Source organism: Panicum virgatum, chromosome 9K (genome assembly GCF_016808335.1).
Source record: "Panicum virgatum strain AP13 chromosome 9K, P.virgatum_v5, whole genome shotgun sequence".
NCBI lineage: Eukaryota > Viridiplantae > Streptophyta > Magnoliopsida > Poales > Poaceae > Panicum > Panicum virgatum.
This window is the reverse complement of record NC_053144.1, coordinates 55,023,018-55,150,062: the sequence shown is the minus strand read 5'-3', so window position 1 is coordinate 55,150,062 and position 127,045 is coordinate 55,023,018. Positions and strand designations below refer to the sequence as shown.

Below are 127,045 nucleotides of genomic sequence, written 5' to 3'. Positions count from 1 at the left end.
ACGCGAGGTTTTAATTCCAGGGTTCGGCTCTTTATGTGGGACCCACAGGTAGTTCTAGCCACACTGCTTTGCACAAAATAGCTGCTAGTCGTACTGAGTCATCTCCAACAAAATTCAGTCAATTTCGATAAAATTTTCGGATATAAACACGTGGTTTTAATTTCAGAGTCCAGCTCTCACGTGGGACTCACATTTATATATAGTTATACTATTTTGTAAAAAATTATCCATTTCAACCCACCCCAACCCGCCTCAACCCGTATTTATATAGAACCCGCCCCGACCCACCCCATTAACTAATACAACTCATTTTAACTCATCCAAACACACTCCATTTCAAAACACACCCCATAAAACTCATTTCAACCCAACCCACTAGCAGGCCTAGATGCTTCCTAGCTGGAAATAATGAATATATAGATACATTTCGTGTATTAATTTACATGCTATTCTACTCTTCTGTGATTATTTTCCGGCCAGAAAAGCCAATTGCTTAATCAGTAAAAGGTTCATGTACGTGTTGGTGGCCTCTATAATATCTATCTGACCATATACCACCAATACGTAGAATTCTATTGCAGCCAGGCAATGAAGTTTTATTGCAAGATGTGGGCTGCACAGTGCTCAAACGTTCAAGAGATCGATCGAGATAAGGTAGATGATGGGGAAGAGAGTTTGGCGACAAGGTCATTCTGCTTTGTAGCTAGTGAGATGACGGATTGACGTGGATATAATTCGGCCAGTCCAACCAAGCGCATCCCGTGTGCGTCATCCGTCGCGTTTGCATCACTTGGGTTAAAGGAATCTGCATGCGCGCCAAGATTCCGTACGTTTCACATTCCATATTAAAAAGAACCGATATCATTATCCTCTGACCGCTATGGAGCAACTTGAGGTGGTGGATGGTATATAAATTGACACACACAGAGACAGAGAGAGAAACACCTCGGATGCTCACCGTAATGGAAAACAGCCGAGGTACGAGACAATGCTTTGTTTCAAACAGTCCCTACTACTATGCAATACTCCCATGAATATTAATCGTTTTAGTGATTGTGCTCACGATCCTATACCCGCCAAAATCAATTTTGACTTTAACCATCAATACACACTCCCTCCTATAGGATATTGTAGAACAAATTAAGAAAAATGTTAAAATGATCATATGTTTATCTCTATTTATTACCCATATTTGGAACTAATTGATTCTTGTATACACATGCACTTTCTAAATATAATAAGACGATGATTTTTTAGATAATTTTTTAATCCTAGAAGATTGACTTGTATTTTTGGAACGGAAGGAGTAATAAATTTATTGGGTCATTGCATGATCAGTGTGGCAAACATAGAATTCATGGTAGATTTATAAACCTTCACAGCTAGCATGTAACTGTTTATGTTTTCCGAATAATGCTAAATCGTACTCTGGCATTTTGAGGAGCTCCCATGCGCTCGATTATTTTTTCCGCATAATACCGTTAGTTAAAGTTCATCTCTTAGTTTTTAGACCAGAGATCATCTTGCCCAGCTTTACTGGAAAGCATAATAAGTATTACCAGTTTTACAGCAAAAGAGTTTCAACAGTACTCGGATATATACTAGCTAGCAGGTTCTATATTGGACACGTACTCGGATACTTGAAAGCAGTTCATCTCTTAATTAGGCTGTGCTACTGTACCTTTTAATTTACAAAATGACTTATTTATATCTTCTACATGAGGGAGTAGTATACGTGTCGCCAGTGGGTGGTCCTAGTAGCTAGCTCGTTTAAATAGGCCCCAATTATTTCCTAGCTAGCTCGACGTAGCCGTCAGGGATAGCATGCATGCACCGTTCCCCAAACATTCCCCCACGCAGCCATCGAAACAAAGGGAATGGAAGAAGCCACGGCATTTATCACACTAGACGGATGCCACTGCTAGCCTGCGATCGAGTGTACGGACATCGCTATCTAAATTAATTACTACTCGTTAGAGCAGGTCTAATAAACACGCCCGCTCGCCGGCGCCTCGCGCTCCACCTCACGCGAGCAGCCGAGCTGGGGGTGGCGGGGCCCATGAGCTTTAATGCTATTCTCGCGTGGTGAGCGAATGAGAGTGCAGCAATCCGCTCAATCAATGCATGCGCCCGGTTTTGCTAGCGGCTCGCGAGTCGTCCATTCTTTCTCAGACTTCGTTTCTCTTTCCGCCAGGTATGCTTTTTTCTGACGTGTCCGACTAGTCGCCCGCTCACGGAGGCTTATTAAACTTGCTCTTATTAAAGAGGCACGGCTCGATCAACTTGCTCCTGCGTGTGTGCTTTGGTCACTCGCGGATGCGAGCATGCACTGCATCGAGCCAGCCTTGTTCGCTTCCTTGCAACTTGGAGGTAACGTAGCCTGCGCGAGTGAGACCGCCGCCGCCAGCCCGGCCGCCACCACCTCGCGCGCGCGCACCACCATCATATCTGCCACGGTCACCGGCTGCCTGCGGCGGCTAAGTGCTAGCGAGCGAGAGCGCGGGCTTGTGATCTCTGACGTCGTCGTCGTCGCGCGCGCGCGCACGCACGAGCGAGGAGAGAGCCGGCTAGGTCGATCGGGTAGTGGTGGTGGGGGCAGCGCGCGGAGAAGAGGAATCTGCTCGTGAACGGCCGGGGGGAGGGCGCGCGCGCGCGCAGGGGGCGACGACGACGGCGCCTTGTTGCGGAGTGGCAGCGGCAGGGGGCGACGACGACGGCGCCTTGTTGCGGAGTGGCAGCGGCAGCTAGCGTCGGAGCGCGCGCGACAAAGGCAGATCGACCGGGGCTCTCTGCTGGCGGGCGAGCCAGACCAACTCACGCACGTCACAAAATGTAGATTGTTTTGGTTTTTTTAGATTCATAGTGTCCACTATACATCTAGATATAGCGTATGTCTAGATCCATAGCAAAATATATGAATGTAGAAAAGTCAAAACGACCTACATTTTGAAACGGAGTGAGTACATTTCTTTGAGGAGATTATACTGTATGAGTACACGTTTGATTCTTGCATTGATGCGCTTTTATTTTGGAGAATCTTGGTGCATTATTTATGTACGTACCTTTTTTTTTCAGTCGCCGTGGTCTATTTCTAGAGAATTCGATCGGTGCTTGGCTAGCTGGCTTTTTTTGTCACTCCATGGAAACAGCATGGGAGTTCAACACATAGAGCTCGATAATACTACTCGGGAAACTTTTGTTCGTTTTTGCAAGCGATGAGGCCGGTGTGCTTACAGCGGCCAGTAGCACACAAGGCTCCAAGGGAAATGCTTTCACGGGGGGAGATTTTGCCGCCGCGCCTTGTCCGTTTCCCTCGTGTTGGCGCCAGCCCACACGTGCCAATCGCAACGAGCTGGCTGGCAGAACAAATAAAGAAAAATGTGTAATGTGGCATTCATGAGTTAGTGCCCATTTGTTGTGTTGTGATGGGGGACAGCCGATTAATTGAACTGGCAGTCTAATCAGATTGAATGTCTGTGGACACAAATTTTCTTGACAAAAATTATCCTCGTGATGATTGTTGACCTTCTCATTTTAATTTTTCTCCTAATACAACGTACAGTATTTCCCTTTGATCTCAGCTACATAATCAAATTGGCTATCAAATCTGAAAAGACAATATAACTTGAAACAAATGGTTATATGTTGCCAAGATAATCTATTATCTTAATACAATAGTGTTAAAAGAAGCCACCACATTCACCGAGAGGGTCTAGAAATTCTCACATTAATTTAAAAAAGAGAAGAACCTACACCGTTTGATTTTATGAAGATCTAACGGTTTAGACTAACCTAAAAAATCCATAATCAATAGGACAAATAATTAAAATATAAATTTGGAAAAGAAAAAAAATATCTATTGATTATGTGATTGGACAAGGATATGAGTCCGTATCAAATACAATTCTGCTATGTATTCGATGTACATGCTAATTCCATGTTTACTTCATATATATATATATATATATATATATATATATATATATATATATATATATATATATATATATATATATATATATATATATATATGTCAAGAAGGCATCAGACAAAGGAAAAGAGATAAGAGAACTACTACATGGATTCACAGTAAGGCTATATGCTAGCCCCGGTGCTTGAGCATCACTCTAATTAAAATTCCATCGAAAAAAAACTTCAGACAACGTATCTAACAAAAATAATGAATGGTCTTTAAACATAGATTAGTTTCATACCAAAAGGTAGAATAATCAATGTTAAAGAAAAATAATAATAGTATGAATTTCATGGTATATTGATATTTGTTAATCTTCAGCCATTGAAACATGTTTTGGTTATCATATAGGAAAAAAATCATTGTTCGATCTAGATGTGTGAAGAAATAGCACCTTTAGAAAAATACCTATGAAGCATATGTGTAGTAGCACCGCCCAAATTAAACCGGCTTAAATGCACTAACCATCATCTTAATACTTAATCAAGTTACTGTGCACTTAAAACGGTGTAATCTGACAGGCTGTCGGGTAAATCCCGATTAAACTACTGTACTCCAGGATCACAATTGCACTAGTAGACCCGTACGAAGACGAGCACAGGTGATACAAGCATACAAAAATCTTCAAATTAATTTACAACACAAGTTTTACATAAAAGCTTTAAGTACAAACGACAGAGTTCAAAACACAGCGGAAGTTTAAAACCGAGTTCGAGATACAATATGATAACCACGACGACGATACAAGGTGAGCTCCACATCGCGCCCACCGATGTGATGCCAACCTGCCCGATCTTCACGGGGAAGATGGGGCCCACTCGACGGTCCAACCCGGAGGAAGCGGCTGTCCAATCCAAGACGCACAGACCTCCTCGAAGTCAGCGGGAACGCAACCTGCTCAGAAGGGTTACAACAACAACCCTGAGTATACTAATACTCAGCAAGGCTTATCCGACTTTTGGTATACTTAGCCCATTACCTAGACATGCAAAGCTTTTTGGCTCTGGAATTCTTTTGCTGAAAGGCTGCTAGAAGTGAATCCTTACTTTCAATATTTTAGCTCCATTTAGTATATCGAGTATTAACTAAATTCGCCTAAACATCTAGAGCACACATGGTGGAGTAGATTATTCTTCAGTAACTCACAAACCAACCTTTTCCATTCCGTTTTCATTCCACTTTCTTACTACGATGTGACGCAGTGACCAAGGTTCTCATATCCGCGAGTCACGGCGAATCGATCCGATTTAACCTTGCAAGGTGGACCTAACTCACACGACACATGTAAGCCCCGTCGAGCCACGCGCGTCAACTGTTTCCATCATTACCACGACATCTGAACCACGCCTGCTAAAACCCAGGTGATGGGCCCCTCCCGGTGATCTCCCAGAGAACCCGAAGGCGGCATCCTATCCAACACCCGCCAACTTCCACGCCCAGCGTAGCAGGTCGGAATTCAAACTATCGTTGTAAAGCGGTACACAGCTTACCGGTTTCGACTACCTCCTACTTTCGGCATGTGGTTAGTACTGTTCAATCCTCAGTCATCAGGGCCAACAACGGTACGGTCCTCAATCGACACAGGCGGAAGTTCATTTTCTCATCTAATCCATATCTATACTCCAAACCATTTCCGCCCAGTCTCCAATTCTATTTTCCTCTTTGGTTCATCCTTCAGTAACTTTGCCATTAAACAAGGACTTATAACACGCGAGTGACAGGAATTACTTGACTTATACCGAAATCCTATTTAGCAGAGCATTTCTATCGACACCTGCATATTAGGATTGACTCACGGGTACCTAGAGAAACATGCATACTAGGGTTCCATACAACTCCTAGAACATAAATGCACAAATACATAATTAAACATTAATATACTGAAATTATGGGATTATGCTCCGGGGCTTGCCTTGCAGGTCAGCGGGGTTAACGGCTTCTTCGGGGGCGTGCTCAACGGCTTCCTCCTCCTGCTCTTCTGCTTGCGGCTCCTGGACCGACTCAGCAACTAGCTCGTAGACGGCTTCATTCGCGGCGTCTACACGTATGAAAAAGAATGCCATGCAACTATTAGGACACAGTGCGATGCATGAGTGCTCATGATGCGATGCATTTCAAAACGATGCAATGCCATGCGGTTCAGAAGTTCGACTCGTTTTAGCCTGAAGTGTTTCCTTCAAAACAACAACTATTAAACTTGCTTAGAGTAGCATGAATTAAAATAGGAGTTTGTTTTGTTGAGGTTACACATGCATGAAATAATAACTAACAACATTTATCAAAGAAAAGAGCATAACAAGGGGCAATTTATAAGCAAAAACCTAACTTGCATACATGGTCTAGCAACAAAAATTTACCAGCTCAACGTGATAGCAATAAAGCATGCCACCCAAATTTTCCAACACTTATTGACGATCGAGAGTATTCATTTTAACCCTAGAAAAGCAATCGAACAACAATAGATCCACACATATGCACATGGACCATGCACCTGAAAATTTTACAGTGAACTACACATGAAAGGAGTAAGCCACTGCGAATTTTTCATAATTTTTAGAGCAATAAAACAACTGGTATTAATTACACTAGCTTAAACACAAACCACAATTTTAGCAGGGGCAAAAGTGACATTTCCCATGCACTAGTATTTTTCTTCTGAAGATCTCAATTTTAGAAACCTAAAAAAAATTGGTTTGCATTTTTAGGATTTTTCTGTGATTTATTAAGCCATTATGAAATTTCATCCGAAAATGAATAAATGAAAAACAATAAAAGGGGGGACTGACAGCCGGGCCCCACACGTCAGTGGGAGCCACAGCTCCCAGTCGCCCCCTCCCCTGCTCTGCCCCGCGCGACAGCCGGCGCGCGGCCAGGCCGACCCGCGGCGGCGCTGCCTCGCCGGCGATGGCCGGCCGGCGGCGCAGCTGGGCCGAGCCGAGGCCAGGGCGGCCGGGGTGTGCAGGGCGGGCGGCGGCCGAGCAGGGCACGCGTGGAGCAGCCCAAGCGCGCGCTCAGCTCCGCACCGAGCAGGGGCGGCGGCGGCGCATCGTGTTCCTCACCGGTGGGGTTGGACCGGCGGCGCGGCGGGGCGGGCGGCGACCTGGGAACCCAGGTGGCCCTGCGGCTCGCGGCGGCGCTCCGCGAGCGCGCGCAAGGGGCCCCGTGGCGTGCGCCGGCGACGGCGGCGCGACGGCGTTCCTACGCCGGCACCCGCGGAATCGATTGGGGAAGAGGTCGGGAAGGGAGAGGAAGTCGCGGCCGAGCTCACCTTGGGCTCGATTTGGGCGGAGAAGGGCCGGGAGAGGGAGCTCGACGTGGGGGGCGAAGCTCGGCGTGGAGCTTCAATGTTGGACGGCGGTATGCGGGCTCGATTCGGCCGGCGGAGGGCTTGATCGGGCACGGGATGGAGTGGAGAAGGTGGACGGCAAGGCTGCGCAGCTCTGGGCGCGGCGAATCGAGGCGGGGTGGCGACGGTTGGTCGGTGCAGAGCTCGGCGGCGGCTCGAGCTCGTCCTGGCTCCGCGCGAGCGCGAGGGAAGGGGAAAAGGAATGGACTGGACGGGAAACTTCCAGGCCTGCGCGAGGAGAAGAACGGCGTCGAGGCACGATGGCCGACGCGTGGCGTCGCTCGCCGGCGGCCAGACGCCGGTATGGCGTCGGGGCTGGACAGTAGAAGCACTGGAGAACCACTGTTTACTCGTTTGAACGATTTTGACTCAACTTTGACCAGTTGAAACTCCAAATTTCATATAGGAACTTGAAATTTGGTCAAAATAGAAGTTGTAGAGGAAAAGAAGATCTACAACTTTGCTTTTGGACGAAAGTTGATTTGAGGCTTGGATCGGTGAGAAAAACGAGATCGAAAACGGCTAAGTAGATGTTTACTATGCGAACGCGATTAGCGCTAACGACGAGCTCGAGTCCACGATTAGCGAGTTAACTCGTGATTTGCGAGCACAATTAACACAGGGGTGTTATAGCCTTCCCCCCTTAAAAGAATCTCATCTCGAGATTCAGGCACGAGAGAATATAAACAGGTGAGAAAGTTCGAAGATGAATTACCTGGATGAGCATTTAAAAAGTCTGGATACTTGGATCTCAGAAATTCCTCTTTCTCCCACGTAGCTTCTTCTTCAGAGTGATTGCTCCATTGAACTTTGTAGAATCGGTTGGTGGTGCGGCGAGTAACTCGATCCTTGCGATCAATAATCTTGATAGGATGCTCAGAATAAGTGAGATCAGACTCTAATTGAATCGAGTCACTTTCCACAACTTCAGTCGGAACTCTAAGGCACTTTCTGAGTTGTGATACATGGAAAATGTTATGAATTGCAGAAAGATTCGCTGGAAGATTCAATCGGTAAGCCACAGGACCGCATCTTTCCACAATTGGATATGGACCGATGTAGCGGGGAGCTAACTTCCCTTTTATTCCGAATCTTTGCACGCCTTTCCATGGTGATACTTTTAAATAGACATGGTCACCGACCTTAAAGACGAGTGGATCCTTCTTTTATCCGCATAGCTCTTCTGCCGAGACTGTGCAATCTTTAAGTTGGCTTGGATAAGACGGACTTGTTCTTCGGCCTCTTGAACTATGTCGGGTCCAAAAATAGTTCTTTCCCCGGTTTCAGACCAATTGAGAGGTGTACGGCATCGACAACCGTATAATGCTTCAAATGGTGCCATTTTGATGCTTTCTTGATAACTATTGTTATAAGAGAATTCAGCTAATGGCAAACATTGATCCCATTTCTGTGGATAGGCTAAGACGCATGCACGAAGCATATCCTCCAGGATTTGGTTTATTCTCTCCGTTTGTCCATCGGTTTGAGGATGATATGCAGAGCTGCGAATAAGATGGGTTCCTAGACTAGCATGTAATTGCTCCCAAAAACGAGCAACGAACTGGGTCCCTCGATCAGAGATGATAGTTTTGGGTACACCATGTAAACACAGAATACGTTCCACGTATAACTCAGCATATTTCTTTGTTGAATAACGAGTGTTAACTGGAATGAAATGTGCTGACTTGGTTAGCCTGTCGACCACAACCCAAATAGAATCGTATCCCTTTTTGAGTTCGTGGCAAACCAACTATGAAATCTATACTGATATCCTCCCATTTCCATTCAGGAATGTTCAATGGTTGAAGAGTTCCAGCTGGCCTGAGATGACTGGTTTTAACCCTTCGACAGATATCACACTCTGACACATACTTGGCAATTTCTCTCTTCATCCTCGTCCACCAAAATTATTGCCTCAGGTCTTGATACATTTTATTGCTACCTGGATGGATTGATAGTCGAGAGGCATGAGCCTCATCAAGAATTTGTTTTCTGAGCTCAAAATCTTTAGGTACCACTAATCGGTTTTTGAACCATAACACATTCTCACTATCTTGGTGGAAACAATTGACTTTAGGATCTCCTTCTGATATCCTTCTCTGAATTTCCTTCACCCCTCTATCTTTCTTTTGTGCCGCAATGACGAGATCACGAAGAGTAGGAGTGAATTCTAGATGAGCCAATGTGCCAGGTGGTACGATACTTAAGTTCAGCTTTTCCATTTCAAAGCAAAGGGATTCGCTTAATTGTATAGCTGAGATGCAATGACAATGAACTTTGCGACTTAGCGCATCGGCAACCACATTTGCCTTGGCTGGATGATAATGCACTTCGAGCTCATAATCTTTAATCAACTCAAGCCATCTCCTTTGATGCATGTTCAGATCAGCTTGAGTGAAAAGATATTTGAGACTCTTGTGATCAGTATAGATGTTGCACAATGTACCCAGAAGGTAGTGTCGCCAGATCTTCAGAGCATGAACTACAACTGCTAATTCAAGATTATGAGTGGGATAATTTTCTTCATGACGTTTGAGTGATCGAGATGCATAAGCAATCACTCAGTTCTCTTGCATTAGAACACAACCAAGTCCTGTGCCCGAGGCATCACAGTAGACATCGAATGGCTTTGTAGTGTCGGGTTGGGCCAAGATTGGAGCGGAAGTGAGAAGTGTTTTCAATTTCTGGAAAGCTTCCTCACATTGGATACTCCAATAGAATTTGACACCCTTCTTAAGAAGTTCAGTCATCGGCTTCGCAATTCTGGAGAATTCTGGGATGAACCGACGATAATACCCAGCTAAACCCAAGAAACTGCGGATTTCAGGAACTGAAGTTGGGGCTTCCCAATCGAGTACATCCTGTACTTTACTGGGATCCACAGAGATGCCCTCAGCAGATATGACATGACCGAGGAATGGCACTTCCTTCAGCCAGAAGTCACACTTGCTGAATTTGGCATAAAGCCGGTGCTCTCTCAGACGCTGAAGTACTATGTGAAGATGATGAGCATGTTCTTCCTCAGTCTTGGAGTAGATCAAGATATCATCAATGAAGACCACGACGAACTTATCTAACTCCGGCATGAATACTGAATTCATGAGATACATGAAGTAAGCGGGAGCATTGGTTAATCCGAAAGACATCACCAAATACTCGTAGAGACCATAACGAGTAGAGAAAGTTGTTTTTGGTATATCAGCCGGTCTGATTTTGATTTGATGATAACCAGATCGTAGATCTATTTTTGAGAATACCTTAGCTCCAGCTAGTTGATCAAAAAGAATATCAATACGAGGAAGTGGATATTCATTTTTGATGGTGACTGCATTCAGAGGTCGGTAATCTACACATAGCCTCAGCCCGTGATCTTTATTCTTTACGAACAGAGCCGGACAACCCCAAGGTGAGGTGCTCGATCGAATAAAACCTTTATCTAGCAACTCTTGCAACTGGACTTTTAATTCAGCTAACTCACTTGAAGTCATTCTATATGGCCTTCGAGATATAGGCGCTGTGCCAGGCTGCAACTCAATGACAAACTCAATATCCCGATCGGGAGGCATGCCTGGCAAGTCCTCCGGAAACACATCGGGGTATTCACAAACCACCGGAATTACTTCTAGAATTTTCCCCTCAAGATGGTATATGACAGTGGTTGGAATTTCACACTGGGAAAGATGAATATCCATAGAACCATACGTGGAAGAGTTGAACTGAAGGATACGAGAAGAGGTATTGATGATAACGCCATGTTTCTTCATCCAATTCATTCCAAGTATGACATCTATCCCTTGACTTGGAAGGAAAATGGGAGTGATCGGAAAATTTTTCCCACCCAAGTTAAGGGGAACATTTCGAACTACTTGGCCAGCATTTAACCGGGTGCCAGGTGTCTAAATAATGTAGGGTCTCTCTAGGCATGTTACTTGTAAGTGAAGTCGTGCCACACATGCTTCACTGATAAAAGTATGAGATGCTCCCGAATCAAATAACACAGTAACAGGGCAGTGATTAACGGAGAACATACCCTCCATCACTTGGGTGCCCTCCGGAACTTCCTCCAGAGCGGTGTAGTTCACGCGACCAGTCTTGGCAGGTACAATCATCTTTTTCTGATCCTTCTGGCTGGAACCTTGACTCAGCGCAGGAGTCTTGTAGTTATTCTGCCGAGGTGGCAGACGGCAGTCACGTGCAAAGTGCCCCAGATTACCACAATTGTAACAGGGGTAGTTGTTGGGGCGTGAAGCTTGTAGCATTAGAGGCCTCTGCTGCTGTGTCGGGAAACGGGGTGCCCACTGCTGCTGTTGCTGTGGTGGTCTAGCGACCCAACGACCCTGCTGTGGAGGGCGGTTTGAAGCCTGTTGATTCCCTGTCTGAACCAGCCTGTACCTCTGGGGTGCATTGCTGGAGGATCCAGCAGGTGCCTTTCTCTTCTTGTCAGCTTTGTGCGCCAGCGTGACATCTTCCTGGGTAATGGCCTTATTAACTAGCTCGGTAAAGTTGTTGCAAGTAGTAAGAGCTAGTTTGTCCTGAAGCTTTGTACTAAGTCCCCTCCTGAAGCAATCTTGTTTCTTCTCATCAATATCCACATGAAAACCGCCATACTGGGATAGCTGATTGAAGGTTTGAGCATATTGGAGCACGGTGTTGTTCCCTTACTTCAGGGCTTGGAACTCTGCCATCTTTCTCCTCATCAAACTCGTAGGAATGTGGTGGGCTTTAAAGGCTGCCACAAATTCATCCCAAGTGAGACGTGTATTGGCGGGAAGTAGAGCCTTGTGATTGACCCACCATATTTTTGCAGGTCCTCTCAGCTGTTGCGCTGCAAAGGCGGCTTTGTCCATTTCTGCGCAATTGAGGATGCTAAACTTATCCTCAATGGTGTGAATCCAAGCATCTGCCTCAAGGGGATCATCGGCCTTATGGAACAGAGGAGGCTGGGTGGCCAGAAAACCGACGTAGTCAATTTCTGCTGGTGGTGGCGGGGGAGCGTGTCGACCTCTGCCAACATTGGCTTGGGCTTGCACCAGTTGCCTTATCAACTTCGTCTGCTCGTTGCGGTCCGCGATAAGAGCCGCAACAGCTTGAGCCAAAGAGGGAGGTGGTTGAGGCATTGCTTCGTGATTCTCATTGTCATGATTATCACCCATCTGCAAAATAATCATTCCCCTGGTTAGCCATTTCGCTATCAGGACTAATTCATGCAAATAAAGAATGTGCATATAGAATATGAACACACGGCATGAATTATTTCCCCCGCGATCTGGTTCACCAAGGGAAATAAAATGGCTTGCTTCGGTTGAAACCGCCTCAACAAGATTTCAAATTCGAAGACGACCAAAGCACAGCTCATAGGTGAAATTTCACACTACCGACATTAAGATTATTATAGAAGTAATTTTTACATTAAGCAGCCACACTGCTTAAGCTGGAACAAGGTTCATTACACTACCAACGCCTTGCTGCGAACAACAAACTAACCTTAGAGAAGGTTCATAAACGACCCGAACAACACACACTATGAAAGGAGGGGTCTTACACGACCCGGCTACACACCACACTAACGAAGGGTTATCCTACATGACTCGAACTACCGAGCCACAAAAGAATTCTCAACCCACGGTTAGCCTAGAGCACTATGTTGGTCATCCTACCCAACTATCCTACAGTTAGGCTACACTGCAAGGGGAGAAACAACACTATCCAGCTACGTCCTCACGGAGTCCCAGGTCCCGACTCGACTCCAGACACTCCCTCGATCTCCTCAGGGTCTTCTTCTTCTTCCTCTTCTTCTGGTTCCTCCTCATCTGCCTCAGCCTCCATATCTGCTGCTGCCTGCACCTGAGCCTGGACATCCTCAATCAACTCATGGGCCTGCTGAAGCTGCCCCTCCAGGTGCTGCACCATCTGAGTCCTGTTCTCCAGCTCCTCCTGCAACTCCTGAATCCTTATCTTTCTAGCTCTGGACTTGGCCTTCAGAGTCTTGATCTTGTCCTGGGTTCCAATCATGTGCTGCTCATGGAGGTGAGCCTCTCGAGCCTTGCTCCTGCATATCGCATTTTCCTCACGAAGCTGCTCGTACATGTTGATCAAAGCTGAAGAGTAGCTGAACGAGAGGGCTGTCCTGACGTTGTAGTCGGGCATCATGTAGTTCATGTTGCGGTTCACCAGATCTGCATAGGCCTGAATAGTCTCATCCTTCAGAGGAAACACACTGTAGGGAGTATCCATGATCTCGGCACTATGCTTCTCGGAGAACTCCTCAATAGCCTTCCTAGCAGCGATCTCCCATGAGTCTGCCAGCTTCCTACCATAGACAGTGAGCTGCCACGAGTCCCATTCCAAGCGAGCGGGGCAAGCAGGAATCTTCACGATCATCTGACAGCGCTCGGTGCCCAGCAAGCTAGACTCGTGTCCTGAGTACTGTGGGGGCTCAGTGTAGTCAAACGCCCTGAGCATCTGCCATAGCAGACGAGGAAAGTGGCCGGTGTGGAGGGCATTGGAGTGCGCCCAACCCTCAGCGTCCACGATCACGTGCGTGAAGCTAGCCATCTGTAAGAACACATAGCGCTAACGTAAGCGACAATTTTCAAAAGAAACAGATTTAAACTGGGCAACGTAACATGAATAAATTTTTAAAGAACGCATAGTAAAAACATAGCGGTCCAAATAATTTTTTTTATGAAGCGGAACTTGCAACAAAGCGATCAACAAACTCGGGTATGCAAGATGCATGCACGTTCTAGCGTTTCTCACCCAAACAAGTACCAAAATATGGTATACGAGGACAATCGGTGGCACATTTACGTACTCTCCCTATATATAGACTAGTCATTCCTACGATCAAGGATTTCATAACGCGCTTAACGTGGTTAGTTTCCTGCAGAAGAACACAGAGTATATAACCACTTTTGGACCCTTCGTGCCAGCACTCACGAACGGCCCCCATGTGTCCTACGCCATACGGGTAACGCATATGCAGTTTCCCACATATTCACACATACATTACCATCCACTATAGAGATGGCACACAGACGTTCGACGCTGAATGGGCAGCGCTGCATACGTCATAACAACGTATTCACTTCCCGTACACTCGCCTTACGGGACATCCAAGGGTAGACGTGTCCCAAGGGTCATGGTCATGGCCAACCGCATGACAGGTTTACATCTCGTAACATTGCCTTACGAAATGGCCGTGATCACAATCACACGGTAGGAAATCCGCACTCCATATTAGGCGGCAGATAGCGACAGGCTCGTTTGAATTGAGCCTTATCACCTCCTCGTATGCTCATCATACGGGACCCGCGCACGTATGAAACACGTGGGCTATTCTAAAGGACTACCAAGAATGCTTACCTTGCTTACCTTAGCAGAGGTGCGTCGTTACCGAAGTAAGGTTTAACAAAAAGTAAAAGCTGAAAGTGCTGGAATAAAATAGATACTTAGATGCCACCTAACTTATGTAACATATTTAGGGCATACGAACTATCTATCCTATTCCTTAGAGCATCTAGCGTCAACTTTTCGAAAAACCCGAAATCGTTGCGAGGTAAGAGTTACTCAACTTAATTAAGCACGCCAGTAATCACCCCAGTGCAATTTAGAGCTCTGATGCCAGCTGTAGCAGCACCGCCCAAATTAAACCGGCTTAAATGCACTAACCATCATCTTAATACTTAATCAAGTTACTGTGCACTTAAAACAGTGTAATCTAACAGGCTGTCGGATAAATCCCAATTAAACTACTGTACTCCAGGATCACAATTGCACTAGTAGACCCGTACGAAGACGAGCACAGGTGATACAAGCATACAGAAATCTTCAAATTAATTTACAACACAAGTTTTATATAAAAGCTTTAAGTACAAACGACAGAGTTCAAAACACAGTGGAAGTTTAAAACCGAGTTCGAGATACAATATGATAACCACGACGATGATACAAGGTGAGCTCCACATCCTGCCCACCGATGTGATGCCAACCTGCCCGATCTTCACGGGGAAGACGGGGCCCACTCGACGGTCCAACCCGGAGGAAGCGGCTGTCCAATCCAGGACGCACAGACCTCCTCGAAGTCAGCGGGAATGCAACCTGCTCAGAAGGGTTACAACAACAACCCTGAGTATACTAATACTCAGCAAGGCTTACCCGACTTTGGGTATACTTAGCCCATTACCTAGACATGCAAAGCTTTTTGGCTCTGGAATTCTTTTGCTGAAAGGCTGCTAGAAGTGAATTCTTACTTTCAATATTTTAGCTCCATTTAGTATAGAGAGTATTAACTAAATTCGCCTAAACATCTAGAGCACACATGGTGGAGCAGATTATTCTTCAGTAACTCACAAACCAACCTTTTCCATTCCGTTTTCATTTTACTTTCTTACCACGATGTGACGCAGTGACCAAGGTTCTCATATCCGCGAGTCACGGCGAATCGATCCGATTTAACCTTGCAAGGTGGACCTAACTCACACGACACATGTAAGCCCCGTCGGGCCACGCGCGTCAACTGTTTCCATCATTACCACGACATCTGAACCACGCCTGTTAAAACCCAGGTGATGGGCCCCTCCCGGTGATCTCCCAGAGAACCTGAAGGCGGCATCCTATCCAACACCCGCCAACTTCCACGCCCAGCGTAGCAGGTCGGAATTCAAACTATCGCTGTAAAGCGGTACACAGCTTACCGGTTTCGACTACCACCTACTTCCGTCATGTGGTTAGTACTGTTCAATCCTCAGTCATCAGGGCCAACAACGGTACGGTCCTCGATCGACACAGGCGGAAGTTCATTTTCTCATCTAATCCATATCTATACTCCAAACCATTTCCGCCCGGTCTCCAATTCTATTTTCCTCTTTGGTTCATCCTTCAGTAAGTTTGCCATTAAACAAGGACTTATAACACGCGAGTGACAGGAATCACTCGACTTCTACCGAAATCCTATTTAGCAAAGCATTTCTATCGACACCTGCATATTAGGATTGACTAACGGGTACCTAGGGAAATATGCATACTAGGGTTCCATACAACTCCTAGAACATAAATGCACAAATACTTAATTAAACATTAATATACTGAAATTATGGGATTATGCTCCACAACTGGTATTAATTACACTAGCTTAAACACAAACCACAATTTTAGCAGGGGCAAAAGTGAAATTTCCCATGCACTAGTATTTTTATTCTAAAGATCTCAATTTTAGAAACCTAACAAAATTTGGTTTGCATTTTTAGGATATTTTTGTGATTTATTAAGCCATTATGAAATTTCAACCGAAAAAGAATAAATGAAAAACAATAAAAGGGGGACTGACAGTCGGGCCCCACACATCAGTGGGAGCCCCAGCTCCCAGTCGCCCCCTCCCCTGCTCTGCCCCGCGCGACGACCGGCGCGCGGCCAGGCCGACCCGCGGCGGCGCTGCCTCGCCGGCGGTGGCCGGCCGGCGGCGCAGCTAGGCCGAGCCGAGGCCAAGGCGGCCGGGGGGTGCAGAGTGGGTGGCGGCCGAGCAGGGCGCACGTGGAGCGGCCCAGGCGAGCGCTCGGCTCCACACCGAGCAGGCAGGGGCGGCGGCGGCACACCGCGTTCCCCGCCGGTGGGGTCGGACCGGCGGCGCGGCGGGGCGGGCGGCGACCAGGGAACCCAGGCGGCCCTGCGGCTCGCGGCGGCGCTCCGCGAGCGCGCGCAAAGGGGCCCTGCGGCGTGCGCCGGCAGTGGCATGCGGCGGCGACGGCGGCGCGGCGGCGTTCCGACGCCGGCACCCGCGGAATCGATTGGGGAAGAGGTCGGGAAGGGAGAGGAAGTCGCGGCCGAGCTCACCTTGGACTCGATTTGGGCGGAGAGGGGCCGGGAGAGGGAGCTCGATGTGGGGGGCGAAGCTCGGCTTGGAGCTTCAATGGTGGACGGCGGTCTGTGGGCTCGATTCGGCCGGCGGAGGGCTTGATCGGGCACGGGATGTAGTGGAGAAGGTGGACGGCAAGGTTGTGCAGCTCTGGGCGCGGCGAATCGAGGCGGGGTGGCGAGGGTTGGTCGGCGCAGAGCTCGGCGGCGGCTCGAGCTCGTCCTGGCTCCGCGCGAGCGCGAGGGAAGGGGAAAGGAATGGACTGGACGGGAAACTTCCAGGCCTGCGCGAGGAGAAGAACGGCATCGAGGCGCGATGGCCGACGCGTGGCGTCGCTCGCCGGCGGCCAGACGCCGGTATGGCGTCGGGGCTGCATTGTAGAAGCACTGGAGAACCACTGTTTACTCGTTTGAACGATTTTGACTCAACTTTGACCAGTTGAAACTCCAAATTTCATATAGGAACTTGAAATTTGGTCAAAATAGAAGTTGTAGAGGAAAAGAAGATCTACAACTTTTCTTTTTGACGAAAGTTGATTTGAGGCTTGGATCGGTGAGAAAAACGAGATCGAAAATGGCTAAGTAGATGTTTACTATGCGAACGCGATTAGCGCTAACGACGAGCTCGAGTCCATGATTAGCGAGTTAACTCGTGATTAGCGAGCACAATTAACACATGGGTGTTACAATATGCCTGTATGGGCAAATAGCAAATTTAGATGAGTTTGCGTATGTGTAGGCTACGTTTTTACGGAATTAGGTAGAAATAAAGAAAGTCAAACAAACATATTTGTATATGTATGTATACCAATTTAATATGATAGGGCCAGTTATATACATATTGTACTGGAGATACACATGTCGTGCACTAAAAGTATGTAGTTTATGAGCTCTAAAGACTGAGATACATTGCTTAAACATTTTGTAATGAAATAGAATAACAAAACATGATTGTCATTTGTTAACAATCTCCTAGAATCTTATGAAACAGATCAAATTTAACAAAAATAATATCAAACCAGTTAGCAATATTGTGCCTAGCAATTATTAATAAATAGATAATTTTTATAATTTTCAAATAATAAATAATCAACACAACATTGTTATTAAGATATACAATAATTTATATAAAATATTAATATATCAGCTTTACGCTGTTAGATTTTATTAAGATATAACAATTTAAACTAATCTAAAAAGTTCATACAGTGTACAACTAAGAATTTAGAATTGATAAACTTAAAATAGAACATGACCAAATAATTCATGCCGAATACGATTAGTAAGTAACTACATTTCGAATTAAAAAAAGAAAATGAGCAGTTGATTAAAAAGTTCATACAACATAATTAGTAAATAGCTAAATTCAAGTTTATAAAAATTATAAAATTAGTAGTTGGTCAAAATAGAGTTACAATTAGTAAATAGCTTAATTCAAAATTGAAAGTATAAGGAAATTAGCCGTTAACCAAATAATCCATATCGAATACGGCTAATAAATAGGTAAATTTGAAAATTATAAAACTGAAAATAAATAATAGTTGATTTGTATATATCGATTAAGAAGCAAAATAGGAAAGAAAATAGTTTTTGGTAAAGTCCCACCAAATACATAAAGTATTAGGGTCTGTTTGTTGGGGGGTTCTCCAACAGCTTTTGGTAAAGTCCTAATAAATACATAAAAATAAAATGACCTTAGCCAAAAGTCCAAATGAAATCTTGGAACGTCTTATAATAGAGAGGACCACAAAAAATGGTTTCACCAAATTCTCCTTCCTCCTTAAGTTCTAAAGTGTTCTTAGAATTAACAGATTACCACTAAGAAAGTTGTTTTGCCAAATATCTTTTAAAAATAGTTTTAGCTCCATCAAAAATATGATCTCACCACTAAAGTCAAAACTAAGCAATTTTTGAAAGAGATGAGGCCCAACCAAACAGGGTCATTAGTGTGCAATTTAAGGAGCATTTTAACAACCTAAAAATTTATTGGAATAATGATAACATATCACAATTTAATAGCATAACTTACAGTGAACAACTATAAGTAAAAAAATTATATAAAAGAAAAGTTAACACGAGCCAGATTTTGTGTGATGACCGCCACAGAGAATGGTGAGCATAAAAGATACAGCAGATGTATAACAATATAGGTGTACAAGCAGATAAGTGTATAGCTCAATGGTGGAGCATCCAATAGAGGTGCCACCTACGCAGGGCTCGAACCCTAGGTGCTGCATTTTTGCTCATCTCCCATCAGTTGTAAATGAATCCCAAGCTGACAAAGAAGCAGATGCTGGTGAGGTTCTTGCCCCGACCAGTCTTCAGGGCCCTCTTCTTAAAGCAAAGTTAGTGGGGCCGTCCTTCCGAGCTAATCGGTTTTTCTTAACAGTATGTATGTATGAAATTTAAAGATTGATGAAGATAGTAGAATAAAAACTAGCTTCCCACGCTATTTGCGCGGGACACCTTGCTAGTTTTAAGTACCACTATGAATTTTTTATTGATAAATCTAGTTACATAAATGATCCATTGTCAATCTATATAATATATAATCATTTGGCTATTAAGGGTCAAACATTTAAAGATTTACTCTAGATAATAAATTAGACATAAACATGCTACTTGAGAACAAATCTACCGATGCAACTTTTGTATACTAAGCAAGAATATAATTTGACTGATTGTTGGTAATTTTTTATTATTTCAAATCGATATATGTTTTACAACTATTTTTTTTCGCAAAACACATCACACTTGCTGAGACGACACACACTCAGCGCCTATGCAGCATGCATCATGTACATCCTACTCTTTTCAACGCCTCCAAAAACTGGACGACCATATCAAATTAACGAAATTAATACATGTGTCTTGTTGTTAATTGTTATGTCTCGCTTGCTGCTGAAAGAGAAAAGGTTACGAGAAAAATACGAACGAGCACCCTGCTATAAGCTGAAACTCAAACCGGAATAGACCAGTTCAGCAACGATGATGATACATACTTCTTACGACATTGAGGGGGGCGGGGCTTATAAGCTACTACTTCCGTTCTAAATTGTAGTTCGTTTGACTTTTTTGACCCAAAGTTTGGACACTCGTCTTATTCAAAAAATTTGTGCAAACATTGCCAAATTTTAGTTATTCTTAAAGATCTTGTATTGATAAAGCAACCCATAACAAAAGAACTGATACATTGCATAAATTTTTGAATAAGATGAGTGGTCAAATTTGGGATGAAAAAAAATCAAACGACCTATAATTTGAAACAGAAGGAGTATAGATTTGACTTTTGTTCTCAAATGTCGTTCAAACTAGCTAGCTTCTCAAAAGGTAGTCGCCGTATATAAGTGCACACGCATATATGAGTCACGCGGCAATTATACTCCCTCCATATAGGATTTAGATGTTGTTTTGGACAAGGTTTGAGTTAAACATTGGAAATATAAATCATGAATAACTTTTAAGTTATTGAGTTTGAAAAAATGAAAATTATATGAATTGATTTGTCTTAAGAAACACTTTCAAAAAAATATACATATATCACTTTTCAACAAATATTTTTATAAAAACAAGCGGTCAAAGTTATACTTTGAAGATCGTGTCGCTGTCCTAAACGTCATCTATTTTCTATATGGAGGGAGTATATGAGATCGCCATTCAATCGATCGGACACTCGGGGCCGACGGCCCGCCCGTCGCCTGCCGGGTACCCCCGCGGCGGCGTCAGCTTATAGGGTGGGGAGGGGGGAGGCGGGGGCATGCATGGACCCTGCGCGCGCGCGCACGACTCCGAGACACGAAGCGCATCGCCATGATCTCTTGACTGCTGGTCCATGCATCGAGAATTGGAGATCTCGATCTCCCTCGCAGGGGCCACGGGGCCTTCCGACGATGATCGCCGGGATAGCTGCGTGCTCTCTCTCGTGTCCCTCCCGCTCGCGCGGGGTAGGGCGGTCGACCCGACGCGCGCGCTGCCCGTGGGCGCCCCGCCATGGTGCCTGTGATGACACTGATCAGCACGCACAGCAGCGTGTGCCGGGCCGGGCCGGGGCCTGCTTGTTGCCTTATTAGCTTGTCCCCATGCATGCATGGCGTGTCACGTACCGCTGGACCCTTCGTACAGTCCATGTACGTATTCACATGCGCGCACGGTCGTCTTCGTAAACTCGACTGATAATGCTGGCGAGTACTACTCAATTACAAACCATGCAAAATCGGTAGCCACGTACGTACCACGCAGTACTCCATATATAGAGGTAACGTACGTGTCTGATCTATATGTCATATATACACACACTCGCCCCATATAATACACGCGAATTAAGCTGCCTACTTGTGTTTTGCTGCTGCTAAAGAACAATAATGTACTCTGTAATAGCATAAAATAAGTTCACTACCCGCAAAAAAAAAAGTTCACTAGCTACTGTGCTAAGTTTCGACTGAAATTTTTTTTTGAAAAGAAAGTTTCAACTGAATTACCCAATGCAAATAGCTACATAGTTACACGAGTAGTAAGTGATACTACGGGCTTAGAGAAGATTCCATTGCCTGATTTGACTGCTGCCCCTGTCGCATAAGTGGACAATGACGACGCTGTCCTACTTGCCGGAAAGTTTGTGTAGGGGAGATAGAAGAGAGAATGTGATAGCAGCTCCTTCCCTTTCCCTCTCTCTCTCTCTCTGAGAGAGAGAGAGAGAGAGAGAGAGAGAGAGAGAGAGAGAGAGAGAGAGAGAGAGAGAGAGAGAGAATTTTCACATCCATCAACCTGACTTTTCCCCTATCGATCTGTCTCTGGCGACGGCAACATTCCACACATTCCCCCTAGTTTATTGGGCAAACGTCATGCATCCTCCTCTTGCTAGTGCAGGGAATGCGTGTTGCCGCGCGGTGAGCTGTGATATGCTGCTTTGGTCCCACTCTAAGAAGCCCGCCTAGCTAGCTATATGCATGCTAGCTCGATTATAAGCTTTTTCCTAGTCTCCCACGTACATCAAATTGGAGTTAGTTAGTTACCACTTACCACTGATCAGCATGCACTCCGTTAAGTGGACCATCATGCATGCATACAGTGGTCACAGGACCAGGTTAATCAAGCAGAAATAATATATATAATCCTGATTAATAAACCATATCACTTCTGAATGAATATGTACCAACACGATCTTCAGCTATATATGGACCATTACAGATGTCAAGGTTGTGAGCAGTTTGCAACTTGATTTTTGTTATATTGAGCATCTTCTATCAACTTTGAATCAACAGAAGTTTACTAGGTACTCTCAAATATAAGATACATACATCCTTCATTTTTTGATAATATAAATAAATATGGGGCCTAATAAGATTTTAAAATTCAAACTTTACAAATCGTAACAAAAAGATTAGTTGGATCGTGTGTACATTATTATTACTACTGTAGAATAGATGAAATACATTGGTATTTCACATATATATCTTTCAGTAAGGTAGTATTGGTTTGTAGCAACTAATAAGAATCATTGGGGGGTGGGTGTGTGTGTGTGTGTCTTAATACACCTTATAAAAAGAAATGGAGGGTATATGAATAACTGTCACCCAAAGAGAAGGTCGCTATTGGTGCTATCCAATTCGGTTACAGTGCGGACACTGTGGCATGCAATACCTGTGTAGACAGAGTTGGGGCAGGGGGCGCAGGCCGTGGCAGAGAAGCTAGCAGGGTTCTGGCCTGGTGTTTGGCCGCATGGAATTTTGACAAACATCTCGTGAACTCGGACTGTTGCTGGGGCTTTGTTGTGTATGCGCATCGCGCACAGATTGGCAAGTACTCGCATTTGGCCCATATCCTCGCAAGCCTGACCTTTTGTCTTGCACTGCCTTGCATGAAATGGACGTGCTCGTCTTGTTTTTATATATCTACACTATTGGTTTCTTGTGACTTGTGACGCAGCCACCAGGAACACAGGAGCTCTTGATAAGCCACATTATATTCCAGAAAAGTTATTACTAGTTTACATGATAATCTATTCGTTAATAAGTACTACATACTACATGTGTAGCCTATAATCCTATATATGCTGCATTGCCGCATGCATGCTTATTAAGGCAAAGGCGCCAGATGAAGTTCCTTCTGATCCTTATCCTCTCTCATCACCAGTAATAACCTGCAGCCCGTCGTCGTGTCCTTGAATAATTGAACTACTGTATGGTGGCGAGGCGCCTAGGGCACCCTATAGGGCTATATGTAGCTGCTACCTGATAAAACTAGGCCCACCCCAACAGTGTCTTGTTGGGCCAACGCATCTCGTGTACGCATCCATACGCGCGTGCCCGCCCCGTCCAAAGTAGAAACGTCCCCGGCCGGCTTCTTTTCGAGCTATGCTCTCACGTTCGTTCAATTCGTTCGGTGTATGCATGTGTATGGCGACGCCGTACGTCGTCGTCTCTCTGGCAGTGGCCGGCGCCACAGCTAGCACGACGTACGATACGATACGATACCACACCACCACTACATATATATACGATCACCCGACCAGGATCGAGGCCGGTCACGTGCACGCGCGCGGCGCTGTACGTTACGGAGTTCTAGGATTCCCAGGCGGCCGGGGCGGCAAGCTAGCTCCCAAACCTCACGTGACGCCGGCGATAGGCGGCCGAGGCCGAGCCGCCCCCTGCATGCATGCATGGCCAAGTGATGATCAGGTCTCGCGAGCGCTCTGCTTGCTTTCGGGAAGTACACTCACATGCCATTGGCACAACGTAGACGCATGCATGCTGCTGCCGCTGATGGCCGGGCGATGGGTGGCGTACGTACGTCAAGGCGTCAAGCTCGTCAAGCGCGCGTAACCTCAGATCGATCAGTGCCGGGTCGTCGTCGTGCGTGCCTGCCATCACCCATCAGTGGCCAAGAGAGTTTTTTTTTTTGAAAGATTGTGGCCGATCGAGAGGTGTTCTGGGTGTGCGCGCGTGGTTAGCGATGCTGGAGACATTATGCACAGACACGTCGGTGTCCATCTGTCTATCTGCACGGGCACGGCTGCACCCCCGCCGGTCTCTCGTCTCGTGCATGCAGCATGCCTGGATGCTTGGAGCGCTGCTAGCTGCTGGATCACACGCAGCAGGCTGCAGGCGCGGCAGGCAGGAGCAAGCCGGGAAATATCTCGTGGACACGCATGACTGCTTGGCTGATGAGGTCAGTGACGCGATTTGTGCATGGCAGCAGCGTGCATGCGCTCGCTTGGGGACAAGCGGCGGCAGGGGTTGGTTTGGACGGGAGCCCTGCTGCTGCCGCGCATATGATCTAACTAGCCTGCGTTGGCGTTTCCAGTAGGGTGTGATGACATGCACTGCCTCGGTCTGCCCACTAGGTATAGTAGCTAATAATAAGCTACCTGCTGTGTGCTGGTGGTCTCTACGCATACGGCGCATACAGTATAGTAGCTATACATATGCATAGTGGTAGGGTGTTCGTACGTGCGTTGGTATGGTTTGGTAATTGGTATACAATGCATGTATATGAGCATATACGCGTGTACAGTTTTTTAGGAAGAAAATCTCTATATTAGGATGCTACTATATACCGACTACATTGGCACTAGTGCAGGATAACGACTATGCTACGGGCCTACTGTCTCCCCAAGCACGAAAAGAGAGAAGCCCAGGCCCATGGAGTAAAGCAGTATGACAGAAGGCCCACGGGCCACTTATGTAAGCTCGGCTCCCAGCCCATACGCATTCTACTGGGAACCCACGCTAATCTCTTTTCTTTTCTTTTTTTAAGGATTATATGTCTTTTCTTTTCACCCTCCCCGTTGACGCAACAGCTCAACGGACAACCGCTCAGAAAAAAAAGAGCTCAACAGACAAAAAAAGAATAAGCAGAGATGCATCGCGTCAATATCTTAGGAAGAAGTTTTTGGCAGACCACCGATCAACACAAGACGAATTCATAATTCCTAGGTATTCCCTCCATTTCCTTTCAGGCTGGTGCAGGACTACAACATAGGAGAGCAAACTTTGGCCAGAAAGAACGGACACTGCACTTGAGTTTTTGAACACGTCGGCGCACAGAAAAAGAATACGGTTGTTGAAGCCCGGAAAAGGAGTCGAACTCAACTGTTCAAAACTGCGTAGTTTGAGTTGCCCAAAAAGATAATCTTTGCGCATCCGGGGAATCGAACCCCGGTCAGTACCGTGGGAGGGTACTATGATACCACTACACCAGATGCGCCTCATGTTTTGCTTTCAACGGAAAAGGAATAAGTTCCTAATCATAAGTTAGTAACGATTAGCATACCCAACTAGCTAATCTCAATCCCGTGCCGCGCCATGGGGCTGTCGCTGTGTCTGTCTCCAAAAGTTTGATCCGAAATATCCCAGCTCTCGCAATGCCACTTTAACCATACATAATTGGCGCTTGCGTTAGTATGTGGAGATCCTCATCAGGAGCCCCTACGCCGTGCTTCCATTTGTTGAGAATGAGTGATCCCATCCCATCCTGACCTAATGTTAGGATCCCATCTCCTTCACCAACAACTGGCCACAAAAGAAAGCGAGAAGCACCAGCGCCCGCATACATACGAATGCCCCTACACCAAACCACCCGGCCCCTTGTACAACATACAGATCGATCTCTCCCCTGCTCGATTAGTATTTGGCTATTTGCCAAGAGCGCCAATGACTGTCGATTAACCCAAGTAAACACCTCCGCACGCATCATCACGCACATACATGCTAAATAAATGGCCACGCCTGGCTCAAAATTTTCTTGGAGGAGACAAAGGTTAATCGCACCCGATCACTTTGCGCTAGTGCGTCCTTATCATCATGGCCTACTACGAGGAACGGGGGCAAATAAGATTAATCACCTGACAGCGTGCTGATTAAACTTCGTCCTCCTTGTCACCATCAACTGTCGCCGGCTGATCGCGGCGTTTTCAGATCTGTTAATCATCTATACGCAGCGGCGCCGTGGACAGCACATGCCAATGCGAACACCCAATGGCCATGGCCTTCTCTTTGCAATAACTTATCTTAGCTCATCAAGTAGTAGTGGAGAGCGTCCAAGGAAAGGGAAATGGAAGACGGCGACTAGATGGTAGACACGGGTGCTAACTGCCCGCCGGTTCTGCTGTCTCGCCGCGCCTAATATGATGGATGGATATGCCGGTGTCGATGACCGATGACGTGACGATCCTGGCTTTAGTAGCACTAGTAGTAGGTGCTAAGCCTAGCTTATGAGGATGCCTTTTGCCTTATGCGGATGAACGGGATGCATATAGTGTGTATATTGCGTCCACATTCAATGTACTTTGCTTGGTTCTATGAGAGTGGTAGGAAGGGAAGTGTGGTGCGTGTGTGTTTTTTGTGACTAGTGATGCAAACTGACATGTTAGAAAAAAGGCTAGTGATGTCTGAGCAAGCATTGTTGTTGTTTTCTTGATCACATCTTTTATCGATATCCAAGGAAAGATTATACAAAGAATGCTTACCAGCTACTCTGTCACCAGATAAAGGACTCCATATTGTGGAGGGACCGAAGCCGGCAACCAGAGGGGGGTGAATGGGAGCCGATCAAAATTTCTCCCGAAATTCAAACCGTCGGCCTATATCCCAAAATCACCTAAGCCCTCAAGCGTTCTGACCAGAGTTTGGAATAACTATGGAAAAGCTAAACCAACACAAAAGGCCTCGAACGAGCGAGCGAAACCACGAAGCAAATCGGAAGCGAATTGGGAAAACTACAGAACTGATCTGCCTGGACCGGTCTGACCGGTGCGCTTGACCGGTCTGACCGGTCGTGTCTGTCCAAAAGCGAGCAGACCGGTCTTGCCTACCGGTCTGACCGGTGGCACCCAGAAAACCCCAAAAAACTTTGATTCAAACGGTGAATCTCGACCAAACGACCACGAAACTCGATGAAACTTGGGAGATAGCTTCGCCCCTACCCCGTGAACATATCCCCAAGAGATCTCGTTCTAAAGATCAAAGAATCTTGAGAATTCGAGAGGAGATCAAGAAGGATTGGGGTTTTCTCAAGAACTCAAGAAATCTAATTCAAAAGAGCTCGTGATTCCAGAGGGTTTGGGACAGGATTAGAAGCACAAGAATCACAACAAAGAGCTCGTAGAATCCTCGCAATCATGTGCACCAAAAACGAAATCGAAATCCATCACACAAGGCACAAAAACGAGGGGATTAGATTGATTCAAAAAGCCCAGAGGGCACAAGGAGGATGGGGCCTCCTTTCCCAATCAAATCCAACACAAGGTCTCAACAATCCATGGACAAAATCTACTCTAAAGAGAGGAACGGAGGGAGAGGAACATAGGGGCGGCGGCCTGGGAGATAGAACAATTCACGGACGAAATACAAAAGCCGCTATTAACCTAACACAAGTGAAGGGGTATTTATACCCGCGGGACCGGTCAGACCGGTACGCTGGACCGGTCAGACCGGTTGGTTAGACCGGTGCCAGGGACCGGTCAGACCGGTTGGCCTGCAGCACCCCCTGTACACGATCTCATCCGACGGCCGAGGTTCTTTCTTCGAAACGAAGTCTTCTCCGCGATGCCGTCATCTTGATGAAGATCAGGTCCGCGGTTTTGGAGGGTCCGCGAAATCCGGGTCGGTGGCCGGTTTTGAGAAAACCGCCAAAACCTCACGCGCGGGAAGATTCCCGCCTCCACGCCGTGGCCCTAGACGCCGTTCCCGCCTCGGCCTTCTGACAGCCCTAGACGCCTCCCGACACCTGTCACCTCCTCGCCCGCAGCGAGGCCCTAGACGCCGTCGACGCCCGTCGCCTCCGTCAGTCCCGAGACCGACGCCCGTGCCTCCACGACTTGGCGTCTTCAACCGCCGTCCGCCTCCTTGGTTTTGTGGCGCAAACCAAGAAACCCGCCTTCCGTCGCCGCTTGCGCCCTCGATCCAGGAGTGGACGCCATAGCTGCCGCCCGGTCCGAGCTCCGGTCCGGACTGCCCTTCACCGCCGTCCACCGCACGGTCCATCGGCCACATCACCTCCACGGCAGCTCCCCGTCGACACTCGACGCCCGTGTACCTGCAATCCAAAGACCAAGCGCACGATGATACCGCACGGTTGACAATTCACTCATCACAAGCAGGATAGAGTACTCAACATTTCTCATGGAGCCAACTAGGAAGCAAGCACACACTACTCTTGAGTCCTGACACCAGAGCCAATAATGCGCTGCCCCATGAACCAATAATGCTAACAACTTGTTGCTTGCAACATTTGTTTTCTGAAGAGAGACCGAGATGAAATTTTTATAAAAAGGAAGAATTATTATGATTACAATCCAAAGCTATATGAGATAAGTTAACGATCAAGGGGACAAGTGTATTGTGCACAGTTTTTTAAGAATTGGTGTGTTTGTATGTGTTTCTAAAATACAAAATCAAGTCTGTAGTGGAGGAACAAATCTGTTCATATTGATCCAGAAGCTCCCATCACTATAACATTACGAGTACTTTGCGCGCGCCTTGGTGCGCCTAGCCATCATTAGGTTAAGGTTGGACATCATTAATACATATAGACATAGCATTTGCATTGTATGTCCACATATTATTAGGCATATATAATAGTACAATTATTTATACAAAAGTGCTACTGCTTATTACATTTTCCAGCTTCCAGCATAGGCAGTGTTGAAGTAAATTCCGTGGAATGGTGAATGGTTGTCCCGCTCCTGATCTGCAACCATTGCAATTTAATTCGAATTAGTGATAAGTTGGTGTTAATTGCAAGGTATCAAGGCAGGAGCAGATGCTGGCAACCTTTTTTCAATTTGGCTCAGTGCTCTAAGCGCATGGTTTTGCCCTATATGGTGTAGTACAATTATTCTTCATGTAAAATACTTTGCGGGCACCTTTATCTTATTTTTTCTGATATAGTTAAATTTCAAATTTATATGTTTGTAATGAAACATTTATCACGGAAGATATTTTTTTTGTACAAAATAGGAATTTAACCAAAGGAGTGCATTTACACATAATGACACTAAAGCTAGTATCTATAATTTGCATTGAAATTTAAATGCAGAAGTACATATTTGTACGGAGATTCTATAGCTAAATATTTTATTGGTCCAGAAAAAATCGATCATGAAGTTCTTGTGTCTTTCGCGGCTCTAATTACCTGCAGGCCATATAAATTTGTAGATGTATACAAAAACTAATGCTTACTTGATTCCTGAAATAAATAAGAGAATATGGCTGATGCTTACTTGTATTAAGTTTTTGTTGGCGCTCCAGGGAGTGTCATGATCTTGCCTTGTTTTTTTATTTTTATTTTTGTAATAAAGACTGGGTTCACATCTTGTCGCTGGAGCATCGTTTTGTACATGCACTGTTACTGTATTGCAACGGTTGATCTTGGTCAGGTGATGGTCGTGGTTAGGAATGGACAGAAATGAGGCATAACGATGTGGTGGTGCCATGCGGTGTGTTGATACGGAGCAACATGAGTGATATATTGCTTGTGAATGTTGGATGATGCATTGTTTGGAGTGGACATGGATTTTCATAGGTGGTTTCAAAGGCCTTAGGTGTTGTAGCAAGAGCATCAAGAGGATGGGGAATACCAACACTGTTGTAAGCACCATACGTAGTGTGTTCAAGTAATTCCAGGCCCCAGTTGATGTTCACGCAGTCGCGAGCCCAGGAAATGCAGGTTCGCCACTGCCGCCATGTCTTCTTTGAAAACAAAGAAAGGGAGAACATCATTGGCCATGAATAATATTGTTTACATGAGATTGCTTTTGGCAACGCCGGATAGGTAAAAGTGTGAGTATTAATAGAAAACAAATACATAAGTACATAGTTGTTTTTCGGTGGACGATATATTTTGCTTGGGACTGCTTGGCCTTGGCTCATATATGCAGAATTTACTATCTTCATAGAGCTGATGTTTCCTAATGTGAAACCATTTATATTGTTTTTGTTGTATAAGTATGAGGTGGAGTTCCTCGTAGACCCAAAAAAAAAGTAATTCATGAGGACTTGTAGGGGCTTATTTTTTAAGGTAAGTTAGAGGAACCTTACCAGACATGTATAAAATGGAGAATCCAGCCAGGAGCTACCTGATCACATGTTTGGAAAGAAATCATTTCCATTATGTGCATCTCTGAAATCAAATTATTGTAGAACTTTGTGACCTCTTTGGAAAGAAATGGCATCCATATTAAGCATTAAAAGAAGGCTATTAACGCTATCAAAAGGTGATCATACCTTTGATCAAAGCCTGCTAATGCCATCATTGTTTCATTGGTCAATGTTGCCTTACTGTTATGCTTGTTCTTGGCGACCATTGATGGATCTTTGTTGGGAAATAGGTTATAGGTCAACTGAAAGTTTAGAAATTGGTAAGCAAACAACTCCTAAGTGACGAACATAAAAGAAATGATAACCAGTTAAAAAATTTATCTCCATGGTTAGATTCTCTCCAAGTTTTACACTGCATGTTTTGAGTTTCTGTACAGAACAGGGAGGAGCTTGTTCACTTGAACTTTTACAAATTTATTTTAACCATTGCAAAGATTAGGCAACATGTTAATCTACACATTTGAACTGGGCCTCTCAAAAAATAAGTACCAGAAAATGATACCTCCCTGGCCATGGGAAGTAATGACAGAGTTAATAAATGTAAGCACCAAAGCTGAAATCAAAGCAGATAGATAAAAAATGCATCATACTTGGAATTAGGAAGAAGCTATGTAAAACAAATTTTAGACTGAATAAATCACTTAACCATCATTGACCTGATCTAGAGCTTACACATTATGGGTGTTCTGGGGTTGAGGCCAAGATTGGATGGGATTTTGGGGTTCGACACAGAAATAGCATGCATAGATTTTTGTTTGTACATAGTGGAAAAGTAACTAAAAGAAGCAGTCAAATTGATGAACAAATGGGTTAGCACCTAAATCAGCCTGCGGCAACAGGACTGCTTACACCATTGAAAAGGAAAGCAAAAGGAAAGGATTGGTCCTGCATAGATATTTTTGCATATTAATACTGCTCTTTCAATCTGATAGCATACTCGACTCAAAGAACTTTCTGAACTATAACTAATATTGGTAACATAAACCATTCTCATGCTTAGGGGAAAAAAATAAAAGGAGAAGAATCCAATCTTGAAAAAAAATCCCATCAGGATAATCCAATAGATCGAATTACAACTAATTTTTGTGCTTTCCAATTAAATATCGAAAAAATAGCTTGTCTAGGGAACATTTTTTTTACCTCAAATTAGTTCATCACATCCAATTTGAGCCCTGTATGTATTATCCTGATGGATCACTTACTGATCTATCATCATGACCATTCAATCAAGATTCAAATTTGACAGACAAAAGGAAGGAAGCAGCATTCTCTAAAGAAATTTCAGCTAAACATCGTACTAATCATAGAATCTCATAGAAATCGATCTATTGAAGAAGCCCAATCTTGAAGATTGACAGGAATTACACAGCATAATACACAGATGAACTAAACTGCGAATATAGACAAAGCAAATATGGAAGACATGTCCAAGGGATTATCTAGTTGCCAAGGTAGTATTGCAACCTTAAGATTCCTTCCACAGAAGCTAATTGTGCTGCACTATCGAATTGGAGAGGGAATGGAAAATGAGTTAATAGTCACTGCCTCGACGGGATGACCCGACAGGACTAAGAATGCTAAATATGTGCAGTCAACTCACCTAACTAAGAAAAATTAACAGGAACGAAGACAGATTTGTGAAATCCCTAATGTAAGTAGCAGTCCTCTGTAGAGTGAATTGGACTGTAGAATGTAGAACCTGCAAAACAAAGAGATAAATGAAATCATAGTTATAAAAATCATCATGAATTGGATACCGCGGGCGACCAATAAGAAAGCGGAAAAGAAAAATAATCAAGAACATAGAAATGTGGAGCTAGGAAATTTGCACTGCTCCGCTGCTCCACATCTACTCTGCTACCTCGAGCTCGTGGCAGCGGAGATGCCGAGCTCATGGTGGACCATCAGCCGCGGCAGCGCAGGAGAGGCGACACGAGGAAGGGTGACCCGCAGGAGCCGCGCTATTGGGCGAGCTGCACGGGGTTGTACGACTCCGCCTTCTTCTCCGAAGACTGCGCGGCAGTCTCCTACCACGGCCGCCTCCCACCGCTCGTCGCCGGAATGGGAACCAAGATCCTGTCCTTGCCGAGCGGCAGGGAGTTTGGTGGCCTCCAAGATGGGGGCCGCCCATCGGCACGCGCTGCCGGCGACCTCCGCGGGCTCCGACCGCGCCGTCGGCCACCCTGTGTCCTGCAGCATCACCACCACCACCATCGCCTCCCACCCCCAGGAGGCTAGGTCCGGCACCTGCATTAGGAACCACAGCCTGTTACGCGTCAAAAATGGAAAAAAAATCGAACCTCTGCTTCAGGCCTGGGAGGGAAGGAGGCGATGCCGTGAGTGCGTGGCGTGGAACCACATCTTGAACATGACCATGGCCTTGCTGCTGTCGGCGCTGCTGTGCCATCACGACTTCAACATGTCGACGCCATGGGTGGAGCTGGTGCTGCGGCGCCGAGCAGACCTTGAGCGGCATCGGCGGAGCCCGCTAGACGCAAGGCCAGCTGCCGGCAGTGGGGATGAGGTCGACTCCACGTGCTACAGTGCCAAGCAGACCACCTGCGCCAGTGCCGGAGGCCGTAACCTGCGAAGGCAGCCGCGACACTGTCGTCGGCTCGGAGAGCAGCGGCGAGCCGTTGGGGACGGCAGCGTGGAGTCAAGCGACGAGGGGGAGGAGCTGGAGGACGCGGTGACGGAAGGGAGGGAGGGGGCGCCGCCACAGGTGCCGGCTTCCTCGACACGATGCCACCGCTGCGGTCGCCTCCATCGCCACCGTCGCAGGCACTGCAGATGCAGGGGGAGACTGGAGAGGCGACGGGGAGGAAGATGAAAACTCTGGAAGCGATATATTTTACTGCTACAGTATTGTGCGGGTAAAGTGAATGTGAACCGCTGATTCATCATCCGACGCTGTAAAATTTTTTTACTATCGTGGCCATGCTCATCGCGCGCAGAGCGGTGCGCAATTGATATATAGAAACGAGTACTTTGCGCGCGCCTTGGCGCGCCTAGCCATGGTCAAGGTAGGATGTCACTAATACATATAAATTTAGCATCAACGTGACAATTGGAAATGTTGGTAGGTATATGATAATTGATACATCACAATCAGTTCTCATGTATAATACATAACTACATATTAGTACAGAAGCGCTACTGCCTATCATATTTTCTGGCATTCTTGGTATGATACCTCTTCATTCTTTAGCATATCATAGTGTCAATGTGATCTCTCCACAAACGGATATTTACCCGTCACAATACCGACCTTAACATAAACGACTCTTTAGGAGTTATTTATCTAAGATCAATTATGATTTCATTGGATTCTATTCAAACAGCAATACCCATTATCACACCTAAGGAAGGGATAGGCGGTGCTGGATGTGTAGTCCCTAGGATGGCTGTGTTGTTCCTAACCTGCAATCATTGCAATTTAATTTGAAATAACAATAAATTGATGTCAGCTTGCAAAGTATTGAGGTAGGTTCAGATGGCGGCAACCTGTTTTCATTCTGACTTACTTAGTGCTCTAAGAAGCAGCATGGTTTTCCTTTGGTCTTGTTTGTAATGAAGACTGGGAGTAAATCCTTTCTTGCATTATATTGGAAGTAGTGTGCCCTGCTTTGCAGATACCCCCTTTGTAGGCTTTGCTTCTCTCAAGATTGGTAAATCATAACATGTATATGTTTGACACAGGCATTGTAGCAGCGAATGCTAATTTTTTTTTTGGTGTAATACAAACGTAGTTAATTGGAATACATGGTTACAAATTGCTAGAAAGTACAGCCTAACAATTTTTTTTTGGTGCTGATGAACTTGACTAACTCCGCCTATGCTGACTGGAAGACTCTCTCTCCTGAGTCGTCTCAACATAGCCGGTCCCAAGCCCGGGTAAAGGAGGAGGGTTGCGTTAGGTTTTGACAAACCAGCATAAAAAATGCCACTCTAATGGCTGATGAACTTGACTCTGAAGTCCCTGCGTCTTGCAGGTTCCTGAAATATATAAGGAAATATGGCTGATGCTTACCTATATTAAGTTTTTTTTTTTGGTGTTCTAGGGTGTGTCTTGATCTTGCCTTTTTTTTTTGTAATAAAGGCCCGGAGCAAGTCTTTGTTTGGATTGAACTGGAAGAAGTTTGTTCTGCTGGTAGCTTGATTGCTTCTGCGAGAATAAGGAGTTTGGATGAGGGGACAAATAAAACTGAAGAAATCGCTCAAGTAACAAAAGGAATAAATGCAATTATAGGGAATAGGTTTGTGATTCTGCTCATGTTGTTTTTATTTTGGTTGATAAATATGCCTGTACTTTAGCTTTGTGTGTGCAGGTGAATTGGAAATGAGTTCTATGTCTTACATCAGTGTGCTCAGAAGCTTCTGCTATAGTCCATGTTGGTGTTGTGCCTGGTACTGAAATACTGCTAGAAGTGTCCTCTTCGGTGATCTCATTTGTAGATGAAGAAATTGCTGATTTGGCTTCTGATATTGCAAGTTTAAACTGTAAAATGGAAGTGCAGAGATAAGATTCTTGTAAGTTGCAAGGCATGTGAATGAACATCAAATTAAGAAATACAATGTAGGAAGGGCTGTGTGCATTTCGTATGTAAAAAAAGATACTCATCATACTTATGCCTTGGTGCGCCTTTGGTTTTTGCTCTTTTTATTTTTTTTGGATGTGTTGTAGCTGTGTATATGAATAGTTTTGTTCGTAGTCATATGAAACAATGGTGGAACATATATATAATAGACTATGGAATGTAAATAGGAAATATTTATTTATTTGTTTGCTAGCAAGCACCTAACAGAAGCATACAAGGACATTATCTAATCGGGCCTGTGCTGAATATTTTCAAGATGCAACTATATATTATTAGCAAGAGAGTATTTGTGGAACAATTGTTTTTATTTACTTCAAATCGAGCCATGTAGGCATTTCCTTGTCCCTTGTCATTGCATCGTCATGATCATTTGAATGCCTTTATTTGCACCAACACATATAAAAAAAGAAGGTATGTAAGAATTGTGTTGATTGGCAACATACCTTGTATATGTACTTGAGTGGACTAAATTCTTGAAGATGAGCCACGCAACCTGCACAAACCAAATCAATCAATCAAGGTGTAAATTAATGGAAAAGCTGCATATAGCTATACAAAATTTAGAGTACATAGCTCATAGATTAGTGGAGGTAGCAGAATAAAAATTGCAAGAAGTAACAGATCCATTAAATAAAATGCGAAAAGAAAGCAATAGTTTTTGTCAGGTAAAGAAACCGAATATGTATTTCCTATACTCTTTTATATATTAAATAATACATCGAAATCTATTAAACCAAAAAGTAAAACACAGTAGCGTTAATCATGGCAGAAACCAAGAAGTAATGACATGGTAATAGAATAAAAAAAGTTCTCCTAAAAAAAAGATTCTTCTCCTCGCTTAAGGTGAGAGTGAGATGTTGTAAAACCTGAACACCACAAGTTAAGGTGAGAGTGAGATGTTGTAAAACCTGAACACCACAAGAGTAGCTTCATAACTGCCAGCTTGCAATCAGTTTTTTTTTGTGGTACACTATACACATCCGAAAACACTACTCGTATCTTACTGCATTAGGGAGGTATATATATCATGCTAAGTGGTGGGGAAACAAAGAAAGGAAGAAAAAAAAGAGCAGGAATTAAATACATAAGAACTTTTAGCATCAACACAGTGGTGTCATTACACAGAAAGCACAATAGTTCGATTGTAAGCAGCCACCACACAAGGTAGTAGTACACCATCATAGGAAAATGATTTCGTGCAGAGCTTTATCTCAAAGAGCTTTCTAAATTAATTGGAAAGTAATCAAGAATATCTATGTCAAAATTAGAAGATGGTAATTGAAATTTTATTTCCTTGCAATATAAAAAGGAAAATGTCAAGTGGTTGAGTATTCACATGCAGTTATGTAAGAGCTTTTAGTAGAGATAAATAAAAAATGTGAAATGGTTGAGTATTCTTCTGCAGATGTAAGAGCGTTTAGCAGGAGCAAGAACCATAATGATTGTCTTGTTGATCTCACCTGTGAGGGTGTGGCAAACCATCCTTAGCTACATCTGATGGTGGTGATCCTGGCCAGAAAATCCATAATAGTATGTTTAGAAGTATTGTTACATTAGACTACACCATAATCGCAAAGGCTAGAGGATAAAGAATCAAATTTGTAGTTTGCTCTGAATTTGACATAAGAAAGGCATATATGCATGTCCAAGGTACTTTTAGCTTTTTAAATTTAGTGCTTGAAAAAATAAGATTCGTATCCGCGGTAGAATTATTACCTTAGGCAATGCAAATCGCCTTAATGTGTCTTCTTGTTTTCGTCAAGTAGGACTCCTTGTCAGTCACTTTTATTCAGATTTATGCAGAAATCAGAACATGATTAATAAAGGCCAAAGGATAAAGAATCATTGCCTATTTGTAAATGCAGATATGTAAGTATGCTGAACTTAACATAAAACCGGTGTAGGAACATGTCCAAGGTATTTTAGCTTGTTAAATTTATTGCTTCAAAAAATTAGATTCATATCCTAGCTGTAACCATTACCTTAGACAAGGCAAGTAGCCTGAATGCATCTTCTTGTTTCCATCAAGTAGGACTCCTCTTGTCAGCAGCATATGTAGCCACTTTTATTCTTATCTCTACAGAAATCTTGCAGGGGCAAACCATCAAATATATAGCGTGCACTTCCATGGACAAAATCACATGTTAGTTTTGCACGGGCAAATCATCAAACACTTGGTATGCATCCTCCATTGATGAAGCACTTGTGGATAGCAGGGGATGGAATTGGAGTGGATGCAGTTGCAAACCATGCCACAGCCAGATGGACGAACTTGGTAGTCGAGCAAGACCCTGCGTGGTCCGCCTCTTCCAAGGACGACGACGTGGCGGTGGTGGACGACTCCTCTTGCACATCCCTCACCGACGACTCCGCCTTGTCGTCCCTGAATGCTGCTTGCAGCAGTACGCATTCCTGGAAGAATGCGGGCTTGATGGCCTCGGCGGACGCTCAGTGCAAGCCGCCCGTGTCCCTCATTAGGATCAGCACCTTCTTGGGTGCCTCGGCCCGCGCCGTGGCCTCCTCCACCTCGCCTATCCCATCCACATCCGCTCCACCCCCGCCGCCAGCGTTACCCCTTCCGTCCTCGCCCCCGCAGAAGCCTGACTCGAGGGACGCGAATCCGAGCAGAGCAATTTAGTTTTCGTGCAGGCGCACGAGCCGTGCGAACTCGTCCCACATCCGGTAGAGGCGCGACGCGGCAGAAGACGCAGGGTCCGGGGCGAACACGGCGGTGGAGAGCGCGCGGGCGCGGGAGGAAGGAGGCATGGTGAGGGGAGGGCCCGGGCGAGGCCGAGACGGCTGCGCCTGGGAGGGGCGTGGAGAGGAGCGGGGACGGGACGCAGAAGGAAGGCAGCCGAGAGTGCCGGCTCGGCAGAAGACGCGGCGATGCAGACGATGTTGGCGTCAATGGTGAGGTGGAGGTACGACAACAGCCGGTTTGGCCGAGGCCATGGAGCAGGATAGGTAAGCGAGAGAAGCGAGAGGTGTAGTAGCGGGAGGCGGCATAGTGAACGGCACGGCGGCCGGACCTGGCAGAGGCGACCGGGTTGGAGAGCACGGAGACGATGGGGACGGGGACGGCGAGGAGGTGCGTGGGGGAGGAGGCCAGGGCACGGATCTAGCTGTCCGGGCGGAGCGGAGCAGAGGCCCCACCGGGGCGGGCTGCGTGGCGGAGGCAGCGAGGAGCCCAGGAACCGGAGCAAATGCTCCACTGCGGCCTCTTGTTCGACGCGGCGAAGGAAGATGGTGGTGGAGGATTCGAGAGACCAGATTTTTTTCTTTTGCAGGCAATAGGAAGACGAAAGGTCGAGAAGCTTCGGGGCGGCAGCTTATGGAAAAGGGACGGGAGAGCAGCAAGAGCCGAGCGATGCAGATCGGCCGGTCCACATTAATTTTGCTATCGTGGCCCGTCTGAGGTTGCACGGAACGGTGCACAAATAATATATAGAAATTATTAAGCATAGAACCACCACTGCATCATCACATAAACAAAAATGGGATGTGACCTTTTTGAAATGTGTTACGTCTCATCACAACCAAAACGTATTTGCTTGACTGTGGTCATTACAGTGTGTTCCCTAATCCTTGTCAGTCCGTATTTGTCTAATAGCCATCCGTTGATTTGTTTAAGGGAAGCACTATATTATCTTTAATTTAATTACCGATCTTTGCACCATTGCATACCTTTCAGCTACTTTACTTGACACATATACCGGAGATTGTTGTCATTAGCATATATATACAAATACTCCACATGCACTGCGAGCTGATGAAAAACTTAAGTAAAAGAACCTGCTGATTCAGTTGCATTTTGAGAGGACTATGTGTTATACTCCCTCCGTTCTAAATTATAAGTCATTCCAAGAATCTTGGAGAGTCAAAGTTTTTCAAGTTTGACCAAATTTATATGACAAGATAATAATATTTTTTTATTCCAATTAAGTATTGTCGGTACCCCAGGACTGGGGTACCCCCTCTTGCTGTGTCTAGGCAAGAGTCTCGTAGTTATCCTTAACTACGCCCTGACGGCCGAGCAGCCGGACCCCTGTAGTCCGGAGCCCTACTCTCCCGGCAAACGGCCCCGGACCCGCTCCCCGCTTGGGGAGGGCCCGGTGACGCCACGTGTCCTGGAGGAGGTAGCCCTCAGCCAAAACAGCTGGGGGCCCCGGACCTCCCGCGGAGCCCCGGACCTCCCAGGGAGTACTGGACCCCCGCCGGGTCCCGGACCCCCATATACTATCCGGACCCCTCAGCGGGGTGGAACCGACACCCCGCCTGGGGCTGGTCCGGAGCCGCCACGTGTCCGCAGGAGCGGGCACACGCGGAGGGCCGCGTGGCTTCCATTGGAAGACTCGCCTACCTACCGCATTCAATGCGGTAGGCGGAAGTGCGCTCTGCCACAGCAGAACCCGAGACGGCTTTTGCCAGGTTACACTGTTGGTCGCGTGTTACCAAGGCGCACAGTGCAGTCGCTGGCGCCGCCCACGCCGCGTATGACAGTCTACTATTCCAGTTGAACACGACGGCTCGGCTTCGCACATTATGACGCCTACACGGTAGCCTCGACAGACTATGCCGCAAGCTACATTGCCCCAACGGGCGCCTCGCCGATGGGACAAATAAAGACTCTCCTCGGTCAGAGAGTCTACAGGGCGATGAAGCGTATCCGAGAAGAGATTCTCAACCGCTGTAGCTCCATTGAGGCTTTCTGCGCAGTATATTATACATCCACATTAGACCCACCTGTCGGGGTCTGAACGCATGTGTACGCGTCCCCTTGGTCTATAAAAGGGAGACGCTCGCTAGAGGAAGGGGGGCCCCGGCTGGGCAGAGGATAGACTGATTCATACTAAGAGCAATACATCTCACAGTGGACGTAGGGTATTACGCTCCGGCGGCCCGAACCACTCTAAACCCGAGTGTTCTTGCGTTCTTGCCCCCAAGCTAGACCGGCCTAATCGCTTAGTACTTTCCCGAGTACTCCCCCTTTGGGATTATGCGGGTGCGTTCCGCCACCCGGCTGTGGGTACCCCCAAAAGCCCACGACATTTGGCGCGCCAGGTAGGGGAAGCTTTAGCTAGTTTTAGCTCATCTCTTGCCCATCTCCATGGCTCGGGTGGTTGAGCACTCCCACCACGACGATGACGTGGAGATGACGGAGGGTGTGGCGTCATCTGCGCCACACGCCTCTCGCCTTCCTACGCCAGGGGCAACCGTGCCCGTGGAGAAGACACCGTCGGCAGCGGCACACGCTGCACGTCGGCAAGAGTCAATGCGCCCGTCAAGGGCCCCCTCACAAATCCCACCTCGCAGCATACCTCACTCATGTGAGGAAGCCCGCTCCGATGGAAAGCCGACTCCGGTCGCACCAATCCCGCTTCGGCGGAAAGCCCACTCCGGTCGTACTAAGCCGACTCTGGTGGCTCTCTCCGGCGGAAAGCCCACTCCGGTCGCACTAAGCCGACTCTGGTGGCTCTCTCCGGTGGAAAGCCCATTCCGGTCGCACTAAGCCGACTCTGATGGCTCTCTCCGGCGGAAAGCCGACTCCGGTCGCACCCCCGACTCTACATCTCTGTAAGTCCTATCCTTAGAGGCCCAGCAGGGAATAAAGCCTTTTCCTTTGTAACTAGGTAGTACTTCCGTGTGGTCCAGTCCGGTGAGCCTCCCCCGTGGAGGGGTCCGAACCTCTGCGAACCAGGTTCAGGGAAGCGTACTCACCCTCCGGGGAGGTCCGGAGCCGTGTAGCCGTTTAGGCTGGTTCCGTACCCTAAGCCTGCATGCTCTACCTCCTTAGGGCGAGTACCGTAGTACCTAAGACTAGGGGCCCGGAGGTCCGGACAGCTCCGGCCTCATAAACCCGTGTTCTGGCTTACATCGCACATCTCATGTACATCTAGTTATAAAGGAAAAATTTATTCTCAGTTCACCTCTAAGGATGTTACATTCCAATTTCAATCTACGCATTCTGTTTGCGCTAACCCCCACGTGGCTTCTTACTCTTGTGCGGTGATTGTGGTCCGAATTGAGTTGGCTAGTTAGTGACTTAGCTCGAGACCCCTCATGGAAGAGAGGGGTTCGGACCCCTGGGAACCTGCAGGTTCAGGGAAGCGCACTCATTCTCCTGGGAGGTCCGGAGCCGTGTAGCCGCTTAGCCTGGTTCCGTACCCTAAGCCTGCACGCACCCACCTCCTGTGAATGAGTGCCGTAGTACCTAGGACTGGGAACCTAGAGGTCCGGACTTTCTCTTAACCTAAAGGCCGGCTCTTTGAGCTCCGTTCACTGAACCTAGCTGTATATCTCAAAGGATTACAGCCAACAGGATTTGGGACCCGTGGGCACGCTACTAAGCATCTACCTTGAGTCATGTGCTGGTCCAAACGTGATGATGCAGCAGGTGACCCAAAGGATGGACGACGCAGGACAAGACCCTTGCGGTGCGCACCGCTGGGCGCCAGAAACAGCCAAGTTGCTCACAGTAGTGGCCCCACCTGCGGGTTCGTTGCTTCTCCCGAGGCGGGTCCGGGGGCCTCTGTCGGTACCCTGCAGCTGGGGTATCCACTCCTACTGTTACAAGACTCGCGTAGTTATCTGTAACTACGCCCTAAGGAGCCGAGCAGCCGGAACCCTAAGGTCCGGCTCCATCTCACCGGACCAACGGTCCCAGACCTGCTTCCCGCTCGGGGACGGGTCCGGTGTCACCACGTGTCCCAGAGGTGGAAATGCTCAGCACCTGTGGCCGCGGACCCGGACCCCCGCAGGTGGGTCCGGGACCTCCACGTGCCTATCCGGACCCCTGTGAGCTCTCGACTCAGCTAGCTGCTCGGGAGGGGTCCGGAGCCGCCACGTGTCACGCAGACGCGGGCGTGGGCGCAAGCCTTTCACTGGAAGCTCCCTCACCCACCCGCATTAAGTGCGAGCGGTTGAGGCGTGCTCTGCATCCGCTGGGCATGGGGCAGTTTTTGTCAGTCCACACTGTGGATCGCCAGCCCTCCTGCCGCATTAAATGCTGGTGGTTGGGGCGTGCGCTGCCAAAGCAGGGCATCGGATACCCACTCACGGGTTGGACAGGCGTGACATGACAACACGGTAAGCCCGCCTGTTTCCAAGGCGGCTCGTCAGTTACCAAGGCAAGCATTAAAGACTCAGCGCCGTGCGCATGGGCGACGAGTCATGATGACCAGCTACTGACTGGAGTAACAGTGCACGCTGCTACAGTGGACTGAGTCAGTAGTTCGGCACTTCATCATGACCTCGACGCGCGGCGGCAGAGGCTAGACTCTACTCTGACAGGACAGCTCAAGACCATCCCTGATCAGAAGCTACGCACGGAAGCCGACGACAAGATCTCCGGATCTGAGGCATTGAAGGCCAAAGTGTAGTTTATAATACATCGCCGGGTCCACATGTTGGGGCCCCGCTCAGTGTACGTGCTCCCCTTGGACATATAAAAGGGAGAGCACGCCCGCTAGAACACGGATACAACACACAGAGATCCTCATACTCTCTCGAGACTCAGCTGAGAGAACACATACAGACGCACGCTGGACTCAGCACCAAGCTCTCGCAGACTCTCTCGAGGCAAGACAATACAACACACAGTGGATGTAGGGTATTACGCTCCGGCGGTCCGAACCACTCTAAACCTGCTGTGTTCACCGTGTTCTTGAGCGAGATCGAACTAATCCTAGCTAACCCCCGAGTACTCACCCTCTGAGCTTAGGCGGGTGCATTCCGCCACCCGGCTATGGTTTGGCACACCACGACAAGTATCATTAGATTCTTTGTTAGATTTATTTTCATAGTGCACCTATTTGATGTCATAAATCTTTATATTTTTCTTTATAATTTTGGTCAAACTTCTTTAGATGGTTTTGACTCTTCAAGATTATTGGAATGACTTATAATTTGAAACGGGGGAGCATGTGATTAGACCAATAATTGAGTCCATCTTAAAGAAGTGCATTGAAAAAACAGATATGGGCCAGGGTTCAATTTTTCGTCGGAAACCGGTTTTCCGGTACTGGCCGGTAACGAAAATTTTTCGGAATTTTCTGGAATTTCGGAATTTTCCTGATTTTCTGATCGGAAACGATTTGAAATTCAAATTTCGGTTTTCGACATTTTCCGACCGGATTTCGGTGTTTTCCGACCGGATTTCGGTGTTTTCCGACCGGAAAATGTTGTTGGTGATCGGAAATTGTAAAATCAGTGAGGAAAAATTAAAAAATTTACAGCACTTCGTCTAATTTTGCATATATAACAGTTCACAAAGCATAATAAATATTTCACACACCAAATATTAATAGGATTCACCTAAAACATGTATGTCCAATTGTCCATACAAGACACACAAATCGAAATCCAATATAATGCAATACCAAGTCCATTGTCCTAGTCATACAAGCCATAGGTTCATTGCAATAATACAATACCAAGTCCATTGTCCAAGTTATACAAGCTGATCATATATAGGACATGTTTTGCTAAATAAACCCAACATGTGTAATAGTCATGTGAGGAATATATTATTTTTTACGGAATCTATGTGTGTTTAGTCATGTGAGGGATACTTATTAAGAGTTTACATTTCTATTTCATATACGGAACTATATGTGTTTAGTCATGTGAGGGATATATTGTTTTTATGGAATTTGAATGGATATTTCGTGTTTAAATTATATATACATGTGTAATAGTTCCTTTGCAATACCATATATACCAAAATATTTTTTTTACATTGCTAAAACAATGTTTTCCGACCGGAAAGCATCGAATTCCGACCGGAAAGCAACGAAATCCGGTCGGACAATCCGGTTTTCATTTTTAATGATTTTTTTTTATTTTTTTGAATTTTGAAACCGAAAAATTCGAAATTTCGCCGGAAAATAGTTTCCGGGTAGTACCGGAAACGGCCGAAATCCGGATTTTCGGAAAAACTTTCCCTGATATGGTCTCGATTTGCGTTGCTTGAATGCGAATGAATGGATGCACACATCTTTTACGTAGGAAGGATGCGAGTTCTTGTGCCAACCAGGAGTTAATGTTCCTTGTCATAGTCGTCGGTTCTCGAGGTGAAGCAAAGCACCTAACAGTTGTATTTGGGTTTATTTTTCAACAAAAACATAAATGTAACGTGGATATGGAAATTTAAAATTCCAAATGAATTCTTAAAGAAAGAGTTTTTTTACATATGGGATTAAACTCAATTTTACGTGTACATGGTAATGTTTCTTGTGGTGGAATCTGCCCACTAGGGTTCGAGCTCTCAACTCAGTACTTGTGCTCGAATTTTTCTGAATATATTTAAGGATTTAACCAGCTCGAAGGTGCTCATAGAGATAGGATTGCATGCGTTTATGAGCGTCTGTGTTTTTGTACCGTGTTTTATAAAAGAAATTAGCACATGGTACAAAACATATCACCCTTGCTACGGAGCACCATATGGTCCAGCGTGAAGCACTCTGGTAGGGTTTTTACTGGCTTCGGTTTCACCTATTTTGTGCAAATTATGATATTATAGTGTGAAGCCATTTTATAAAGCGGGTAAAATGAACTGAAGCCGGATGAAGCCACTTTATTTTACGGCGTCAGTGAATGAAGCCATTTTAGAAGAGCTCTCAGAAATATGAATAAACACCTATGCAATATTGCAGGGTGACTCACTTCCTGCCGTGTGAGCCCAAGTGCAGTAGAGCCCACACGCCAGTAAAGGAGAGTCCTTCTGCAGTACTGCACAAGAACTACTTCCCCAAACAGCCCCTCTCCTTCCTGGTAGCACTACTGTGAGGCCCTGTTTAGTTCCCAAAAAAATTTTTACAGTGTCCGTCACATCGAATCGTTAAACACATGCATGGAGTATTAAATGTAGTTAAAAAATAACTAATTACACAGTCTAACTGATTAGCATGAGATGAATCTTTTAAGCCTAATTAGTCCATGATTGGACATTGTTTGTCAAATAACAACGAAATGTGCTACAGTATCAAAATCCAAATCTTTTCGCGAACTAAACACAGTCTGAAAAACTAACGCAATGATAAAAAAAAAGAAAAACTAACGCTGCAACTGCTCTTACTCTGTCCAGGTGCAATGAACCATTGGTTGTATCACTAGAGACGCGCATGTTAAAATTGGAGCACCGTCACCTGTTCTTTCTGCTCGAGCACGATAACCGCGCCATTACCACCCAGAAAGGAAATATTCCAGATTCTTGGGACCAGCTGTGCATGTACTGCCCCTAATTCCCTAATTATTTTTTTTGAAATAAATAATATTCCCTAATTACACCTTCTGAATTCTGATTCTGGGAATCGTTGTCGCATGGTGCTCATGAATCATGATTTCGCAAATCCGTAACGGATTTCACGCCTGAGATTCGAGGCCGGGTTCAAAAATTTTCGAAACGTGTCGACGTGGAAGCTGGCCATTGGTCGGACGCATGTATTGGCACGCCAAATCCATTTTTCCCCCCGCAGCGTTGCTCTGCAGTTAGTTGCGCGGCCATATAAACCCCTCCCGTCCTGCTCCTAGTTACTCCCATCTCACGCCTCCCCCCTCCTCTTCCTGCACCCCAAGTGGAAAAAACTAATCGCGATTAGTTGACGTGATTTGAGGAGGAGGAGGAGGAGGAGAGGAGGAGGATTCAACCGATAATTTCGTTGGGTTGTTCTGCAGATAGACGCCGGCGCGCGGCGATGATGCGGCAGGGGGCGGGGAACTTGGTGAGGAGGTTCTCCCGGCTCGCCGCGGCGGCCGAGACGCCGGCCGCCGCGCCGAGAATGCCGGCGTTCGACCACGTGCCGCTGCCCTACGACGGGCCGAGCGCCGCCGAGATCGCCCGCAAGCGCGCCGAGTACCTCAGCCCGTCGCTGTTCCACTTCTACTCCAAGCCTGTACGTCGATCGATCCCACCCCCACGAAGATCCATCTGCGGCCTCCATGCCGGCCAGTTCCTGATTTCCGCAGCAAAAAAAACTGGCAGTTTTTATGGCATTCAAGAATTTCTCGATTTTCTGATGCTTGGGCTTTTCCCTTTCTCTTTCTCTTGACCCTCTATTCAAATTTCAAACTTTGGCAACATTCTCCGACCTCTAGTGAAATTTCTCGATACATCTAGCAGCGAGAGCCACTGGGTGTACAGTATGAAGAAGAAATATTTACACGGTAGGGGGTTGGATCAAAGATCCCATTGGACGACAAAAAAAAATAATCAAGGGGAAAAGTGGCTTAGTGTGGTATGGCCAGCCTTGGCAGAATGCTAACAGGTTGCTGCTGCGTTGTGATGCGACGTTGCAGCTGAACATCGTGGAGGGGAAGAGGCAGTACCTGTACGACGAGCACGGGCGGCGCTACCTGGACGCGTTCGCGGGGATCGCCACCGTGTGCTGCGGGCACTGCCACCCCGACGTTGTGGACGCGATCACCGCGCAGGCCAGGCGCCTGCAGCACTCCACCGTGCTCTACCTCAACCACGCCATCGCCGACTTCGCCGAGGCGCTGGCCTCCAAGCTGCCCGGCGACCTCAAGGTGCGCTGCGCACGCAACTGCTGCCGTCCTGTCCTGCGCCGGCTCTGCTTCAGCCATAAGCCATCTAGCAGCAGCTAGCAACGCCGCTCATTTCCTGATGGTGCCGTTTGGTTCCTGGCATGCACACGCAGGTCGTGTTCTTCACCAACTCCGGCACGGAGGCGAACGAGCTCGCCATCCTGATGGCGCGGCTGTACACCGGCTCCCACGACATCATATCCCTCCGCAACTCCTACCACGGGAACGCCGCCGGCACCATGGGCGCCACCGCGCAGAAGAACTGGAAGTTCAACGTCGTCCAGGTACACGCATGCACCTGTGCCCTGTGGTTCTGTGCCACTGAATTTGGCTGAAATGGAAGCCGTTCTCTCTCTCTTTTTTTTTTTGATGGCCTGCGGCGCTGAATTAGAGCGGCGTGCACCACGCCGTGAACCCGGACCCCTACAGAGGCGTCTTCGGCTCCGACGCCGAGAAGTACGCGCGCGACGTGCAGGAGATCATCGAGTTCGGCACCACCGGCCACGTTGCCGGCTTCATATCCGAAGCCATCCAGGTGCGCTACACTGACGCGGCCGGTGGCGCACGAGGAGCAAATCAAAGCTACTCCGTAATAGATAAAGTTATTTGCTTGTGAGCGCAGGGTGTCGGTGGAATCGTGGAGGTGTCGCCGGGGTACCTGCCGCTGGCGTACGAGAAGGTCCGGAAGGCCGGCGGGCTCTGCATCGCCGACGAGGTCCAGGCGGGGTTCGCGCGCGTCGGCAGCCACTTCTGGGGGTTCGAGACCCACGGCGTCGTCCCGGACATAGTGACCATGGCCAAGGTACAGGGCCCTGGCACGTCATCATCTTTAGTTAGTTTTCTTCCGGCTTGTTTCTTTGCCTGGGGCTTTTGCTCTGAACCTGACCCAATAATGTTCTCCAGGGCATCGGCAACGGCATCCCCCTGGGCGCCGTGGTGACGACGCCGGACATCGCACAGGTGCTGACCCGGCGCTGCTACTTCAACACGTTCGGCGGCAACCCACTGTGCACCGCGGGCGGGCTCGCCGTGCTCAAGGTGCTCGAGAAGGAGAGGCTCCAGGAGAACGCCTTCATCGTCGGCTCCTACCTCAAGGACCGCCTCCGTGGCCTCCAGGAGAAGCACGAAAGTGAGGCTCGCATCTCCCTCTGTCGGACCGGTCGAGCTCGAGCGAGATTGTTCCGTGGAGAATTCGAGAGCTTGTATCTATCTTTCTGACAAGGATCCCGCTCAATTGCTCCTCCTTGTGTTCTTGCAGTCATCGGCGACGTGAGGGGGACGGGCTTCATGCTCGGCGTCGAGCTCGTGACCGACCGGCAGCTCAAGACGCCGGCCAAAGAGGAGATCTGCAACGTCATGGAACACATGAAAGGTACCTCTTCTTGAACAGTAGAAATCATTCGACGTCGAGATCGAATAGATTCTAGCATGAAACGGCGCTGTTACTTCCTGTGTTCAGATATGGGCGTCTTGGTAGGGAAAGGCGGGTTCTATGGGAATGTCTTCAGGATCACACCCCCTCTGTGCTTCAGCAAGGAAGATGCTGGTACGTTAATCTACTCGGTTACAAACCTTAACAACATTTTAGTTTAATTAGCTATAGCATTTGGGCTAATCGCTTTTAATCTCTGCATGCAGACTTCTTCGTTGAAGTGATGGACATTGCGCTGTCCAAGCTCTGAGCGCTAGCTGGCCCAGACGTTGCAAAGATGGTGTTGGTGTACATAGGGAAGGAATCCTTGCAAACGTTTAGCAGCTGTATCTGAGTTTACCTGGAGTAACTGAAATTGCAGCCTATCCGACTATCTCCGTGATGAAATACACTACAGTATGTAATTCCTGGAGAAAAAAATTGAATCATGAACCAATGCAAGAAGACGAGGTTGTCTTCGTTCCTACCATTTTATATACGCTTGCCTGTAACGTGCCAGGAATATTGGGTGGCCCAGTTCGAACTTCCTATCAGTAATCACTTGAAACTACGGACATTTTATATACGCTTGCCATAACGTGCCAGGAATATTGAGTAGTTTTGAGTTCTATTTCCGTGTGGTAATAATTTCCCGTACTTGTTAACTAGGCCAGGTGGGTGATGGCAAGCTAATGCTCGGCATTGATGTGGTTTTCCCAATAACTAATTTTTGAGTGCCGTTTCTCCAATAACTCATATTAGAGTTAAATATAATATGCTGGAGCACCTCCTGTTACCAAAAGGACAGATTTTTGGTATTGGGAGAGGGATGAGTAATTTGCTAGAGATGCTCATCTCCAACGTTCCCAATCTCTCTTCCACATTTTTGTTTTTTTTTGAAAAAAAGGGAAAAACACTCTCTAATAGTTCCCCATCATAGTTCCACATCCCCTAACAATTGGCAAATTGATCTTCCGTGTGTGTAAAAATATGCACTGCTTCTCCCCTCCCGATTGCACCTCCCCCGCACCGTTTCACACGGATTTATTCTTGTGGGGCCATAACTTCTTATTTTTGGGAGTAGAAATAGAGAAATATTGGAGATTGACTCTTTTTTGCCTCTCCGTAACTATTTGGGGAGTTGACAAACAACAAAGTTTGGGAGAAAATATTGAAAACTATTGGAGATGCTTTTACCAATTCCATCGCCAAATACCTAATTTTTTTGGTAATTGTCAAAATACACCTCACTTTTGTTTAAATGTAAGGGATTCCTCCCCTACCCTATATTTTGAGTAATATGCTACAACACTAACTACCAAAAATATATAAAATATTATTGGTGATAGAGAGAAAAAATATATAGAGATATGAGGGATAATAATATGTTGAAGATGCTCCAACCTCGTTAAGTGTGTCACCCGAGTTCCAAGTACTCTTCGGTATGCCCAAGTGGAAAACTAACGTGGAGCAACATCTATCCGTATCACGAATAGGAGTCCACTGGATGTGACAGGATCTTCCACAAGTCACTTTTACAGCAAGTATCTATAAAAATATATTTTTTCTAATGAAATAGCTTCTAATTTGTTTGAAATCAAACTATTTCAAGTTTGACCAAATTTTAGAACAAATATTTGCATATACTACCATATCAAAGAAGTGAACTATAAAATTTATTTCACAACAATGGATCTAATGTTGACCATTTGACATTATTTGGTCTCACCACTTTCTTACGGCCTCTACACCGAATTGGGCTGTGTCACTGTCAACGTATGCCGATAGCTTTGCTGACCATCTCGCATCCTGATTCCTGAACAAAAGAGCGTTCCGCGAGCAAGGCCAATTGGATCCAACTTTTCCAGCAAGACAGCCCCTCAACCAACTTCCACCACCCGATGCAGAACCCACGCGCGAGATCCGCCCATTAAACCCACTTCCCCCCCTCTCTCTCCTCTCCTCCTCTCTCCCCCATTCACCAGCCGCCGCTCCCCCCACGCGCCGGGCAGCGGACCCACGAGCGGAGAATCACCCGAGATGGCGATGGCTCTGCGCCGCCTCGCGGGCTTGCCCGGCTCCCCGTCGGCCGCCGCGGCAGCGCTGCTCTTCCGCCCGGCGCTGACCCGCCCGATCTCCACCGGCTTCCGCGAGGAGCGCGACACCTTCGGCCCCATCCAGGTCCCCAACGACAAGTGCGTGGCTCCCCCCTCCCCCTCTCCCTCTCCCCGTAGATACCGAGCGGCTCCGTTCGGCTGATCTAGTTCGTCGCGCGTTGTTTTGATCTGCTCGTGTCGCGGCAGCCTGGATGCTGCGGCAGTGCGGTTGATCTGACGGTTCGGGCTGTTGTGTTCTGTTCCGGGCAGGCTGTGGGGTGCGCAGACGCAGAGGTCGCTGCAGAACTTCGACATTGGCGGCGAGCGCGAGCGGATGCCCGTGCCCATCATCCGCGCCTTTGGTGTCCTCAAAAAGTGCGCTGCTAAGGTATAAAGCGAAACTGCTTTTTTAATTTCTGCGTGTAAAGGGTAGATGCGTTTATTTGCTTGTACTTGTAGGGCACTGCAAGCTTGAAAAGCGGTTTCGATAATCTTATGGAAGGAATTGTAATCAGTATCGCGTGATGCACACCCAAACTTGCTTTTCTCCTAATAGACGATTCAGTGGTATTATTGCATTTTGGAGATGAGATGACAGTTTTGGATTTTCCTGTTTATTTGACCCAGCAAATATATGCAGCTACAAATGGAATATGCTAGTTTCATTATAGTTACAGCTTATACTTCGTTTCACTTAGGAAATGACACAAAAGACTACTTTCTCCTTCCAGTTTCCAGCTTGCTACAAATTCTGTGAACTAACTTGTTGCGTGCCATATATATAGATGTTTTGTACTCTGTTTTTATCCAAATTCAGATTGCGCTTTTGATCAAAACCACATTTAGTGCCAGCTTGAACTTTTCTATATACTTCCACCTTTTCACGTATCATGCATGTATGGATAACTTTTCCTTTGACTTTTGAAGGTGAATATGGAGTATGGCCTTGATCCAACAATAGGCAAGGCAATAATGCAGGCAGCTGAGGAGGTCGCTGAGGGAAAGCTGGATGATCACTTCCCACTTGTTATCTGGCAAACTGGTAGTGGCACACAAAGCAACATGAATGCCAATGAGGTTGATGCCCTACACATACAATACTTTTATGCCACATATTACATTGAACATGTCAATGTTAGAGTTATATATAGCTGTTGCTTCAAAATAATAATCCCAGCTAAGGTGTGAAAAGCTAAAGTTGTACTGCCCAGACACTGCAGTAACAAAAACTAAGATATATATTGTATGCAAGTTATTTGCTCATTATTTGTATGCAAGTTAGTCTGCTAAGCTAATTCTAAGATATATATTGTTGTGCACTTGGTTTATTTTTGGCTTCTATTTTATAATTGCTTATGATCTGTTTCCCCAATTAGGTAATTGCAAATAGGGCAGCTGAGATTCTTGGACACAAGCGTGGTGAGAAGTTTGTGCACCCTAATGACCACGTGAATAGGTCACAATCCTCCAATGATACATTTCCCACTGTAAGCTTTAACTGTTATTTATTTTTATTTCAATACGCTCTGCTGGCTGCAGATGTTTATTGTTCATATTGTTGACATTTCCAGGTTATGCATATAGCAGCTGCTGTCGAGATCAATTCAAAATTTATCCCAAGTTTGCAACAGTTGCATGATTCACTTCACTCAAAGGTATTATTGTCTTGTTTCCTTCCGTAGGAACTTCTTGACCTATTGGCTTTGCTTCAATATGTGGACTGTGGTAGTCTGCTTCTTAAACCACAACTGCTGAATCATCTACAAAGTTTCCAGGAATCTCTTCAGCTATTCTACTGTGCATTTGTGCCTGTTCATTACCGCTTTGGTTCAAGATTAAGACATTATAATTTGGAAAGTTTTCAAGGATCTTTTTGTTGTACCCTGAATATTTTGGCATTAATTGCGCACAAGTATTAGAGTGTCCGCTGACTCATGTACACACACTGGAGCAGTCCTTTATAGTCTCATCAAAGCAGCAAGTTAATAACAGTACTTTCATTAGTTAAAGTTGGTATCAATAATTTAGTTTCTAATGACGTATCCCACTTGAGACCAATTTTCTTTGTATAATGTACATTGTGTTCTTGTCATGTCTGTTGCGTATAAGCATTTTACCTTGCGAGATCGGTACTTATATTACTTTATTTCTCTTGGAAATAGAACAAACGATGCATAAACACTTAATTGACTGATAAGATTAAACAATGCAGTTATCGTAACCGGTAAAATGAACCAGTAGTTAGAGGACAAAACATATTTCTTCATATATTATATAGCACATACACTGTTCTCACAAATTTGCTAACCTCACTGTGCAGTCTGTTGAGTTTAATGACATAATCAAAATCGGACGTACACATACCCAAGATGCCACCCCGTTAACTCTTGGCCAGGAGTTCAGTGGTTACACAACACAGGTAGGATTTGTTGCAGCATATCTTTTATTCTCATTATAACCATGCACTTGAGATTATTGGATAGACTTATGAACTGTTTTGACTTTTGAACTCTATTTGAAGGTCAAATATGGAATTGACCGAATTAATTGTACATTACCTCGGATGTACCAGGTATTAAATATTATACTAATTTTAGTTCTCCTCAAATGAATACATACCGATCATTTGCCTTGATTTGCAGCTTGCTCAAGGTGGAACTGCAGTTGGAACTGGGTTGAACACTAAGAAAGGGTAATCTCGAATTGAGATGGTTTGGTTACATCAATACCTATTATGAACTAAATTTAATTTGTTCTCTTTTGGATTCTCAATTTCATGTATTGTTCTTATTAGTATTGTTTTGGGGAAATGAATCCATGTAACCCTATCATGCAGTGTGTTATGGCATAATCCAGATTAATTTGTTAGTTAGTTCCATTAAGTTTCCTTTTTCTAGTTTACCTCCATTTACATATATTGTTTCTGGATTAAAAGTCCTGATATATGAAAATTTGGGTATTGTCTGGAATTTGAAATGCTTAGTCATTACTATATGACTTGATTTCAGATATTTTTAGACAGAATGTTTTCCTTGCATTACTAATCTTTATTATTCATGCTGTTTCTTAAATACTTAAATTTGCATTTTTCAGATTTGATGTCAAAATTGCCGCTGCAGTGGCTGAGGAAACAAGTCTACCCTTTGTGACAGCAGAGAACAAGTTCGAAGCTTTGGTTAGTAGTTGAACGTATAAGCCTTGCTTGCATGTAGGGCAAGAAAAGTATTGGTGCATAGTAATCAATAGGGGCATTTGGTAAACGATGTTGCCTCAGAAAACAAAAATAACTAGTTACAAAATAAAACCAACCGAATAATACATATTCTGTTTTCAAGTTGAGTATTTCAAATATGCACATCACTTTCTAATGTTCATTTGATGCTAGTTGGTGGGCTCTGTTCTCTGTATTAGCAAAATCCTTCGTTTTCTTGCTTGGATACTGGACTTAGAACCTGGATTTCGGTTTTATCATCTTGCGAACTTTTTTTAATTAGATTTGTATTGGTTGGTCTCTATTATTTCATCACTGTGTGTTCTCATATTTTTTTTTGGCTCAAGTAGGCAGCACATGATGCTTTTGTTGAGAGCAGTGGTGCCGTAAACACGATATCCGCGTCCCTTATGAAAATAGCAAACGACATACGCTTGCTGGGAAGGTCATTTTTCCAATCCTCTGTTTCTTATGACAAATATTTTTTCTAGTATTCTGGGGCATACGCTTAATATTTCCTACACAACCACAGTGGCCCTCGCTGTGGACTTGGTGAACTAATCCTGCCAGAAAATGAGCCTGGGAGTAGCATTATGCCTGTAAGCAGACTGTTGATGTATTACGTATGGTTGTTGTACCATATTTTTTATTAAAACACCATGGTAAAACTCCATGTTCAACTATTTTTCAGGGAAAAGTTAATCCAACACAGTGTGAGGCTCTGACCATGGTTTGCGCTCAGGTACCCTATTGTAATTTTATGAAAAAGGAAAATGATTTTATTGTTTGCTTTGTCCTCTTGATGGAGAGCTATTGCTTATCTAAAAAACAATTACTCTAGTCATATATATATTCAAGATACTAAGGTGCTATGGTGTTTTCTTCATGTTTTGTACTCTCCTAGGCTGTTTAGACAGAAACCTTGCTAGAGATAAGTGGTTCTCATTTTCTCTAGGAACACTAGTAAATTTGAGTCATTTATTTGTCTACGAAATGCCTGCTTCAAACAGTTGTGTTAGTACAAATGAATGCTACTAATATAGTATACCTATACCAGACAATTGGAATATGATTCTGTGAGGAGTTCTTAACCTTTACCTTCCGCAAATAAAGAAATGATTTTTGGTACCTGAATGGAACTGCTACTGGTCCATCGTCCATGTCTTAATATTCTTCTTTTTTTAGTAATGCATTTGACTTGCATCTAAACTTCAGTAATTCGGATTTCTGGTATTGCAGGTTATGGGTAATCATGTTGGTGTTACAGTTGGTGGTGCGAATGGGCATTTTGAACTGAATGTTTTCAAGCCAATGATTGCAGCCGGGTTACTTCGTGTATGATATCTATTACCATACTTAAATATTCTTAACTAACATAGGAACTAATATTTGAATAGCCTTATATTGTTACTGTAATTTGGTAGCATGTTATGATTTAACCTATTCACTGTTCCTTTTTTCAATAGTCATTGAGATTGTTGGGGGATGCTTCTGTGTCCTTTGAGAAAAATTGTGTCAGGGGAATTCAAGCAAACCATAAGAGAATTTCACAGCTTTTGCATGAGGTAACGATCTATTGGGATTTCTGGGACACTTGCATATATTTTCAATATATGGTGTATTGCTAATTTCTTGGTATTTTTATTCAGTCTCTGATGTTGGTGACATCTTTGAACCCTGTAAGTAAAATGCAACTTTGCATTAGTCTGATTTTTTTTTGGGTGTAAAAACTTGTGAATCATACTGAATTATTGAATAAATGCAGAAAATTGGCTATGACAATGCTGCAGCTGTAGCTAAGAAAGCTCACAAAGAAGGAACCACATTAAAGGTGACCTTTGCTTTTATTTACTTCTGTTTGCATTGGCCTTGCTCTGCAGTGTAGCTTTGTTCTTTTAGGCTAAGCTTTAGGGTGATGTATACAGTGCACACAGCATAAGTTCTTATCATTTACCTCTACCATTCAATTCTTTAGGCATTAAATGTCTGAAAATTGTTTGTATCATAACACTAATTGTGATATAGGTTCATTCTCCAATCTCTCTTATCCTCTTAGGTCACCTGTTAATGTTGTCATATCTCCATGAAAATTTTAATTTTTGATTCTGCACTTTTTAAACTTTTTTTCGGGGTATAATATGCTTTTTAAACTTTTACAAACTAATCTTTTCCTCCCTTTTTCAGAAAGCTGCACTAGACCTTGGTGTCTTAACGGAAGACGAATTCCATGAGCTTGTCGTTCCAGAGAAAATGATTGGCCCTTCTGATTGATAACCCCATGCTAGCTATGTTTCTTGAAGCATTCAGGCGGCCACATCTGAGTTTTATTGGTTGCCTGTGATGTCAGAATTCATGATCCTGGCCCATCCGTAAATAAAGCAAATCAATTTCATATCATCATTAGCTCCTCACCCCATTGGAGACATGATTTTGTACGGCCCATGGTGCCTGAGAAAATAACATTCATTCCTGTTGAAATAGGGAGCAGTGTACTTTGGTTAACCGGAAGAGATGCCTTTTTTTTTTTCCCTCTTGGATATCATTATGCACAAGTTTTTCCCCCATATGGCGAGTGTTATGTAATAAATGATATGGCAACCCTGTCTCTGGAAATAATTATCATGCATCTTAAGTGAAAGAAGCAAAATACATACATTTTGGTTTTCTCCTCGTTTTGGGTCAGTTTTATCCATACATCAGTTTGTCTCATCTTTACAAAAATAAGAATTATGTGCCGAAGGATGTTCACATTCTGAACTCTAATTCTTCTGTTATCATGTAAACATGTTCCCTACGTGTTCCGGCTGTGTAACTGGAGTTATCAACATACTATGGGAGCCATGCCATGCTACACAGAAATTACTCATGATGTCAAATTTGTTGAAGGTGTTCAGTCAATTAAGAGAGTTCAGGTAAGCAACTGTAGGGACTCCTATACATCTCGTGGAAGGTAGATAAGTCTTTCATCTTTAAAGCTCATTTGGCCCAATTATTTGCTGCAAACAAGTTCAACATTTCAACAGAATCACTTCAACATTTTTTATAAACATGTTCAACATTTAACTTCGAATTGTTGAAACTATAAATACGGAATATTGAAATTGGAGTTACGAAATGTTGAAAATATTAAAATTGAAAGTTGAACAGAGCGTCTTCTTCTCCGGCGCCGGCGCGGGCGCCGCGGAGCAGGCCAGCGTGCAAGCAGCGGCGCACGGCAGCGAGGCATTGCACGGCAACGACGCACCACGCTGAGGCCGCGAGGCACTGCACGGGGCCGCGTGCGGTGGCTCCGCGGCGGAGCGAGCGCTGGGGCGCGTGCGGCCGCGAGGCATGGCGCGGGGGTGCGTGCGACGACTTCGCGGTGGACCGAGCCTGGGGCATGGGGCGCAGCATGAGGAGAGGGCAGCGCGCGGGCAGACGGCGGCGGGTGGGGAACAGAGAAGGTTAGGAAAGAGAGAGAGGAATTTAGGGTTTAAGATGGATCCAAAGGCTGTGGTTGTTTGCACGAATCTCATACAGTGGAAGGTGATGAAGAAAAAATTAGATATATAGGATCCACGAGCAACTGTTCCCTGGTGGGCCAGAAGCGTAGAATGAGTGGGTAGTGTGTGCGTGGGCCACTTTGAGCCGTGTAACCGTCCCAAGTCTACAGGCAGCAGCCCAGATAGAAGAACTCGTCCCCAATCTCGTTCTTCTTCCTCTCGTTGCTCCTCTGCTCCCTTCCGCTCCTCTGATCCTTCCTGTTCTTGTTCGATCCTTCCCAGTTATCAAAGCAGGGCCTTAACAGAAACCTCGCCACTTATGCTTGTAGAACAGTAAAAAGAAACTGGATCATTTTGCTGATGTTCTTGCCCGTTTTTTCACATTCTTTATGTTTGGTGGACAGTTGCCCATGGAAACCTGGAACTGCCCCTGTCTGGAAGCAAGTAGTCGTACGTAACCTGCTGTCGGATCTATACTAAACGCGGAGCCAAATTAATAAACCCGTGCCAATAATATTTTCAGGCGTTAACTACAAGGCTGATGAGGAGGGAAGATCCTGGGGTTTATGCCCTCCCGCGCCATCATTCCCTGTTCCATCTCCTTGTACGGACCAAGAATCTCTCCAGCCTGCCGCTGCCAGCCTGAGATGGCGCAACACCCGCGTCACGGACGACGAAACCGTCAAGCGCGCGCAGTCCGCGGCCGCGGCGCGGCGCATCCCCTCCGCTATAAAATCTCGGCGGCATCCCCGGCGCCGTACCGCGCACCGTTGCTCACTTGCTCATCGTCTCAGCTAGCGGCCGGCCGGCAAGCTCGATCGCGCTGCGTGCTTCAGTTCAGCTTTCAGCATGGCTGCTGCCAGCTCCGTCCACGACTTCGTCGTCAAGGTCCGCCTGCTACTAAGCACCCCAGCTCCCTTACTAACGCTTGACTCAGAAGATGTATGTATTTGCATTGCGCGTAGGATGCGAGCGGCAGAGACGTGCCCCTGAGCACCTACAAGGGGAAGGTCCTGCTCATCGTCAATGTGGCGTCTCGGTGGTATGCATAGCAATCCTTATTGCTCCTCTCTGTCAGGTTTTGTCTTTTCCTCTTACGTGTGGAAGCTGTTCATACATGTATCCATACATGGATATACTACAGTATAAACTGTGCTTAGCAGAGTGTGCTTTAGTTTGTGCACATAAAGTGGCTACCTGTGGACTTGTTAAGCGTAAGCGGACAAACTGGTCGGAATTGGACAAAAAAAATGTTTAGTCCCTGCTAATTAGAACATATGTACAGATTTAAGTGTCATGGAACTGTTTCTTCTTTTTTCTGTTTGTTTGTACTATTGTGCTTCATGTCCTCATGAATCTTCGCCGAGTTAATGTTCTTCGAAAGGAAACTTTGCTAATTTTGAACTAATAGAGCTGCTTGTGTGTAACCATTGCAGTGGCTTGACCAATTCCAACTACACGGAGCTTGGCCAGCTATATGAGATGTATAAGGACCAGGGTGGGTTACATTCGAATTACTGAGTATCTTTCTTTTGTTTATGCTCTCAGTTGATCATGCAGATTAGTTGAACCGTGTTTACTGATAACGTACTAAAATTGCTGTCAATTTGATGTGTGATTACTTCAGGTTTTGAGATCCTTGCTTTCCCATGCAACCAGTTCGGTGGGCAAGAACCAGGCACAAACGAGGAGATCGTCCAGTTTGTTTGCAGTCGCTTCGAGGCCAAGTATCCAATTTTCGACAAGGTATAATTGTGCACGCGGAATACTTCTGGCTCCTTTTGTACGTTTCTAAACTGAAAACAATAGGAGTCCTTTTAGGATCTTTGAAAGGTATCGTTAGGGAGGTATACCTAGGTACCAAATTTGTGTTAGATAATTAGGTAATTTTTGGTATATTTTAATTCCAAATATTACTAGCAATTTCATAACATAAAAGAGTGATAATGTGTGAACAAAGAATGTGCTTATGTTCTTACAAATAAGCATGAACAAAATGTTAAATCAGAATAGGTTTAGAGTGTACCCCAAGGCGGGACCAGTGCCGGAGGCACCGGTTGCGCCGTTACCAGCTGGAATAGACATTCTATTCGACTGGTCTTGTCTGAAGTAGCCGAACGATGTCGATGCAGGAAGAGGTTCGCAGTGCAGTCCCACGAACAGTCACCAGAAAGTAGACGAAGTAGTCGTTCGTTCACGCCGGGATGTAGACGAAGTAGTCGTTCAGGGAACGAGCAGTCGCGTCAAGACGCTCCCCAAAAACCTGATTGCCCGCGTCCCGTGCAGGACCTTCAGCGAGCAGAGGTTCCGGAGGCCTGCTCTCGCTAGAGCTGTGCGCGCAACGCTAGCGATGGGAATGCAGAAAGTAGCAGAGGGAGAATGGAGAGGTCTCCTAAATAGGAGTACCTGAAGCAAGAGTGTTTGTGTTGTGAGAATGAGTGGAGGAGGGCCTGGTTTATATAGACATGGATGTGCCTCAGATTCAACGAACCTGGATGTCATAATGGGCTTTGATGAGCAGCAATTACTGATGCAGTTGAGTCACAGGAATCTCATTAACCGCAAAGGTTTTATTCTGTGTCATTATTCACCTGTTAATGCCAATGTTTTATTGTCTCTGTTTTAATACTTTCAACAGCAAAACGTTCTCTCATCTCAGCACATCACGTCGCACCTGCACCTGCACGTCACGTCACGTCCGGCCGCGCCACGCACACGCACACGCACCGCCCGTCCGACCGGCCGCGCCGCGCCGTGCCTCGCCACGCCACGCCACGCCACGCCCTCGCCCTCGGCCTTGGCCCGGCTCGGCTCGGCGAGCGAGCGCGCGCGCGTGGTTCACCGACCTCCTCTTACCGGCTTCACAAGTGGTGTACACGAGGTCCACCCTTTAAGTCAGTTGAGATCCTCCTCAAATCCCAGTACGAAATTAAGCAATTGATTCCCTAGCATTTAATAGTGGGCTTTAAATTCTTTTATTATATTGATTAGAATAAATAGGCCAAGCCCATAATTCCAACAATCCCCACCAAGAATTTTCAAGTCACACTAGAAATGCTCTCATTCCCTCATTGATATACCAGTATTTGACGGAGACTGTTAAGTTGAATTTCCATCTAGGACAAAGACTACACTTATTCACAACTGTACAATGGACTATGCCTTGAATTGCCAGTCTTGTGCAAACAAGTTTGACCAGAGCCCTACACTGGTACTAGGCTGCATAAGCATCCCCGCGATTTGGACCTTATAAGTCATACTCCAAGCCTTTCATGAGTTTCTAGAGAATACTCGGTTCTCATAGATTATGACCAGTAGTCAGACTCATATATGTGTGTTTCTTTCAGATGTTCTATAGGACAACATCTTTGTTTTAAGAAAACAACTCATTTGTTTTAAAGAAACCACCTGGAACACATTAAGGTATAGACCGACCTGTCATACAGATTAGAAGAGAAATGCACCTTATACACGAAATGAGCCTTTTTCACAAAAGTTTTCTTCTCTCAGTCAGACTTTAGTTTGTTTCACCATCCTACTTCACGGGATCTCCGATCACATAGGACAGATTACCACTATAGAATGACTCACGTGGGTCTCAAGCCCAATTCCATAGATGCATTGTCTATCACATTCCGTGAAAGACCCTTTGTAAACTGATCTGCCAGATTTTTAGCCGTCTGAACATAGTAAGGCTATAACTCCGGAGTTTCTCAATTTTTTGACAGATTTCAACTGCCTTTTCACATGTCTAGATGATTTAATGTTATCCTTTGAACTGTTCACCTTGACAATCACCGTTTGATTGTCACAGTTCATTAGAATTGCCGGTATCGGTTTTTCAACTATCGGTAAGTCCATAAGGAGCTCACGAAGCCACTCAGCCTCAACAGTGGCGGCATCTAATGCTGTGAGTTCTGCTTCCATAGTTGACCTCATTAAGATGGTCTGCTTGCAAGACTTCCAGGAAACAGCTCCACCACCAAGTGTAAACACATATCCACTTGTGGCCTTTATCTCATCAGCATCAGAAATCCAGTTTGAATCACTATACCCTTCTAGTACCCTTGGGTACCCGGTGTAGTGAATTCCATAGTTCATTGTCCCTTTTAGATAGCGCATTACTCTTTCAAGAGCCTTCCAATGATCATCTCTCGGGTTTGAAACAAACCGGCTCAGTTTGCTTATAACAAACGAGATGTCAGGTCTTGTAGCACTAGCTAAATACATCAATGAACCAATGATCTAAGAATATCTCAGCTGATCTCGCATTATCATTTTGTTCTTCCTAAGAATTAAACTGGCATCATATGATGTTGAGACAGGTTTATAGTCGCTATAACCAAAGCGACTTAACATCTTCTCCACATAGTGAGACTGTGTAAGAATCACCCCACCATTGCTCTCTTTTACCAGCTTTATATTAAGAATAACATCAGCTTCTCCCAGATCCTTCATCTCAAAACTTTGAGATAAAAACTCTTTCACTTCCTTAATCACATTAAGGCTAGTGCCAAAAATTAGTATGCCATCCACATAATGCACAAAATCACTCCTTCAGCCCCACCATAGCGATAGTACACACATTTGTCAGCTTCGTTCACAACAAAGCCAGCAGACGTCAAAGTTATGTCGAACTTTTCATGCCACTGCTTAGGCACTTGTTTGAGACTATATAAAGATTTCAACAATTTACAAACCATTCCTTCTTGACCCTTTGATACAAACCCATCTGGCTGATCCATATAGATCTCTTCTAATTCTCTATTAAGAAAAGCCGTCTTAACGTCCATCTGATGAACGAGAAGACCATAAGAGGCTGCCAGGGAAAGTAACACTCGAATTGTGGTCAATCGGGCAACTGGTGAATAAGTGTCAAAGAAATATTCTCCTTCTTTTTGGGTATAACCCTTGGCCACAAGTCTGGCCTTGTACTTTTCAATAGTACCATCTGGCCTAAGCTTTTTCTTGAACACTCACTTGCATCCAACAGATTTATATCCATAAGGACATTCAACGACCTCCTAGGTTCCATTAGACATAATAGAATCCATCTCACTCCTCACTGCTTCCTTCCAATAGTTAGTATCAGGAGATGAATATGCCTCTTCAATGGTTCTGGGTGTATCATCCATGAGGTATACAATGAAATCATCACCAAAAGACTTTACAGTCTTTTGTGTCTTGCTCTTTCTAGGAGCATCATTGTTATCCTCCTCAGAATTTTCCACAAGTGTAGGTTCATTGTGTCTTATCGGCTCAGCAGAGCTATCATCCTCGATGAACTCTTGCCTAGATGAACTTGTTCCATCTCTCATAGGAAAAATATTTTCAAAAAATGTAGCATCTCTGGACTCCATTATAGTACCAACATGCATGTCAGGTACTCCAGATTTCACTATTAAAAATCTATACCCAATGTTGTGAATAGTATAACCTAGAAAGACACAATCCACAGTTTTAGGTCCAAACTTACGTTTCTTGGTTATTGGCACACTCATTTTTGCCAAACAACCCCATGTACGTAAGTATGAAAGTGTTGGCCTTTTCTTCTCCCATTCATCGAATAGTGTTATCTCTTTATTTTTTATAGGGACACGGTTTATAACATGACATGCAGTCAATATAGCCTCACCTTACCATTCCTTGGAAAGTCCCGCTGTATCTAACATGGCGTTAACTAAATCCGTTAGAGTGCGGTTCTTTCTTTCGGCAATCCCATTTGACTGAGGTGAATAGGGAGGCGTCCTCTCATGAATAATAACATGTTCCTCGCAGAATAAAGTGAATAAATTTGAGAAGTACTCGCCACCACGATCTGACCTAACTCTTTTGATCTTTCTCTCAAGTTGGTTTTCTACTTCAGCTTTATAGATTTTAAAGTAGTGTAAAGCTTCATTTTTTGACTTCAACAAATAGATGTAATAAAATCTAGTGCAGTCATCGATCAAAGTCATGAAATATCTTTTACCACCTTTTGTCAACACTCTATTCATTTCGCACAAATCGGAATGAATTAATTCTAAGGGTGCCAAGCTCCTCGCCTCAGCGGCCTTATGAGGCTTGCGAGTTTGTTTTGATTCAACACATACATGGCAATTAGAATTTTTGACAAAAGTAAACTTTGGAATTAAACTCAAATTAGCTAAGCGCATCATACAACCAAAATTAACATGACAAAGCCTCGAATGCTAAATATTTATTTCATCAACGTTAATAATATTGTAAGCGACTTTCTTACAAACATCTGTCAAAAAAAGACGGAACAAGCCTCCGCTTTCATAACTTTTTTTAACAAAAGTACCAAATTTAGATAAGATATATTTATTGGACTCAAAGACTAATTTAAAACCATCTCTACACAGTAGAGAGCCGCTGACTAGATTCTTCTTGATGGTGGGGACATGCTGCACGTTCTTCAGCTGCACGGTCTTTCCCGAAGTAAACTTCAGATTTACCGTACCAATACCAAGAACACGCGCATGCGATCCGTTCCCCATCAGCAAGGAGGAAGTCCCGCCGTCCTGGTAAGAAGAAAACAAAGAAGCATCAGGACAAACATGAATATTAGCACCAGTGTCAACCCACCACTCGGGTGAACAAAAAACTGAAAGAACTGTAGGTAATTAATTACCGTAACCCGATGTTCCTCCAGGCTCGCTAATGACCATGTTGGCGGAGTCGTTGCCTTTGCAGTTCGGACACTTTGCAGCAAAGTGTTCCGTACTAGCGCACACATAGCAAGCTCCCTTCTTCTTCTTCTTCTTGAAGGTGGTTGTCTGCCTAGTCTTTGGTTGGCTCTGCGGTGACTTTTTCTTATTCTTGTGGGAGTTGTTCTTCTGAACAAGATTGGCGCTAGAAGCACCAACAACTCCTTTCCCACGTATGTCCTTTGCTCTCGCCTTCTCCTCAACATCAAGAGTCCCAATGGGTCCATCTATGGTGAACTCCTGTCTCTTGTGTTTTAGAGAAGTAGCAAAGTCCCTCCAAGAAGGTGGCAGCTTAGAGATAATACCTCCGGTCACAAACTTATCGGGTAACACACATGGAGACTCTTTGCTGTAATTTTTGAGATCTTTTGCCAGAATATGTATTTCATGAGCCTGTTCCACTACAGAACGGTCTTCGACCATCCTATAGTCAAGGAACTGCTCTATCGCATACAACTCACTGCCGGCATCAGACACTCCATATTGAGCCTCAAGAGCATCCCACAATTCTTTGCCAGTTGGCAGTAGGACATAAGAATCCACCAGGTTTTCAGCGAGAACACTAATGACGTAGCCTCGAAAGAGGGTATCAGCCTATCGAACGCACTCCCTTCCTCTGGAGTGAACTGTTCAGGCTTACCCTCTTTTACATGCATCACTCTCAGCACTGTCAACAATAGTATAAGCCGCTCTTGCCAATGTTTATAAATTGGAACCATCAAAAGGTGGTGGTTTGATTGTTGCAGCAAAGCTAGATACCGAAAGCCTATTAACAAGTTCAGGTTTTTGGATTGTTAGATAACTAGACAATTTTTGGTATATTTTAATTCCAAATATTACTACCAATTACATGGCATAAAAGAGTGATAATGTGTGAACAAAGAATGTGCTTGTATTTATGTTATTCTTACTAATAAGCATGAACAAAATATTAAATCAGAATAGGTTTAGAGTGTACCCCAAGACGGGACCAGTGCCGGAGGCACCGGTTGCGCCGTTACCAGCTGGAATAGACATTCTATTCGACTGGCCTTGCCTGAAGTAGCTGAACGACGTCGATGCAGGAAGAGGTTCGCAGTGCAGTCCCACGAACGGTCACCAGAAAGTAGACGAAGTAGTCATTCAGGGAACGAGTAGTCGCGTCAAGACGCTCTCCAAAAACCTGATTGCCTGCGTCCCGTGCAGGACATTCAGCGAGCAGAGATTCCGGAGGTCTGCTCTCGCTAGAGCTGTAGGCGCAACGCTAGCGATGGGAATGTAGAAAGAAGCATAGGGAGAAGGGAGAGGTCTCCTAAGCAGGAGTACCTAAAGCAAGAGTGTTTGTGTTGTGAGATTGAGTGGAGGAGGGCCTGGTTTATATAGGCGTGGAGGTGCCTCAGATTCAACGAACCTAGACGTCATAATGGGCTTTGATGAGCAGTAATTACTGGTGCAATTGAGTCACAGGAATCTCATTAACCGCAAAGATTTTATTCTGTGTCATCATTCACCTGTTAATGCCAACGTTTTATTGTCTCTGTTTTAATGCTTTCAACAGCAAAACGTTCTCGCCGCGCCTCGCCGCGCCCACGGCTCTGCTCGGCGAGCAAGCGTGCGCGTGGTTCACCGACCTCCTCTTACCAGCTTCACAAGTGGTGTACACGAGGTCCATCTTTTAAGTCGGTTGAGATCTCCTCAAATCCCGATACAGAATTAAGCAATTGATTCCCTAGTATTTAATAGTGGGCTTTAAATTCTTTTATTGCATTGATTAGAATAAATGGGCCAAGTCCATAATTCCAACAATTTTATACCTCCATAGGTGAACTTTGTTATACTTCCCAAGTACCATAAAAACAGCCAAGAATCAATGATAAAATTTTACCTCAATTTTTCATGTAAGGTTGATGTAAACGGTGAGGATGCTGCGCCGATTTACAAGTTCCTCAAGTCCAGCAAAACCGGCCCTTTTGGCGATAACATCAAATGGAACTTTGCCAAGTTCTTGGTTGACAAACAGGGGCGTGTTGCGGAGCGCTACGGCCCAACGACTTACCCACTGAGCATCCAGGTAAGTTCTGAAACCTCAGCACTGCAAATTGTGCTCTGCTCGTTGAGCTTTCCTCTATCATCTGATCTCATAACACTATCTTTGTGAGTCTCTGCAGGACATAAAGAAGCTGCTTGGGAGTTTTTGAACCATGCATATTGCTGGAGGCTGGAGCTAAGATGCACTGCTGCGTAGCGTCGGGCACTTCAGGCTTCAGAACCCCTGAAATGTCGTAATAAGGCTGTGGTTCGAACTTTGGTGCTGCATTTGCTCTTTTTCTTTCATATGGTTCTCCAATCTTGTACTACCCTACTACTAGCAGTAAATAGCATCCAACGTGTCTGTGTTGTTCTTAATTTTGCCTTGCAAAGATGACAGTTTTTTCTGTGTTGTCTGTTGAGGTATCTATTAAAAAAAAGATGGAGAATATCTTGCATAGGGGTGGTAATAGACCATGGTCCTATGATCTCTTCATAGCCCAACAAGACTCTTAAATTTTTTAGCTTGAAATTGTATAAGATAAGAATCCGGCCCTTTTAGACTTGGCCTTTAGATTTTCTAGTTCAAAATATTAGGTCATTTACCACTCATAATCGTGCACAAACCCAGCCCGACCAGCCAGTGCATTGGGCAGGCCCGGACAGCCCGAAACCTGAAAACCCCAGAAATAACTGATCCAAAAAAAAAACCCGACCAGACCGACAGGCGACAGCACACTTAACAATCTTTACGGCACATTAGCCTGCAAAAAGAAATCAAGAGAATAAGACTCGGGTGTGCTTTAGCTTTTCTTTTCCCAGAGAATAAACACTGATACGACACTAACTTTTTTTTCGTAAAATCTTACAGTAATGTACAATCGATGTATAGGTAGCACGTTGCTTGTTTAGTACTCCGTATGGTCGTGCCGACCTTGTGGCATGCGCTGCTAGTGGCATTGTATTTTCCTTCTAGGTGGACCTGGGAGCAAGCAACAAGTGGTACTTCATTTTCTTCTGTTTTGTCGCTCGATCGAGTAGTTTACAGGGAGTTGCAGCAGTGACCTCGTTGTAGTAGCGACTTTGAACAGCTCCCGCGGTGACAAGCGCGTGTGCTAAAACGGTCGAGGCCCGTGGATGCTCAAAGAAATTAGTTGCCAACTTGCCATAGTATATAGTAGGAGTTTGTCTGTTTGTGGCTGCGCCCGGTGGCAACCGGCCGGGCTCATGCGTTAACTAACTAAGCAAACTTCAACTTGGACCGGTCAGGAAAAGTTCAGCAATCACCTCCAGCATGGTCATTTCTTACTGGTATCCTTCCAGCGTGAGAATGCTCAGGTCTGGCGATTGCTTTAATTTGGCGTTGCAGTAACCGGCTCATTAACTTTTCTATCTAATATAAAAAAAGCGCAGCTCTCCTACGTTCTCATGAATGAAAAATATACAAGTAATTTTTTCAGTCACATACAGACCATCACCTGACTGCTACAGATGTATACGTACGCTGGTAACTGATTGGACATTCACCGTCGTCGGCAGTGCACGCTGGCCTGATACCGCAGCGCAAATTTGCAGCGCATGCACGCGCTGATCAGAAGATTAGTTTCGAGGAGATCCTCTCTGCTGGCGCCGATGGCGACGTGCATGGCTCTTCCATCCTAGCTCCCCGTCCGTAGCGAATAGATATAAAGCACGGCAGCCGGCAGCGTTGCTGCTGCCAAGCCCAAACCTGTCGCGGCGACCGGCGAGCAACAGGCATCTCCTGATCTCTCCTCTCTCTGGCCGGCTGCGAGAGTCCAAAAGCTAGCCATAGGGGGCGACGCAATGGCAAGGAGATTCCTCACGCCCGACGCCGCCGCGCCACCGCCGGCAACGGACGGCACCCCTCCGGCGCCGCACATGCAGTGGAACCTGCACGGGTCGGCCGCGAAGGTCGCCGTCGCCGGGAACGTCGTCGTCGCGGTGCTCTTCTTCGCCGCCATCGTCTGGCGCATCTTCTTCTGGGGAAGAGGCCAGGGCCAGGACGGCGCCGCCGTCGCTCCGCAGGCGCGGGAGGCAGGCGGCGGCGCCGCAGCCGGGGCGTCCTCCTCGGCTGCCAGCACGCCGGGCGCGTCGCCGCGGGCGCCGGGCGGCCTGCGGAAGGACGACCTCCTGGCGCTGCCGGCGTACGTGCACGGCTCGTCCCCGGACCCGGAGGAGGGCGGCGAGACGAAGGTGGAGTGCGCGGTGTGCATCAGCGAGCTCAGGGACGGCGACACCGCCCGGATCCTGCCGCGGTGCGGGCACCGGTTCCACGCCGAGTGTGTGGACAGGTGGTTCCGGTCGCACGTCACCTGCCCGCTCTGCCGCGCCGTCGTGGCGGACGGCGGCTCCGGCGAGTCATGCCCCAAGATATGATGCAGCTGGGTGTGTGACCGTGTGAGACAGCACAGAACGAAGTTGACACTGCCCGCTGGGTTACTGCATATGTTTCTGTAAATGTTGTGTTACTATTTGTTACTTTCTACTGGAATGCAACTCTGTGATGAAATTTTGCACTGGGCGTTCTAGGCAGCGGAGACAGGGCTATTCTTTGCAGCATTGATGAGATGTGCCACCCTGATACAACTCTGAACTAATGAGCAAACATAATTCCTATGTTTCGTTGAACCAGATGTGCACTTAATAAAGCAGAATTCTAAAAAACTCTACCCGGGGAGGAAACGGCCCCACCGTTTTTTCATTAAGAGAAAGACACACCAGCTTACCCGGGTAGAGAAAACCCCCGAACCCTGGCCCATGCCCGAGAGGGCCAAGCCTCGCGGCGAGCACAACGAGGGGTTTTTTTTTACCTCAACAGCCGGAAATTCGCTTCTGATGAGAATCGAACTCAGGACCTGTTGGGGCGCGACGCTACCGGACGGGGCTAGCCAACTGGCAGCCCGGCCTTTCGCAATAAAGCAGAATTCTCACAATCCAATCAAGCACAGCAAGCAGCTGTGGTCAGTACTAGTAATACGTAGAGGTGACTCTGCTTATGCAAATGATAGCATGTCCTGGTTTGGTCATTCTTCCATTCCATTGGTAGAATAATCAACTGTATATGCTGGCTTTTATGAACGAACGTACATGCTGGTTTTTAATTAACACAAGTGCCTGAGTGATATGAGTAGCACCAGGTTTGGCCAGTTGTAAATAGCAACAAGAGATGAAGAAAGTCATAGCGAAGCCACATGGCTTCTTTGGAAATTAATCAGTTCAATCGACATCCCTATTTTAAGGAAGTCAATTCATGATTGGTAGAGTGCCAGCGGAATTCAATACATCTTACTTCAAGTACGCAGACAAAATAGCAATTCTCACTTATTTTTTTGGGGTGAAAAATGTTAATGCAACTTCACACATGTAAATATTCGTTTCAACTCACGAAGTCTACGCGAAAGGGAATCGAGGGATGATGCATACTGTCCTAATTTCTCTTGGATTTTATTTTCTACATGTAGGTTATACATATCTAAGGCAGGCTTCACCTCCATATTTGCTGTATAGATTGATGAAATAATTTAAATTGATTAGTTCTAAGAGCATATATAACAAAAAAGGATACAAATGGATCTGGATGGAGAACCAAATGCCATTGGTCGTAAATGAATAGTAACTAATTGTCCAGAAGTGAGGACAGCTCCTATTGCTTGCATCTTACTATCACTAATTTAATTGGAGATTATTTTGATATGCATCTCATGAGAAATATTAGAAAAAAATATGTAAATCCTATTTTTCCCCCCAAAAAAAACAGAAAGACTTCACTGATCATTAATAATGATAGCTATTTCTATTCTAATAAAATTTTTGCCAGGTCCACCAGAACCATAACAAACAAGATATTGGATCTAAACTGAAAAGACGACGGATCAGGGGTACCTCAAAGAGCACAAATTTTCTAAGTGAGAATCGGCTGTAGCAGTGTTGATAGGGTTTAGGCTGGTGTAAGTTGATTGATTCTGGAAACAGTAAAGAAACAGGAACAAGTGGATTAAACATTTGACTTGACGAATGAAACATCAAATGCCGTGGTCATTAACAAACAATCACGATAGCATTTTGTTCCTTTTATTTTCTTGCAGGAATCCAAATGAGTATGAATTTGCATGGTCTGCTTATACAAATGACAATTGGGAAACATAGGACCGATATTGATAGAAAATTCCGTCAAGCTTATCTTCGTTTTGTTTAACAAATTAACTATACATGCAGGCTCCCTACAATTTAATGCTTGTGTACTATATATAAGAAGCAACAAGCCAACAACGCATGAACAGTCGACATGAATATTCCAGGTCATACCAAAGCCACATGACTTCTTGTTTGCTTAAAGGAATAAAAAAAAAGATATTCCTGCTTCGGTAAGTCAACTCGCATCTGATTGGTAGCAAAGCAAATTTAATTCAGTTTCGTACTTGAAGCGGCACATAAAAACAACCGGCCAACTTGCACTTCTTTCCGCTGAGGCAAAAAAAAAATATTAAGGAGACTTTGGACATGAACATGTTGTATGTATCAATTTTGTATACTACAAGTAGTGTTCTATAAAATCTAAAAGGCAGGCTGCATCTTCAGAGATGCAGGCAGGTAGTGACTTCTGAAGTTGATTAATTTGAATATTAATAAAAAAAGAATGCAAAAGGGCATGTAGCCTAGTGGTTACAAGAGCCTCAGTAGCACCTGAGGTCCTGAGTTCGACTCCCCGTGGGAGCGAATTTTCTAGGATTTAATGGCATTTGTGCTTTCAGTTGTAGGCGACGTTCCCGTCGACAGCGGAGCGTCTGTGGTGACTTCGTCAATCTCGAGGATTTGCCGGCTCAGTCTCCCGGAGGTGCTCATAGAGGTACGGTTGCGTGCGTGTATTCATAGGGATGAGTGTGCGTGCGTGTTTGTGAGCGTCTGCGTCTGTACTGTGTTTCTCAAAAATAAAAAAAATGGATAAAAACCATTTTAATGATGTAGGACCATATGAACACTACGGTTGCGTGCGTGTATTCATAGGGATGAGTGTGCGTGCGTGTTTGTGAGCGTCTGCGTCTGTACTGTGTTTCTCAAAAATAAAAAAAATGGATAAAAACCATTTTAATGATGTAGGACCATATGAACACTACTAGCAGTACTGCTATTATTAGCAAATGGAAATTACTAATTCAACTTGCATTTATATATTCATACTATTCAATGTACATCAAGTTGTCGCCTCTTCCAATATTCATATGTGGGCGCAATCTGGACCTCGATCTTGAATAGACAGTTACCAATTACTCAGTAAATAAGACTCCTTTTGGTTACCCTGATTTATTTTAAGTCACCCCTCTTTAAGTCCATTTAAGTCAGTTGAGATCCAAATAGACCTGACTTATAGGGAGTAAAATGGATTGGTGGAAGTTAAATCCATAAGTCACTCAAGGGTTGCTTAAAGGGACTTATTTGGCCTCCCCCCCCCCCCACCCCGCGCCAACCCTACCAGATTAGCATTAATTACAGGCACAATGGCTTTTGTTTCACAATATTAAAACACTTTAGTCACTACAACTAAATAGGAGGTGACCAGAATAGCATTAATTACAGGCACAATGGTTTTTGTTTCACAATATTAAAACACTTTAGTCAGTAGAACCAAATAGGAGGTGATTTAAGAAAAATGACTTAAAATAAGTCACCAACATAAGTGAGGGGATGACTTATGGCAACCAAACAGGACCTAAATTCTATAATTTGTGCAAGTTGAACTTCATTGTTCACTTGTACGTCCAAGTGGAGCTGGTATCACAATAACTTAAAAGGGAATTTTATTGTCAGATGTAACCTAGTACTCCCTCCATTCCAAATTATAAGTCATTCCAAAAATTTTGGAGAGTCAAACCATCTCAAAGTTTGACCAAAATTATAGAGAGAAATATAAAGATTTATGACATCAAATAGGTGCACTATGAATATATAGCTAACAAAGAATCTAATAATACTTAATTGGTATTATAAATATTATTATTTTATCATATAAATTTGGTCAAACTTGACAAACTTTGACTCAGCAAGATTTTTGGAATGACTTATCATTCGGAACGGAGGGAGTAGCACTCACCGCATGTTCAAGCAAATACTCTACATCTGGACTTAAGTCCATCATCACCGCCTCGATCTTTTTTTTCTTTAAAAAGAAAAACCCTCTGTGCCTTTTCTTGATAGATCCAACTGTAAAAATAGCCTGCTTCAATGACGTACTAATAGAGTGGGGCATGTAACTCCCGCCTCCCCGAGGTCGGGCCCGCTTACATCTAGCAGTTTTATAGGGCATAGACTACCATCACAGACCAACACAAGTCTTTTCTATGCACTTTGTCCTCACTCGTGCGCACCCGGGAATAACTTCCCGGTCGGTCACCCATCTCCAAATTGCTCCGGGCCAAGCACGCTTAACCTCGGAGTTCTTTGGAGACCGGCTTTCGGAAAAAAAATTGCAACTTGTTGACATGAGTATTCTATCAATTCTATTACAGTGTCAGATGTGCGCAGAAAATCGATAATAAATGTCACCATATCCTCCGTAGCAGTTTAATTTTAGGAAAATAATGTCAACCACTACAGTGTCAGAGACTCCGCCGTCCCGAGTGAACAACTGAAGCTCCATCAGGAATCAACATAATTCCACGTGCTTAAGCTAGCTAATCAGCTGCTGTCAGCTAGCTGTACCTCGACTGAGACATCTGAATGACAAATCAACACTGTTAGATAACGACTCTGGCACAGATTATCAAAAGTAATATCGAACTGCTAAAAATCCCAAGAAAAGTAGCAGCTGGGAGCTGGCTGATTGCAAAGGAAGTGAGCAAGAAATTGAAGAGATATACTCCCTCCTTCCCCGTTTATAAGGCATGGTGGAACATGACACGGTCTTCTAAACAACACTTTGACCATTTATTTATCATATATTATATCACTTTTGATTATAAACTTATAATCATTGTAAAATATATTTGATTATGAATCCAATCATATGAAATTTGCATTATAAAAATAAAAATTTAATAGTCAAATTATTGGTCAAAGATGACAAGGTTTGAATCTTGATATACGTGTATGCCTTATAAACAGGGAAGGAGGGAGTAGTTTCAAACCAACACATACATCGTCAAATTAGTTCTGTTTAGTTGGTATTTTTTTGGGAAACATATCAGGTGCAAACTAATTTCTCCGTGCAAACCATGCAAACTTCAATCTGAATCATTTGTTTGCACCTGATATATTTCCATTTCTTTGGACCAATATATTTTGAAACTGAGAGAGTATATATGGACGTTAATTTTCACCTCATCAGTTTAAATACTCGACGACTTTCAAAGTTTTAAAAGGTTTCCTGCACACATGCATGGTAATATACCACTTAGTACCTTGTGCCGGGAAGGAAATGATTTGCAAATCACATGGCGCAGGACTGATCATGACCTGACGACGAAAGGTTCGATTACGACTTCTATTCATGATGCGAGGCGACTTTTTTTTAGAAAGGAAATGCTAGATGACTCAAATAACTTGCGAGCCTGTTGTACTCTGCAGCTGACCTTCTTCACTTTAGCTCCCCAGAAACAATAAAGAAATAACTTGACGAGAAAATCGTATCAAGACATGCATGTCACGTTATCTTCCGGTTCGACTAAAGAAAGAACGGTGAAGTTGTCAACAGCCAAGCAGACGAGAGGCGACTACACTACACCAGATCAACACCGACGAGGTCTCAACATGTCGCTCTGCGTAATTGCCCACTCCACGACGTGGAGTCCACGTGGATGGTCGGATGATATACGGTCCAAGAGCACTAGAGCATCGACTGTAATGAGGCTAGTTTTCAGTCTGAAAACTGGCATCTCCTTTTTCTTTTTTGTTTTGCTTCAGAAATCAGAACGGAGTAATAATCTAGTCTGCTTAAACGAAGCAACTGGGTAGTGCGCACCACTCGGCATCTTAGGTAGTGTTTGGTTCAAGAGCAGAGCTGTTCCTTCCTCGTTTGGTTGAAGAGCGAGCATAATAGAGCGGCTCCCGAGTGGAATATTTCTCTAGATTCCGAAACCAACTCATCCCAGCAAGAGCCGGACCAGCTCATCCCACTTGGACGGCCGTAAGCTCCGTCTCGTGGATGGGCATGGCTCGCACCTCCCTGCGCCGTCACTCGCCAAAATGTTATCTTACTATTACTAATTAAAAGTTTTTTTTGAAGCCTCCAGATGAAGTCACCTAAGATCTTAGGTGGATAATATAAAAAAATAGAGAAATCTTACAGATTCTCACAAAAATCAGAAACATCCAGTCATCAATTCAGCAACTCTAATCATAATAGCCATTGGATTTGTTATTTTTTTTAATAAATTACACATCTTGTCATTATGAAAATAGACTAAAGTAACCATTAAACATGTATCTAAATTACCCACCTCTGGCATTATAAAAAATAATTTAAAGTAACTCACCTAATCTTCATATAAATTATCCACTTATGCCATTATAAAATAATATCTAATAATCCTCTAATTTTTCATATATATTACCCAATCATCACATAATAAAAAGATAAAATGAACCCCGAATCTGAATCAAAGTTATGTTATTATAATAAAAATTTTAAAGTGCATCCATATAAAATTTTAAATTACTATTTCTAGCATTATTAATATATTATTCGTGTTATTATTTATATAGAAGAGATGTACGTGCCTATGGCACGTATTTAATTTTCCTTCCATCAAGATGTTATTTATTTTCCTTCAAAAAACAATATATGTTTTTCTTTTCCTTCCATAAACAATGATGTCAATTATTATCCTTGCAAAATAAATAATGACACAAATTATGGGTAAATGCATGTGGAAAAGAAAGTAAAAGTATGTGCTAAAGCAAAGTAATACACGAGTATAAGAGGTGGGTATAGAAAATTGTTGGTGTAAAAGGTATTAAGATTTTAGTGGGTAACTTTGACAAAACCAATCTCCCCCTCTCTTTCGTCAAATCTTTTGAACTGACAAGTGGGGCCTCCGTGAGGGGTATGGTGAGCCTAAGCTTGGTAAGAAAGAGTTTCAATTGTTTCAACTTTTTATAGATTGATGATAAACATGCTAACCATAATGTGTTTGTCCCATATATATATTCATGTATAAGAGAAGAGATAAGAATACTCATGTTGTTCACATAGCTCAAACAAAATGTTCAACTAAACACATATCAAATATATATGGAGATGTGATGCAAAGTGAGAGAAAAATTGTTAGTAACTAAACCTGTCATATTTATGTATTATTACAATTATATAATGATAAATATGTATCTTTGCAGTATTGGATTAAAATATTAAATTGATTAAAGAGAGCGTGAGATAAGTAATTATTATATATCTCTAATTAGTCCGTGCGGGAGCACGGGTTGATAGACTAGTTCTTCCAAACATGAGTGCCTGGGCTCGCTTTAACTAATACCTAAAAGGGAACACATCATATCATGTGCAAACCAATCTCTTCGTGCAAACTGTGCAAACTTCAATCTGAGTCATCGGATCAATATTCAAGGGGCATAAGGAATTAAGTAATTGTACAATTAACCGTCCGCCCTTGGATTGAGTAATTACACTTTTGCAAATCTCCCCTCCCACTCTCTCTGCACTCCTCCTTGGATGTTATTTCGGTGATCCAGATTGAAGTTTGTATAGTTTGCACGAAAGATGTTGGTTTTTATGTTCCCCTAAATTTTTTTTAGTATTGACTAAAGTGTAGCCCATCCAATAGCACTCATATTTGAAAGAATAACATTTTTGGATATTAGCACTTACATCAAATGCCTTCTTAGCGGCGTACGTACACGCCTACACGTACGCGGCGCGCCCTTAACAGCTCGTCCTTTCCGCGCCGCGGTGGCGTCTCCCAACTGCTAGTTTGTCAGCAGTGCGCGGGGTAGCTAGCTAGGTGGCCGGTGGTAGCCCGGCCCGCCGGCCGGCCCACGAAGATGGACGACGCCGGTGGCGGTGGCCCTGCCCCAACGCCGGCGCCGCACGGGCGCGCCGCCTCCCACCGCGCCACGTTGGCGCTCGCGGCCGTCAGCGTCCTCCTCGTCCTGCTCTGCCTCTTCTGGCGCTTCGTCTGGCAGTGCAGGAAGCACGAAGGCAGAAGCGGCGGCCCCGCCAGCGTTGCAGCTGCCGATATCTCCGCCGCCGCCCCGCCGCCGTCCTCGCGTGGCCTCGCGCCTCGCACGACGCTCCCGGCGTTCGTGCGCGTGGCCGCGGCGGGCTTCGGCGGCGGCGCCGAGAAGGTCGACTGCGCGGTGTGCCTGGCGGAGCTAGGGGACGGCGAGGCCGCCGCGTGGCTGGTGCCGGGATGCGGGCACGGGTTCCATGCGTTGTGCATCGAGGCGTGGTTCCGCGTGAACTCGACGTGCCCGCTCTGCCGCGCCGCGGTGGACGGCGCCGCCGCAGCCGCGGGGCAGAGCGCCGGAGAGGCTCGGGAGTGCGGCGGCAGCGTATGATGGCCCCCATTTCTGCCGTGTGGCGAACTGGACTTGCGTTTGTACGTCTTCGTGAGACGTCGCCAATGGAAGGTTTTCGGTTGTGTGAACGTCACATTTGCAGAGCGTGAAGTTGCTTTCTTGTTTTCTGTTTTTGAATCTTGTGGGCTGTGCTCCCATGGGATTGCCGATTTGCCGCGTAAACATCCGGCGATAGCACCACCTAAACCCGCCTAGGAATGGACACTGATATGCTTAATGTGCACCGGACATTTTTCAAAAGTAAGGCAGGGGATCAGGTCCCAATTCTCTATTCTATTTGGATCATTGGATGGATTTGAGTCGTATGCGCTTCGCTGATATAAACTCCGGTGCCAAGAGGCAGGCGATGACAATCTCATTATACTGGACAAGAAGGCATGCAAATCAGTAGCTGCTAGCCTGCTGCCCTCCATTGACATGGCTTTCGTACACTGGGTCAACTGAAAACAATGCAAATAAAATCTTTTCAGCAGAAGTACCAACAGCATGGATCCGTTAAAAGTTTTGCTCCGATGTTTTGATGGGTTCGTTCCCGTTTCTTTTTTGGCGGCGAGGATTTCAAGGGATGGGACAGATGCATTTTGCGAGTGGAGGCATCAGAGGTAGAAATCCAAGAAAACTCTAGGATGTCCGAAGCAGAGGTAGCAAACTCATGAAGTGATGAGCAGGTGTAATCGAACCTGCCAAGAACATGTTCTCTTTACCGTCAACGTAGTAAGCTGTATTTATCAGCACTTCACCAGTGCCTGCCTGCCTTGCAAAGAAATTGCAGCCAACAGCTTGATAGTATTACAGTAGCGCTACAGACAGTACCGAGTACCGACCACAAACAGCATAGACACCTGCAGCCTGACGCTACAGAAGTATCAAATATGTACATAACCCAAGATGTTCAACAAGTCACGGAGGAACCAGATCCAGCACAACTGCACAAGACAGGCGGGCGCACAAATGTCACTTTATTAGCTATCATCCGCCGCACCTCAATCACTGCATGCCCATCCCTCCGAGAAGGTACAGTTTTGTAGTACTACATAGTAGCAGCCGAGCAAGCTACGAAGGGGCAGGAGCAGTTACTGTGGCTGGTCAACTGCAAGCGGCACCGTCTTCACCTGCACGCAGGGAAAGCAGAAACCAATGTGCCCTGTTTTAAATATTTCTACTGAATCTAATCTTGTTGGAACGGCATGTCATTTCTAACATCTTGCAACACAATTTCATCTTATATATTGTGAGCAAACAGAGTTGGGAACAGAGCATACCAGCTCGCGGAACTTCAATATGTAGAACATCTCAAGGTAGCGCCTTGTCTCCCGCCTCTCGAGCTTCGACACGTACTTCCAGAAACCGTAGACCCCAGCCAATGTCATCAGCCGCTCAGAGTAAATCTTCCATGTGTACCTAGTACACGCCCGAACGAAAACAAACATCAGACAAAAGAGACCATGTGAAAAGGAAGGCATACACTCATGCTGACCAAACCGGATTGGCAGAACTGACTTTTCGTATATGCGCTGAAGTCCTGCTTCAGATACTTTCACCCAGTGGTTGGGGTCTTGCTTGCACCGTTCGAAGAACTCAGCTATCAGCTTAGCAGCCTGATCAGGATGGTATGGGTCAATGTGGAAGCCTGAGATGCCATGCTCAATAATCTCAGCTGGCCCTCCATGGAGTGTCGCGAAAGTAGGAAGCCCACAGGTCATTGCCTCCACAACAGTGAGACCAAATGCTTCGTAAAAGGCTGGCTGCAGTTAGTATGACATGTTTCAAGTCAGCATGTAAGCATTTGGACCATCCTTATGTCGTCTATATAACCACCAAGTTGTAAAAACCACCAAGTTGTAAAATTCAGAGCCTACCTGTACAAAGGCACCATGAGTATCAGCTATGTAGCGATAGAGCTCACCATTGCGGACCCTATTTGTCTGAGCAGAGATCCAACGGAACTGCCCGAACAAGTTGTAGGTTTTAATAAGATCGTGCATCTTCTCTATCTCGGCGATCTCTTCTCTGTCCTTGGACTTCTTTACATCATTATACCCAGCAACGACAACAAGGTTTACCAGCTCTCTCAGCTTAGAGCATTTAGCATAAGCTTCAACCAGCCCTGTTATGTTCTTCACCCTGTCAAGTCTTGCCATGGAGAAGAGGATGGGTTTTGATCGGTCATCCAGATGCCCACTGCAAATTAGAGGAACAATTGTCACCGTAAGAAACGATCAAAGAGTGACATGAGACTATATCTGCAATCCCACCAAATAAAAATCTTGTCAAATACATTATCACACAAAATAATAAAAAAAACAACCCAAGCGAAGCAGTAACCATCATCAGCAATGACTTCAGAGACCAAATTAGAAGAGTATTGTAAAAGACATCCACATCAACTCCTTAATTAAAGAACCTCAAATAAGGACCAAGGTAGCGTAAAGTACTCACATGTGTTCATCATTTTGCTCTGGATCATAAATCAAACTTTCGATTGAACCATGAAGAGAAGTGAGCCGCTTGGCCTTCTCTGTGTATGGAAAATATATGGACATGTCCGCTCCAGGAGAGACTATATTGAACTTTGGATCAAAGACATCAATCCCATGGACAACACGGTACAAACCAGGAAGAGTGAAAGCCGTGTGGCTCTCATACTGTCCAACAGTGTTTTTGCTGAGAAAGAGAAAGAAACAATTAAATAAGTATGAGCATCTTCCAGCAAATGAATGATAGCTAGTATCCATACGTAATCAGAACCCATGCAAGATTAATTCATGAAAATCTTTTATTGTATATTTGCACATCCTACCCTGGTTAGGACCAATATATACAACAACAACAACAACAACATAGTCTTTTTTCCCAAGCAAGTTGGGGTAGGCTAGAGATGAAACCCGAAAGAAATAAGTTCAAGGTTCAGGCACATTGATAGCTAGTCTCCAAGCGCTCCTATCCAAAGCTATCTCTTTAGGGATATTCCAATCCTTAAGGTCTCTCTTAACCGACTCATCACACGTCAGTTTAGGTCTACATCTACCCCTCTTTACATTGTCGACCCGCTCAAGAACCCCATTACGCACCGGCGCCTCAGGAGGCCTTCGTTGGACATGTCCAAACCATCTCAGCCGATGCTGGGTAAGTTTCTCCTCAATTGGTGCCACTCCGACCCTATCCCGAATAACTTCATTCCGGACTCTATCCCTCCTTGTGTGCCCGCAAAACCACCGCAACATCCGCATCTCAGTTGCTGGACATGTCGCCTTTTTGTAGGCCAACATTCAGCACCGTATAGCATCGCCGGACGAATTGCTGTCCTATAAAATTTGTCTTTTAGCTTTTGTGGCACCCTCTTGTCACAAAGGATGTCAGAAGCTTACCGCCATTTCAACCAGCCAGCTGAAATTCTATGCCTAACATCTTCATCAATGTCGCCATCCTTTTGTAGCACCGATCCTAAATACCGAAAAGTATCCTTCTGGACCACCACTTGTCCATCTAGACTAACGTCTCCCCCCTCATGCCTAGTCGCGCTGAAATCGCACATCATGTACTCGGTCTTGGTCCTACTAAGTCTGAACCCTTTCGACTCTAACGTGCGTCTCCACAGCTCTAACTTCCTATTAACCCCTGCCCTACTCTCGTCAACTAGCACCACATCATCAGCAAAGAGCATACACCAAGGGATCTCACCTTGTATATCCCTTGTGACCTCATCCATCACTAAAACAAATAAATAAGGGCTCAATGCTGACCCCTGGTGTAGGCCTATGTTAATAGGAAAGTCAGTGGTGTTGCCATCACATGTCCGGACAAACGTCGTTGCATCCTTGTACATATCCTTAATGAGGGTAATGTACTTAGTTGGGACTTTGTGCTTCTCCAAGGCCCACCCCATGACATTTCTTGGTACTTTGTCATATGCCTTCTCAAGGTCAATGAAGACCATGTGCAAGTCCTTCTTCTGTTCCCTATATCTCTCCATCAATTGTCGTATTAAGAAAATCGCCTTCATGGTTGACCTTCCAGGCATGAACCCAAATTGGTTTTGGGTCACACTTGTCACTCTTCTTAGTCGATGCTCGATAACCCTCTCCCAAAGCTTCATCGTATGGCTCATCAGCTTAATCCCACGGTAGTTAGTACAACTTTGAACATCACCCTTGTTTTTAAAGATAGGTACTAATATACTTCTCCTCCATTCTTCCGGCATCTTGTTTGACCGAAAAATGAGATTAAAAAGCTTAGTTAACCATACTATTGCTCTATCTCCTAGGCATCTCCACGCCTCAATGGGGATACCATCAGGGCCCATCGATTTACCTCCCTTCATCCTCTTCAAAGCCTTCCTGATCTCTACCTCCTAAATTCTCCTCACAAAACATCTGTTAGTATCGTCAAAAGAGTCATCTAACTCAAGGGTAGGGCCCTCACTCTCCCCATTAAATAACTTGTCGAAGTACTCTCTCCATCTATCCATGATCTCCTCATCCTTCACTAGCAGTCGATCTGTCACATCCTTAATGCATTTGATTTGGTTGATGTCTCTTGTCTTCCGCTCGCGGATCCTAACCATCATATAAATGTCATTCTCCCCTTCTTTCGTGCCTAGCCGCTGATACAGGTCATCATATGCCTTACCCTTTGCTACATCCACAGCTCGCTTTGCAACCCTCTTCGCTAATTTATAGCCCTCGATGTTGACTGCACTCTTGTCAAGGTGGAGACGTTTGAAACACTCCTTCTTCTCCTTAATAGCCCTTTGCACCTCGTCATTCCACCACCAGGTGTCTTTCCCCTCCTGTTTGCCTCCCCTACTCACGCCAAACACCTCCGAGGCCACCTTCCGAACACATGTTGCCATCTTTAGCCACATGTCATCTGCGTCTTCTCCTTCTTCCCAAGGCCCCTCACCTAGCATCATTTCTTTAAACGCTTGTGCCGCTTCCCCTCTAAGCTTCCACCACTTTGTTCTCGCAATCTTAGCACGTTTGTCCCGGTGGACACGTATCCGAAGACGAAAGTCCGCCACCACAAGCTTGTGTTGAGTGACAACACACTCCCCAGGTATCACCTTACAATCTAAGCAATCACGTCTATCCTCCCTCCTAGCAAGGATAAAGTCGATCTGGCTCGAGTGTTGTCCACTACGAAACGTCACAAGATGGGATTCCCTCTTCTTAAACACGGTATTCGCTATCAACAAGTCGTAGGCTAACGCGAAGTTCAACACATCCTCCCCCTCTTGACTCCTGCTACCATACCCAAAACCCCCGTGCACTCGCTCGAACCCTACATTAGTCGCACCCACATGGCCGTTGAGATTTCCTATGAAGAGTTTCTCGCTGGTAGGCACGGTGCTAACCATGCTATCTAGATCTTCCCAGAACTGCATCTTGGTGCTCTCACTAAGGCCTACCTGAGGGGCATAGGCACTGATCACATTCAAAACCAAATCTCCAACTACCAACCGGATTAGGATAATCCGGTCGCCTTGCCTTCTAACCTCTACGACTCCATCCTTAAGGCTCCTATCAATCAAGATGCCTACACCATTTCTACCCGGAGTTGCTCCCGTGTACCAAAGTTTGAAGCCAGTATCCTCAACCTCCTTCGCCTTCTGGCCCTTCCATTTAGTCTCCTGAACGCATAGAATATTTACACGCCTCCTAATTGCTACATCAACTAGCTTTCGCAACTTACCCGTTAGGGACCCTACGTTCCAGCTACCTATACGAATCCTAATTGGCTCAGCTAGCTTCCTTACCCTTCGCACCCGTCGAGGGAAGTGCGAAGACCCTTGCTCATTTTTCACTACACCCGGGCGTAGATGTAGCACGCCATTCAGGTGACGACCCGACCCGACCCTTGCTCACTTATCATCGTACCCAGGTCATGATACGACGCGCCCTTGGGGGGATGGCGACCCGGCCCTTGCCCATTTATCACCACACCCGGGTTCCGATGTAGCGCGTCGCTAAGAGGGTTACGCCCCAACGAGTTTCTTGTGGGTTTCAAATCCATTAGAGTGGTTATTTTTATGCTGGTTTGCCAAAATCTAACGCAACCCTCCTCCTTTATCCGGGCTTGGGACCGGTTAGGACCAATATAGCATCTTAATATTAGTATTCCATGCCACTACAACTTCTTGAAGTTGGATTTCATGTTGAAATCCATGCCATTGAGTGGCATGATTTTGAACCTGAAACCCAATTTCACGGAGTTGTGGTGGCATGAATCGAATTTTCCCTAGTATATTAGCTCGTCTCAAAAAATAGTATATTAATTGCATGTGTGCGTGATTCAGTATGCTTCTTTGTGCGATCAAATTAATTGGTGAATGTAGTCACAAAAATGATTACAACGACCAACAGGAAAGAGAAGAAAACCTTCCAGCAATTTCTTGGTATGTGCTGGTGATGATAAAATCAGCATTGTTCATAGAGATTATATCAGCAGTAAACTGACAAGAGAAATGATACTTCTCATCGAATTTCTTCCAGTATATGTCTGAATCTGGATATTTTGTCTTCTCCAGAGCATGAGCAATATTGCACTGCAAGGAATGTGCTCATGTAATTAGTAAAGAAACAAGTACAAGACCTCAAGTAAAATTAACAAAGCATACCTGGGTAATTCCCATCTTGTAAGACAGCAACGATGCCACAAGATTTCCATCACTGTAGTTTCCAATTATGAAATCCGGAGTGCCCTGCAATTCTGCAGCAATTTCTCCAGCAGCGTCCTGTATAAAACAAAAGAATTACAGCCTTCTATCAAATAGGAAACAAAAACAATGCATTAAAGTAGGAAATTTTAGGTAAGAATAAAAAATTAAATTGGTACAGAGAAGTTATGCATATATGAGGAATCAATGTATGTTAAGACGAAACTTATCCTCGCTTTTTAAATTACTTTACGCAAACTAATTCCACGGGAAATACTTTACATCTGCCATGCAAATTACAAGGTACTTTTCTCTGAACTTTTATTAAAAGAAGGTACTTTCCTCAGAACTCTCAAGTCCTTTTCTAGCATATAGTGCTACCTAGCTGGTTCTGCCGCCACTATTTCTCAATATGTACCAAGTATGATATCCTATTCCTACCTAATTATTTACTATTTACACTCTGTCATGCAAGTCACAAGGTACTTTCCTCGGAACTATTTTCATTGAAAGAAGACAGTTCAAAATCATCTCAGGTTTTGTTTGCAAGGTAAGAACCATAAGGAACAAATAATACTCGCCTCAGCAAATTTCTCCAAGTATGGCCAGACATCGAATCTTGATATCCATTTCTTGAGTACACCATTTTCATTTCTAAAAGGAACTCGTAATATGTATGTATGCTGTGTTCCACTAATTCTCTCAAGCCTCTGATTGCATGATGTCCCTTTTGCATCTGGTATCAGCCGAGTAACCTTAACCACATAATAAAAAGCAAATGAATAAATAACTAAAAGTGCTTCTTTTTCCTTAAGAAGAGTTAAGGAAAACTGTACCAGTATACAAACAGCGAAAGAAATATAGAATGGAATAGCGGAACAAAGCAACTCAGCAGTCAGCATGTACAGAGGGAATATACCATTCTACAGATGCTAAAGTTGAAACAAGTAAAAGAAATGAACTTACAATGAGAATCTTTGGGGTAACATCAAGCCCTTGTTTCTTTAACCGGAGAACCATCTCATTCTCTAATGCACGAACTTGGTCCAGTATATAGACAATCTGACACCAGCAAAGTAAACTCATGACAAGAGATACATACAGTGAAGAGTCGTGAAAAAGATTGGTCTGTCAAACATCACAGTCAACACCCTCAATTTACCTGTCCTCCTGTGTCTGGCAAACCTAATACATTAGCTTGACCAAAGTATCCATGAGGGGATACTACAACAACATTAAAAATCATGGGGATCCTCCCCAAGAATTTCTCCAGTGTAGATGGATCAGGTGCTTGAAGGATATCCAGAAGTAGATGAATCATTTCCAACACATGTTCAGATGTATCCCCCCAACCTTTCTCCAGGCCCCATTCTTGAAATCTGAATGTTACCAAAAGAAAACAAAATCATATACATGTGCTACAGCCAACTATTCTTCTAGAATGTGACATATTAGAAACATTGGATTTATATATCAAAGAGATATTGTTGATCATTCCAGAAAAGATACATATGCAATGCCAGATTAATGATCTGTCAAAGTGGCCAGCATATGATGCTTATACAATATACATGAACTTAAGTTGTTGGAAGTACTGTTCACCCAACATGTTTTATAGATCAGCTTTGAGAAACTTAAAACATATTGCAAATTGGAAGCTAAATAGTTCGCATCTGGTCCGTGCAGGGTTTATTGAGAAACTGAAGCCCCCAGCAAAGTAGTCACTACCAGAAGATGCCAAACTACTTCCCATCCAAGTACTATATGAAACTAGCATTCAGATCAATGTGGTAGATCAAACTTACTTGTAAGAGAACTGTGAGTATGGTGTGTCAGCTGGAAGCTTTGACAAGTACTCCTCAGCTTTAGTCAGCACCGACTGAAGCCTCCCCAAGCTCTGTATCCTATCATTTAGCATCATAACCTATAACCACACACATATATCTTTCAGTAGTTCAAAACCATACATAAGATTAGACCAAACTTTGTCCCGAAATTTCCATCTGTATCAGAACTTACATGACCCTTGTGCCGGTGGCCACGGAGGAAATCCAGCAGGGGTTCCAGGCAATCCCTGTTGCGGAACATGATCGAAGAGAGGTGTCGATTGAGAAACTGCACGCCATTTCCAATAGAGGATGACCGATTTGGGCGTGGGACTGAGGCATTGAATGGCTCGAAGTCAAGCTCAAGCATGTAGGGATCATTGTGCCTGCCGTTTTGGATACAGTTCAAAGTTGTGTTCATATGAATACTCAGAATAGCCAAAGATGCTCTTGTAAGGAAGCGATAACTGAACATTACGGCTGAATATAAAAAACAGTGCAAAAAGGAAGTTCTTTATATCAGGTATCTCTCAAAAGCAGAGCTCCGGGCTCTAGCACAGAACAACAAAATGAAAGCTACTCCTACCAACTTATTGCATACATCAATCTAGGAAACGATATTTCGTCCTCATGCATGTGTTAGCTTAAAAAAAAGGTGAACAGATTTGCCATATTTACCACTCATGGAGCGTCAACATGACGGAGCTCCAACAAGCGCATCTCCACAAAGCTAATCATGTGACCCGCAATTCAGGAAACAGTTTATTGTTTGAACAACCCAAGTCAATTCCGCGATGTTCCCCTCTCGGAAACCTCGATTAACAGCCCAATTGCCCCATGTCCTCCACCAAACATACACCGGTAGCGGGAAGCAGATCGAGCAACAAAAAAGTACTAGCGACCCACGACCAGTAGTACACGCGAAAAAAAAACAAAAGCTAAATTAAACAAGAACGCCGCAAATTCCTGCAAAAGCGAAACAGAGGACAGGAACAGAGGGGGGGGGGGGGGGGGGGGGGGGGGAGCAGCACATACTGGCCGTCGACGAGCTCCTCCTTGAAGCGCAGGTACTCCGGGACGGTGAGCTGCTCGACGCTGAGCTCGTGCACGTTGAGGCGGACGTACTCCCACACCCCCGGGCGCGGGCGCACCGCGATGGCCACGAACGGCGGCAGCACGATCGCCTCCTGCGGGACGGGAATTCAAGCACGCAACGCCAAGTAGCTCAGCGCAGCTCGGCAGAAAATTGGAAGGAAAAAAAAACGTCCACATCGCCAACGGAAAAGCGGCGGCGCACCTGCGCGGAGCGGAGGACGTCGAGGAAGGGGCCCTCGGCGAGCGCGCCGCCCCCGGAGCCCTGGACCTCGTCGAGCTCGTCGAGGATGTGGTGCGGCTGCAGGATGCCCTTCCCCTTGTTCACGTACCTGCCGCCGAACGCATCAGAAGAACCGTCGAACGGTCAGAGGCCCGCGAGCGCGGCGAGGGACGATGGTCGGGGGCGCTGGGTGGCGGGGGGAGGGGCGCGGGCGCTTACTTGGAGAGGAGGGCGACGAGCTCGTTGCGGTGCGCGTGGAGGGTGTCCTCGACGCGGTCGCGGATGCTCAGGTTGCGGCCCAGCTTCGGGGCGGACATGGCTGCCGCCGGCTCTCGTGCGCGCGCGCGGTCCTGGCCTGCGCGCTGCGACTGTGGCGTGGTGTGGTAGCGGTGGTGGTGGTGGTGGCGAACGGGGAGGGACTGAGGCGAGAACAGAGCAGGAGATGCCCAACTTTATCCGACGACGCACGCGGCGTGGAACCGCGCGGCGGCCTCCTGCGGAGTGCGGACGCGTAGCCCCGCCGAGGGCATCGCCTCGCAAACGTGTGCCCGCAGACCCGCAGCGACAGGAGGACGCGACCCGGCGGGACGGGACCGCCGCGTACGTGGGCCCCATAGGTTAGTGGATCCACATCCAGAGACACGCCTCTCGGCGTGAGGGGTTGCGTGGCGTCTAGAAAGAACGTCGAGCCGCGACCCGCTGACGTGCGGGTCCCGCGGCGCAGGGCCGGCGTGTCAACCTCGAGAACTTGCGAGTCCGAAGGAAAGCTCGGCTCGCGTGGGGAACGAAAGATCGGCCATGTTTGATTTACACCACGAATTTTTTAAAAAAAAGAGGAATACATACATCGATTACTAAATGAAATTTATTTGTGAAAACTTTTCATATATGGGTGTAATTTTTCGTGACGAATCTAATGAGCCAAATTTTATCATGATTGGCTACAGTGATGCTACAGTAACCACACATAATAATTTTCTAATCGTACGGTCAAAAGCCTCATTAGTTAGAGTAACCGCTACAGTACCATATTTATGGAGTCTAATTTTATAATTAGACTTTATTTAATTCCTCTAATTAGTGGTCAAAGCATCCAAAAGTTTTCATGAAAATTTTTTCTGGACAAACCAAACACGGCATGGAGCATGCATGGAGCACTAAATGCAATTGAAAAAAAATAATTAATTACACAGTCTAACTGATTAGCATGAGATGAATCTTTTAAGCCTAATTAATCCATAATTGAACATTATCTGTCAAATAACAACGAAATATACTACAATACCAAAATCCAAATTTTTCGCGAACTAAACACAGCCTCAATGAATTGAAGGAAGAAAAAGGCGCGGCAAGAGATTGGCCTTGTTTAGTTCCCAAAAAAAATTTTTACAGTATCCATCACATCGAATGTTCGGACACATACATATACATAGAGTATTAAATGCAGTTAAAAAATAACTAATTATACAGTCTAACTGATTAACATGAGATGAGTCTTTTAAATCTAATTAGTTTATAATTAGACATTATTTGTCAAATAACAACGAAAATGCTATATTATCAAAAACCCAAACATTTTCTCGAGGCCTACTCGAGACCGACATGTGAACCAACGGGGCTAGGGGGCTCCACCCTATGAATCCTCTAACCTTCTCTCAGCAAATTTTTAATATGAACAGGAAAGAAGAAGACAAAGAGGTAGTAGGATAAGATGGACCAACCTCTGCGGCCGCCACGGTGTGGACCCTATCTCAAAGTGGCCTTGTAGATCAGCGTTAGCTGAGCCTGTATCGGCGCCCTGGGTCCGTCGGAAACCAGGCATGGAAGCCGCAAGATGGTTCGGTTTCCCTTTCTCCTCCTTGTTTGTTCTGTGCTGTGGGGCTTCGTAGCGAGCGAGCGAGCGAGCGACCAGACGCTTCCGAGAAGACAGCAGCACCGCTGAAAGCGACAGGAGAATGGTTAAAAAATGGATCTCGGCGCCGCGTTGGCGGACACCGGACAGCGGATGAGAGAGGTGCCGCCGTTTTGACGTGGGGATTAACCATTTGGCCGCGCCCAGGCAGCACGACACAGCACGAGTTGGCATCCTCGGAACGCCGGACGCGAACGCGACCGCGACTGGCTCGCTCGGTTCCCTTCCGGTCAGCAGCGGCAGCACACACGGCTCGTACTCGGTACTCCCGTGCACCGAATGATGGATTCTTCTTTACTTTTCTTTGCGTATACTCTCTCCATCCCAAAATAATTACATATCTAGAGTTTGAAATTTGTTCCACAAAAAATTGATACTGTGATTCAACTACCATAAAACACAAAAATATTCGAAGTCTTCTAAAAAAGACAATATCCGAATCTTTCTCATAAAAAAACAAGACATTATCTAAATTCTTCTTATAAAAGACAAAAAGTATTTTTATAATTTTACACCATATATTGGTTTGCGTGCTCGGTCTTCGATGTGCAAATATTATGGGACGGATTGAGTATGACGGTGGGTGCTCTCTGCACTGTGACTGAATCTGGGTTCCTCGACGGGCAGACGCTGCATCATTTTTGCGTAGCCACGTGTAGAGGTTTACTCTGTTCGGCAGCTCCAGCAGCCTCCAGCTCAACAGTGTTTTTCTCTCACACTGCTCCAACACCAGCTTCCAGCCACTAGCCAGCCAACAGTATTTTTCTCTCACACCATTTCAACCTCCAGCTCTAGCTCAGCAGTGGTTGATCGGAGTCAGCAGCTTGTGTGGTCGCTGTAACCGGCCAACGGGATGGTCATCAACAAGGGACAAACCGAGAGGGAGATGCCGCTGGAAGTGTTTTAAGGGCAAGTTACAAGTGTACAACGGCGAGACAGCATCTGTTGACTTGCGTCCACCTCAACCAAAACACTCAACGTGGCTCTCATTTACTGAAGAAAGAGCGAGCGGCCGTCGTCTCGTTCGATTACGGTAGCAGCACATGCTCCGATGCGAATCAACGCCCATCGTGCTTGCTGTACGACCAATTCTCGTTCATCATCGGCATCGCGGATCCGATACGCGAAAGGGCAATTTTTGCTACACCATGCGGCGGACACATTATGTAACTCCATAATTTACGTGTCAAAAAATGAATTAAATATCTTACAAACAATCAAATAAGCAGCAATTATTTAGTTGTACAAGTTGTCTATTTAATTGTATGTGTGTGATTAAAAAAACAGCAGTTGTTTAAAGTGTTGTACTTGCCGAAATAGATATGCTAGATCATGGTCATGGCCGACGGCACTCTCCAATAGATCTATAGCCTAATAAATAGCCTAGGAGCACCAGCTCCACGCCTTCATGGACTCATGGTGTGTCTCCAACCGCGCGCTTTCGAGCACCACGTTCTGGGGCGAATCGACATGATCGGATCAGGCCAACGGGAATTCGTCGCCCATTCCGAACAGGTGAAGCACCACTTGATCACGCTCTCGTATCGTGGGCCTTCACAATTTCACTACAGGACCGCGCCGAACCGTCGGCCGCTGCTCTGGTTTTGGCCGATTAGGCCCTGTTTCTTCGAGAATGTGTGCGCAATTGGAATGCGGATACGCCAGGAAGAAAGGGCAACTTCTTTTATTAATCGCAAAAGGTTAGGTCACCTTTTCCATGGCAGCATCTCACAAAGTTTTCATCCTATCGCATCGCAACTAACGAAATGTAAACAGTTCCTTTGAATTTGCCACCATGGTGCCGCCACCGGAGGAGCATCTTCTAGCAGCTATGAAACCTGCATAATTCCAACTTGTTGTTTATTTAGCTAACTTTTAGTTCTTTGGTTGGAGTGTCATCTTCTTTACCTTGTTGAAAAGGTTGTGTGTGTGTGTGTGTGTGTTTTGAGAAGTGGTTGTGTTTTATGTGAGCACTTGTTCTCCAAGAAAAATGGCTAAGCATCAGTGACTAAAATATAAAATATATAGAGTACTCCCTCATTCTAAATTATAGGTCGTTTGTCTTTTTCACTCCAAGTTTGACCACGTGTCTTATTTAAAAATTTATACAAAATATTATTTCTTTTGTTGTGGCTTGCTTTATCAAACATGTTTTTCGAGAATGACTTAAATTTGACTATGTTTGTACAAATTTTTGAATAAGAGTGATCAAATTTGATGTCAAAAAAAATCAAACGATCTATAATTTGGAATGGAGGGAGAATAAGAGTTTAGTAGAGCAGTATTGCAAAAGAAAATTAAGGCTCAACGGTAATGTAAAGAGAAGATTGAGGCTACTATCAAAGAATATCTTCTTAATGCTTCTGTTTTCTTAAAAAAATAAAAAAGGGGTAACCGGCCTCAGCTAACACAAGGTGCTAACTTACAGCCAGCTTTTGTTTCAAATATATAATATTTATCCTAAACGTCATAATTTAAGAACGGATGTAGTTTTTACAACATAAAAACTAAGAGGTCTTTTACAATGGTTGGAAGTGCCTCCCGTTGCCTCCCGATGCCTCCCCTAAATAATTAATTTAATTAATTTGATGTGTGGAAGGGTACTGTGGTAATTTCGCCCTCCCCCCAAACCCCACGCCCCTAGACTATCCGCCCGCACAGTGCTACCGCCTGCCTTCGTCCGGTCGCCCCTCGCTGGATTGCCGCGAGTTCGCCGCCGCCTTGCTCCGCCCCAGTCGCCGCCGCCCTACCCTGCCTCCTCCGCCGTGACCGCTGACACCCTCCACTCGGCCCCGCACTCGCTCTTTGTGTCGACCTCCCTGCCCTCGACCTCGCCACCATAGGCCGTCGTCCTACTCCGCGCGCTAGGTAGGGTTTGAACACCGCCGGTTGTGTTCCCTACGCCTGCTTCGTCCTCTCCCAGTTGCCCCGTGTTTGGGCATCCATCCACAGGTACTTGAACTCCGCCTCCTCTTGATGGGTCCCTTGTTTCATGATTAGATGATAAATTGCTCAAGATAGTATTAGAAGATTGGAGCGAAATATTTGTTTGTAGTCTGCATTCTCAGGTGAAAGAAATGCTGCGATTTTTCTATGTGTATATTTAATTTGTTTCATGTTGTTGATAGGTGCATTAGGAAATGGCGGATCTTGAGAATTTGATGGAGTACAGTGAAATCGTTAGCAAGATGTTCGCTGACGAAGATGAAGGATATCATTTTTATAACGCATATGCTCTTAGCAAAAGGTTTAGTGTGAGGAAAAGCTATGTTGAGTGGAACAGTGACCACACTGAGATCACCCTTCGGCGGTTTGTTTGCAGTCGTCAAGGTTACCGTGAAGAGAAGTATGTGAAGAAGGAGATTAAGAAGCGGAGGCCACAGGATATAACTCGTGTTGGATGCCCTGCAAAATTTGTGATTGCACTAGATCGAAACAGCGGGCAGTGGTATGTGAAGAATTTCATCGATGAACATAACCATCTGCTGACTCCAACCGACCTTGGTTGTCTGCTGCGTTCACATCGATCAATCAGCGATGCGCAGAAGGCTAAAATTGTCGAGTTGGGGGTTGCTGGGATCCGCAAACACCAGATATTTGAAATTATGGAGATGCAGTACGGTGGGTATGACAAGATTTGCTATACATCAAGGGACTTGTATAATTTCTGCCATCACTATAAGCATGAGATAATTGCTGCTGGTGATGCTCAAACAATAATCAGTCACCTGATGGAACGTCAAAATAGAGATTCTGATTTCTTTTTCAAGTACATGACTGATGGGGAAGGACACCTGCAGGGCATGTTCTGGTGTCATACTCAATGTCTGCTTGATTATGAAGCATTTGGTGATGTTGTGGTATTTGATAGCATCTACAAAACAAATCGGTACAACCTGCCCCTTGTTCCTTTTGTTGGAGTGAATCACCATAACCGCACAGTTATTTTCGGATGTGGAATTATTTCTCACGAGAATATCAAGTCATATGTGTGGCTGCTGAAAACATTTACTGAAGCTAATGTTCAGAAGCATCCTATTTCCGTGATCACTGATGGAGACCTCGCTATGCAGAGAGCAATCAGTGTGGTGTGGCCGAATTCACCACATAGGCTTTGCGGATGGCATATTGAGCAGAACCTTGTGCGCAATGTTCACGATGATACAATGAAGGCTCAGTTCAGGATTTTTATGTATGACCTTTGCTCCATATAAGAGATTGAGAGGAAATGGCAAGCATTTTTCGAAACGTATAATGTCACAGAGGACTTGTAGATATATCAGATGTATGAGGTGAGAGCAACCTGGTGTGCTGCGTATCATACTGGTAATCGCTATTTAGGATTGAGGAGCAACCAACGGAGTGAGAGCATGTACTCTAGGCTACAGATGAAACTGGATGGTAAAATGACCTTGTTAGAAATGGTACAGCACTATGAGAGCTGTCTTACAAAGGTGCGCAGAATTGTGGCGGATGACGACGTTAATGCACTGCAATCTGAACCATTCACAGATCCAGATGTTTCATTTCTCGAAGTAAACGCGAAGAAAAGGTTCACACCAAATGTTTTTAAGACGAAGGTTCAGTTCAGCGTGGAAGCAGCCAAGAAGTGTTCTCTGGTTGAGATTCTAGATGGCGATGATACAACTGAGTATATTGTAGGAAGGAGCGATAGAGACATGATGTACTATATGAAATGTGAATTAACTGAAGAGGCCAATTTGAAGGAGATTTCTTGTTCTTGTCGTAAGCTGCAATCTCTTGGAACCCCTTGCTCACACATCTTCTTTGTATTGGGCATTCGGGACGCGAGCATGCTTCCAGACTGCTGTGTTCTGGTAAGGTGGACAATGGGTGCGAAGCGTGCATTTCCGCCGATAAAGAAGAACACTATGTATGACTATTCCCCTACCCTACTGAGGTACCGTGAGCTACGCAAACTCAGTCTCGCTGCATCCTTCGCAGCATCTCGCTCAACTGAAGGATATGAGCGGATCAAACGTGTCCTTGAACAAGAAGGTGCTGTGATCATGCCAAATGCGGGAGCGAACGAAGGGAACATGTATGGACCGGTGCTGCCACAAGCGCCGGAGGTTGATTGTGAAGAATTCAGAGATGTTCTGGATCCCATGCATGTTCCTGGCAGAGGGGCACCGAAGAAAAAGTTGAAGTCAAGTTCAGATAAGACTAGAGCCGACTCCAAATGTAGCCTGTGTAAGGGGCAGGGTCACAATCGGCGAACATCCCACTTGAGATCAGAGGTAGTTTTCGATAATGTTCATCAAAGCTGACAACTGGCCATGTCTGAGGCATGTGTAGTTATGACTAATGTTCATCTTCATTTGTAGGAAACAAAGCTCCCAGAAGATGTGCTAGATTAATGATTTGCCAATGATCCGATTGAAGCTACAGAATGTTTATAGGTAAGGTGGCAATTTCTCATCATCTTTCATTGGCAAACTCCTCGTCACATGACTAAATTATTCTTTCTTTTCCTTGTGGTACAGAACTTGGTATATCAGCAGGGTCCATCTTGTTCGTGCACTTCGTTAGTGACAGCAATGGAGATTAGTGGAACTGTATCATTAGACATAGTTTAGCATGGGTGTATTTCGAGACACCTTCCTTGGTAGAATTGTAACCAAACTCTAGACATTTTATGAAGCGCCTGCTTGCGTTTGTGAATTCTTTCTGTACCGTTTGTGAAATGTTGTGCAACATCATGTCTCACTGCACTCACAAGTCAGACCGGTGTTCTCACCGTACAGCATCACCGAATCGTTTTCCTGCACTTCGTCTCTGTTTGAACTGAGGTTCCCACGCACTGGTTTATTGTTTCAAGATATTAACAGTCACCGGACAATGTTTCAATGTTACGACTGTTTGGAGGTATTGACCGTCACCGGACCGTGTTTGAAGGTCACCGGACAAACTTTCAAGGGCTTTCCATTCACCGGACATGTTTTCATGTACTTGGCAGATTTCCCGCGCCGGGTGTTCGGTGGGTGCACCGTACATGAACACCGAAGCATTTTCTTGTACTACAAGACTATGTTGGAACCAGTGGCGGAGCATGAACTAGAATTAAGGGGGGGTGGGGGTGGGGGTGGGGGCGAATCACAAAGGCTATAAGGAGCCAATATGTGATGAGAAACTCCTTGCCATAGGGGCAACGGTCAAGCTCGGTGATGCCATCTAGTATATCTTAGGAGTAGTACAGTAGTGATGACGGTTGAGTTCTCGCGTCAAAATAAACTATCTAGCAAAGCTTAGTCAGTTTAGGAATTAACAAAATATATATGAGAGTAGTACATCTCAAACCAGCTGTGATGCACTATACTAGTGCATACTACTACTTTCATCTCTACTCTAGCTGCAGCCTTCTGCTGTTTGTGCTACGTCCTAGCATTCCTCTGTGAGCAGCAGCTGGCAAACATGGCGTTCAAACTTTTCAAACCAAGGGGGGGCGACGCCCTGTATCGTCTCCACGAGGCTCCGCCCGTGGTTGGAACTGTGGTTGCCACGCACTGGCTAGTGTTTCAAGAACTTACCAGTCACAGGAATAAACTTACCAATTGTTGCAGTGAAATGTGTGGCAACATCAGTTCTTACTACACTCACCAGGAAGACCGGTTTTGTTGTGAAAATGTTGAATAATTTGTATATGAATTGAGTGCATGTGACTTCGTTTCATCTCACATGTCAACAGCAGTAGCAGATCACCATGAGACCGGTGATCCACCGGAACAAATCACCGGATTGATTTTCTGAAACACAATGCTCACCCACACTATGGTTACACACGTATGTATGACCGATGCAGTTGGTGTTGTCACCGGTATGAATCACCGGATGCAGTGGGGGATCACCATGAGACCGGTGATCCACCGAAATAAATCACCGGATTGATTTTCTAAAACTCAATGCTCAGCCACACTATGGTTACACACATACGTATGACCTATGCAATTGGTGTTGTCACCGGTACGAATCACCGGATTGATTTTCTAAAACTCAATGCTCCCGGCCACCCGATGATCTGGTGCTAACCGGTCCAACTGGTGCGGTCACCCGAGGGAGCATACCTGCATTTCGTCGTGACGTGGGGACTCAGCGAAGCTTCCTCTGCAACGCATTTATTTCCCGGTACGGAGACGCCTCTCCATTTCTTTGGACTCCACCACTGGAGTTAAATGCAGTTTAACGGCAGGCGCCTGATTCCGGACATTCTATAAAATCAACGACACAATTTCCATCTACACTCTCCCCCAATTTCCTCCGCCATTGCCATCGATCTCCCTCCCAGAAGCTGCTATGGCACCCACGAGTTCCCTCCCCGTGCTTCCAGAAGAGATGCTCGTCGAGGTCGCCGCCCGCGTTGCGGCATCATCGAGCTCTCCCATGGTGGACCTCCGTCACCTCCAGGGGGCTTGCACACTCGTGCGCGACAGGGGGTGCGGCGCGGCCCTGGTTCGACGCAGCCTCAACCTGAGCCGGGCGCTGCAGCAGACGCACGACGCAGAGACTCGCGAGCGACTGATCGCGAACACCTATGCCGCGGCAACCTGGAGGCGCGCTTCATCCAGGGGATGAGGGTTTTCTTCGGACACCATGGCGGGGCTCTCCAGGCGCCGCTGGACGATCTCGATCAGGCTGCCCGCGGCGGCCACAAGTCGGCGCCGTACATGCTCGTCATGGTCCTGTGGTGAGCAAACAGTGGCGCCAAGGCCGACCTGCGGGCGAAGCAGCTCCTGGCGGAGGTGGCAGATGACGACCCGACGCTCGTCATCTGCAGCGACCGCTGGGTTTCGGATCTACGCCTGCACGCTTTCGCGGCGCTGTGGATGTTCGTGTGGCCTCCCAACTCCCCGCAGCCGGCCCCCGTGCCTGGGCCAGTGCCTCGCGATGACGATCACCAGTGCGCGTCCCACCTGGGCTGGTGTGGCACTCCCGCCGGCCACGATAGATCGTTCCGCTAGTCCTACTTCTGCAGCGACGAATGTAGGATCCGGAGCCTCTGTGATAACACCTTCCGCATGCTCGGGATTGTTCCTTAGGATATGGAGCAGCTCCAGTATTTTTAGCAGGTGCGTTGTGGCTTTTCTTTTGTTAGATCTGTTTGTAGTACTGAACAATGCGACTTGTTCTATTAGAGCCCGAGCTTTTGGTGCAAGTTTTCTATTAGTTCCTGATCTTTTGATGTAAATGTTGGCTCATCTTGCAGCCTATTTCAATGCAAATCGAACTAATTTGCAAAATTCAGTGCAAATTGAAAATGGATGCCAGATAGCAATATCAGTTCACAGCTCATAGCACTATCATGACCCTGAGTTCATACGAGAAGCATCAATTCAAAGCATTTAGTGCAAATGACTTCGACCCTGATTGGTTACGTTCCAAAATTTGGAATCAAAATTTGGAATCAAACCAATCACTCCCTTCAATTGATGATGGGACCGGTGCGACACCAGAATCGTTCAACGGATTGATTTACTGAAACTCGAAGCTCGCGCCATGGTTAACCGCATGTGTTTGACCGGTGATCAGAGGTGACTACCACCGGAGCATTATTCTTGAGCTTGTCACCTCGCAAAGCCCAAACACGCGCCGACAGATTTTCCGGTATCCGGTATCTACACAAAGCTCATAAACAACAGTCATCATATAATAAACTGCCACAAGTCATTAAGATAGCAAAGTAATATTAGCATGGCTTGCCATGCATCCCACACGATTGAAGCCGCCATGACTTTCCTTAGACAAAATGATGTTCAACAAATAACCACTAGCAGGACATCCAAAAGGACACACGAAAAAGGAACAACAAAATAAGGCCGCGGGCTTGAATGGATCACCGTTATCACTCCGGAGCCTTCAGGGGATGGCCTCGTCCGGGTTGGCCCCCTTCTCGAGGAGGTTGCTGATGCTGACGTTGGCGGCGATAAAGCCCGCAGCTCCGGCGAAGTCATCGGCAAGCCTTTCTCGCTCCTGAAGTGTCGTCCTCTCTGGGAAACCAGGCTCCAGCCGGCGCAAATCCTGGCCGGAGCGAAGCTGAGCTATGGCGAACGCCAACATTGCGCCCCGGTGGAAGCCGAGCTCCGCCGCGCGCTCCACCTGGTCGGGAATACCCCGGAGACCGTTGAGCAACAGCAACCCTCCCATCCCCAGAATCCCCACCGCGTCGAGCGCGGCGCAGGATAGGACTTCATAGCGCTCCTCCAGGTCATCCAGCCACTGGCGCAGTCCCTCCGTCTCCTCGCGAGAAGCAGCCAAATCCTCCTCTAGGTCTGAAACTGAGCAGAGTCACGTTCGGCGAAGTCGGGCAAGAAGCGAAACAAAGACAGGGTCTCAGGAGGTCCGGTATAGCAGCCAACCTGCTGCGTGGACGTGGGCGGCCCCGGCCTCCGCACGGACCGTCGACATTTCCCCCTCTGAGGCATGGAGGGCGGTCGCTTGGACGGCAGCGAGGCCAGACATCTGATGCTCCTCCTCCTGCGTAGCAACGGAATACTAGCCTCTGGCGTCGGACGCCTCCCGAATCAACTCCCGCATCTCCTGGCGCCGGGCGCAATCTGACGACGTCCACGGCGGGGACTCCGGCGAGTCCTCCAATGAGTCCTCTGACGCGACGGACACACCAGGAGGCACCCTGACAACATCCTCCGCAGAGTGGGGCAGAGAAGAGTCCATACCGACCGCCCTGCCAGAAGAAGACAACACAACCTCAGCAACGCGCGGGGAAGAACCAGGCAACAGCCAACAGGCCAACAGCGAAACTCACCCCTGACGATGAAGAATCCCGTGAAGGTGCGGCGGCCCCCGTGGTGCCGCGCTCGCCGCCTCGTCATCAGCGGAGCGCTTCCGGCCGGCCATGGGAGCAAGGGACGACGCACTGGAAAAAACCCTCTCCTCTTCCTCTCCGGTACTGCGGTACAGGTAGGTGGACTGTGCAAGAGCAAGGAGTTCTCGGCCAACCCGACTAAGCATTTATAGCCACATCTCGGAACCCCACCGGCCACTGCTCGCGGCACCTTGACTCCCGCGACACGCGACCCTTCCGATCCCCGCGGTCCTCGACGACCACATAGCAAATGCGCGCAGGGATCGCGGGCTGGGTCCAGCGCTCGCCCCCATCCGGCCCAACAATCTCCCGGGTTGCTTCGGTTGATTCACATGTTCCGGCCCATCTGCTTCGCTGCCTGTTTTGGTTGCTTCACGTGTTCGCGTGTTGTCACCGGGAAGACCGTTGATATCACCGGACATTTATCGCATGTTCCTGATTTGTTCCGACTACTTCCTGTTTCCCCTTGCAACAACAATCTAATCCCATCGACCAGCCAGACCGTTGCTATCACCGGATTCACAAATTGGATCGGTGATCAACACTGCATGTACCGGTCAATATTTCAGGTTGAGCCCCACTTCGTGGGCGCCAGTGGAGTTTGCGTGTGTATGGCCCACATCTAATTGACCAAATGTAAATGTTGGCTCATTTGCAACCTATTTCAATGCTAATTGATCCGATTTGCCAATTTGAGTGCAAATGGATGGCAATTAGCAATGTCAGTTCACAACTCACAGCACAACATGACCCTGGGTTCGTAGCAATAATATAAATTCATAGCATGGAGTGCATGTGACTTCGTTTGAGGATGATACCGGTAAGGTGATTTTTTTTAGAAACTCGATGGTCCCTAGCTAGACGTGTTAGCTTAAGGATCCATCAAACGACAGCTTTTGGTGGCGAGCTTTGCCTCACTTGCGGCGTGGCGAGCAGTTGCATGAATCCAAACATGCGGCGTGGTTTTCGCTGATGGATTTGTTGTTTCCACTCAAATGTGGGACTGGTGTCCACCAGTCAGATGCACCGGTCCAACATTGTCTCCGATGAAATGAATCACGTGTTGCTGTTTTACTGCACTCACCAGTAAGGCCGTGGGTATCACCGTACATGTGTTCATGCCCTCGGCAGATTTCCTGGTGGTTTACACTCACCAATTCGGTGGTCACGTTCCATATTACGCACATTCATGCTCCTTCCTTAGAGTGGCAGCACCATTCGGACCGGTGATCTCACCAAAGGTGTCCGGCGAATGCAGTGTTGAGCTGTGTTGTACTGCGATGGTTCTACTAATGAATTTTATTCCATTTGGGTGAACCGCCATTTCAAATTTGTGAGTGGTGTTGGATTTTCAAGATAAGTTCATGGTGCTGCTGTGTTGAGTCCGTGACCAATTTTGCCTAAGTCACTAGAAATGCAAACAGACTATTATTGCTCCAAAGGACGCGTCGGGGACCGAATCGGCACCGCGCACGCTCCCACCCCTCCCTCAATGGGCTTCTGGAATACCAACCGCCCGCCCCCATATGGCCCGTCTACTTCGCGGGCTGCTTCTGTTGCTTCATGTGTTACGGGCTTACGGCCCATCTGCCTCGCGGCCTGCTTGGGCTGCTTGACGTGTGCCTCTTTTATTGCACTCACTAGTCACACTGTTGGTATCACCGGACATGTTTTAATTTAGTCGGCAGATTTCCTGATGGTTTGCTCTCACACCTTGGATCGGTGATCATTGTTCCATAGCATGCTTACCATGCTGTCTCGGAACATACGCGGCCTTGGCAAGAAGGAAAAGTTCTCCAACGCCCGGCTACCGCTCCCCTCCCTGTCGCCCACAATCATTTGCCTCCACGAATCCAAACTCGATGACAAAAACTATGGAAGTGAAAAACTCGGAAGGCGATTTACGATTTGATATTGCCTTGACTCAAGGACCTCGATAAAATGTGCTGCAACATCTTCCATGTTTCCAGTGAACTGTGCTTCAACCCCCCCCCCCCCCCCCCCAAGACCTTGCACGACCAAGGTTTAGTGTGGCGCCAACTTGTGAAAGACTTTGAGTACGTACTCAAAAGACATGAATTTGGACGTGATCCTCTTTTACTGCACTCACCAGTTGGACTCGTGGACAAATAGTACATTTTCTAAAGGATTCATCAGAAAAGCTGATGAAGCTGTTCTTTACGAGCACCATTTGGACCCGTGTTCACCGTTCTAAAGCAGTGGACCATATTTTAGGCATCTATGAGCCTACCGATTCGAAATTGACCCTCCTACTCTACCAGAAAGATCATACGGTGCAGCTGTAGTCTAACCGGTGAGTGCATTTAACTTGGAATGTTACATTGCACTCCCAAAACCGGTGAATGATGCACGGTGCCGCAACAGATCTAACCGGTGAATGCTGTAAACATGGATTGCACTGCACTCACCCGGTTGCACCGGTGGTCACCGTTATATTACTTGTCAATATTTCGGGATGAGCCCCACTTCGTGGGCCGCCAGTTGGGCTGTGCGTGTACATGGCAGCAACAGTCTGACCGGTGCTCCTTCCAAAGTTGTCCGGTGATTGTGGTGTCCAGCTATGCTGGTGAATGCCAATGATCTGAGCTCCGTTGATGAACAACAATGCCTGCTTTGTGAAGTTAGGTGGATTAATGCAATGTTGTATTGTCATTGCAGACCTTGTATGAACAATGATTGTAGTCCTCTGTTTAACATGTAACATGTCCTTCCCATGCTCAATCACAAATTTAGCAAGTTGATTATCAAGCAACAAAATATCACACATTTTACCATAGCCATATTCAATTACAGCAATCATTGAACATCAAAAGAGACACAACTAAGGGAGACACAGCTACTTCAGTTCACACAAAGATGGCTCCATTACCACTAGAGCATGCATGGTCCAGACCTGCATCTACTTCAGTTCACACACCCATGCGTCCACTACAACCTCCCTCTGAACAAGTCATTGTTCATGCAAAATGAGCATGAACAGTGCTACACCAACCTACTTCTTCAGGAATGTGCCAAATAGTATGGCAACCATCATCCCCCCAAACATGCACATGATGAACCCATAGATTTGACTAATTATCATACATCTCATGGCTGATCCTATTCTGAAAGCATAGCTTCCTTCTCTTCAACGGCATCATTCCTCAGCTGGATTGCCTCCAGACGATACAGATGCCAAATGCCACATGCAACTTGCTGGAACTCTGGTGGCCACTGGTCATCCACCCAAGAAATGAACTCACAAATGTTAGATTCCCTCCTACCAAACAAAAATGACACTGATCAATAGGGAAACAAAGGATACAGATCACAGCATTGGCAAGATGAACTGATGTTGTAGGAATCCGATGAGGGATTATCCGATTCACCAGAGTTGGCACCAGATCCCTGCACCATCCTCTTGGATGGATGGACGCGCCCGCAACGCGGCGCACCAGCCACTGGAGCTGTCATCGGAGACCGCGAAGGTTTGCGGTGGCTGCGAGGGTTCAACTGGATCACGGATCGCCGCCGCCTAGGATTCATTCAAATCGCCGCCGCCTAGGGTTCATCCAAATCGCCGCCGCCTGTAGGGTCTAACTCATAAACGGCTCAAACTATATTAGATCCACCATTCAATTCTAAACTATACTACTTGAAAAGTTATTCACACAATTATGGATTTACTATTGTACCCTTGATTAAATAAAAAAATTCGGGAAGACAATTATCCCACCTCATCTCCCCTGGTGCGGGTCCCACCAATTCGGTATGCACCGGTGCATACGGGCCCACCATTTAGTATGCACCAGGTGCATACCAGGTGCCTCTCTTTTTGGTGCCTATGCCAGCCATCGGATCGTGCGGCGTGAGCTGTTAGTTTTTCTCCAAACATTCTAAAAAAGTTGAAAAACTAATAAGTTTAAATTTTTGTTGCAGTTCTTGTTGTTCGGAAATGTCATCAACCAATTGAGTTCGTCTAGATCGTCACTCTACTAAATTATGCCTCATAAGATACCAGCAATCCAATAGTTCTAGAGAACTCAATAAAGTGAGAGGAAATATAGCCCCCGACTTTTTTTTTGAGGTAGCAGGAGGGGTGCCCCGACTTCAGGGGCATCCATAACGCACTAAACCAATGCAAACTCGTCTTGAGACGAGAAAAGAAAAGGAACAGTGGAAACTCGTCCGTTCTGGACACCACTTGACCATGCTCATATCATGAGTCCACTTAGGCACTCTTGTTTCGAGAATGCGTCCACTGAGGTTTTAATATGTTGCAACACAATGCAACTTTCTATGATCACCACCAATTAACATTTCGAGAGAGGAGGGAATTGTTTAGACAAAAAAAACAATGTAGTTTTTATCTAGAGGTCAATTGTGATCAACACCACAAGTTGTAATAACAGAGGCGGGATCATAATTGTCTACCAAAGTAGGGGTGAATTTTTTTAAAAAATGAAAATAAGAGAGGTTATGAAGTATTAAAAAAATTAACTAATGCTGGTGACACCACCCATATCTGAGCTTGTCTAGGATGTCATTTTTTAGAATTGTTCACCACTGTGATAATACCACTAATACAACAACCCTGCCTACTTCTCTCTCGAATATGCTCTATGATTTTTTTCCTCCTTAGGGATTCCCTAGATAATTTTCAAAAAAAAAGGATTCCCTAGAATATATCATCCAAATAAAAACAAACCATACTTTATAAAATCCATTTCCATAACTATAACATCTTTTCCGTTATTTTACGTCCTTTTCCCTCAGATAAGCATTAATTAACACGCACATTGCACGTCCTTTTCCTCAGCGCATTCTTGAGAAAGAAGCCAATCTTTTTTCTCGCCGCACTGACCCATCCAGGCCATGAACCATGATCTTGGGAAAAAACGGTGCCCGATTACCATTACTGCGAAAAAGAAGAGATCGAGATTAAAGCGTCCTACTGAAATGTTAATTTTGCAGATCTGTAGGCTGTAGGTGGATGGATCTGATTCCAGCTCCCTAACACCTTTAATTTCGACCGACCAACGGTGAGATGAGATCGATGGGCCGATGGGGATTCCGGCGCCCGGTCTTTCTGATGCAACGTAGTTACACCCCCCCCCCCCCCCCCCCCCCCCCCCCCCCCGTTCTCAGCTCTGAACTTGCGAAACAGCGGGAGCCAGTTCGGAGAAGCCGTACCCGCGCTCTGATGGATCGCCTGGGATCGGAGAAGCAGCACCAGCACGTCGCCGGCGAGAAAATTCCGGTCGGTCGGCTCGCCGCCCGCGGCAGCAGTGGGTTTTTGGAGTTATGGGCATGGGCGGGACATGTCAAACAAAGACAATTTACAAAACCAATTTCATAAACTTTGCGCTAGGAATTCGTGCGCTAGGCTAGCTGTTGTTGGACGGAGGAGATGCACACGAGCAGACTGAAAGAATAACCAGCTATGCCAGCATAAAGTGGGCTTTGTTCCTCCGGAACGGAGGAGGTTCTGGACCAATCAAAGGGACAATCCCTGAAGTCCGATCTGTTCTTGATGTTTGGCGAACGCACGAAGCGAAGTGCGTGCGCTATGCATGCCCCGGCTTTAATTTGTCCAGGGCCCGTATGTTGCAAGATGCGAAGGAGGAGAAGCTGGAATCGAGTCGAGTCATCCAGACTCTCTCCTTGGACTAGCGACCGACCACGCTCCAATACGCTTCAGCAGCACAGACACTGACACGGAGTGCACAGAAAAGGGTAAGCTTGACGATGCCAGCTCCGCCCAAGAATGGCCACGGAGAAACAAAATGAGAATTGCTTATTTGACACTTGAAATAATGAATATTGCCTATTTGACATCTAAATTCAGAAACTTGCCAATATGTCCCCAACTCAAGTTTTTTTTATCTATTTGACACTACTGTGAAGTCCGTTAGGAATCACTGTTAGATGAAGAGGTGAGGCAATGGAAAAAGTCTGTAATGCTCTTGAAAGAAATTGATGAAGACTGAGACAGAGGAGGGCAGTTGGGATCATGGCGCGACGAAGGACGGTCCCCGTAGGCCCATTATTTCTAGTGTCATATAAGCAATTCTCTCAAATAAAATCAACCAACACACAAAAAGAAAATCTGAAACGGAAGTTGGGCCGCATTTGGTAGGATGTGTTGGGGCCGGCCCACATGTTTACTCCACGGGCTTACTGTACCTTAACTGAAAGCCCAATACAACTGGAAGGCCGAGGCCAACCCAGCCGCGCGTTTTTTTATTTTTATATTTTTCAAAATCAGTTTTTACATAAATATATTTTCGGTTTCATAATTTACAGATTTATACCCCTACCACCCGGCTGCGGGACCGCCGGCCCCCTGCCGCACTCCTGCCGGGCGGTAGGGATCTTAATGTAAATAAAATTTATTTTTAATCGCATTTTGGCCCTTGGGGGAGGCAGCCGGGCGGCAGGTACCTGCCGCCCGGTGGCGGGGCGGTAGGCCTACCCGTCGCCCGGAAGGGGGTGGCAGGCCCCTCCCGCAGGTTAAACCTTGACTGTCAGTGCGACAATGCGGTATTTGATGTTGTTTTAAATATTTTGGATAGAAATAAAAACCGTTAGTAAAGTAAATGAATATGAAAAGTATAACTTAGCAATTCATACACATACATAACTGAGAACGAAATAGGTGATGCATGAGAACGAAATAAGTATAACATGACGACATGTCCATAACAAAAATACAGAAACAACTAGAAGCACCTCCTAACCACCCCGCCCATGTCGACCTCTTTTACAATGTGCGTGGACGTGGTCTGTAGGGTAGGTGTGTCGGTCTGGAGACCCTACGTCTCTACCTGGACGTCCGGTGGCCACAGATATTTGGAAGGTAGGATCGGCCTGCTGGTTAGGTGTAGAAAATAACCGACTCTAGTCTTCGAAGCTCGCCTCAAAGGTATCCTGTGTGGTCCCTATGCAGTAGCAATTAAGATATTTTAATCATCGTCTTATAAGTCATATATTTGGGTACATATTCATCATACGTACCTGTTGGTGGTGGATACGAAGAAGGACTCGTATCAAGAAGTTGGTGGTGCGATCCTGTAAACCGTTCAAATTATTTAAAATATTCATAGAAATAAGGAAAAACATGATAAATTCGGGCTACGGATGGTGGCTACGGATTAGGAAGCTGGTGGTGTGATCCTGCCGGGCGGCTGCCTGGCCTACTGCCCCGCCACCGGACGGGGACCAAAATACGATTAAAAATAAATTTTATTTATATTAAGGTCCCTACCGCCCGGTAGGAGGGCGGCAAGGGGCCGGCCGCCCCGCAGCCGGACAGTAGGGGTATAAATATGTAAATTATGAAACCGAAAATATATTTTTGTAAAAAATGATTTTAAAAAATATATAAAAAAACGCCCCAGCCGCCGCACATTTTCCAGATTACTCAAAAAAAAAAAAAAGCCAAGCCAGCACGCCCGCCACCTACCATCGTGCTCGCCCCGCCGGGCCACCGGCCAACGCAGCTTCCGCCTCTTTCCTCCCTCCTTCGAAACAAAAGAGATGCCCAGTCGCGAAAGGGGGTCAGAAAATCGAACAAAAATCAAACAAACAAATAAAGAAGGGAAGGGAAGCCACCGGCACCGTCCCCCCACCGTTCCCTTCCCTTCCCGATCCTCCTCGCAGATCTCCGGCACCGGCCGCCATGAACTCCTACTCCGGCGACCGCTCCTCCTCCCGCCCCACCACCACCTCCTTCGACTCCTACCAGTTCGACTTCGGCATCAACGCTTCCCGCTCCTCCGGCTCCCGCCCCCTCCGCGACCAGCGCCCGGGCGCGGCCGCCAACCCCTCCACCAGGCCGGCCACCGGCGCCTCGTGGACGCACCAGCCCGCCACCAGCGCCAAGCCGTCGTGGACCCATCAGCCGTCCCCCGCCGCGGCGTCGGCGGCGGGGCCCGCCGGATCCGGTCCGACCTCCATGGTCGGCGACATCTTCGGCCGGAGCTGGTCCTCCGCCGCGCCCTCATCGGGTCTCGGCATCCCGCAGGCCAACAACCCTGCCCTCTTCAGCGACCTCCTCGGCTCCGCGCTCGGCGGCTCCGGCTCCTCCCGCGCCCAGTCCAACGCGCCGCTCAGATCTGCCGCGGCGCCGCAGGCCTCCAGGCCCACCGGCGCGAATCCCAATGCCAGCGCCAGCAGCTCTGCCTTCTCCATGGGCGGCATGGCGAGCGCGCTCCCGAAGACGACCGGAGCGCCGATGGGCTCCGGTGAATACGGCGTTGGTGGCCGGCCGATGAAGCCCGCGGGCATGGCGGCGACGCCCGCCGCGCAGCCGACGGGGCAGAAGAAGGATCCGTTTGGCTCGATAGATCCATTTGCGGCGAAGCCGGGGTCCATGAATGCGGCTAAGCAGGCTAGTTCGGTCAAGCCGGATCAGGGATTTGGGGCGTTCCAGGGCGTGAGTTCCAGCGCCAACGCTGGATTTGGGAGCTTCCAGAGCGCTGACGCAGGATTCGGGGCTTTCCAGAGCTCTGGTGCCACGAAACCTTCCAGCTTTACGCCTCCACCCCAATCAGCTCCAGCGCCTACCCCTGCGGCCGCAGCAGCGAACTCTAGTGTGGATCCTTTGGACAATCTGTTCGCTTCGACCACAGCTGCACCGACTGCAACCGCGGCGAGCAATGGTGGTGGTGGGGGTGACATGTTTGGTGAGATGGATGGTTGGGTCGATGTGGAGGCAGAGTTTGGTGGTGGTGACAGTGGTGGTGCAACCACAGAGCTGGACGGCCTGCCACCGCCACCATCCGGATTGACAATATCGGCTGCTAAGGCCAAAGGGATGGATAGTTACAAGGGAGGGCAGTATGCTGATGCCATCAAGTGGTTGTCTTGGGCTGTTGTGCTCATTGAGAAATCAGGGAAAGATGTAGACATTGTCGAGGTGTTGTCTTCAAGGGCTTCCTCATATAAGGAGGTTGGTGAGTACAAGAAGGCCATCGCTGACTGCTCTAAGGTAATACATTATCCTGTAGACGTATTGATTACCCTGAAAGTGTACTTTGATTAATGTGGTAGATGATCTAGCATGATATATTGTTACTAGAAGACTTGAATGGTGGTACAAAAATGTGTTCCGATTAATGAGTCTCTGTGGTTTTCTCTCCTGGGCAGGTGCTGGACCAAGATAAGGAGAATGTCTCAGTGCTAGTGCAGCGTGCTCTCCTTTATGAAAGCACGGAGAAATATAGGCTTGGGGCAGAGGACCTGCGTTTGGTTCTGAAGATTGACCCTGCAAATAGGCTTGCCAGGAGTACAATTCACCGCTTGAACAAGTTGGCAGACTAGGGATGTCTTTCTAGCGCCCTGATGTAATATTGTACTACCACTGTACTCAATCCTTGGCACGAGATTTGTGAGTTGTTTTTAACACTTTGCTATACCTGTGGCTTTTGGGGAATAGTTTGCAGCTATGCTGTTATCAAGTATGAACTACAAATCGACAAATTTACATACAGTATATTCTTTGATTTGTATAATCTATGTATTGTATCATATATTAATCTTGAAAAGCTAATCTTTGTGGCGTGAGTTCTGCACATATTTTGTTAGAATGTCAATGGTTTTGATGTGAGACATCAGGCATGCGATATTTAGACAACATAAGATGTTAATATGACCTTAAAGGTTGGCTTTTGCATAGCTGATTTTTGACATCATGGTGGATGTTTGAACCTGAATCTTCGAATGATCATTACCAGTTATTAGTGTGTGTGTGTGTGTGCGCGCGTGCGCGCGTGTTTGTGTTGTATTTGTGTGGGCACTCTTGCCTTTTTTCTACCTTAATGAAATGACACGCAGCTCTCCTGCGTAGTTCGAGAAAAAAGTTATTAGTCTCATTTGGACATTTCTTGCCCCACCTTTTTATGCTAGTGGAGTTTATATTCTGATGGCATGCTGTTTGAATCCTCTGCCATGTAATTGTAAGATGCCATTTGCCACCTTCATCCATGAATCATCTAACTAGCAATTTTTGCCATCAGTATCCTTTATCTCTTTGGCGATGGGCGTGTACATTTGAAATCCTAGCATTCATGGTCACTAGCTGATTATCTTTTGATAGTCTGTTTATAATTTGCTTGTTGATTTTGCTCCTTGGATAAACTAAGCAGGATAGCAGCTTAAATCTTTTGTTTTTTCTTATTGTTGCTTACTTGCGTACGTTCCTGGTTGTCATGCATGGCTGAAAACACTTTCCGGTTACATTTGTTCTTTGTGGGTTCATTTTGGCTGTAGGACCTGAATATCCAGATTCAGATGCATGCAAAGTTGAGCAATATATGCTCCTCAGTGTAATATTTTGACCAGCACCTCAGTGTAATATATTGATTTTGACCAGAGCTCTGCATGAAGGATTGTGTGGCCTTCTCATTCCAGTGATCCTTTGTATTTGTATCAAAGTTACCCAGTCGTTTAATGTAAAGGGATTGGAGTCTTGATTTCCCCCCTTTTTATTTTCACCACAAAAATAACATAGTTCAACATTTGCTCCTCCTTTAGGTTTATTGTGGTAATTTTTAGGTCTGTTTTACCTTCATTGACCAGGTATCACCAAATTGGAGAATGACCCTGTAATTGATTATTCTTTTTAGATGTTATTATATAGTTTTGCTTTTAGGGAAACCAGTAGCCTGTAGTTATGTATGAGTTTTCTGTTAGTGAAGTTTAGCTGAATTTGGGGCGAGTCATCAGTGCGCTTTCCACGTAGCTGAGTGCTCATGCACATTAAGCATTTGAACTGTATCAATTAATGTTATTAATCTTAATTACCTTTGGTGAGTGGACTTGCACATGACAATCAGCTAGTCGCAACATTATGGACTTGTTCGTGTGGATGATGGCCACAGTTTGAAGTTCTGCCACTTGCGTTTCATGCAGGTAATCTTTTAAGGTAATTGTATAAGAAGAAAAATATTCCCGTGATAATCAACGGTACCCTTTAAGAAAAGAAAGCGGATCAGTACGTGTACGTGGTAGGGCCAACCATAAATGCTGCCTGATGAAGTTGGTGAAAAGTTATTGGTTTTGGTACTGTAGCATATTTCGTTGTTACTTGATAAATAATATCTAATCATAGACTAATTAGTCTTATAAGATTCATCTCATGCTAATCAGTTAGACTATGTAATTAGTTATTTTTTCAACTGCATTTAATGCTTCATACATATATCTGAACATTTAATATGATGAGTACTGTAGAAAATTTTATATGTCTGAGCATTCAATATGATGAGTACTGTAGATTTTTTTTTTTTTGAGAACTTCCTCGTTTCAAGCTTCGATAGACCTGTAACATGTACCCTGCCCCCTTTGTTTTTTTTTTTGAAAGAAGCTGCCCCCTTTGTTGATGTGTGGTATTATCAGATTATAGGCGTGGAATGAAGTGGTTACTCAGCTGTGTGACAGGCCGGCGTTCATTTGACTTCAGCATGTGTGTCCACATGCTGCATGTGGAAGTCCACTTTGCAAATGCATCTCTCCGGAACTTGCCAATGTGTTCGCGTGGCTGTTCCTCGACTGACTCCGCTCCTCTCTCGAGTCAAAAATATGGTTCTCTAGTCTTCCCAAGTAGGAGTAAGATACTAACATCCTTCTTGACTTTGAACAGCAGCACCGACGTGAACTGGTACCTAAAAAAACAAGTATAATACGCGGTAAGATACTAACATCCTGCTTGACTTTGAACAGCAGCACCGACGTGAACTGGTACCTAAAAAAACAAGTATAATACGCGGTCTTTAAACGTATGCGAATCTAGGCTATAAATCCAGCACCGACCTGGCCGCCCAGAGTCAACGTGAAAGCGTGCCACGCTGCCGCAGGGCGCGGGTGCGAGGTGTCGTCACTAACCAAGCGCTCTGACCTTGATTAGTGCCCAATCAAAACACACACGTACTACTAAACATCTCTGTCAGATCTTACTGATGCTCTCTTTTCCCTGGACGGCAAGACACTGGTGTGAGTGATAGCTTTTCTCGGCTACTTGCACTAGTCTGTAGGCCGCGTAGTAGAGGAGCTCATCTCTTTGGCTGGCTGCGTGTATCTTTCGGCGAGATGGTCACGGGAGGCGAGGTTCCTCAGCTGCTGCAACAGCGAGGGGCCGAAGCGCAGGCCAGCATCGAGCGAAGCGCTCTCGTTGGGGCGGACACCGGCATTGGTGGTGATACGTTGAAGGCTCGGTCGGTCGCTTTCCAGGCTTATGTACGGGATTGAATACGATCTCGTGCTCTGCCTGCTCGGCGCTTGGTGCTATGCTATGTTCTGCTGGCAACCAGCAGCAGCGTCATCAGTAAACCAGCAGTACTTTTCTCTCACAACAAATCAGTGCCAGCCACTGGTCATATCCAATTAGATTGGCGAATGTCTGTTACATACACACTTGGCAAGTGGAGTGCAACTACAAACCTTTTTACCTGACGAGTTGGTGGACAAAATTCAACAAAAACTATACAGTAGCGGGACAAAAGTTTGAATAGCTAGAATAAAATTTGAATAGCACACCAAAAGTAGATTTATACGAGCTTATGTGTCGGGAGATCCATATGCATGGGACAAAACATTGTGGACTTGGTGCTATGCCGCTAAGTTGTTTAATTTAGTGGGCGTGTGATGCTGGACTTGTGAGTTGTCCGATATACTTTTTTTTTTAAAGTCATTAGACCGCTTTCAACTAACAAGAATGAAGGCGTGGGAAAGGAAGATGGTGGGGGAGAATAAATTGGGAAAGACTGTTTGCTCGCCTTCAAAAGATTTCTAAACTTTTCTTTTGCGGGAAATTTGGTCTGCAAGATTTTTATGGCCCAAAAAGATTTAGACACTTGTTTTTGACATGGCTTCACTTCGAAACGAGTGCATGATGATGGATGGCCCAAGGCAGTAGAAATGTTGGGCACGTAATCAAATACTTGCCGGATTTAGTATGGCGTGCATAACTTGCCGTGTGGGAAATAGTGGCACCAACAAAACGTATCTGTAATCTGGGACCGCAAAGTAAACATAAAGACACAAGCAAACCAAGGTTGTAGATTAAAATACTAAGAACGTACAAGAACACTAGATATTTTCCTTAAAAGGATCAAATCCATGCTGCAAACTTAGTTCTATTTGTAGTACCGATGGATGGTCTTGCTCTTTAACACTCATGATAGGCGCAAAGGCTTCCTAGCTATCCGTTCCTTGCTCTTCCGTAGAAAATACTACTACGATCTATTTAAGTTCATGATACGGATATCCTCTACATGTCACATGAGTAGTCCTTTATACGTTGTTAGATAACAACAACCGCAAGTAACCTATCCTAGCCTGCACATGTCATTGCTGGCATTTGAAATGATCATGGAAAATCTCATTTGTTCTAGTTGCTAGTCAAAGGTCGAAACAGCCCCAAAAGCAAATGAGGAATGGACAAAAAAGGCTGGACTGCTTGAATAAGACATGCATGCAATCTTTTTCTTTTCCCAAGAAGAAGATTCTCCCAACCATTAAGCACCCCCAAAGGTCGAAAAACACGTAGTATCATCAAAATCTGGCGTTTTCAGAACACCCCCATTAAGCACAAGCCTGAATTGTGAAGACAGAGCTGCGGAACCTCGCCTTGCCGGCGGTGAGCTCAGACCAGCTGTACTACACGATACAAGTGGAGCGCAGCGCTAGAATCCAGTGATCCACGCCACCCCGGCAAGGAGACCAGACAAAAATTCATAGATAAAAACCACCCAGAATCGCCCGGCGAGATGAAAATAGGAACAGAGACCGGCGAGCTGCGGAGTCCAGAGCAGAGCACCCAGCGAAAAGGGCAGGCAGGGCACGCAGTCGCGCACGCACCCCCCTCCGCCCCTGTTCCATTTCACCGGCCGCGGCGTTTGTGTGGCCTCCGTCTCGTGTTATCCCTTCTACGAGTTCTTCCGCCCTCCCCCTCCTTCCCCCTCGGCAAAGTCTCGACCCCGGCTCGCCGCTCCCGGCGCTCTCCCCAATTCGCGCCCCCACCGGAGGCGGCGGCGACCGCGACCGCGCGAGGGCCTCCGCGCCGCCGATGAGATTGCGCGGCGCCGCGCCATGCAGACCCCGCCGCCCGCCGTGCCAGGTAACGGGCGCATCCGCACCTCCCCGCCGCAGCAGCGCAATTCGGTCCTACGGGCTCCGCTGCGCCGCCTAGGGTTCTCGATTTCGCCGCTCCCTTCAGGGGGTGTGACGCCTTTCGTGGTGCCTCTGTGCGCAGCGTCGTCGCTGGAGTGCGTGAGCTCGTGCAGGGCCGCCTCGTGGAAGGGGGGCGGGAGGCCCTACGAATGCAGCGTGCTCTCGTGCGCGTGGAACGCGCCGCGCGCGCTCACGGGCGCGCTCGCCAGCACCGCCCCGTGCTCCTCCTGCGGCCACGCCGAGGCCGGAGGCGGCTGGAGGAGGCGTGGGCGGTCCCGACGGAGTAACAACTCGGTGCGTCGCTGCTGCTCTCTTGCTGTTTCTGTTATTTCGAGCCATAGTGTGGATATGGATTTCGTGATATGGAGTTCGTGTTTTGCCTACTTGGGGCCAACTTAGTGGATGTAGTGGTCTACAACTCGATTCTCCATTCTAGTAGCAAACATGTTTTATCTGACTTCAAATTGAGCCCTCTAGCCTCTAAGTTATGCAGGATAAGAATTTAAAATGCGCTTTCCTTGCAGATTTTTTTACAATTATTCAGTTAGCTGTTTAATTTCATTATGCATTTATTTGGTTACCTTACATGATCAGTTTTACAATTTCCGCTAGCAGGTCCTGTTAAATGTATTCACAGAATAACTTATATTAGACATAGAGCCTGATGTTCTCTTGGTCTTGGTGAGTGCTGTTCAATGCCGGTAGAATATATCATGATTTAGTTACAGAGGTGAGCTAATTAATTGGACGAGGCTTCATGAAGGACTGGCTTTTGAGTATAGTATAGTGCAGTATCATTTATCTAGGTTTATTTTTTTTGAAAATATTTATCTAGGTTTATAGGCGAGCAAAATGCATTGCTTGTTCCTTTTTGTGGCAAACTGGCAATCATTGCTTTTGCTACTGTCTGACTGACTAGCTGAATGCTATATCATCATCAGCAGCATTACAATCCATCCAATTGAATCAGAATTACTCTAGTAAAGGGACCATTTTATTCTGTAATTGAGTTTGACGAACAATACAATCTGAAATTTGTTTTGCATGCATGGTATGACATTTTTAAGTTCCAAAGTACACAAGTTCTGGATAGATTCAGTTTCAGTGATCCTCCCTGAAGTAGTCAAGCATCCTGTAATCACCTGTATATCAGTTACAATCATTCCATGTACCTGCCTTTGACTTGATAAATCAATAACTGACATGCCTTTATACTGTTGCTTTTTCACCTTTGCCATCTGGTTTGCATGACAGTTTTCTATTGGCCTCCTTGACCTTTTTTTCTATGCTTCGTGTATTTGCTGTCTAGACATGGTTTTCTACTAGACCTTTACTTAATAGATGTATAGCAGACATACTCTATATGTTAATAAATAGGTGTACTTTTAAACATATTCTAACTGTTACTAGATAGGTGTGGTTTAGACATTGGCTTATCTCACACATGCAGTTTTGTGCTTTTATGTGTTAGTGGTGAATATAAGAGTTTGATAGCATGCATTCTAGAATTACATCCTTTCTGTCACAGAGCATAAGAGGATTAATGATACCATTTTTAGCTTTCCAATTGATAGTTATTTAAATTTTGCAAGCATCTATTTTACTGTTGTAGCCAATATTTGGTGGAAGTACTAGCTGTGCTCCTAAGAATTTAGCAACCTCACAGACAAACTTGAGGTTGTTTTCTTCTTAGAAAAAAAATGTATTACTCCACGCCAAAAGGACCATTCCTTGAGGATGCCTTAACCATCTAAAGTTCTGTTGTGTTCACCCACAGTTATCACCAGTTTTCCCTGGAATCCACAGTAATAACAAACTACAGGACTGCGTTCTCTAGTACAATATCTAATAGTTCAGTTTTGTTCTTGGTGTGTTGATAACGGAAACATATAGATAGCATTTGGAGGTATAACTCTGTGGTCACTCTGCTACTACCTCAGATCAAGCCTGCTGGAAAGACAGGTGCAGAAATGTTTTCTGATGCTAAAGGAATGTCATTCTGGGCTTTGGATATCTTATGTAGTGTGGGTAAGGAACAGTGCTGATTGGTTTTGGACAAGACAGAAAAAGTTGAACCGTACTGGGACCACTCTTTTGATGAAAAAGGCTGGGTTGTGAGCAATTGTGTTCTAAGACTGGAGGAGTGCTTCAGCCCCTTTAGTCGTGAATGGAAGGATAAAGATAGACACTTTAAGGAGCTATGTTTCTGATGACTTGTCCAAACTCCAAAGGTTTTCTAGAGAATTTTAAAACTATCAGAAGACACTCCAATGTTCTTAATACAACTAAACAGAATTCTAGAGGTTGTGATGGTACGTGTCATGTAACTTTGGTGACCATTTCGCTTTATACTCCACCTTGGTGGTGGTGCTGATCATGATATTGTTAATTTGTGAGTTTTTAATTCCATTTCATAATATGGTTGTTTTGTGCATGCTACATTTTTTAGTTTCTACAGTCACGTTTCCATTGGTTAGCATGCTACATTTTTTAGTTTCTACAGTCACATTCCGTTGGTTATATATTAAAGTAGTTGAGTTATTTTCTATCGCCTGTTGCTTATCTTTTCAGTTACTGCACATCACCTTGGATGAGGACATTAATAAAGGGAGATTTGGTTATGGTTCATCGCCTGCTTACTCTGAAAGTTTTGTCAGACCTTGGTCTACTGTTGACCCAACATGGAGAGCTTACTGCTATTCATCATCTGAATCCTTCTTCATCTCCCCAGAGACTTTATGGGAGGTGTGTTATTTGTTCACTACAATGATTTCATTTAATGTGTTCTTTTGCACATATTTGAAGCGCTACAGTTTTGGGCTTTGATCAATTCCCTCAGTTTGGTCTGCAGTTTTTTCACCATTCAGAGATGTGTGTTCTTTTAGTGAAAAATACAACAGTGTTTGGCCTGTTCCTTTTCTTAAAAGAAATGATGTACGGTGCTTGCCATCGTACCTCTAACTTTAGCATGAATGTTCTAGCATATGCATTGAGTAAGGAATCATTCTGTTCCTGATAGTTGAACACCACGGAATTATTTTCTGTTTCACTTCCATGGTGCCAACAAAGGTTTTAACTAAAAAGGAAGAGGAAGTCAAGCTCCTTGAGAACTTCTGAAAATGTAGAAGTTCTGGGCTGAGCACAATACATTCATTTCACCAACCATGCCACTTTTTCCCAATGCCACTGTATTTTGTAACTTGGTAGTCCTTACGTGAAGCATGGCTTAGTGTTAATGCTAAGGTTCCTTATGTGAAGCAAGAGTTGACTTCAATCCTAGTGAATTATAACTGTTTTCTGCATTTGTATAACAGGATCTCAAACCAGTTGTTTCATATCTCCGACCTGAAGAGTTAAACTTTGTGCATGACGCCTTGAAGGTAACTGATACACGATATTCCTTCCATGCTATTTTAGAAAGCATTTATGAACTTTTTGGTTTCTGTTGAAGTGCCTGCATGAATGGCTGCCTCATGATATCTCATTAATAATTGCAGTTGGCATATGAAGCACACAGTGGACAAAAACGGCGAAGTGGAGAGCCATTCATTATTCATCCTGTTGAAGTTGCTCGTATTCTTGGAGAGCATGTGAGTAGTAATATTGTTGACACTGGTGATGCATTTTCCTTGAGTTTCCCTAGGGGCTAGTAGCAATGAAAGTTTTATTTCTCATTGGACATAATTAGGAACTTGATTGCGAAAACATGGCACTATGTTGATGTGATTTCTTTAATTGTCCCTAGTATACATAATGAACCTAAGTTCTGTTCTGTTCAACATGCATAATTAGGAACTTGACTGGGAATCAATTGCTGCTGGTTTACTACATGACACTGTTGAGGATACAGATGTGGTTACCTTTGAAAGAATAGAAAATGAGTTTGGGCCAACTGTGCGTCGCATTGTTGAAGGGGAGACAAAGGTACACTATCGGTGACTTCAATCTTTCCTCTTTTTTTTTGTATGGTTGCAGTTTATATAAATATATGTAATAAATTGAATGCCAAAACCTACTTCTTTTTAATGTAGGTATCTAAGTTGGGTAAACTTCAGTGCAAAAGTGAGGGTAGTTCGAAACAAGATCTTAAAGCAGAAGACCTAAGGCAGATGTTTCTTGCCATGACAGAAGAGGTATCTTTTTTTAATCACATATGGACTATCTTATAAAAAAAAAGAGATTTATTTCTGTAGCTCTAACTTAAAATATGTAATATAAACAACAATGCTGTAGGTTCGTGTGATCATTGTCAAACTGGCAGACAGGTTGCATAACATGCGTACTCTTACACATATGCCCCAGCACAAGCAGGTGAGTTCTTGTTCCAGTGACTTAAGACACGCCTGCACCATACTTTCATTCTAAGCACTAAGGACAACTTTTTGCAGTATGCCATCGCCATGGAGACATTGCAGGTCTTTGCCCCTCTAGCAAAACTCCTTGGGATGTACCGAATAAAGGTATCTGCTGCTGATGTTGCCTAGGACATACAAGAGCTAAATTTAATACTGTATTGTTTTTTAGCTCTCAATTCTATGTAGATCTGTGGAGTATCTGTTCATTTATGAGGAATATCTGATGTTTTACTCTTAGTTCTTCCTTCCATTTGACCAGCAGCTTTTGTCTTTGTAGTCTGAGCTGGAATATCTATCCTTCATGTACGTGAACCCCATGGGCTTTGTTGAACTAAGGAAAAGAGTTGAAGACTTGTACAAAGCTCATGAACAAGAATTGGAAGAGGTGCTGTGTTTGATTGCTACTTATATGTTACGATTGATACTGCATGATTCAATATCATTCTCTCGTGTTTGCAATGGATGGCATTACTTTGTGACTTCTTAATTCCAGGCAAATAGAATTTTAAGGCAAAAGATTGCTGAGGATCAGTTTCTTGATCTTGTGAGTGTTGAGACAGAAGTGCGCTCAGTTTACAAAGAGCTCTACAGGTGAGCACATGCCATCTCATTAAACTGAAAGTGCTGCTGGCTTGATACTCCAAAGAGAGTTCTATCTATTTCATGTCAGACTGAATACAATGTAATGCTTGCTGTAGTGCTAACATGCTATAGTATTGCCTAGATCTTTCTTGCATAATTTTGCAACTCATTTCCTATGAGATCATAACATGTACCATTTTGCTACACATTTTCACTACTTTGTGGTATGGTAGCGCCTGCATGCTCATTTGCTTAATTATGCGTCTCAATTGCAGTTTAAACCAAAAGATCAATCAAAATATATTAATATTATGTCACAAGTGTCCTCTGGTTCTTAGTTTGAAATTGGTATGGTTGTTTATTTGGTGGATTATTTATTATTTGAGCCATCTTTCAGCATTTACAAAACTACACTCAAATCCAAGAGTTCAATAAATGAGGTGAACCAGGTTGCTCAGGTACGTTTTTCCGAATTTTCATACTATTTATATTACCCTTTTTAATATCCCATGTTTGTAAAATAACTACTTGTTATTTGCTTAGCTGCGGATCATCATAAAACCAAAATCCTGCAATGGTGTTGGGCCATTGTGCACTGCACAACAGGTACATCTAACAACAAATTACAATACGCCTATACATTGAATTTGTTATTGGCTCATAAGTCACAAGTATGTTTAATTCAATTTAGATCTGCTATCATGTTCTTGGTCTCGTTCATGGCATATGGACACCCATTCCTCAAGCTGTGAGTTATCTGCTTTTTGTCCTATTCAATGTTCTTTTGCGAATTATACCATTTTATCTAGCAATCAATTGTTGCAACAGGTAAAAGATTACATTGCAACTCCAAAACCTAATGGCTACCAAAGTCTACACACAACAGTGATACCATTTCTTAATGAGAGTATGTTCCATTTGGAAGTTCAGGTAATGTTGCTTACTAATTTGTTAAATTAAAACAGGCAAATCTCAAACAAAGAATGTATTTTCATTATGTTGTTCATTGCGATTTATGTAAAAATTCTAACTTTATTGCAGATTAGAACAGAAGATATGGATTTAATAGCAGAAAGAGGCATTGCTGCACATTACAGTGGAAGGGGAGTGGTTTCTGGACCTGTTCGCCCTGGAATATCAAGTGGAAGAAATTCCAAGGGAAAAGTAATCTGCCTCAACAATACAGGATTTGCTCTGAGGGTATTATATGCTCTTTAATACTGATTTTTTTAAAGCTTATTGTACTTCTGCCTTAAATATTATTACCAGTGGGCTTGGGAGATATTTGAATATCTTACCATCTTTTATAGATTGGTTGGCTCAACGCAATCCGCGAATGGCAAGAAGAGTTTGTTGGTAATATGAGTTCTCGGGAATTTGTTGATACAATCACCCGAGATCTTCTGGGAAGTCGTGTTTTTGTGTTTACTCCTAAAGGCGAGGTGAGGCAATGAACTTGGATACATTACTTAATAGCATATATCCTGTTTTGGGGGGGTCTGAATATGCTGTTACATGTAGATTAAAAACCTTCCTAAGGGAGCCACAGTGGTTGATTATGCTTATTTGATCCATACTGAAATTGGCAACAAAATGATTGCAGCAAAGGTAAGTTTTGAAGAAAAATAAGAAAAATGACTATACATTGTTAAGGATGAATTCCATATTGTCTTCATAATTCTTATGTTCTGCAGGTGAACGGCAATCTAGTTTCACCAATCCATGTACTTGCAAATGCTGAAGTGGTGGAGATTATAACTTACGATGTCAGTATTCCTCTCTTGAATCACATGTTTTCTTTCTGTTCTAGATTTTTTTACTATTCTGCAATTGTCAAGATACATGCAACTGTGGTTTTATCAAACTTTTGCAGTGTTTACATGCTTATTGGTCGATTTTTGCCCTTAAAATCTTGTTTTCCTAATAGGAACCTTTGTATTTATGGGAGCCTATGACCAATATTTGCAAAACATTTTGTTCGTCCAAAACATCATGTATTCATTGTTACGATATAGGAGGAAGAGGAGAGAATGAACTGGATATCTATATCGTAACATGGTATCAGAGAGAGTATTGGAGATAGTAGTCATAATAACAGGGTATAGTAGTCATAATAGTCAAGGATACTATACCCTTAACATTCATGACTGGAGATAGTATTAGAGAGATGCATAGTGCAGTTTGACAACCCTCTGATATAAATATGCTAATAACTGAGTGTTTCAGATTCTTGTTGATTGCTCAAAAGGTTATCTCCAGATTGTACCAAGTCAGGCCTTCTAGATCATTCTATTCTGCACCAACCAGTGTACATCTTGAAATAAAAACCTTGGAATACCCAGGGAATTAGCTATAACTTGACAAAGTAAATATGGTGTTAATAAATTCATTGTGAAACCAAATATCACTACATGTAACCTTTTTCTATTTGAAAAAACAAATTATTTTTAGAGATATTGTTGGTCAAAGATACAAATGTTCTGACTTACGACAAACCTAAACGTAGCTAAATTCTGGGACGGAGGGAGTAATTCCTTTATAGGACACATGAGTTTGTGGCGCTTCTTGTTTCAGTTTAAGAGTTAAGATATTGTTCTACAAAACAGCCACCAAGCCACTAACCCATTACAAGCATACTGAGTTTAAGAGAGATTGCATGCAGGGATCGGCATGGACCTTTCCTTGTTTTTCTTTTTAACTGATCGTGATATCTCTCTCTCTCTCTCCCTCTCTCTTTTGACTGATCCATTGTGAATACACACATGCATTGTAGCATCTCCATGAGACCAAATGCTACTTCCTTTTTCCTAGAGGACATCTATTTTAAGTGAATCAACCAATCTGTCAGTTTTTTTTAGCCCTAGGGCATTGGGGGCACAACCAATCTGATGCCAATGCCCTTAATCAATATATCAAGGCGGCCATCAAGGCTACAGACCTACATAAGGGCATAAATGTGTGATTACTGCCCACTAACTGCGACTGTATTTTAAAATGTTGTTTTAATATTGTAACAATTTGGATGCATGTCTAGACTACATATATGTTTGCAGTATCACAACGCTCCTCATTTTACTGCACTGTATCTGTCAGGAGTTCTTCAAGGGAGCAATTGCATTGGCAAAAATGTATTATATTCATGAGCGTCTGGATTAACTCAACGCATTTGTTTCCTGTTTCAGAAATTATCCAGTAAATATGCATTCCAGCGCCACCAGCAGTGGCTACAGCACGCCAAAACTCGCAGCGCTAGACACAAAATTATGAAAGTATGTGTTACTACCATTTCAAATTATTTTCATATATTATCAGATGGTTGCAGTAATGAATCCTTTCCTTATCCAGTTCTTAAGGGAGCAAGCTGCCCTTTCTGCTGCTGAAATTACTGCTGAGGCTGTTAATAATTTTGTTGCTGATCTTGAAGATGAAAGTGACAGTGAGCTTTCAATTCCAAGCACCAAGAATGAAGATAGTAAATTCAACTGGGAGAAGATACTAAATTCAGATAAATTATCCTTTGTCAACAAAAGTAGCAATGGCTTTTTACCTGTTAATAATGTCCATCCAAAGGTCAACGGAAAACAAAATAAAACTCTTAAGGAATTGGGCATCAAAATTAATGGTCATTCTGCAATTCGAGGTGATAGCTTCAGTGAGTTAACGCACGCTGGCAATTCCACCTGTAAGGAAGTTTTCCCTGGTTTGGATCACTGGAAATCTGGTAAAATTTCTGGTTGGCATAATGCAGAAGGCAACTCTGTCCAATGGCTTTGCATAGCCTGTGTTGACCGAAAAGGTAATATATACCTTTGCTGTACTTTTGTACTAAAGAGGAAATTTATACTGATTTGTATCCTCTCTAGTTTGAAGTATAATCTGAGCTTTACTGCAACCCTGTTCACGGGCAATTGCTGTGTGTTCTCTGTGCCTAACCTCCTTGGCTCCTTCAAGAGTCTGATTCGACAAATGTGTATTCTGTTGCTTTTCTTTTGTCAAATGAAATACTTCTTATTTGTAGCTGCTACTTGCTTGTACTGATTATTCCTTACATTTTCTATGTTGTCATTGATATTTGATCGGTAATGTTTGCAAGATCTCGTGAATTAATTTGATGACATTCACAGGGATGATGGCTGAAGTTACATCAGCTTTAACAGCCTGTGGAATTACAATATGTTCTTGTGTGGTAAGTGAATTTAACTTCCCTTGATTCTTAACTGTGTAAAATGCGCATCTTTTCATTTTTGCCAATGGCCATTCAGCTATTTTCTAAGCTATTTTACTTTTTTTTTGCATCCACTTAATTGGATATACATCCTCTTTGTTTTGTTACTGCCTGATCATCTTTGGTCTTATGTTTTCCAGGCAGAAGTTAATAAAAGGAGGGGAATGGGTGTAATGCTGTTTCATTTCGAGGGAAGCTATGAGAATGTGGTATGCTTGCTTAACTGATATTACCTCCAGTCATGAATGCATGATGCTTTGTGCTTTCTAGTATTTGTCTTTCAAGCATGTTCTTCTACATGAGCATTCTACCTAAATAATCTCTCTACTTGCAGGTCAGTGCGTGCTCAAGTGTTGACATGATTCTTGGTGTTCTTGGCTGGTCTGTTGGATGTAGTTGGTGTCCATTGGGTGTTCTTGAGTGCTAGTGGATATCGAGAGACTTACGTGACCACATTAGTTCACCGCTTCACTATTATCTCCTCCAAGATGGTGATAATTTTTGAAGCACTGCATCGGCCGGTGGTCGCTCAATAATTTTGTTGGTGAGATCATGGTTGGTGAGCGAGTGGAACCCTTCCCTACTCTGTCAAAGCAGATAGTGAAAGGGGAGCAAACTAGAACCATATATATGCATCATTCTAAAAGAGAGTGTACATATCAGAGCGAGTAGGGTACTGTTAGTGCAGGGATCTATTGGAGCCTTAAAAAAGATTGTTAAAGGCTGTTCTTCACCCCTCAAGCCCCCCCTCCCCCTCCGTGGCTTGCATACGCTAGTTGTCTACTTAAATGTGCAACTAGGTTTTTGACCTGGAATGCTAGTTCCCAAATTTTGTCCGGTTTTGGTTATTCTCATAGTCTGCCTGTAAATTTATTGTATAGCTTCAATTTTGCAATGGAAAATTTTGACTGGTAGATGCGCACTTTGAATAACCTGTCATCTGGTGCAGTATGAATGGTATCCTAAACTAGAGACTGGATCTCATGCTTCTGCTGATTTTTGCATCTGGATTGTGAGTGGTTAATTGTATAATTAGATGACTGATAAGAAAGTAGTTGCTTTGTTCTGTATAGAGGGAATGGCAAAGTGTTCATGTTGCAGTCTATCTTTCCAGAAAGAAGAGAGTTAAGTGCTTGACGAATGCTGGCATCTCTACATTTTACGGGAGAAACTTCTGTGGATCCACGTAGTGGCATCTTTTTACTTGTTACTCAACTTTAATGACAATAAAACAAATAATGTGTTGCTGTGTTTGTATATAGGCGTCTCAGTTTCAACTTTCCATCATATGAGCCTAATTGCCAATGTTGTCACTTTCAATGTCGTGTATACTAGCATTGGTGGGTGGTGGCATGGCTTGATACCAATATCTGTTGCTGAGAGGTGGTGCTCAGATTGTCACTGCAGCACAAAATAAACTCAAAACTGCATCCGAAACAGGTGCCTGTTGATTTTTCTTGGACTAGCACGCATAAACTCTGCACCAGAAATTTCTAATTCTTTTTTGTTTTTCTTATTCTTTCTCATTTCAAATTACAAGAACGCACACGATGGGATGATTAGGCCGGTCCGCCCTCCATTCCGATCGCCGCCTACTCCCTTCTCCCCGCCCGGCTCCAGTCTGCTGCGCTGATGGCGCGGGTCCTCTCTTTCGTGGAGTTCGGCGCCGAGCACCGCCGCTGCCCATCGTCCCCGGACTACTCGCCCCTGGCGGCGGCGCCCAGTCCGCGCGCCGCGTCGCCGGAGTACACGCCTGTGAGCCTTCTCTGGAGGGCTGGGACGCCGGAGCACGCGCCGTCGACGGCTCTGCGGCTCGGTCCACCGATGCCGCCGCCACCGTCCCCGCGCCGCGCCGCGTCCCCGGACTACCCGCCGTCGAGCTCCCCGTCGCACCCAGCCTGGCGGGAGCACGCGCCGCTGGTCCGTTGCGGCTGGGGGGTGACGTCAGCGGACTACGCGCCGTCGTCGACCCCGACGACGAGCCGCGCCGCGTCCCCGGACTACGCGCCGTCGACACCGACGACGTTCCGCGTGGCGTCACCTGAGTACACGCCCGTGAGCCGTCTCTGGAGAGCAGCAGGGTCGCCGGACTACAGGCCATCGCATCCGCCTCCGGGCGCCGAGTCCCCGGACGGCGCTCCGCGCTCCTGCGAATCCACACCGGCGCGCCGCATCACCGGACTACAGGCCCCGGGCGCCTCGTGCGGGCGCGCGGCCGTCTCAAGACTACAGCCCAAGCACGTTGCCCCCGTCGGCGCTAGTCTCCGACGCGGAGTCATGCACGTCGCCGGCACGCCGCTACCGCCGCCGACGCCATCACCCGTACCAGAGAAGCGGCGCCGCCAACTGCACCTCGAGCGCCAGTGGGATCAGGCGCCATCTTGTCTTCTAGGGGCGCCATCTTGCATTCCTCATGAGCATTATTCTTCATGTGTAATTGTGGCTTGTCTGGGCATATCAATAGAATGCCTCAATTTCTCTGCCAGATCTTTGTAGCATATGGGATGTACGTTAATCCTTGTGGCTTCCTGCCCTTTTAATGAATATAATTATAGTTCTCTGGTACAAACAAGTAATGTCTGTTGCAAACTCATCACAATTTACATTACCCGGTGTAACACCGTGTCTTGCGGACAGTCCGCTAGGGGACGGCGGACGGTCCGCGACGGCTCTGTTTCAACCACTCCGAGACCGTGGTTCGTCGGTTGCCGCCACGTGCCGACCATCGAGCTCTTTCCCGGCCATCCCCATACGCAGCATTGAAGTCGCGCACCGCCCTTCACCCACCCATGCCCATTCTCTCTCTCTCGGTTCACTCTCCCTCTCCCTCCCGACGCCATGGGCGACGCTTGAGCGCCATCCCCGTTCGCCGGCCGATTTCGCGAGCTCCCCTCCATGGATTTTAAATCCACCGCCCCCAGAGCTCGACCACCTCCCTAGCTTCCTCCTCGACCCCTCAAACCGTAGCCACGACCTCCACCTCGCCGGGAATCTTGGATTCCCCGGCCGCTAGTTCGAGTTTCGCCCAAACTCGACCTAGCCGTGGAACTCCATCGTCCGGGCACTGTTTCTTTCGTCCAATGGCTCAAATCGATTGTAAGTGAGCCACTCATGCTCGTGCTCCCCTCGTTCCTCCACGTTCTTGTTGTTTCCACACACGTTCACGACGATGTCGTTTTGACCGCCACGGGCCGCACGTCGCCAACTAGGTTCGGCTCGATTTCTCCGCGTGTGTCACCCATGCCCGTGTGTGCCTCGTCTAGTAGATGGTCTAGTGCTAGCCTCTGTAAGGATCGATGGACCAAGAGGGGGTGAATTGGGCCTTTTTCAAAAATTCTAAAACAAAGTAAAGTAACCTTAACCTATGCAATACTAGTGAGGCTCAATTCACCAACCGGCTAGCTAAGCAAACTACACAAGCTTATGAAGATACAACTAGATAAGAAACTAAGCAAGGTAGAGTTAAGCTATGATCTCTAAGGTCAAGCACATGAATAATTGCATGAAAGTAAGTGCTTGAAAGTAAAGAGTGGGCAAGAGACAACCGGATTTTTTCCCGTGGTGTCGATGTGTTGGCACACACCCCTAATCCACGTTGTGACACTCACTAAGAGTCTTGTCACCTCCCAAGTCACCGAGACGAGGGCGCTCACTAAGAGTCTCCGTTCACCATCCCGGCGTGGTGGAGCTCAAGCCACGTACAACCTTCTTCGGGCTCCCACAATCGTTGGCAAGCTCCGGAAGAAACACATTCAATCACCAATATCGCCTAGGTGCTGCCAATCACCAAGAGTAACAAGCTAGGGTCTTCACTTGAGCAAGAACCGATCACCAAGAACGGATGCACACAAGCTTCTCTCTACTCAAGTCCTTAGTCTTGCTTCTTGATTGATTGAATGAACAAATATGTGAATGGTGAAGCTCAAGGTGGCTCTCAACAAGAGTATAGTGTATGAATATAGCCTGGTGTCAAGAGAGTGCAAAATGAACCATTGGAGGGGTATATATAGGCAGCTCACACGAATAGAGCTGTTGGAGAAAAGCTGCCAGAAAACTGCGCAGAGTCGGTTAATCCGACGTACCTCCAATAGTCAGTGTCGGTTTAACCGATGAATGTAAACTGCCCATTCTGAAAACTAGCCGTTACAACTTGGGCAGATTAACCGACGTATCATCGGTTTAACCGGTGAGTGTAGTTGTCCACTGATCAACTGAAAAACCAAGTCTCTGGACAACTGTACCGACGTTAACTCAAAACCATCGTCGGTTTAACCGGTGAGTACAACTTCTGAAATCCCTGGAAAAACCATCTCACTGGTCAATTGCACCGACGTCTCATTTCAAACAACGTCAGTTTAACCGGTGTATTGAACTTGAAATGCCCTGGAAAAACCAACTCTGGACTAATGCACCGACGTTAATTCAAACAACATCGGTTTAACCAGTGTATAGAACTTGTCCAGATTCTGCTGACTTCGTTTAACCGACGTATAGAAAAGTGGAAACGTCGGTTAAACCGGTGTATAGACTTTTTCTGATTTTGCCTTTTCTGATTTGAGTCTTGAGTGAAATCCAAATATTCTTGAGATATAAGTTGAAAACCACTTATTTGAACTTCTAGAAACCTGAGTGACCATAGTGTGCATCCATTTTCAAATGACCATGTCCATGCTCAAGTTACTTGACCTTAACCCCTCTTAATAGTGCGATCACTACAAAACTATAAAACCTATACTAACCTAAGTGTCCTTCTCAGCCTTATGACACTTAGGACTAGAAAGATCCTTAGTCTTGACATATTTTTGAGTTGAATACCGAGATCGCCTTTTTGGATAACGAAATTGAGGGGCTTCTTTTTACATATGACCAAATGAGCGATAATGATCTATTAAGCTGCACAAACTCATTAGTCACATTAATGGTTGTCATTAATCACCGAAACATACCTTGAGGGCCTAGATGCTTACAATCTCCCCCTTTTTGGTGATTGATGACAACACAAACATAAATAATGAGAGAGCGGGAAAGATAAAACAGGATAAACACAAGCAAACTCGAAAAAAGACCAAAGAGCTCAACGGCTCAAACGAAATTCATAGATATGTCTCAAACCACAGCAAACTCAAGCGCCAAAAGTACATATCCATGAACTAACATCAAATGTGATACAAAGCATCAAAGTCCTGATAACTACGAGCTCTCTCTAATCTACCATCCCCCTGACTCCAACTCCCCCTGACTCTCTCCCCCTTTGGCGTCAAAGCACCAAAAAGGCGAGCTACTGGTCCGGCTGTCGCGGTACGGCAAGGAAGCGGTCCGGGTCGTCATCGTCGTCGTCGTCAGACGGTAAACCCTCGGTGACGGACGGGAGCTGCTAGTCCTGCGGGTCTGAGCTGACTGGAGGTGTAGCTGTCGTGGAGGCTCTCGTGCTAGCACTGCCTAGGAGAGGATCCGTAGAAGTCGTAACCGGGTCAGCAGAAGAAGTGTCAACGTCTGAAGTCGTGACTGCTGAGGCTGCCGGCTGCGTCGACTGTGGAAGCAGGGACTCCTCTCGTGCTCCTCCCCCTAAAGGTGCTGTCTGAGGTACAATGGGGAGGGCGACTGACTGAACCGTCAACGGTGACTCCTGGAAGAGCGTGGTAGCTGGCAGTGGTGAGAAGATCGGTCGACCGGCAGACCCAAGAAGTGCGGACATCGAGAACGAGGTCTCCGGTATCGTCGAGAAAGCAGGAGCTGCAGTAGAAGCTGGCGGAGGAGCTGGTGTGACTGCAAGCTGAGGTGCTGCAATACCCTGAAATCCTGGCTGCTGTGGGACGAGTCCGGTGTGAGTGTAAAGCTATGAGATCATCCCGAACATCGCCATCATGCCCTACTGCATCTGCTGGAACTGAGCATCTCTCCTCTGAGAAACTCGGTCAATAAGCCCGACAAAGCACTCCTCGGTCGCAACACGCTCTCGAGCAGCCTCCCTCTGAATGGCTGCAAGCTGAGCCTCATGGGCTCTCCTGGCCTCCTCCTGTGCGATCCGATCCTCTCTCTGCTGGGTAACAAGCTGCTGAAGAAGAGAGGTGAGCTCGGACGGCTGAGTCACCTGGGACTCTGAGATTGTAGCAGCTGCTGAAGTCTGTGGAGCCGGCTCTCTAGACCCTCCTGCCTCGTGGTCGTGACTAGCTGGTGCTGCAGGAGGAAAGTACTCGTCGTCCTCGGAGGAGTCTGACTCAAGCTCAGACCAGTGAATCTCATCGTCTCCTCCGGGAAGTTGTGCCTCGGCTGCTAGGAGTGCCTCA

The 127,045-nt window shown here is 45.6% G+C and overlaps 11 protein-coding genes, 2 long non-coding RNA genes and 1 other non-coding gene across 29 annotated transcripts; 10 read left to right on the top strand and 4 right to left on the bottom strand.

Moving 5' to 3' along the window:
- Positions 1 to 25,305: 25,305 nt before the first annotated feature.
- On the bottom strand, positions 25,306 to 25,376 carry TRNAG-CCC. The gene has a single exon. It is a non-coding gene; the product is annotated as a tRNA-Gly (tRNA).
- Positions 25,377 to 28,636: 3,260 nt separating this feature from the next.
- Positions 28,637 to 32,116, bottom strand: LOC120652429. Of its 2 annotated transcripts, XR_005666575.1 has the most exons (6): positions 31,869 to 32,116; positions 30,395 to 31,763; positions 30,209 to 30,290; positions 29,984 to 30,078; positions 29,392 to 29,860; positions 28,637 to 28,859 (listed from the first exon to the last, which is right to left on the bottom strand). It is a non-coding gene; the product is annotated as an uncharacterized LOC120652429 (long non-coding RNA). The 2 variants fall into 2 exon arrangements; XR_005666574.1 differs by having other exon boundaries at positions 30,395 to 32,113.
- A 1,213-nt stretch (positions 32,117 to 33,329) lies between these two features.
- Positions 33,330 to 38,113, bottom strand: LOC120652428. Of its 11 annotated transcripts, none has more exons than XR_005666565.1 (8): positions 37,115 to 38,104; positions 36,849 to 36,953; positions 36,583 to 36,648; positions 36,327 to 36,375; positions 35,310 to 35,359; positions 34,626 to 34,766; positions 34,299 to 34,433; positions 33,330 to 33,688 (listed from the first exon to the last, which is right to left on the bottom strand). XR_005666565.1 is itself a non-coding variant. In XM_039930244.1 (8 exons), exons 2-8 carry the CDS (start codon positions 36,346 to 36,348, stop codon positions 33,986 to 33,988), a joined length of 465 nt encoding a protein of 154 aa, XP_039786178.1. In that variant the 5' UTR covers positions 36,349 to 36,375; positions 36,583 to 36,842; the 3' UTR covers positions 33,330 to 33,985. The 11 variants fall into 11 exon arrangements, 1 of the variants encoding a protein (XP_039786178.1); XM_039930244.1 differs by lacking the exons at positions 36,849 to 36,953; positions 37,115 to 38,104 and adding exons at positions 34,222 to 34,264; positions 35,179 to 35,211 and having other exon boundaries at positions 33,330 to 34,075; positions 34,348 to 34,433; positions 36,583 to 36,842; XR_005666568.1 differs by lacking the exon at positions 33,330 to 33,688 and adding an exon at positions 34,895 to 34,952 and having other exon boundaries at positions 34,223 to 34,433; positions 37,115 to 38,110.
- Positions 34,432 to 36,810, top strand: LOC120652430. The gene is made up of 2 exons (XR_005666576.1): positions 34,432 to 35,709; positions 35,752 to 36,810. It is a non-coding gene; the product is annotated as an uncharacterized LOC120652430 (long non-coding RNA).
- A 7,282-nt stretch (positions 38,114 to 45,395) lies between the features above and the next one.
- LOC120652427 (alanine--glyoxylate aminotransferase 2 homolog 3, mitochondrial-like) lies at positions 45,396 to 48,398 on the top strand. 2 transcript variants are annotated; one of them, XM_039930243.1, is made up of 9 exons: positions 45,396 to 45,758; positions 46,162 to 46,392; positions 46,524 to 46,694; positions 46,840 to 46,945; positions 47,033 to 47,212; positions 47,314 to 47,539; positions 47,669 to 47,782; positions 47,870 to 47,956; positions 48,049 to 48,398. In XM_039930243.1, coding segments are annotated over exons 1-9 (1,314 nt in total). In that variant the 5' UTR covers positions 45,396 to 45,560; the 3' UTR covers positions 48,050 to 48,398. The 2 variants fall into 2 exon arrangements, with proteins under 2 accessions (XP_039786177.1, XP_039786176.1); XM_039930242.1 differs by having other exon boundaries at positions 46,802 to 46,945.
- Positions 48,399 to 49,719: 1,321 nt separating this feature from the next.
- LOC120652426 (fumarate hydratase 1, mitochondrial-like) lies at positions 49,720 to 55,796 on the top strand. Its single transcript, XM_039930241.1, has 17 exons — positions 49,720 to 50,016; positions 50,188 to 50,305; positions 50,845 to 50,994; positions 51,294 to 51,404; positions 51,489 to 51,572; positions 52,238 to 52,336; positions 52,439 to 52,489; positions 52,560 to 52,609; positions 53,011 to 53,092; positions 53,479 to 53,573; positions 53,661 to 53,727; positions 53,820 to 53,870; positions 54,368 to 54,463; positions 54,595 to 54,693; positions 54,778 to 54,807; positions 54,894 to 54,959; positions 55,313 to 55,796. The coding sequence occupies exons 1-17, from the start codon at positions 49,862 to 49,864 to the stop codon at positions 55,397 to 55,399; spliced, it is 1,491 nt and encodes a 496-aa protein (XP_039786175.1). The 5' UTR covers positions 49,720 to 49,861; the 3' UTR covers positions 55,400 to 55,796.
- A 1,343-nt stretch (positions 55,797 to 57,139) lies between these two features.
- On the top strand, positions 57,140 to 65,714 carry LOC120652424 (probable phospholipid hydroperoxide glutathione peroxidase 6, mitochondrial). Its single transcript, XM_039930240.1, has 6 exons — positions 57,140 to 57,498; positions 57,576 to 57,652; positions 58,047 to 58,108; positions 58,238 to 58,356; positions 65,203 to 65,370; positions 65,465 to 65,714. Exons 1-6 carry the CDS (start codon positions 57,460 to 57,462, stop codon positions 65,495 to 65,497), a joined length of 498 nt encoding a protein of 165 aa, XP_039786174.1. The 5' UTR covers positions 57,140 to 57,459; the 3' UTR covers positions 65,498 to 65,714.
- Positions 65,715 to 67,151: 1,437 nt separating this feature from the next.
- Positions 67,152 to 67,724, top strand: LOC120648811 (E3 ubiquitin-protein ligase EL5-like). Its single transcript, XM_039925462.1, has one exon. It carries the CDS (start codon positions 67,152 to 67,154, stop codon positions 67,722 to 67,724), a length of 573 nt encoding a protein of 190 aa, XP_039781396.1.
- Positions 67,725 to 75,338: 7,614 nt separating this feature from the next.
- Positions 75,339 to 75,854, top strand: LOC120648143 (RING-H2 finger protein ATL39-like). Its single transcript, XM_039924892.1, has one exon. It carries the CDS (start codon positions 75,339 to 75,341, stop codon positions 75,852 to 75,854), a length of 516 nt encoding a protein of 171 aa, XP_039780826.1.
- A 682-nt stretch (positions 75,855 to 76,536) lies between these two features.
- LOC120652421 (sucrose synthase 4) lies at positions 76,537 to 86,190 on the bottom strand. Of its 2 annotated transcripts, none has more exons than XR_005666563.1 (15): positions 85,891 to 86,190; positions 85,654 to 85,780; positions 85,392 to 85,543; positions 84,550 to 84,742; positions 84,336 to 84,454; positions 83,693 to 83,909; positions 83,497 to 83,592; positions 83,112 to 83,285; positions 82,492 to 82,608; positions 82,253 to 82,419; positions 78,315 to 78,539; positions 77,735 to 78,056; positions 77,353 to 77,620; positions 77,138 to 77,276; positions 76,537 to 76,987 (listed from the first exon to the last, which is right to left on the bottom strand). XR_005666563.1 is itself a non-coding variant. In XM_039930237.1 (15 exons), exons 1-15 carry the CDS (start codon positions 85,986 to 85,988, stop codon positions 76,949 to 76,951), a joined length of 2,430 nt encoding a protein of 809 aa, XP_039786171.1. In that variant the 5' UTR covers positions 85,989 to 86,189; the 3' UTR covers positions 76,537 to 76,948. The 2 variants fall into 2 exon arrangements, 1 of the variants encoding a protein (XP_039786171.1); XM_039930237.1 differs by having other exon boundaries at positions 77,376 to 77,620; positions 85,891 to 86,189.
- Positions 86,191 to 90,723: 4,533 nt separating this feature from the next.
- LOC120648142 (protein FAR1-RELATED SEQUENCE 5-like) lies at positions 90,724 to 91,797 on the top strand. The gene has a single exon (XM_039924891.1). It carries the CDS (start codon positions 90,724 to 90,726, stop codon positions 91,795 to 91,797), a length of 1,074 nt encoding a protein of 357 aa, XP_039780825.1.
- A 13,175-nt stretch (positions 91,798 to 104,972) lies between these two features.
- On the top strand, positions 104,973 to 106,992 carry LOC120652422 (nuclear pore complex protein NUP62-like). The gene is made up of 2 exons (XM_039930238.1): positions 104,973 to 106,416; positions 106,575 to 106,992. The coding sequence occupies exons 1-2, from the start codon at positions 105,106 to 105,108 to the stop codon at positions 106,746 to 106,748; spliced, it is 1,485 nt and encodes a 494-aa protein (XP_039786172.1). The 5' UTR covers positions 104,973 to 105,105; the 3' UTR covers positions 106,749 to 106,992.
- Positions 106,993 to 111,209: 4,217 nt separating this feature from the next.
- On the top strand, positions 111,210 to 121,687 carry LOC120652420 (putative GTP diphosphokinase RSH1, chloroplastic). Of its 3 annotated transcripts, XM_039930235.1 has the most exons (24): positions 111,210 to 111,543; positions 111,679 to 111,890; positions 114,168 to 114,341; positions 114,911 to 114,976; positions 115,094 to 115,186; positions 115,389 to 115,520; positions 115,628 to 115,729; positions 115,830 to 115,907; positions 115,985 to 116,056; positions 116,229 to 116,336; positions 116,445 to 116,542; positions 116,931 to 116,991; positions 117,077 to 117,139; positions 117,225 to 117,281; positions 117,362 to 117,463; positions 117,575 to 117,733; positions 117,844 to 117,975; positions 118,055 to 118,141; positions 118,228 to 118,299; positions 119,716 to 119,802; positions 119,879 to 120,329; positions 120,658 to 120,719; positions 120,899 to 120,967; positions 121,093 to 121,687. In XM_039930235.1, the coding sequence occupies exons 1-24, from the start codon at positions 111,516 to 111,518 to the stop codon at positions 121,183 to 121,185; spliced, it is 2,658 nt and encodes an 885-aa protein (XP_039786169.1). In that variant the 5' UTR covers positions 111,210 to 111,515; the 3' UTR covers positions 121,186 to 121,687. The 3 variants fall into 3 exon arrangements, 2 of the variants coding, with proteins under 2 accessions (XP_039786169.1, XP_039786170.1); XR_005666562.1 differs by having other exon boundaries at positions 111,274 to 111,543; positions 119,879 to 120,719; positions 121,093 to 121,672; XM_039930236.1 differs by lacking the exons at positions 111,210 to 111,543; positions 111,679 to 111,890 and adding an exon at positions 111,981 to 113,908 and having other exon boundaries at positions 121,093 to 121,680.
- Positions 121,688 to 121,889: 202 nt separating this feature from the next.
- On the top strand, positions 121,890 to 123,324 carry LOC120652423 (DNA-directed RNA polymerase II subunit RPB1-like). The gene is made up of 2 exons (XM_039930239.1): positions 121,890 to 122,198; positions 122,299 to 123,324. Exon 2 carries the CDS (start codon positions 122,391 to 122,393, stop codon positions 123,252 to 123,254), a length of 864 nt encoding a protein of 287 aa, XP_039786173.1. The 5' UTR covers positions 121,890 to 122,198; positions 122,299 to 122,390; the 3' UTR covers positions 123,255 to 123,324.
- The last annotated feature ends 3,721 nt before the right edge of the window (positions 123,325 to 127,045 follow it).

What these genes read in the sequence shown, in the direction of transcription:
- LOC120652420 (XM_039930235.1), top strand. Translation starts at nt 111,516, where the DNA reads ATGCAGACCCCGCCGCCCGCCGTGCCAG. An exon ending in TTGTTGAAGGGGAGACAAAG is followed by an intron (nt 115,521 to 115,627) that starts GTACACTATCGG and finishes TTTTTAATGTAG; the next exon opens with GTATCTAAGTTGGGTAAACT. An exon ending in ATACAGGATTTGCTCTGAGG is followed by an intron (nt 117,734 to 117,843) that starts GTATTATATGCT and finishes CATCTTTTATAG; the next exon opens with ATTGGTTGGCTCAACGCAAT.
- LOC120652424 (XM_039930240.1), top strand. Translation starts at nt 57,460, where the DNA reads ATGGCTGCTGCCAGCTCCGTCCACGACTTCGTCGTCAAG. An exon ending in TCCACGACTTCGTCGTCAAG is followed by an intron (nt 57,499 to 57,575) that starts GTCCGCCTGCTA and finishes CATTGCGCGTAG; the next exon opens with GATGCGAGCGGCAGAGACGT. An exon ending in TGAGATGTATAAGGACCAGG is followed by an intron (nt 58,109 to 58,237) that starts GTGGGTTACATT and finishes TGATTACTTCAG; the next exon opens with GTTTTGAGATCCTTGCTTTC.
- LOC120648142 (XM_039924891.1), top strand. Translation starts at nt 90,724, where the DNA reads ATGGCGGATCTTGAGAATTTGATGGAGTACAGTGAAATCGTTAGCAAG.
- LOC120652423 (XM_039930239.1), top strand. Translation starts at nt 122,391, where the DNA reads ATGGCGCGGGTCCTCTCTTTCGTGGAGTTCGGCGCCGAGCACCGCCGC.
- LOC120652426 (XM_039930241.1), top strand. Translation starts at nt 49,862, where the DNA reads ATGGCGATGGCTCTGCGCCGCCTCGCGGGCTTGCCCGGCTCCCCGTCG. An exon ending in GCAACATGAATGCCAATGAG is followed by an intron (nt 50,995 to 51,293) that starts GTTGATGCCCTA and finishes TTCCCCAATTAG; the next exon opens with GTAATTGCAAATAGGGCAGC. An exon ending in CATTACCTCGGATGTACCAG is followed by an intron (nt 52,490 to 52,559) that starts GTATTAAATATT and finishes CTTGATTTGCAG; the next exon opens with CTTGCTCAAGGTGGAACTGC.
- LOC120652421 (XM_039930237.1), bottom strand. Translation starts at nt 85,988, where the DNA reads ATGTCCGCCCCGAAGCTGGGCCGCAACCTGAGCATCCGCGACCGCGTC. An exon ending in TACTCACAGTTCTCTTACAA is followed by an intron (nt 83,910 to 84,335) that starts GTAAGTTTGATC and finishes GGTAACATTCAG; the next exon opens with ATTTCAAGAATGGGGCCTGG. An exon ending in CTCATGGTGCCTTTGTACAG is followed by an intron (nt 77,621 to 77,734) that starts GTAGGCTCTGAA and finishes TACTAACTGCAG; the next exon opens with CCAGCCTTTTACGAAGCATT.
- LOC120652428 (XM_039930244.1), bottom strand. Translation starts at nt 36,348, where the DNA reads ATGGTTTGCCACACCCTCACAG. An exon ending in AAGCTTCTGAGCACACTGAT is followed by an intron (nt 34,434 to 34,625) that starts GTAAGACATAGA and finishes TTATTCTCGCAG; the next exon opens with AAGCAATCAAGCTACCAGCA. An exon ending in CTTTATTACAAAAAAAAAAG is followed by an intron (nt 34,265 to 34,347) that starts GCAAGATCAAGA and finishes TATATATTTCAG; the next exon opens with GAACCTGCAAGACGCAGGGA.
- LOC120652427 (XM_039930242.1), top strand. Translation starts at nt 45,561, where the DNA reads ATGATGCGGCAGGGGGCGGGGAACTTGGTGAGGAGGTTCTCCCGGCTC. An exon ending in AGCTGCCCGGCGACCTCAAG is followed by an intron (nt 46,393 to 46,523) that starts GTGCGCTGCGCA and finishes ATGCACACGCAG; the next exon opens with GTCGTGTTCTTCACCAACTC. An exon ending in GGAAGTTCAACGTCGTCCAG is followed by an intron (nt 46,695 to 46,801) that starts GTACACGCATGC and finishes GCGCTGAATTAG; the next exon opens with AGCGGCGTGCACCACGCCGT.
- LOC120648143 (XM_039924892.1), top strand. Translation starts at nt 75,339, where the DNA reads ATGGACGACGCCGGTGGCGGTGGCCCTGCCCCAACGCCGGCGCCGCAC.
- LOC120648811 (XM_039925462.1), top strand. Translation starts at nt 67,152, where the DNA reads ATGGCAAGGAGATTCCTCACGCCCGACGCCGCCGCGCCACCGCCGGCA.
- LOC120652422 (XM_039930238.1), top strand. Translation starts at nt 105,106, where the DNA reads ATGAACTCCTACTCCGGCGACCGCTCCTCCTCCCGCCCCACCACCACC. An exon ending in CCATCGCTGACTGCTCTAAG is followed by an intron (nt 106,417 to 106,574) that starts GTAATACATTAT and finishes TCTCCTGGGCAG; the next exon opens with GTGCTGGACCAAGATAAGGA.